Genomic DNA, 144179 nt, shown 5'->3' with positions numbered 1-144179 from the left:
CTTCTGTGACTTGTCATCAGTCCTGGGATAGGAAAATGATAACACAGGGCGAGCGTAGCATGCAGGCGTGAGGACACTGGGAAGAGGACCCGTGGAAACAGGAAGAAAGTGAGTGTAACCAGACCAAACAGAGATCTCTGTTTTCAACAGGCTACTTAAGTGTCTGTGTCAGCCTTTTGTGAAAGGAAATTGGCAATTAGCTTCAGAACCTCTGCACATCCTTTGGAAACTACAGCTTTAAGTTAATTATATAGTGTCTGGATAGTAGGATAACCATATAATATAGTACGCTACTATACCATATATGTAGTAGAATGTATTTATCATTTTATAGCACAAGTCATTTATGTAAAACATTTCCATAATGGTATTCACATATGAATACAAGCTCGCTTAACATACACTCAGACAACACAAATAAAGGAAAAGTCCACTCCGGGCTGTCCCCCTTCCTCCTATATCCCCTGTGTTAATTTCACTCATCTCCTGAAGAGGGGGAACTCATGTCATCAGTTTGTGTTATGTTCTTTCACACATTTTAATACATAGGTTTACATTTACTGCAGTTCAATGTAGACATTATTTTGTTGAACTTTTAGTATCAACTTAAAAGAAATAAGTATAGAGTATCCTACAATATAGGCACTACAACTTTCATTTTAAATGCAACAATATATACTAAAGGTCTTTCCATATCAGTACATGTACATATCTTTTATAATTAACTGCTGCAAAATATCCTATAGTGTGACCATACAAATACTTATTTACATATCCCCTAAAAGATCTTTTGCTCTTACAGTTTATACTGCAATGAATATTTGTGTGTATTTTTCTGTGTATTCATGTGTGAATTTCTATAGGGAAGAGTATAAAACAGTACAATTACTGGGTCAGTGAGTCCTTATATCTTACTAGAAGCTATCAGATTGTTCTCCAAAACTGTTGTTCTAGGTTCACACACCCACCATATGTGAGGGTGCTCAGTCCCCCCAGCTCCTTAATAATATATGATGTTATCAATCCTGTTAATATTTTGCTAATTTGATGAATATAAAGGGTTTTCTTAATATTGGATTATTTAATTTCCAAGTTAATATTTTGGCATCTTTTTTTTTTTTTTTTTTTTTTGCGGTACATGGTCCTCTCACTGTTGTGGCCTCTCTAGCTGCGGAGCACAGGCTCCGGACGCGCAGGCTCAGCGGCCATGGCTCACGGGCCCAGCCGCTCCGCGGCACGTGGGATCTTCCCGGACCGGGGCACGAACCCGTGTCCCCTGCATCGGCAGGCGGACTCCCAACCACTGCGCCACCAGGGAAGCCCTGGCATCTGTTTAAGTTCTTCCTTAAAGAACTATCCTAAGTATTTTTCTATATTTAGATCTTGTAGTTACAGCCTATCTATTATGGATGAGATTCTGGAGCCCAAAAGTTGCCAAAACAAGGTAAGCAGCCCTTTCAAAACAGAGACATAGCAATGTATATTTTTGGCTAGCTGGGCTGTGCATTATTACACGTTCATCAGAGATGGTCTCTCCCTCAATATTCCAAGGGAAGACGAGAGAGATGCTTAAGTAACTAACTTTAAACACATCTAATAGACATAATTAAGGTAAGTTTAATTTTACAAACATTTATTCAGCAATTATTATGTTCACAGCCCTCTGCTAGGACTAAAAAGATAACGACGTATGATACTTAACTCCAAGTATTTCACAGTTTACTAATGAACATTGATAGACTGAAACATCAGTGTAATGCAAAGAATATTTAAGTAAGGATCAAATGACATGTAAACTGGTTCTCCAGAAACTTCAAGGAAAGAATTGGGATATCTTTCCTTGAAGTGGGATATCAGGGCAGGCTTTAGAACTGGTGTCTGGGCAAGGCCTTGAAAACATACAGATTTCATGTGGCAGGGGGAACACAGAAGGACATTCAAGGACAGTCAAGGCTGAGAGAACAGGGGAGGAGAATACACGTTGGACTATCCATCATCCTCTGTGGCCCAATGTGTGTGTGCGTGTGTGTTTGAGCGTATGTGTGTGCATGCATACGTCGTGTACACAGTAAGAATGGGAGTTGAGAATTAATGTAGGAGCTAAGCCTGGAAGGTGAGTTGGGCCTGGGATAGACATTGTTATGCAGTACAGTGTTTCTCAAAAGGCAGATTACCAACATCTGTGAACAGGTTAATCTGCTTATTTAAAATGCACACTCCTGTGCTTCCCTGGTGGCGCAGTGGTTGAGAGTCCGCCTGCCGATGCAGGGGACGCGGGTTCGTGCCCCGGTCCGGGAGGATCCCACGTGCCGCGGAGCGGCTGGGTCCGTGATCCATGGCCGCTGATCCTTCGTGTCTGGAGCCTGTGCTCCGCAACGGGAGAGGCCACAACAGTGAGAGGCCCGCGTACCGCAAAAAAAAAAAAAAAAAAAAGCACATCCCTAGCCTCACCCAACCAGATTAAAATATCTGAGATATGGGGCTAGGGATCTTCATTTTGAACAATATCCCCCAAAGATTTGGGATTTTTGTTTTTGTTTTAATGTGCACTAAATTTGAAAATCACTCTTTCAGACAAGGGTGATCCTTTGAAAATTTTGATCTTCTTTTGGGAGGGGTCTAAGGAAATCATCAGTTAGGGAACATCCCGCAGTTAGCTGAGGGAAAAGAAAGGGAAGTGACCCTGAAAAAAACCCTACTGTCTAGGTGCCCTTGAGACATACTGTCCTTAGGATTGCTCTAATATCAGGATGCATGATGGTCAAAAGCGGAGATGCGGAGATGCGTTTAGGACCATTTAAAACCAATCTTAGCCTTAATGCTCTTTGCAAAAGGCATAATTAGGAATGTAAAAGTCAGATTACCTCTGATTAGTGAGGAACAGAGTGAAGGGTGAATCCATTAGAAGCTACTTGTAAGACATTCACACTTTAAGAACATTGCTTTGATGACTTTGAAGGGGCTGGAATGAGGGGGAAAGGCAGTAGAACCAGTTCCTACTTCAAAGACCTGTTATAGCGGTTACCTTTTTAGGGCAATACTCTTAAATGTTTTGGAGAGTAAAAGGGCGAAAGTCTCTTTTAATTTGAATATGATTGATTTGGCCATTTACAGGTAAATTTTGGTTGACCATAAGAGTGACTCCATACTTTGAATCAACTAACATTTTTGAAATTGTTTGAATTTACCTGTATGTATTTATATTTTGTTTGCATAATTCCATAGGCTTTATGCATTTTCAAATATATTAAAGAGTCTAATCCTTGCTACCAAGAGATATCTGGGATAGGGATCTTTATTTCCCATTTGGAAATGAGACAAAAGTTAAGTGGTTTCCATCATTCAATACTAGAAATCAGGTTTTCCAATTCCAAGTTCAGGATTCTTCTCTCTAAACTCCTTGAAGACAATTAAAATATGACAGGGATGCACCGTAGCGCCTGAGGAAATTGGTCTCTGTCCCCTGCAGATACAAGCACTTGGAGAAATACTGCAATCTGAGAAATGGAGGAGAATCATGTCCAAAGGATTTTGAGAGGTGTGGCCGTGAAGATGTGGATGTGGTGAAACAGGAAGAGGCAAACTGCTGGGCAACCGTAAGATTCTCCCTGCGGAGAGATGTTTGAGTTGGATTTTTGGTTGCTGTAGCTGAAGCAGAAGATGCTTCACCTAAATATCCTTCAACATGGGAATCATCTTGTGTAGAAGATACTAGATTAATAATAGGAAGGAAGGACTGAATGAGCTTAGGGAGGTTTTAGGGGGAGAGGAGATTCTTAGACTAGGCCACAGGGCAATAAAAAGAACCAAGAGTTTAACAACATACATGGTGTACCTACCAAGTACTGAGCACTGTGTTATTTACATACTTGGGAACAGGAAGAACAGATAGGATCCAGTAGATGTAAACTTACAAAAGTTGTCTCACTGAAGGTGCTGCCAGAGTTTCCATTAGCAAATAGCTTTAAACAGCTTTCTAAAATAAGAAAGGGATCCCTTTTCTCCACGCCCTCTCCAGCATTTATTGTTTGTAGATTTTTTTATGATGGCCATTCTGATAGTAGCACAGGGAGATCAGCTCGGTGCTTTGCGATCACCTAGAGGCGTGGGATAGGGAGGGTGGGAGGGAGACGTAAGAGGGAGGGGATATAGGAATATATGTATGCATATAGCTGATTCACTTTGTTATACAGCAGAAACTAACACAGCATTGTAAAGCAATTATACTCCAGTAAGGTGTTAAAAAAATAAAAATTAAAAGATAAAATAACATAAGAAAGGGATATGGGATGTAAGAAGCATGGCCACAGTCACCAGAAATGGCAAACATGGCTAGAGCAATATATGAGTTCACGCCGGTGTTGATTTCAGCGCATGGTCTCAGAAGCCTAGGATTTTTTAAATTGCCTTCAGCACCTTGATATTTTAAAAATATTCTTGACACTTCCTTTAATCCCTTCTCTGAATATTCATAGAGACATCGCCGAGGACGATGAGCTCATAAATGAAATCGGATCCATTCCTTGATACAACTGCATGGGACACATCCAAGAAAAATCTGCTCCAGAAAATGATTTGGTGACTCAACATGCTGGCACTCTTTCTTCTGAACCAGGCCTGTGCCAACCTCGGTGTCAGGGGCCACTGCTGGAAGGACTGGCTTTCAACTCACTTACAACATGGAGTCTTTTTTTTTTTTCATAGTTACAATTTTTTTACTTGTGATGAGAACTTTTAAGATCTACTCTCTTAGCAGCTTTCAAATATGCAACAGTATTATTAACTATAGTCACCGTGCTGTACATTCCATCCCATGACTTATAACTGGACGTTTGTACCTTTTGACCCCCTTGACCCATGTTGCTCACCTTCACACTCCCCCGCCACCTCTACTCTGGCTACCACCAATCTGACCCCTATAACTGCAAGTTTGGTTTCTGGTGGTGGTTGTTACAACATGGAGTCTGAGTCTTCCCTGGTCAGTAAGGTTCCAGCAGGGTTTTCTACCCATTAGGAGACCTTCAGTTCAATCATTTGGCCAAAATACAATTTGGGTAATCTACCAACCCAGAATTCTCCAGTAATTTCACTTGGATAACACATTGCGTTTTTTTATTCTCTTGGCCATCTCCCCCGCCAAACTTGCATCACGTTACATACTATTAAACATGTTTCCCCACCAAGCTGGCTGAGGCAGCAGGTAGTACGATAATTGTGCTTTGCACTTACCACCTCCTTTCAGAAGCTAAGTTTATAAACCATTTGCCTATCTGGCAAGAATGCAAAAGGAGGATCTTTGATTCTATCCTTCTTTATTTCTCACCTTTGAATTGCATTTGTCCTAAAGAATTCCACAGATAATGAATGGGTTTATACGAAAGGCCGTTCATAACATCTTGATTTTTTCAGTGAAAATTTTTTTTGTTAATTTGTCTTTTTGTTGCGGAATCAGGGAAGTTAAGGCTGGAGCATATTTAGACCAGCTATTGTTTGCTTTTTAGAGATATCTGTCTAGGAAACAAGTCTTGAAAACCGGTAGTAATAATTTCTAAAGTATTCTTCTTGGAGTAAACACATGCGACTTGGCTTTTTGATACAATTAAAGGCTTTTTGATACAATTAAATCCAATTAAATCAGCATCCTTAGTCTCTAACAACATCCTGGGCTTTATTGAGGACAAGATGAAGAAGTCCAAGGTCCTATGCTTGCCCCTAAAGGATCTACACTCTCACTGGGGAGACTAAACACACATGGAATGGTGACACAGCAGACAGAACACACGAAAATGCTGTAGAGAGATGTGGTGTAGAAGTGGATTGAAATCCACTGACTGGATTTCAATCCTCATTCTATCACTTATTAGTTGTGTGATTCTGGGCAAGTCACTTAACTGCTCTATGCCTCATTTTCCCATCTTTATAATGGGAATAATGATGGTTAATGAACACATCTAATGTTTTTAGGATAATAGATCAATGATAGCTCTTAAATAAAAAGATGCATGTAAAGAAAGTGTGAATTTTTGAAGGGGAGATTTCTTTGAGTTAGAATACTTAGGGATATTTCCATGGACGCTTGGATGAGGTTGATTTTGAGCTTTGAAGTTCAAAACAAGTAGAAATATTATTGCTTTTGCACTCACTGACTCCCTTCTGAAGCCAAGCTGATATCCCACTGACCTATCTGACAAGAATTTATCAGTAGTGGGTCTTTTATTCCATAATCAGAACTTTTAAAAATTATAAAATAATGTTTACTATAAAACATTTAGAAAATATACAAGTACAAGGAAGAAAATATAGTTTCCTTTATCCCCTATTGACATATTCTTGTATTTCCTTCTTGTCTTTTTTTTTCCTATGCATGTATTTTAACCAAAATATGGTGATGGTGAATATATAGTTTTGTGTTCTACTTTTTCACTGGATTCCACGGGATGGCATTTTGCATTGCTATCAGTTATTCTTTAAAAACGTTGCTTTTCATGTTGACATCATATTCCATCATATTAAATCCCTTGGCCATTTATTGTTATAACTTAGATTATTTATAATTTTCCTCTATTATATAAAAATGACGATGAGTATTTTTCCCCATGGGTCTTTGTGAGATTCTTTAATTATTTCCTTAGGATAATGAACCTTAGAAATGAATGTATTGGGTTAAAGATTAAGGGTGTTGGGCTTCCCTGGTGGTGCAGTGGTTGAGAGTCCGCCTGCCGATGCAGGGGACACGGGTTCATACCCCAGTCCGGGAAGATCCCGCGTGCCGCGGAGCGGCTGGGCCCGTGAGCCATGGCCGCTGAGCCTGCGCAGTCCGGAACCTGTGCTCCGCAAAGGGAGAGGCCACAACATTGAGAGGCCCGCGTACCGCAAAAAAAAAAAAAAAAAGAGATTAAGGGTGTTTTTAAAACTTTGAATGTTTATGGTTAAAATGGTTTCAGAAAAGTTAAAATAAGTTATGTTTAAGAGTTTTATACATCTCACTTTGTTTAAGAGTTTAAGAGTTTTATACATCTCACTTTGTATTCATTAAAATTAGTATTATTTTAAAATCGTTGTCGGTTTAACAGATGAAGCATAGCATTTTCCTTTCATTTGTAACTATTTGCTTACTAGTGAGGTTGAGCTTTTTTCATATGTTTCTTTGCTTTGGATTTCTCCATTTGTGATAGTCTGTACCCCTTGTTCAATTTTTTTCAGGGAGGGTGTTTTGTCGTTTCTATCTACTCGAATGAGCTCTTTACACAGTAATGATAGTAACTCTTGGTCACATTTGTGCCAAATTATTCCTGTTTGGTTTTGATGCCCATGAATTTTCCATTCTTGTAAAGTCGGTCTAAAATTTTTATCCGCTTGTGATTTCTTTCATTGTTTTTCAATCTAGAAAGTCTGAAATTTTGTTTATTTTAAAAATCTGTATAAGAAACTAAATTTTTTACCAAGGAGAGGTAGAAGAGATGCTTCTTCATTATTATGCTCTCTTTTCTCCTGCTCTTTCTCCTCCTACTTCAAATGAACCTATGTGAATCCAAGGCAATTCAAGACCAATGTTTGGAAAATATGTTTTTGTCAATTCCAAATTTCTACTCTTGGTTCACACCAGTTTCTTGTTGAGTCTGTGGTATATCCAGTAGCCAGGTTAAGTAGAGAATATTTTCCCATAAGCTGGTAAAAAATCATGGGCTATTGCTTGACAAACATTCAGACTTTGGAAAAGCAGTTAAAAAATTATATTTTTCTCTTGACTCAGTTTGCCTGTGACTCGACAGAATCCAATCCTCTGTTGGATTTGCTGTTTTTGCTGTTGATTAAACCCGGCTCTGTGGAGAAATCTAAAATGAACATTGTCTCATTATTCACTTTCCTGGGAAGACTGATTCCTACCCTGTACATTGCTTCTCAGCAGGTCTGCCATAAGTGGGGGAGAACTGGGGAGAGCCTACACAGTCGTATCTCACAGGAGGTTTGATGTAAAAAGATTAAATCTTAGCATTGTTTCCCAAATTATTTTGAGTGTCAGCTTAAAAGGCTTTTAAGGTTTTTTTTTTTAAAAATTTTGAACGGAAGTATTAACTGGAACCACCAGGGGTGGTTAGTTTGAGAAAAGCAATACTGTGCATCTTAAATTGGGTAGAAATTTTTATGACTCAAATTCTTCCTTTATTATACCCAGATGGTGAGAGCAGGCTGCTGTCTCTGATGCCCTGGTGGAAATAAACCATCAAGGAATCCTTTTCTAAGATGGAAGCCTCACTGAGAAGTTTAAACATGGTGCCAGCATTGCCTTTTATTTAGCATCTTGCCTGGTGCCTTATATCAGAGCATCTTTAACTTAAATAAAATTCATTGAATTCCTTGAGGTGTAGAGTTCTTCCTGAAAATTGCGGTTGCCTATATATGCATTGGGTAAGAAATTAACTAAAGGTGTTGCTTTATCAAATAACTACCCACCTGAAAAGATGAAGTAATCATTTGTTCATTCAACAAATTATATGTTCATTACTCATTAAGTACAAGATATCCTAATGGAGTTAGGAAAAGAAGTTGCTGTATAAAAAAGTTAAGTATGAACTCTGGAGAAAATGTTTCAAAGTACAATTTATGTCATATCTTAATGGAAAATTCATTTTGAGAAAACCTTTATTTAAAAATATAGGTTAAATATACTTGTTTAACATAGCATCAGTATTAGCTTCACATGTGTAGTCCTTAATAATTATAAAGTATGTTTACATAGGATTTCTCTTAATTTATATAGCTCTTTGGGGGACAGGTAGGAAAGGCATTAACCATCGTCATTTTACATGTTGATGAGTTGATAGCTAAAGTTACAAGGCTAGAAAGAGATGGAACCAAGAATCAAAAGTAGGTCTTTTGAGTCTTAGGCTGACCTAATTCCTTCTCTACTATAGTGCTGAAAGAGAGGAAAATAATAAATAGCTCCATTTGCATGTGTGACACTTTAAAGGTCAGGGCAGCATTTTAGTGGTAATTGCTGTCATAATTTTTCTTTTTAAAAATTAATGTAAATTAGGGTATTGCTAAGCTTTCATCTCCTAGTAAAAATGAAAGAGTAGCTATGGTTTAAATATAGTAAGATGTAGAGAAATTTCATAATATAATATTTCAAGTTTAAACATGGAACACATATTTTTAAAAAAATTTTTTAGGAGGGAGATGCCCCAGATTGTCTTATCCGAGAAGTGCCTCAGGATTTCCTTTGTTTTTGTTTTTTTCTATTACATTTGATAATAAAGTTTATCAAGGATGCAAAACTGGACTGGCAAATAATTGTAGTCACAATCACCTTAATTGTGCTCTTCCTCAAAAGAGAGGGTTTCCTCTCTGAGGGTGGTGGGGGTAGACAATGACAGGCTGGGTTGTATGCTGCTGAAACCACTGTTCTGTGCTGGAAGAATGAGCAACAGATCCAGAATGTTGGTTGTTTGACTGAGTATGGATTTTGGCTAAACCCAAAGCTTGAGAAAAATTTTAGTCATGGTCCTGTTGTTCAGTAGAAAACAGATGGGAAGAAGACTGTCACCATTTATACTTGGGATACAGTGCAGCATAGATGCAGACCTGGAGAACAATTGTTCAAAGGTCATAAAACCAAGGAACTAGAACATAGTCAATTCAATTCAACCAGTGTTTATCAGGTGCCTCCTCTGGGTCAGGCACAGGGCTGGAACCTAGGACAGTAGCAGAAACTAAGTGAAATATAGCCTCTGCAGCCATGGAACTATAGGACAGGAGAATTACTGATATTAAACGTGTGATTGATTACAAGTACGATAAATGTCATAAATAAGAAAGGACAGGGGGGACTTCCCTGGCTGTCCAGTGGTAAAGAACCCACCTTCCAATGCAGGGGACTCAGGTTCAATCCCTGGTCGGGGAACAAAGATCCCACATGCTGCAGGACAACTAAGACCACGTGCCACAACTACTGAGCTCGTGTGCCTCAAAGAGAGAGCCCACGTGCCATAAATCTACAGAGCCCATGTGCCCTGGAGCCCATGCGCCACAACTAGAGAGAGAAAACCCACACACCACAACTAGAGAGAAGCCCACACACTGCAACAAAAGATTCTGCATGCCTTAAAGAAGATCCTGTGTGCCAAAACTAAGACCTGATGCAGCCAAAAAAAAAACCAAAACGAAAGGACAGGGGACTATAGGAATGAATACGACTAAGGGGATTTAATCTAGTCTAAAGTTTGAGGGAAGACTTTCATCTTTTAATCTTTAAAAAATTCTTAAAGACAAGAGCAGAAAGATTTAGGAAAACCAAGGTGTGATGGCTAATTTTATGTGTCAACTTGACAGGGCCGTGAGGTGCCCAGATATTTGGTCAAACGTTATTCTGGGTGTGTCTGCGGGGTGAGATTAACATTCTAGATGAGATTAACATGAGACTGAGTAAAGCAGATTGCCCTCCCTAATGTGGGTGGCCCTCAACCAATCTTAATGAATTTAAATGATGTGTTTTAAATGTCTTTGTATCCTAGAGCTATTTTTTCTCATGTAATTAGGTCATGCCTTAGAATTAATATGATTTATCAGAAATATGAAGTTACTGAATATTAAGCTAATAATTTATTAAAAATTTAAAATGGTTACTGAAGTTTGACAACATTGATTTCATATTGCCACCTAGCTGGCAGAAGAATCTATCAACATATACATATCTGTATATAACCATATATATGTAGAAAAATCTATCAACTATATATACCAGAGTTATATCAATAACTGGATGCTGTAGAAAGGATGAATCTTGCAGATAAGTAAACAGTTATCCAGGAAGAGTGTGAGTTACCAGCCATTCAGTAAACAGTAGTGAATATGATGTCATAGTATTGGGAATAATGAATACTGGTGAAAACAAAAGAAATAGAAAATGTGGCATTTTTCCACATAGAGCTTACAATCTAATCCTGAACCAGATCAAGTACCTTGACTACAACCACTAAAGGACCTTTAGAATAGTACAAATTTCAGCTGTGCAAACTGAAACTCACATGGGAAGGGATGTGAGGCAAGAGTGCACAGAGTTGGGGGGGGTTAATTCACTCAAGACATTTTTATTAAGAATAAATCAGGCTGAGGCATTCCTGTCAGCCCTGGGGATTCAGCAGTGAACAAGAGACACAGTCCCTCCTGGAGTTTAGGCTTACGACACAACTATGAGCTAGTAAACAAAAGTCATCCCCCAAATTAGTCAGTGATGCTTGTGATAAGTCTCTGGGTGCTAAGAAGTCTGGGTGCTGTGAACGTGTATGAAGAAGGTTAGGAAAGGCTCCTTAGAAGAAGTGACGTTTCAGCTCTGACAGAAAGAAAGAGTAGGAATTGACCTGATTGAGAGAGAAATGGGAGAGACTTGTTACCCACAGAGGGAAGACCCCCATGTGGAAAAGAGATCAACACCGTTGGAGAATTGAAAGGTTAGTATGTGTGGTGCACAGTGAGCTAGAGGGAGAGCGAAACAACATATGCTAGATGATGTGGGCCTTGAAGGATCCTAGAAATATGGGAAGGCCACAACAGGCTTCAAGCAAAAGGATCACATGATCAGAAGTTCATTTTTAAAAGATGGGTCTACCATGTGGAGAATGGATTGTAGGAGAGGAAGAAAGGAAACAAGATCAGCAGTTCAAGTTGTTACAGTTGTGCGGGCATCAGGTAATAGCGGATAAGCCCGGGGTGTTAGCGGTGAACGTGGAGAGAAGAGGAAGGATAAATACATTTGCTGCCAAGGTGAAATCAATGGAGTGATTACATGCAGGGAGATATGGAAAGGGAGGAACGAAAGTGGCTTCAGAGTTTTGGCCTGAGTATCTGGGAAGGCGGTAGCGTCATTTACTGATCTGTGGAAAAGGATAGAGGGGTTCGTTTTGAGAACAAGGTATGAATTAAACCGAGGTATGAGAACAAGGCATGAATTAAACCGAGTTAAATTCAAGGTATGAATTTAACTGAGAATTAAATCTTGAAGGAGTTGAGAAGTGAGAAAGCACTCCATAAACAATGGAAGGAAATGGTATTGAAGGGCATGAAGGCAGAGAGAAGGCCATCAATACATGTGTCTGCCTGCAGAGGAGTGACAACAGAGGAGGAATCAATTGAAATGGAGAAAAGTGGAAGACCATCTCAAAAGAAAGTCAAATATACTTGAATTCAAACTGTTGTACCTAAGAAGAGATGGTACTGAAGACCACTGCTTAAAGGTTAGGTTAAAGATTTTCCTAATGCCTTGCTCAGGATGACCCTTTCCTAATTTGACACCCTGAGGACATCCAACAGTGACAAAAAATAAATAGAGCAAAATGCCACTCTGGGATATTCAGTCCTATCCAAATATTGGAATGGGGAAAGGGGTTGTAAATAGTGAGGAGAAGGACTCCAGATATGAGAAATCCTCTAGGAGTTGGTTTGAAAATAAGAACAACAACAACAGTAATAGCAATGTATACAAGTACCATTCATTGTGGTTTTAATACGTGCTCACCAAGCACTCACCATGTTCTATCTCATTTAAAGCACTCACCATGTTCTATCTCATTTAAAGCACTCACCATGTTCTATCTCACTTAATTTGTGCAATCACTTTATGAGGTAGGCATATTTTAAATCTCCACTTGCAGTTAGAAAATAGAGTTCAGAAACATAGTTAACTTCCCAAGCACCAAGCAACTAAGAAGTGGTGGAGGCAATATACAGGTTTAGATTTGATAAACTCTAAAATTCTTGTGCTTTACAGCTAATTACTCCAAATCATTTCTGGCCTCCAGAAACATCAGGGGGCCCATGCATTGTATCCATTCTAGGAAGAATCTGGAGATGGCTCTGAGCGACCCATCTATACCAACCTAGTAGATCCGTCTGGGGTCCCACTGTAGTGGAAATAGCTGCTTAGGGATAAAGGATACATGAGAGGACTGGCCATAAGAATAGGGAAGGAATCAAAGCCTCGCCATTCCTTCCCCGCCCCCCGCCACCCCAAGTACTGCCACAATATCTGTAATAAACCTCGATGCTTTGATCACTGCCTTGGGTTTCACTCTCTGAATCTCTAGGGTAAGAAAGACTCTGTTCCGACAGCCCTCCTCCACCATCCCATATGCCTTCCGAGGAGTGGTAGCACTGGTAGAATGCCAGTGTACATGGGCTTCCCCACACACTACCCAGCCCTTTGTGAGGCCGGGGGAGGTCGAAGAGGTTAAGGGTGAGGACTGCGGAGGGACTTTTAGCTTAAACAGCCAGGAGACGACGGCGTCCATGGAGGGTTGTGACTAGAAGCTAGAAAGTACAGAACTTAAACTATACTCCACTGGCCACAGGTAATAAATGACCTCCACTTGTTTCTCTTGTATGGAAATCCAGCTGATGGCGTATATCACAGGAATGTCAATAATGACTGTTTTGTAGCCTCAGCAATTTCATTGTTAAAAGCCATGCACCAAAGTAGAGGATGGTAATTATGGGAGAGAAGGTGGGTTTTACTAAGACTAACTCAATCTAACATTGGGTCTTAACAAATCTTGAGTTTCAAACCCATTCCACTCATTGGGAGTCCAAGTTTTCATGTCTTTGGAACACTCAGCTTCCTGCCACTATGGAAAAAGGACTTTAAAAGACTTACAAGGCTTCATAGACTTCAAATAAATCTTATGAAACAACATGTTCACATGTTAAGTGTAAATGAGTCAGAAACATAAGGATTAAATTTCCCTTAAAATACACAGGGGTTTGAAAATGAAGGGAAAAATGCTAAGGGCAAAACGTGTTTTGGATTTTGGCAAACCCAAAACATTTGAAAAAAATTGGTTTGATGTTTGATGAACCCTAAATACAGCAGAGTTTGCTCATCTCTCGTAATGAAGACCAATAGACAATTTTTTGTGTGAGAACACAGAATCCCATTGGAGTGGCCTCTGGACTCCTCACTACTGTAGAACTTGACTGACTTGCATTTCACTAATTCACAAACTTCTTTACTCAAACGATGGTTGGTGGTCTCTCTCACACGAGTTCTCAGCAAAGACATAATAAGAGAATGCTGGAGAAGACGTCTGGGATTACTAAGACTTCATTAGTCTTATAAAATGCACTTCAGGGCATAACCACTGTACAATAAAACATTAACATAAATCATTAAAATGGAACCATGCCTTGTCAAGATAAACAAGAGGAGTGTGTTTTATGTGGCATTGTCCTTATTTCTTTAAATTGGTTCGTTGACTTGCTAATTTGCAAAACTGAACAATCAGACATTCTGTGGTATGAATTAAAGCAGTGGGATTACTCCATTCATAGATTTCCCATCAATACCCCTGATTTCTATCAAAGTTTCTAAAGTTGTAAAGCTGGGAACAGTCTGGTGGATGCTTTAAGGCCGTGGCAGTACTATTTTTCCTCCTGAAGTGTTTCTGGGGGCTGTGAGACATCAGAATTGGAAATGTCATTTTTGCCCCTTCGAAATCTGAGATCTTTGATGGGCAAACAGTGGCTCCCCCATTAAAACTGTTCTCTCTGTTGTTATTTGTGTTGGCTTTTGATTGAAATTGAAATTTCTTTATCCTTATACTGCTCTGCTAGTCAGATTTGTGTGACTTTTAAAAGACTCTTTCATAATGTGTATCAGGAAATGTTTCAAAGACAGGTTGCTATAAAAATAGCAACAAGAGGCACCATGGATTGAGCAAGTGCTACGCGCCAGCCCTGTGCTAAGCTCATTGCATACCCTACACTGTAGCAAGTTCTATGACGGAAGTGCGATCATCTCCATTCTGCAGATGAAGAATTGGAGGTTCAGTGAATTAAGTCATGGTGGTAGAGTGGCTATTTCAACCATTCATTTATTTAATAAACACTTATTAAACAATTGATTTGTGTCAGGCGTTATTCTAGGTGTTGGGGATATAATGAAGAATAAGACATCTCCTGCCCTCACAGAGTTTATATTCTAGATGGAAGACCTTTCTTTCCTGGGAGCCTGTTCTTGACTGCTCTACACTTTCTAGGTGGTTTTTAGGTGTAGAGGGACAGGAATAAAAACTTTATATTGATTTTTTTGGGATTTGGCTCATATGAGAGTGTTTAGTTACAGGAACAAGGCTGTTCATGGGATATTGTTCTCTGGATAGAAAAAAGTTGCCAAAGAAGGAGAGAAAAATTCTTATGAAGAAGTTACCCTTCTCCATTTTGCAAATTAGGTTACTCTAAATTTAAAACTGTTTCTAAATACATTGACATGGACTTGGACCTTGAGTTTTTAAGAACTGATTTTAAGAACTGTATGTCTGGAGGATGTTCTCTCCTGCCTTACGTGTCCAGTTGAAAAAGAACTTTGCTTTATATCTGGTAGCAAGTACTTGCTGGCATCCTTGTGACTTTCCTAACTGACTGATTTGAAATTTTAGTGATTTGAGGGTAAATTGTCAGTGAAAAAAATTTTAACCCAGAAAGCTTTGGACTGAATACCTCAGCTGCATTTTTAAAACTTTTTAGGGTTTAAGAATTTGGGGATGGAAAAGGACCTAGACCAACCCTCTCACTTTATAGAAACTGGGAAACTGAGGATAGAGATTTGAAATACACATAGCCCTCATGAGGGCAGGCCTGGACTAAATCTCCTATGAGAGAAGCAATACAAATTTCTCTTAGACTAAGTTTTACTGATTACTCACATGTTCTCTGTGGGTAAGGGTAAGGAGTTACCCTTACACTTAAGATTGAGATAATATTATCTAGAAACTCCATTCCCTGTTTGTGGAGAGTAGAGCACCTTTCCCAAGTTTTCTGCAAATTTCCAAGGGCTCACATTCCCATGCGCACCTCTGGTTCCAAGTTCCCATGTTAGCTCTGTTTGTGGTTGGTCACGTCATTCCTCACATTATATTCCTATTCCACGGTGTGTTGACCTACACCTGGGACTCTGAGCTCTTACAATTCCACCTCTTACACACGAAGAAAGACCCAAACAAACAAACAAACAAAACAAACTATTTATATGAAGTCTTTATGTATTTATCAGACTTCACTGAGGTTTTGGTAAGATGGAGAGGATTTAATATTGCAACATCTTAACATGGAATATTGGACATTCTTAATCTTAAAATTATCCTTGTCCCTTTCAACACGTAAGCCTCAGTCTTGAGCCATGTTGCCCCAAAAGCTCTTTCTCTCTCTTCCTTCTCCTATTTCCTTTTCTATCTCCTTCCTCTTGGAACAAAAGCCAAGTTCTTCTATGGTCTCTATTATTTTTTAATTGAGATACAATTCACGTGCCATGAAATTCACCAAAGTGAAAAATTAATTTGTTTTTAGCATATTCACTAAGTTGTGCAAAAATCACCAATACCTAATTCCAGAATATGTTAATAACCCCAAAAGGAAACCCCATATCCATTAACGATTCTCATTTCTCCAACCCCCCAGCCCCTCGCAAACATTAATCTACTTTCTGTCTTTATGGATTATCTATTCTGGACATTTCATATAAACGGAATCATACAATATATAGTGTCTGGCTTCTTTCACTTAGCATAGAGTTTTTAAGTGTCATCCATGTTGTAGTATGTATCAGTATTTCTTTCCTTTCTGTGATTAGCTAAAATTTCATTGTATGGCTATACCTCATTTGTTTATCCATTCACTAGTTGATGAATGGATATTTTTAATACTATAGCCATCCTAGTACATGTGCAGTGATACCTCTTTGTGGTTTTGATTTCCATTTCCCTAGTGGCTAATGATGTAGAGTATCTTTTCATGTGCTTATTGATATTTGTGTATCTTCTTTGAAGAAATGTCTATTCAAATCTTTCATCCATTAAAAAAATTGAGTAATTTGTCTTTTTTAAATTTTCAAGTTGTAGTGTTCTTATATATTCTGAATGTCAGCCCCTTATCAGAAATGTGATTTGCAAACATTTTTTTTCCATTTTATGGGTTGGCATTTCACCTTCTTGATAGTGTCCTTCGAAACCCCCAAGTTTTTGATGTCGTTGAAGTCCAATTTATCTATTTTTAATTTGGTTGCTTTGCTTTTAATGTCATATCTAAGAAACTATTGCCTACGCCAAGCTTACAAGGATATACACCTGAGAGGACCTGAGAGGGGTCCTCAGCCAATAGCTAGCAAGAAAATGGGGACTTCAGTCCTAAAACCAGAAGGAAATAAATTCTTCCAACAACCAGTGAGCTTGGACCCTGAACCAGCCCTGCCACCCACCCCTCTCCAAGAGAACTGAGCCTTCAGCTGACACTTAGATTTCTGCCCAGTGGACCTGACCTAAAGAACTATGAGATAATAAATGTGAGCCGTTTTAAGCTGTTAAATTTGTGGCAATTTGCTACACAGCAATAGAAATTCAACGAACCATGTTACAAGAACTTATTTGTGGCCTTCTCTGTGACTCATGGTGAGCCATTCTTGTGAACAAAGTATTATCAATATCAATAGGTCTGTACGCATAGTATACTTTATGTAAATCTTATGAGTTGTATTTTCAGAAATAACACATTTGGAAACAAAATAAGTCCCTAAATTAGCGATTTTGACGTACGAGTCTGTGTAGTGCTGATAATCTTGCTAGGATACCCAAATGTTAGGTTTTTCTAGCAATTATCCAATAATTTTTTCTGGCACATTTCCAGGTTCTGATTATTCAGTATGGCATATAGGTCTTTATAAATATGTACTACTAAAACACTAAAAAATTAATAATAATAAAATAAAAACCACTACTAAAATACTTTTCCTTGGTAAATACTACTAAAATAAAGAATAACTTATGATTTCAGGAATTCACAAGAATTTCTGGGAATTCTGATTTCTTGTTTCCTAAAGCTTAATTTCTTGTTTCCTAAAGCTTAATACCTTAATTCTGATTTCTTGTTTCCTAAAGCTGTTGGGAATTTGGAAACATTGTTTAGTGTTGCTATAAGGATTGAATAAACTAATGAATGTGAAGGGCTTAGGCCAGGGCCTGGATGCAGAAAGTGCTGATACACGGTACTCATGCTTAAGACACTCCGGCCTTAGACATAACTAACAGGAATATCAAATTGACTATTAGGGCATTTATGGATTTAATTGACTGCATTTTAATCTGAATTTACATAGCACAGATGAGAGGAGAGTAAGGGAATTTAAAGCAACTGGTTAAGAAGAAATCGAAAGGGATTTGTCTTAAAGGTGGTTCAGCACCCTGAAGATTTTTTGCCTCATGGGGTAGTTTGATGCATTAAAGAATTTATTGAAAGGAATCATCATGATGTATAGTAAAGCCACTTGATGGAGCTTAAAGAAAGATGAGACAATAAGAAAGCAAATGATAACCTTCCCCCCGAAACCCATGTCTATCTTCTTATAAGAGAGTGAACTGAGTTTGAACAGTTTGATCTGATTTGATTTGCTTGTTAGTAACAGAAAAATACTTTGCAGTACCTAACAAGCAACACGATCTTTATAACTTAACCACAGAAGCCATATCTACTCTTCCTCTACTTGCGAGGAGGAGGGGATTGGGCTGCAGTTCAGATGGAGGGAATAGAACAAAGAGATAAAATGGATTGAGCTTCAGGGTCTTAACGTCCTCCATTTCCACTAGAATATCCTCTCTTCTATCCATCCAGCCATGTTATCCTCTCAAATCTACCTAAATATTCAACTTTCCCTAGAAAAAGTATCCTGACTGACCTCATCATTCTTTTCCATTTTCACTTAGCCTTCAGGGACTTTGCCCCTCGTTTGTGTCTTTCCATCTTCAAGACCTTCTGTGTTCTTTGGTCTGTGGGAGCTATTTCCCCCCATTAGATTATGGGGTCCTGTGACAGAACAAGTCTTTTGTGTGTTTGTTTTTAATTTTCAATGTATAGTGTCCCACACAGGTGTTATTTAATTGGAGGGCATCTATTCACTACAAATGTGTCCCAAATAAGTGTTAATGGTACATGGTGAGAATGTCAATTTAACAAGTAAGGAATGCTTTTTTTTCCAGTTAAGTCAAGATTCTCACTCGGTATGAGGCTCCCACTTTTCTGTGCAATTTCAAGTAGGATATTTTCCCTCTACAGTCATTAAAGCTTTGCTGTTCTCAGACTCCCAAGCCCTCCCATCACCCATTATATTCCTAATGCAAATGAGAGCTTGACGAGAACATAAATTGACAGATTGGAGATATTTCAACACGTGGCAACCCTTGTTTTTAGAAATAACATAGTTGTCATATTTCACTGGACAAGTGATGGGATTCAAGAATCCCCCAAAAGATTTCTTTTACAACTAAGTCTATTTTGGTAATTTTGGAGTTTTCCAGCTTGTGCTGAATGAATTTGATGGAGTTTCACCATCTTAGGAGTTTGGGGTTCTAGGAGCTGATTATGCCGTCTTTGCCACTCTTGGGTCCCAAGTGTGGGACACATAGGGTACATTTTAGCAGGTGTCGGCAAACCCCACACATGTGGTTTCTTTCCCCTACCCTTTACACAAACAAAAAGTATTTCCATTCGTATTAATTCAGTCTTGAACTTATTTTAGAAGCAGCTGGGAAAAGCCACATTTATCTTTGTCATTATGCAACCGGCTGAAAATTAAGGAAATCATGTGGTTAGATGATTGCTGAAAAGACCCAGCTCATTAGAGATGGGCAAACCTTGAAAGGACTGACTAGGTTCTGAGAGGGCTCCTGAAGTTTGGCTACTTCTCTGAACGGTAATCAAATTAATAACCTGTACACAGTGGAACAGGATGTCTCAGATGGTTATTGCCCCATGAGGTTATCATCCTTTCCCATATAATTTTCTTTCCCAGTGAGGGTTCCGTCATGGGAGAGTTCAGACTAATAGCATTATGCTGTGACTTCTGCCAGTCTCTTTCCCCACCCGAACCTGCCTTTCCTTTCTCATAAATGGTTGGCCCATTGTCTGAGCAACAGCAGAAAATTCAGAACAAGAAAAAGCCCACAGGATGCAAACCTTTATTCAATTTTGTGGGGATGACGCCGAGGCTGACGATGACTGCTACTCTAGAGAAAACCTTCTAGGTGACTTTTAGAACAAAGCATTAGACATGGTCTCCAGTGAGAGGATTTTCTAGGCCTACGGCTGGTGATAACTTCAAAGTGAGGTCTGTGCACAGAGGGAGGCATTGAGAACATTAGAGACCAAAGTGTTATATGACCTCAAATGTTTCTCTTGCTTGCTTTCTCTCTCTCTTTTTCTTCTGCGCCTGACAAATAGCCTCTGGAAGGCTCATTCCATTAAGGAAGTTCGAGAACCAATGAATTTTCCTATTACTCAAACACTATCTTTCAACATGACTTACAAGCCATGTCTTTCATTAGAGTAAAATGAGTCCAGAGTGGGAAGTAGCCAGCATGTGACAGAGCCCACCAAGCAAGACTGCTAGACTTGCCCTTCATCGTCCGGATCTCTCTGAGCTGTCACTCTCATGTAAAACTGCAGATACTTTCACACTTTCATAAGTGCCAGTATCACAAATCAGTAGACTTTCTTTGAGATGTAAGTGTCTTTTGGTTTGCTAGTAGGCATTATTTCTAATGTATTTGCTCGAATCTTCAGATGTGTAGCTATTTGGGGCCATGAAACTTCACATCTAATTACTTTGAAATTCGGTACCCTTTTATACTCGAAAAACAACAATGAAAACATTGTCCAATTCTATTCACAATGAAAATATCCCTCAGTCATTTGATTTGCAGGAAATGAAAAGTATTATCAACAGAATATGCTTTTCAAAAATTTATAATCCTTTAAATAGGCAAATCCTTTCTCCGGGATTAGTAGCGTGGTTTGTGTCCTAGGGGCCAAATCCTATTCTCTGATTCAATCTTCAGACCCTTTCTAACAGTGCCTATATTGATTTCAGACCCAGTTTTGCTTAAGAATCTGAGGACAGAATTTGGTCCTGTGTTTAGAGGTCCTTAATAAGGATTTCTTTAAAAATGGAGTTTATCTAAAACATAGCGTTTAGTTCCAAAAGCTAAATTCTGACGTCTCAATGAATATAACAGATGTGCTTAATTTCTAGGTCATCTTTGGCTTTCTCCCTGTCTAGCTAAACTTACACTTCTCTGATCTGGAGGAACAATCTAGAAGGTTGATGCTGAGCTCCAAAAATTACTGGTGACTCTGAGTGTTTCCTTAATCCCAAATATTGACCCCCGAATACGTGTGTAATTGATCTCCCTACTGTATTTTTAGTGTTCTAGGGACTTGTCCTTTTTGAACACAATGTATATGTAAAGGTATATTGTACACATTTATCTTCATAGAGGTCAGATGCTCTCTGTAACGAGGAGTGTAACTGGTGTTCCGCACCTCTAGGAAAGATGAAAATAAGTTCTCTTAATGATGATACAGAGATATGAAGACAGTAAAAATCCTAAGTTGACTTTTTGAATCACTAAACAGTGTTCACATTACAAGGAGCACAGTTTTAGTAAATGTGTTCTGTGTTAATTATTTGACAAACGATTATCTGTGTCTGGTATAAAGCAGAAGATTTGTTTAATCAGGATACATCATTCCCAACCTAGAGGAGCTAACAGAATTTGCTGTACCCGTCTCACAAAATTTGTCTGAGAAAAAAACCACATATATTAAAAAGTTCTCAGAAATGTAATATGTGCTACATTAATTCAAGAAACCAGAGAGCAGAGAGGTAGTAAGAGAATCATCAAAACATGGCTATATTATGAATACCTAATAGAAGAGAATCTTAAAAAGAAAATCAAGAGATTACAGTACAGTTAACCATAGTGTATATGCAATATGCATAATAAAAACATTTTTGAATGGGTATTGTGAGCCCAGAACAGCAAAAATATGTCTAGGAATTGTGTTGATTGATTCTCAGAACTACCCTATGAAGTATGATCATTGTACACCTAAAGCAAAGGAAGCTTAGTTAACATGGAAAGACTTGTCCAAGATCACGCAACTGAGTGACTCAGGCTGTGTTTGAACTCATTTGTGTCAAACTCCAATCCCATGATCCTAACTACGCTATGTGCTTCTTTCACCCCTCTCACCTCACCCCCGCTCAGTCCTGGTCTCCCAGTAACGTGCTCTGTACATCCCCCCTCTCTGCTCTGTCATCAGTTCTAACCATCTCCTAGTGCACAAATCCCACAATCATTTCTTGGTCTCAGTCCTTGAATTCTCCGTTACTTGCCTGAAAGGTAATGAAGATAATGCATGGGCTTGATACAGCATTGGCAAAATGATGGTAATAATATAGAAACTGCTTCAGACATAATGTTGTTATTAAGGTAAAAGAGGTTCAGGGTCGAGGTTAGGAGCTCATGCTGTGTGACCTTGGATAAGTTATTCACACAGCTATGGCTCATCCTCTTCAGCTGTAAAGCATCAATGATAAGAGCACTTGCCTCATTGGAGTGTTGGAACACTTTGCTAGGGCAATGCCTCTAAAACCGTTAGCACTGTGCTTGGCTTGTAACTACCATTCAATAATCATTATTCTACGACAGTGCATATTGTTAGGATTATTATGTAAAAATATGCTGTGTAAACTCTTCTCTCTCCTTGCAATTCTCTCTCTCTTTGATCTCTGTAAAATGACCTTCTTTTGTTTTGCTGCCTCTCTGATGATTCTCTCTTATCTTCTAGCTTCTCTTCTTTCTGCCCCGTGCACATTTTTTTCAAGACTTGATTCTTGGCCCTTTTTCTTTGCCACCTCCAGGATCTCACACTCCCCAGATACCCATCTGATAATAATGCCCTGTCTTTCCCCGTTGTGCCCACCAAGCCAACACGTCACTACGTCCTCACTACACCCTGGAATTCCGCCATCTGCACCTGTTCCCCACCTCTGTCCTTACTTCCTCGTTTCCAGCCTGGGTTGGCTGGACAAATCCTTTCATGTGAAAATCTCTCCTCTACAGACTTGGCTCTTCCAAGCCTGTGATCTCCATATGCCTTATCTTTAACCATTCCAGAAGGTGGGTCATTACTGGAGGTTGTGCTTGGATTCCCCACAAATCCCTGCTGTTGCATCTCAGTCGGGTGTCCAGGGTTAATTGGATATCCTCTTATTCATGTCTAGTTAATGCCACATCATATTCCCCATAGTAGCATTTCTAAATTTTTCCATTTTCCTGAAGTCTCCAAAGAAACTTCTACACCCTCATTCCTATTTCTTTACCGCGAAAATCAAGGACATCTGACCTGAGCTCCCTCACATTCACTTTTTTCCACCTCACAATTGCTCTGCCAGTGTTGTTAATCTCATCCCCCTTTATCTTCCTCTGAATTCTCCTTCACCAATTAGACTCTCTACTTACTATACATTTTCAATCTCGCCTTCTCTAGTGCCTCCTTGTAATCACGTGTGTTTCCCATAGAGTAAAAACTTTTTTTTTAACCCCGCTAACCTCTCCAGGTATCATCCTCCATGTTTCCTTCCCCTTGCTTTCATATTTCCCCAGAGAAATGTGTCCTTCATAACTTTCCTGAAGTGCATGACCTTGTCACGTGCCCCCTTCTCTATGTTTTTTCTTCCATTAGCATCCATGGCACCTCATGGTTCTGTCTTCTTAATTGATTCCTCTTCTATTTAGTCTAATTTTATTCAATCAACATGTATTCACCATTCATTTATTTCAACTGAGGTTGAAGAAGCCAGACACTTTCTGGCTAATTCTGCCAATATGGGATATGGCTGATAGCAGCATTGCCACCAAATTATCAAGCTTTCCTTTCTCTAAAACGAATCGACTTGGAATAATGAATTATGTCCTCTCCAACTCCAGGACTTGATGATTTGGTTGATGGTGATGACAATCACCATTGAAATAACCTCACAAAAGTTGCTTTGTGCATGGGTAACAGGCATGGTTATGCCGGGTACATCTTATTTTAACAAACACTACATCCTGTGTGTAACCTGCTAGGTATCATTCCCAGTGCGTTACAAAAATTAACTCACTGAATCTAAAGTGGGTTACACTGTCCTGCAGATAATGAAGTACCTATCGAAATAAAGCACAAATTGCTATTGTTGTTTTACTGATCTAATATTGTTTATAGTTGGATGGCATTTATTACAAAGTATCTGATTTCTGTTTAATGGAGAACTTCACTTTGGTGGATGTGTATATTCTCTTTTATTTTGTTCTTTAAATAATAAAATTTAAAAAGCAAAAAACCCAGTGGGTATTATGATTAATCCCATTTATGAAGTAGATATAATGATTAATTCCATTTTATAGATGAGAAAACTTAGAGACATTTAAATAACTAATCCAAGGCTATATAGCCAGCAAGCGACCCAGCTGGACTTTGAACCCAAGCAGTACGGTTCCAGATTCAGTGCTGCATAGGTACTCAATAAATGATTATTGGATGAAAAAAACACTTGAAGAAGTGTTTTCAAATAACTTGAAGAAGTTATTTTCTATTTCCAAAAGCTAATTTAAGATTTTCACTTAAATTATTTCTAATATTTTGCATGTTCTTGCTGCTTCCCTTAACCACTTGAGAAAAAAACTGTCCTTAAAATCTCGATGTGGAAGTGTGTCAGTGGGACAAAGTAAGTAGATCTCCAGATAACAAAACCATTTCAGAATTTCCTTTTGCATTCTTGTTCTCATTTTAGGCACACCTGGCATGGCAATATTGGGGGATCTTTCGAGAAGGTACCGTGCAGGAATGGTTGTCCTCTCTAGGGAACTCCGTGGTTGCTACTTCTTCAGCAGGTCTCAGCACACAGACTCCATCCCGTAGGTACTGTGGTGGCAGTAAATCCTGTTGTGTTGGCACTGCTGTCAGGAAAAGGTTAAGACATCCTTTGCCAAGTGGACTTTTTTTTTTTTTGTACGTGTATTAGCTGCTATTCCATCTTGTTTGTATACCATGCATAAGTACCTGGCAATTCTCAAATCTTTTAAGCATCAAGGAGTTCCTGTCTGGGTAGAAAAGACTGATCAGAGTGATACACCATCTTTTTGCTGATCACTGCTTATTCTGTTATATTATTCTGTCCTAGAATTATTTTCTGACCACACATATGAATGGTGTGAACCAGACATGTTTGTATTTTCTAAATCATTCATGGCATCTTCATGTTTGTTCCACTGCCAATGACAATTATATGACAGTTTTCTTTCCTGATTTTTCCATATTATAAATATTTCTTCAGTAAGATTCCCTGTGATGATCATTGTTTGAGATCCAGAAATCCTTCAGGAACCAGGTAAAGCAGAAACCTAGTTCAATTCATCATTAATGCTAAATGCTGCCAACCTTAAAAAATAAGATTTCTGGTAGTTTCTGCTCATCTAAATATCTGCTATATGAGATACAAAGGAAGCACACTTAATAACATTAACTTTTTGTGAAGAGCAGAATATAATTTAAGGAAAAGTTTTTTCAGTAGTATAGCAAACAATTATATAAAGGTTATAATTACAGTAAACCTAATCATCATTATTCTGTCTTGTATTATTATTTAAATTTTTATAAACCTGTGTACATTTGAAAAAAAATAACATTCTTCCTAAGTTATCTAGGAAATGCACTTTCTCTTAATATTTGTTAGTAGTCAAACTCTATTATAGTTATCTATTAGAAAGTTATTAATTTTTTATACAAATTACTAGCTATTATAATCATGAATAATTAGTAAGGCATTTTACTTTTACAATGATAAATATATTTCATATTTTAATGGAGAGATATTATATTAGCAGATAAAGCAAATAAAGTAATTTTTTTTACTCTAATGATATTTAGCACATTGACCCACACTTCAAAGTTAATATTAAGATATTAAAATTGTCTAATTATGTCTAATCCGCTTTTGGTGTCAAAATATGAAATGAATTTTATGAAATGATAGTGTTGTCCTTTCCAACATACTTACTTAGCAAATTAAAAAGTTGGCACCTCTATTAAAAAAAGTAATCCAGGGCTTCCCTGGTGGCGCGGTGGTTGAGAGTCCGCCTGCCGATGCAGGGGACACGGGTTTGTGTCCCGGTCCGGGAGGATCCCACATGCCGCGGAGCGGCTGGGCCCGTGAGCCATGGCCGCTGAGCCTGCGCGTCCGGACCCTGTGCTCCGCAACGGGAGATGAGAGGCCCGTGTACCGCAAAAAAGAAAAAAAAAAAAAAAAAAAGTAATCCAAATGTCACGTTTTGGTCATCTTTCTAGTGCCGTTATGCTCATTGGATAAGATTGTAAAACACAATCACAGGGTCACTGATCATTTACAAGTTCCAGGATAGTAAAAAATAATATTGAAGTAGACATTCAGCTACTTGGTCTTCTAGAACCTGAGGCTGAACCTGATGCCCAATGCAAGATTGAGCCTGAATCCTGAAGTTTAGTGCATATTTAACATTTATCTTTTTCTGTCCCAAATCCATTACTTCCCTCGTATTCTAGGTCTTGATTCCCTTGGTGTCTTTATTCCTAGGTGATCTGTCTTTTTTCTCAACTCCTGTAGATCTTATGAAAGGCCCCACTCATTTAACATTTAATCGTTATACTATTTCTTTGTAACATTTCTAGGTCCAGTGTCTTGCCTGTCATTTAATTTTTGTATGCATACTTCTACTATCCCAGATCAATAATAAACTCCTTGAGGTTAGGCATGGACATTACTTTCTTTAGATCCCCTACAGCCCTTTTTGTGAATGAGTAAATGAATGACATAATTCAACCTTTACAGAGCATCTAGAGCGGAAGAGTTGTTGGGTCTGTCTTGTGGAGGGAAAGTTCTAGCGCCAGAGAGATTTTGCCAAGCTTACCATCCCATGAATTAGAGTGGAATGAGCAAGCTGGCTTAAAGCTGAGTCCCCCGTGACATAGCCATACACTTAGATCTTGTGGCATGGGAAATCCACAACTGTTGGATAACAGACGCAACTTAGTAAGTGCTGGGTCTGTGCATATAGACTCTGTTTCAGAGCACCTCTTGATAAAGAACATGTGTATGGGTTCATATACTCCAATTAAATATAGGTGAAAGTGACAGAGCCAGGGTTTGAACTTAAGCAGTTCAGCTCCAAAGTTCCAGCTTTCAATTGGTACACTACATTGCATCTTCCTGATGTATACATAGAGCAATCAGCATCTAACCCTCATGGCTCTAATAGCTAGAGAGATCAGCCTAAAATCCTAGGCAGTGCCACAGTGCCCTGACAGGGCCCAAATACTTATTTTCTAAGACCACCAAAACTAGTCCTGGAGGGAGGATGATGTGTAGCCTCGAAGTGAAGTTCTGGAAGAAGCTAAGGTACCCTCAGGTATGTGGTGTGGCTCAGAGCTGGTCTGAAAGGACAGCTGAGAGTCAGTCTGCCCTGTCTGTAGAGTGACCGTATAATTTACCATCCAAACTAAGATATTTTTGAGTGTGAAAGGAAATTCTGTAATCTTCATGATGCAACTGCAACTACAAACAGATACGCTCCCAGGCAGTCTTTACTGGCTGAGTCTGCCAAAATCTCTGAGGAAAGGGGAAGAAAAATGTAAGTAAACTGTGTTAATGTGGGAAGTCAATTATCTGAGGGAGAATAACGTTGGGGTGAGAGCATTATACCTAGGACAGAAATCGAATGCAGTTAATAATGTTGAGAAAAGAATCGGGCAAGTACGTATGACAGAAAGAGGCAACAAAGTATCTAGACACGCAGAACAATATGGTAGTTGGTGTGAGGGTGAGAATAAGTAAGGGGAACAAAGGAAGCTGAGAATGGATTTCAAAAAACCATTTGGGAAGTGAGGCCCAGATTGATCTAATATCGGTGTGGACATCATTGCCGTACCTTCTTGGGTTCAGGATTTCCCCTATTTTTCTTGGATGATGTGCAGATATATCTTCTGAGCTGGCTGAGTTTTCTGAAACCTCCAATGAAGGAACAATAGATGTAAGTAAACTTGGAAAACTTAGGAAGCCAACTATCTGAAAGAGGATAAGATTGGGACAAGACCAGTACACCCAGGAGCAAAAAATGGATGCAGTCAATGCAGTTAAGGTAAGAAGTGGGTGAGTACATATGAGAAGAAGAGAGCTGAGATCCAAATGCACGTTGAATGTGAGTCAGCAGTTCATTTCCAGATCTAAAGTGACAGGAATTTGACTTCACAAATTGGAAAGAAAAGTCTGATTGCCCCAAGACTTGCCAAAGGACCTTATGAGAGCAGTATGCAGTTCTGACTTCTACAATTTTAAAAGATGCAACGAATTAAAGTCCAGAAAAGTATTACCAGATAGATTAGAGTGGTGGGAGCATGGCCTCTTATGGAATTTAGTGGAGAGAGAGAGAATGGTAAGGGTTGATTTCACGGTTTTCAAGTATCATAAATAATATAGATACTCATTTGGCTTCTCCACAGTAGATTATAAAGAAGAAACGAGCTGACACTGCAGCGAAAGATATGTTAGTAATGCTTAAGGAAGAACTTTTTTGACCAAATACTGGGGCAAGGAAGTGCTGAAATGTTTGACCCTGTAATCTTTTTATGATAGGACAGAAGATCACCAGTCTTGAGTTGTCATTATATGTCGTATTTGATCTAGGAGGTCCTGAGGGGTGAGTGGAGGAATCTGAGAGAGTGTGAAGTTGTCTCTTGACAGATCTGGAAGTTCTGAAACTGGTTGGAGGGGAGAAGGAAAAGTCAAAGTCAATTAACCATTAAAAACAATAACACGATCTCTATCCCTGGGTCGTGGATGTGTTGAGATGATTCCTGACATGGGGCAGGATCAGGGAGCTTCCACTGCTGAAATCCAGATGGTGACACTCTGACATTGCCCTGCGACTTCACCAATTATTCCTCTTAATTCTACTCTAATCCCAGGTGATTAACCTGGGTGGAGGCCCTGCCTTCAGCTGTGAGTTGAGCATCACTTCTCCCTTTTGAGCTAGGAAGAGCAGCTTCTGTAGCTGTCCCTCCCAGAAACTCCACAAAGCTTCCTTAAGCTCCAGAGGCTTTCTCTGTCCGGTCAGAGACCCAAGAAAGATGTTTACTGTGGTCTTGTTAGGTACCCTGTTCTTCCATTAGGAGAGAAGGAATGCCCTTGCATCAGGACAGCAACCAGCATGGAATCATCTTCAGTTAATGTTCAATTAACTGATGTAGCAGGACCCCTGAAACCTTTCTTGCCATCACAGAACACCGGGTAGAGCTCCACATCCAGACTCTCTAGGTCCTCTGACCACTAGACTTGAACCTCCCTCACTCAGACCCTGAAGCCCAGAATCTGCAGAACCAGAACTATACAGCTGTCCACAGCACCAAGGGGCTGGTCTCCTTAGGTGGATATGCTATTTTCTGCTTGTTAGACAGGCAATGTAAATGGAGAGGATGTCACTGAAGATTCATGGTTTGTCATTGAGAAGTAGGTCAGCAGGAGAGAAAGGATGTACAAACCTACCTCTTGTGATGGGGTCTGTGCATAGTCACCCTGATGTTTACTCTGAAGCCACTAAATTGGGTAAAAAAGGGGAAATGTAGCGTTAATCGAGCTCTTTACTCCATGATGTGGCTCTCAGAAAGGAATCCTACTGTGTCTAGATCCAAGGCACTGTTTTTGTCCCTATGGTCAGCACTAGATGTGCTGAGCTCAGTGGCTGCTATGCTTTTATGTAGGCACTGGAGATAAGACAATAAGACAATGTCTCACTCTCATGGGGTTTTATACCGAGTGAGAGGAGACAGACTATGAACAAATAAGCAAATAAACAGACAAGAAAATATCAGATGGTGATAGGTGATAGTAAATCAGGGTGATTGATGGACAGTTAGTGCTGGGCTGTGGGAATAACTTAGCTTGAGATGTTGGGGACAGACTAACGAAAGACGTTAATCAGTGACTTGAATGACAAAAAAGAGCTAACCGGGTGATGATGCAGGGAAAGGGCTTCCCTGCAGAGGGAACTGCTAGTGGAAAGGCCCTAAGCTGGGAAGGAGCTTAGTGTTTTGGAACAAACAGAAGAGAGACCCGTGTGGCTGGAGCTGAGTGAGGTTGGGATACATGATGAGGTTGGAAAGTTTGCCAGGAGCCAGATCATGAGGGATCTTGTGGGGCAGGGGAAGAGCGAATCCAGAATGGTCCTAGAATTGGATTAGACCCTAGCATGCATCTAGTTTGCCCTTCTTACTTCAAAAATGAGCAAACAGGGCTTCCCTGGTGGCGCAGTGGTTGAGAGTCCGCCTGCCGATGCAGGGGACACGAGTTCGTGCCCCGGTCCGGGAAGATCCCACATGCCACGGAGCAACTAAGCCCATGCGCCACAACTACTGAGCCTGCACTCTAGAGCCCGTGAGCCACAACTACTGAGCCCACGTGCTGCAACTACTGAAGCCTGCGTGCCCTAGAGCCCATGCTCCGCAACAAGAGAAGCCACCGCAATGAGAAGCCTGAGAACCGCAACGAAGAGTAGCTCCCGCTCGCCACAACTAGAGAAAGCCTGCACACAACAACGAAGACTCAATGCAGCCAAAAACAAAAAAACAAAACAACAACAACAAAAATCAGGCAGTATGGCATAGTTACCGAGCACATAGACTGTGGCTCTAGACTAGATGGGTCTGAATCCCAGCTCTGTCACTAACTGGCTGTGTGAATTTGGGCAAATAATCTAATCTCCGTTCCTCATTTTCTTACCTATAAAAGGGAGTCATAATAGTATCCTCATAGGCAATTAAACAAATTAATGTCTGTAAAAAACATGTAGAACAATATTTGTTGCATCATGCTTGTTACATAACAAACACTATATAAATGTTTCAAAGATTTAAAAAGAGACATGAAAAGTATGGAATTATCCTTCACTCACCTTGTAAAAAAAGGGAGGGGGGCTTATCAACATCTTTGTAGACCAGTTATGCATTGTTTCAATAGTGAGTTTGACTTAGTTTGACTTTAGTGTCATAGTTTGACTTTAGCGTCACACACCAAATGCAACCCCATCATTCTAGAATTGGGATGTATTCCTACTACAGGGACATACGGTGCTGCTTCTATGTCTAAGAGGCGTTATCATTCTACTGTACATACATTCAGAATCAGAAAATCTCATTGTAAGTTACCTTTACACAGGACATATGTGCATATACATGTCTTGGTTTTTCAAATAGCAGTGACTTTGCCTAAAGGAGCAGTGGCTTTCACATCCTCCTCTGGGTTGGGAAGAAGGCTTTATTGAAGAGGGAATATAAATGGAGATTTATTTGGGGACTAGCTGAGATCTTCAGTTCTAAAAGGATTTGAGGCTGGCTTGATGAAGCACAGACCTACAGCAAGAGATGCGCTAGTGGAATAGAAGCTTGTTGTCACTGCTCTAGCCCCTCATTCATTCAGGATTTATAACCCCAAGATCTGCTGCCAGCGAGGTGCAATGGCAAATGATGCCCTCATTCTCTGGCCTGGAGTCCCCCAGATTTCATGCCACCACATCTTATGCTTCCTTTCCATTAACTAACTGGTAGGCCCTGACAGACTTTTTGTTTTCTCTCTCTTCTATAGTCTCCCCTTTTCTCTCTATCTTTGAAGGAGAAGGTAATGGAGAAGAGTCCCACTCCTTCCTCTAGGAGATCTTGAATGGACAGAAGAGTGTCCTTCTTGTCTTTGTCTAGGGATGAAAGTATAAATGAGGGGACAGCTTCAGATCCAAAATGATAGGCCTGGAAGGAACTGCAGAGGCCATTGGAATACTTCCTTACTTTGGGATTTTTAGGCACACGGTAGGAAGAGTTAAGGCTTGCATAGTGAACTAAGGTAAACGGAGGAGATTGCTTATAGCTGAGGTGCCAAGCTGGGCACACCTGCTGCCCTGCTTGGCCACCCTGAGGGCTGAGGGGATCTTCAAGAGATCTGCGATCTTCAAAGCCAACCCTACATATCAATAGCTGAAGGTGAGGAAAAAGAGAAGGTGGAGGGTCATCTAGAAGGATTATGATCCAGGCCTGATTGCCAATTGCCTGAGCCTGGTTCACATTTCCTTGGCCAGTACTTGTCATATAGACACATCTGACTGTAAGGAAGACTGGGAACTGGGTTTAGCTTGTGTGTCCAGGAGGAAAGGATACTGATTTGGTGAATAGCCTGTCAGTCTCTGCCATAGAGAGTATGTGGCCAATGGTGCTCCAAGGACAGTGGCAGAGTTGAAACACATTTCTTAAACCAAAGCACAGTGCTCTCCTCACCAAACCACACTCTGCCATCTCTCTCATAGGTTTCTTACCTTAGGGGGATAGAAAACCCCACAGCCCACAAAAGTGGCTAAAAGGGAGCCAAGAAGAAAGTTGTTAGTCCCTTTTCTAAGAAAGATCGGTAAGAAAGCTTTGTTACTGAACCAACTTTGTTTTGCCTGGCGCTCAGCAAGCCAAAATGCTGAGACACCCAGGCCTGCAGCAAAGAGAGGGCTTATTCGCAAGGTGGACCAAATGAGGAGATGGGAGACAAGACTCAATGCTGCCTCCCCGTAGGCAAGGGGCTGGGCGTGCTTATGGGATAACGAATATGGAAGCAGGGCGTCTGAGGCATGGGGCATGTGAGGGGCATGTGAGGGGCATGGGGGGCATGGGGAAAACGTGCGGTCATCGTGGTTCTGCACAGTCGTAACTAAGCACAGGCCTCTGTAGTTCAAAAGTGGAGGCACTTAGCACGATCTGGGGGTGGAGTTTTCAGTCCTCTGCCATCAAAAGGTCACCAAGAGGACATTCGCACATGCCCAGTTGGAGGGTCGGAGGTCCTATCCAGTCTTTAACTAGCTCAGCTTCAACTAGTTGCAGCTGAGACTCCAAGTTCCTGGAAAAAACGCCCCCAAACATCTTATTGTTTAGGCTGCATGTTGCTTGGAGGACATTCAAGTCTTAAAATGACCTTGATTAGTGAAGGCAGGTGAAATGGATTTGACTAATCATTACGCAAGGTTTCAGCATCAGCTATGTTCAATATCAGAAGTACAAGAAACAATCCTCTCAAGGACTCAAGGAACCAAAATTGTATCTGATGGCCTCAAGTGTCATATTTTTAAAGTGAGCCTTGTTGATCTACAGAAGGATGAAGTTGCATTTAGAAAATCCAAGCTAACTACCAAGGATATTCAGGGCAAAAACTGTCTGACCAACTTCCATGGCATGGATCTTACCCATGAAAAAATGTGCTCCATGGTCAAAAGAATGGCAGACCATGACTGAAGCTCAGGTTGATGTCAAGACTACTGATGGCCATTTGCTTTGTCTGTTGTGTCGGTTTTATTAAAAAAACAGAAAAAGAAACCAACAGATTTGGAAGAACTCTTACACTCAGCACCTACCTATAGGTCCCCCAAATCTAGAAAAAGATGATGGAAATCATGACCCAAGAGGTACAGACAAATGATTTGAAAGAAGGGCTCTATAAATTGATTCCAGATTGCACTGGGAGAGACATAGAAAAGGCTTGCCAATCTAGAAACACCGCTTTATGATGTGCTCATTAGAAAACTAAAAGCGCTGAAAAAGCCCAAGTTTACATTGGGAAACTCATGGCACGTCATAGTGAAGGCGATGGTTCTGGAAAAGCTCCCGGGGATGAGACTGGCGATAAGGTTGAGCGAGCTGATGGAGATGGGCCACCAGTCCACAGATCTGCTCCAAATTCAGACCTTTTTTTAACATCTTTATTGGAGTATAATTGCTTACAATGGTGTGTTGGTTTCTGCTGTATAACAAAGTGAATCAGCTGTACATATACGTACATCCCCATATCTTCTCCCTCTTGCGTCTCCCTCTCACCCTCCCTAGCCCACCCCTCTAGGTGGTCACAAAGCACCAACCTGATCTCCCTGTGCTATGTGGTTGCTTCCCACTAGCTATCTATTTAACATTTGGTAGTGTATATATGTCCATGCCTCTCTCTCACTTCGTCCCAGCTTGCCCTTCCCCCTCCCCGTGTCCTCAAGTCCATTCTCTACCTAAAATTCAGACTTTTAATGGTGACAAATACAAAGTCTTATTTGTGGGGGAAAAAAGAAAATCACAGCCCCTTATAAACAATTCTGGTATAGAATCCAGTCAAATTCTGCTCACAGGAAAGGCCTGGTGCGACACATGGGAATCCCACAAAGAAGGGTCAGCTTTGCCTCTTGATACGACAGAGCATCGCCACTGTACCATGAACCCTTTGTGAGACAATCGGCCCCCGAATACTTGCTTTTTCTCACTTCTTTCGGACCTTCCCCACTTGGTTCCTTCCTGAGGAGCGAAAGCCAAGGTGAGGGTTATTGCACGGTTCACCGCAAACACCTGTCTCTCGGTTTTACCTCAACCTTTGATTCAGATGTTTTCCTTCCCTTCGCTTCTATATTTGGCCCTTTGGTCTGTCCCGTGAGCTGACTTTCATCATCCAATTAGAAACAACACCCTCTTCTCGCCACCAGTTTCTCTGGGAACCCTAGGGAGTCACCCCCAAGCCTCCCGCACTCCCCGTGGGGCTAGCAGGGCTTCAAAGGAGCACGGCGGCTGCTCCACCTCACGGCTGGGCTGCCCTTCTGTTTGAACAGCTTCCATTGCTCACTGCTGATCGGTAACTCAATGATTCATTAAACACATAAACAATGAGTGAATCTGTTCCATTAGCGAGGCCACCTGTTGATCTCAGCCGCTCCGCCGCTCCCAGCTGAACTCGGTGCACATGAACAACAGAATGCCTCTGTCAGTCGAGCGCCCCGTCCGTGTTTGATGGCATGTTAGAGCTGGAAAAGCAGAGTCCTGGCTCTGCTGGCGCTTTCATGCTCTTCCTTTCATCTGGGGGCAGGGCTGCAAGAATATACTGTGAATACAATGCACCTCTCTATAATCAACGGGAAAACTCCAAGAGTTTGGTCATTATTGCCCCCGTAGGCTCGCGGAATGAGACAAAGAGGAGAGAGGGAAGATCCTGTACCCTTTGGCCTGCAGGTGCCGGGGCAACAGAATTAACCAAGGGCTACACAAAAACAAAAACAAAAAACCCAAACCAAGCGAAGCGAACTATCTGTAAAAAGCAATCCTATTGATTGTGATGACATCTTCTCTCCCCTGGAAATAATACAATCTTTGCTACTTGGCTGCTGGTTCCTGCAGCTGCGCCAGGCCTCGAGGAGCTGGTCTACTAGTGTGTACCAGCTGATTTTAAATCAAGACTACTAAAAATCCTACAGAGCTGAGTTAAGGTTCTCACACAGGCATCACAGTCAAGAAAACTTGATATTATTATTTTAAAATACTTCATTTTCTCTTATGCATAACTTAACTCCTCCTATTATTATAATAAAGACGGGGCCTTTCATAAGGTCAGCAATGTTTGTTTGCAGCCTGAAAGCTGTATCATACCAGGAATAGGGAAACATAATCTTTTCTCAACTGAGTATTAAATTGCCTCTTTAGGGTGAATTTAGTTTTTGAATGCCATAGTTGTTAAGTTTTGTATTGCATACTTCAGAATTGTTAGGTATAAATTTCCCTGTAGTGACACTTCGATGGAAATATTTGATTACATAGCTCAGTTTTTATGTTTATGATAGGTTTATTCTAGTATATCAGTAAAAACTTTGTTGTTCACTGGTTTTTTAAGAAAATGGATGATGAAGAAATAAAGGGAAATGACTCTTCAAAGCAAACTACTCCAGTTCCTATCAGCTTACCATGTAAACATTTTTAAAAAAATCAGTTTTCATTACCATACAGATTTCAGAGATTACTGTTGCTAGTGGCTGTTTTACTTTCATTTTTGTAGCCCTGGAAATGACAGAACTCCAGGTGAGTAATTCAGTTTGTGCCTCTTTCATGAATATTATTTTGCTTTTAGAGGATGTACTTTGAGCTACAAACATTCAGAGTGAACAAGGTAAACAGACTGAGGCAGGCAGATCCCACTACTTGGGTTCTCTAGGCAGGTGTGAGCATATCTCCCTCATCCAATACATAAAAGGACCACGTGCATTTTCAAAGGGATTTCTGCAATCCTGGTCTTTTAACAACCACCACTACGATTTGATTGCCAAATGCAGGTGGTCGCACAATCAAAAGAATCCTCAGATTCCTCCGTGCAAAAAAGAAAAGCACAAGAAGTGACTTTTAAAAAAGACTAAATAGGGGACGTCCCTGGTGGTCCAGTGGCTAAGACTCTGCGCTCCCAATGCAGGGTGCCTGGGTTCGATCCCTGGTCAGGGAACTCGATCCCACATGCCGCAACTAAAGATCCCACATGCCGCAACTAAAGATCCCACGTGCCGCAACTAAAGATCCCACGTGCCGCAACTAAAGATCCCACATGCCGCAACTAAAGATCCCACGTGCCGCAACTAAAGATCCCATGTGCCGCAACTAAAGAACCCACGTGCCGCAACTAAGACTGGCGCAGCCAAATAAATAAATAAATATTTTAAAAAAGACTAAACAGGAGATAGCCACATACAAACTAACAATTAGATGGAAAACTCAGAGCTATCCTCTCATGTGATTAGACTAGTACCATCCAATAGAACTGTCTGCGATGATGAAAGGGTCCTATACCTGTGCTGTTCAGTGAGATAGCCACATGTGGCTACTGAGCCCTTGAAAGGCAGCTAATATGACTGAGGAACTAAATGTCAATCCTAGTTAACGTAAATGTAAATAGACACGTGTATTTAGTGGTTACTGTATCGGACCAACAAGGATTATTCTGTAACTCAATGAGGACATAGACCAGGTTGGTCTTGATGGTGATATGCCCAGTACTTGGGTTGGTTTCCTACCTTCATTGGAAACACTCAATAGATATTTGTTGCATGAGAACATAAATCTTATCATGCTGCATCGTCCCTTAATAGTCTTTGGTGCTTCTCCCAGCAAGAGAGCTCTTAATTCCCAGCAGGCCCTCAACTCCATCTACCTTCTGCTCCAGCATATACAATTTTTTAATCCATCCTTTGACTTGCCCTCATTTTCCTGTCACTCTGTTTTTGTATGTGTAATTTCCTTGGCCTGGAATACTCTTCTTCCCACTCGTCCACCTCGGCAGATCTCTGCTTATCTTTCAAGACCGGAAATATGACTTTCTTTGTAAAATTTTTGCCAACTGCCTCAAACTGAGTTAATCACCCTCTTTTTTGGGTTCCCATAGTGGCGTAGTATAAATATCAGAGCAGGGGTGTCTTAGGGCAGATTCTCAGATCTGTGAGCAAATATTTGTAAGGAAATTCCCAAGGGAAACTAGGAAAGTAGTGGGTGGGGGCAGAGGGCAGGGAGGGGAGGAAGCCAAGTAAGTGTGCAATCACAAAGTCACACAGAGGGTGGTTTTTGCCCGATCTGCAGGCAAACTTATTAACTCTATAAATCAAGCCTTAGAGTTGTCCTGAATGAAGGCAAAGAAACTAGAGCTTTCAGACTCTCACATCCATCAGTAACTAGTTAAGGACCACCCAGGGGCCGTGTGTGCGCTCCCAGGCACTTTGGTCTCTCCATCTGCGTGTGCCAAGGAGACTCAAAGGATAGCTCTCCAAGATAGAGGGCAGGTTCTGGCTGTGGGAAGTGAAGCCATTAGATATTCGACATTATCCACTACGAGGGGTATTAGAATTGAGTCTATCTGGTTGCAAATCCAGATATATCTTTTCCTAGAGAATTGTGACAATTGTTTTCAGTCTCAGTTTCCTCCTCTGTAAGATTTAGAAAATAATTGTATCTAACTCTTGGGTTTAAGGTGAAGTTTAAATAGGATAATGTGTGGAAAGTATTTAGCATAGTGTGGGGTAACTCATAAAAAAGTAAAAAAATGTTACATTATTATAACACAGCATTCTATTATGATTGCATATCACTCCTCCACAAGCGTTGAGATTTTCTAGGGCAGTAACTGGCCTCATTGGTCTTTAAATCACTTGAACCTAAGCCAATGCCTGATCTTGAGTAGATGTCAGATCAATCAATATTTCTTGAGTAAATGAGTGATACTCACTTTTGAACTAATCTCTCTTATCATCTGTGATGATACATTGAAATTCTCTCTTCATGTGTCTATTTTGCCCATTAGACCACATTGGTAAGGTTTCTTATTCTCTTTTGATTCCCTGAAATATGGTACAAACTGATACATGACAGTTGCTAAATAATTGTTGAACTGACGTTTGTTGGTTAAGTGTCCAGAATCCTCTAAGGGTAAGACCATTATAATCTGAAGGGTTGTTTTCTCTACTTCAGAAGAGTTTGTTTGCAGACAGTGATCTCAGGTCACTTACGGTTCAGTACAGGAAAACAGAAACTCCTCTAGGTTTTCAAGCAGAATATGATTTAATAGAGGGAATTAGGTGCTATAGCAGGCTGAGTTTCTAAAATGATCCCCTAAAGAAGTTCCCTCACTAATCCCAGAAGCTCTGAATGTGCTCATATATCATTCCTGTGATTATATTGTGTTATACGGCATAGTTTATCTTAAGAAAGAGATGACTTGGGTGGCCTGATCTAATCACAAGAGCCCTTAAAAGCAGGGCATGTTCTCAGCTGAGAACAGAAAAGAGAGTCAGAGCAGAAGTGTGAGGGCATTTGACCTGAGGGTCCTATTGCCGGCCACGATGTTCTAAGAAAGACTTGATGTGCAGCTGCTAGTTTGAAGGTAGAGGAGGCCGTGGGAGGGGGGGAATGTGGGTGGCTTTTAGGAGCTGGAGAGGCCTCTGGCTGACAGCAAGCAAGGAATTGTGGACCTCAGTCCTAAAACCATAAAGAGGTGAATTCTGCCAACAGAATGAACCTGGGAGGAGATTCTTTCCAGAGCCTCCAGTTAAGATCCCAATCTGTCTGACACCTTGGTTTCAGCCTTGTGAGACCCTGGGCATAGAAGCCAGCTGAGCCTGAACTTCTGACCTATAGAGCTGTGAGGTAATAAATGGGGGTTACCTCAGGCTGCTAAGTTTGCAATAGCTTGCTACTCCGTGATAGGAGACAAAGGCAGTGCTTACCAGATTGTGGAAAAACCTGGAGTCAGGAAAGCAAGGTGGGCTACTCCCAGCTTTCAGGTTATGTCCCCACAGGCTGCCACTCGAGATCAGGAGCTGCAGGAAATTACAACTGACTCACAGCCCTGAAGCGGGGGCCTGGCAGTGAAGGAGACCAGCCAGCTGCCTCACTGGCCACATTTACTGACAGTCACGCTCAGTTACCCACACTGCTGCTGACAGAGGAAGAGGGGCCCTTGCTCTCTCCCACCTTACAAATAAACTCACAAATGAATTTTATGTTAAACGTGTCATATCCAGAACCTTGGTGGAGAGGAAGTCTGGGATATGTGGTTCCCCTGAGATAAAGGGGAACCTATAGGTAGGGGTTGGGGACAACGCTACTGACAATGAATGGTACCCAATATGGCTCTTCAAACTTTTAAAATCCTTTCAAGTCAGCCTTCTTATAGGAATTATTATTTTTATTTTACAGATCAGAAAACTGGGGTTCAGTTGGGTTAAATATCTTGCCTAAAATCTCATAAATAGGAAGTAGCAAAACCAAGATTAGAACCCAGATCTGTTTCTTCCCAAGCCTACATTTTTCAGCCTCCGCAGCTGCTGCCGGCCTTGGGATGGAATTTATATGATTGCCTGACAGTTGGACCCTCTGGGCCCAACTGAGGGGGCAATAGAAGTGGTGGCAATTCCATTTTCTTAAAGAGTTCCTTTGGTTCCTGGTCTGAGGCTGCTGTTAGTCTCATGTTGGGGGCCTCTCTCCTCCCCTCCCCTCCCCTCATTGCAGCTTCCTCCTTGGCCCGCAGTCTCTGACTTTGGACACAGCCCTGGCAATGTGTGCTCTGACTTCTGGGTTTATTTGGGGGCATTCCCTGCTGTCCTTCTGTCTAATGAACACATAGGATTGGCCCTTCTCTGGGCTCAAGGTCTCTCTGCCTTTCCCCCATGGGGGCTGGTGCTGGGCTAGCAGCAGCGTCAGAAGGAACGTTCCCTGAAGAGCGGGGTCATGGAGCATTTCCCCCAGACAGCTCTATCTTCGCTGCATACCAATCCAATTACAAACAAATTGGCCCACGGGCTCAAGCACGAGAGTGATTTGGCCTTCTCTCTTCTCTTGCTGACAGTTTTAAACCTGCTTTCTTTAAAAACCCAACTCAGTGAGATTTTAGCACCCAAGCCTAAGAGAGGTGGGATGCAATTATCCCCAATACTGGGGTGCAGTGAAGCTCAGGGGAGAAGCTCTGCATACTATTTTTCAGGGAAAATGAAAGAGAAAGACACAGGTTCTCTGGGATTTCCCATGACTGCAGATTAGAGGCTGGGGAGCTGGTCTTTCCAGATCTGCCTCGACCAGCTCTCTGGGTTCTCTTTTCCCCCTGGCTGGCTCCTTTTCTCTTTTGGACTTTTCCTCAATGGTGAGGAATTCATCCCTGGGTTTCTACAAGAAAGAAGGAATGCTTCAACAGTCTTTAGTATGCCTTAAAGGACAGTTTTTTAAAACATATGCTCACAGTTTGATACACCTGAACTCAAATAAATGCAGGGCATCTACGTCAGAGATAAGTGCCGAGCCCACCTATTTAGAAAGTCGAGGATCAGCCAGGAGTTCTTCACTTGGACGCCATGGGAAACCTTTTTGGAGGGAGACACATGAAAGAATGAGCTCCTTCTGCTTTGTTAAAAGTCTATTTAAAAACACTTTAAGTGGAAGACCCAACTTCACTAGAAAGAAAAGCAGATATAAAGTAAGGTTGTACATGTAGTTGGTTTTTTTGATTAAAAATTCCTCAGTCCAGGTTTTCCTCAGTGGTATTATTCTGGGTTGCATACTGACATTGCTGGAATAAAGTCTGCTCCATTTGCTTCCTTCCATCCCCTTGTCTCTTTGGGAAAGATCACTTGTCACTTTCGATCATCACACCACTCACACTTCTCACGTGAGGACCTGCATGGAGTTTCTGGTGCAAATCTAGTTCACTTGGGCTGAGGTGCCTGGCTGGCAGGGAGCTGAGACAACTCCCTCATCGCAGGACCAATCAGGAGAGCCTCTTCCACACCACTCTTCTTTTCACAGAGATGTCTCAGATGATTTCCAGGGTGATCCAGAAGATCTTACTGAGATGCTTAAAAAGACAAAATCAAACGATGGATCTAGAGATGGGCATGTTCTCGGCTACGCGCTGGGGGATATGCCAGTGACTTGGGTAGGTGCATTCACTGTTCCCATGGAGTCCAGTGGGGGAAACAAACAAGTGCAGGCACTTACCAGTGAGAGCCATGCTATGATGGGGAGAAGGATATCATGGGAGCACAAAAAAATGGATGTGTAACCCTGATGTAGCAAGAAGATGTCCTAGAAGAGGTGGAGATTGGGGATAAGGATGCTAATGATATTGCAGAGTCTCTGTGATGAGGCCTCAGAAACTGACTTGAGTAGAGAAGAGACCTGTGTGTCACTGACGGACATTTGCCGGGGAGTACCACTTGGATTGATTGCAACGCTACCTTGGCCGAGCCGATGGATTTCGCAGCTGCACTTTGATGGCATTCGACTTCTCCATCACTAAGTCAGTCAACGAGCCAGAGCTCCTCCTTATTTATTTCCTGCCTCTCTTAAACAACAGCTGTGTAACGCAGTGCTCTTAAAGCGGACATGTTGAAAAGTATATAGGAATCCCAAAAGGAATGTGTGGTGAGGGGAGTGGGAGACCAGTTTGACAGTTGTCAAACTGTCAAATTTGGGGGTGAATGAAATATCCACGAAGGATCTCCAAGAAGACAGAATATTCATATTTACTTTCGACCAGGGAGCATTGGAACCTATGTCTCCAGATTTGGAAGTCTAGGATATTAATTCATTGTGACATCTGGTCCTTCTCTTTGATATTTTAAAAATAGGCTAGAAACAGAATTGTGAATCCATGCTCTAAAGCACTACTCTCAGATTCTGGGAAAGAATGCAACTTTGAGTTTATCTTGTTTATCCAACTCGTCTCTGGTCATTTGTGTAACATGATATTCATCCATTGGATGCTCTAAGCCAATTTCTAGCACAAGGTTTCCATTTTGTTATAATCATCCATGAAAGAAAAGAATGTGGAAATATCTGTCTTGCCATTTTCAAGGACTGTGGTGGTACCAGTAGCTGGCTGCTTCTAGTCTTTGCTGCAGCTACTCGAGAATGTGAGATTCTCTAAGAATCCTAGAATTTTGGAACTAGAAAGAAAAATCAGCAACGTGTAACAAGGACCATAAAGATGCTCATACCCTTTGTTCCAGTCAATACACTCCAAGGAACTGCGAAGAAATGTCACTCAACAGACCCACAAATATACATTATCAAAGATGTTCACTCTAGTAATTTTTCTTTTTTTTGGTAAGAGTAAAAAAATGAGAGACCACCAAGATGTTCAACATTATGGAACTTGTTTTGAAAGTTAAGACACATTCACTTGAAGGACTATTATGCAGTCCTAAAATAATTATGGCATCTATAATTATGAAAGCAATTATTCACAAATGTTGAATGAATGCCTACCATGTATCTCTACTCCGGTACAATAAAGGAATATGCAGTTTTCAAATCTATGTATGCTATGATGTTAGCTATGTGCAAGATGCATGCCTATGGAATAAAATGTGTAGAAATGTTATTCGTTGGCAGGGTAATGAATAATATATAAGTGTCTTGGAAAATTTTTGTTACATTGTCTTAGATGCCAATTAATATACGTGAAAATTATGATAGGAGTACAGAAGAAGGTGCTGCTAGCTTTGGGGAAGACTTCTGAGAATGTAAGAGTGACCATCCATTCATTCTTGGTTCATATATTTATTGAGCAACTACTATGTGCTAAAAATACAGCAGTGGTTAAGACAGAGTCACAATCTTCACAATTTTTAGCCAGATCTGTGTTTTACTTTACTTAATTTTAATTTAATGAATACTTGAATTTTAAAAGTCACCTTTAAAATAATCTATGCTAATTTCCATCTTTCCTATCTCCTCCTTCCAAAAACACTTGTTGTTAGAGGTACAATTTCAGTTACAGAGACGGTAATTTCCCCGAGCTCACACCGCTTACTTACAGCAAACCTGGTACTTGAATCTGACTCTCAGTTTACCTGCTACCTCACTCCCCTCATTTCTCTCATGGTCCTCTCATCTCTTTTAGAAATAAGTTGTTAGAACAACAATGGGGGATCAGACAAGCCCCATTTAGAACCATGTTTTAACAAATTGGACAGGAAGTGAGAATGGTCTAGACCAGTGCTTCCCAAGATACAGTACATTGGGATTGCCCTAGGGTCTTGTCTAAGTGCAGATTTTGATTCTGGAGTGTCGAGTGGGCCTTGAGAGTCTCCATTTCTCACAAGTTCCCAGGTGAGGCTGATAGTACCTGTTCTTGAGTAGCAAGGTTCTAAAGGATGGAAACTGTCTAAGGACAGAGGAGATTCAAGTTTAATGTGTAGCCAGTGCTCTTCTAGTTTTATCCCAGGGAAGTAAAGATGTCAATTATTTACAAAGTCTATTCTTTCTGTTACTAACTGCTGACATGCTTTCTTTCCCTCTCAGCTCACAATATGACCATGAAAGGCAGCAAAATAGTCTAGACCTATACCCCTAAGAGATAATGGAACAGGAGTTCACATCTGGCTCATCTGACACCCAAGCCCCTTCTCTTAACTACTGTGATGTGTAGCACTCACCCTGTGTCCCCCACCCTGGCCCAAGTGGTCAAGGGCCAGATTTTTGGATTCAAGACCAAAACTTGGCTGAAACCCAACTAAGCACTTAATACTGGGGACAAGTTACCGCCTTTATTTGTGTTTCTATTTCTTCAGCTATGTGTGCGGACAATAATAACATCCATCTTATTGGACGGTTGTATAATTAAGTGAGATAATGTATACTAGTCACTTACCTCAGTGTCTGGCATGGAGCAAGTGCTCAGTAAAAATGGATATGATTATCATGGTTAGTTGAGTCTGAATCTCATTCTGCATTGTTATTCTAGGGGAATTCACACGAGCCTTGTGCTTGAGGCAGACAGGCTATTAAATCATTATATTTATTTCAAATTTAATATTAATTGAACATACTCTAAATATAAATAATAAATAAAATGCTAAATAAAATATATACATTATGAATACATGCATATTTAGATGACCATATATATTTAAATAAAATTTAATATATCTAATTAATGAAAATATTGATACAATAACTATATATGGACAAAATATAAATCAGAGAAATAAGTAAAGTTTAAATAAAAATAAAGCTATAATATAATGTAAATAAATTTAAATAATATATTAAAATCATTTAAATACATTGTATATCATTTTTATATGTGCTATGTATGTATGTGTATATATATATATGTACATGAATGCAACAATTGTTAATGCACAAATTTTTGAATACTATGAGAATACAGAAGATGGTGTAACTGACTTTAGGGCATGGTGGGAGAGAGAACTTTTGAGCTGAGTCTTGAAGGATTAATTTGAGGTTGGGAAAAAGCGTTTTGGGCTGAGGGTTTGGGGTGAGGAGGGTGGTAGGCAATAGGCTGTGATGAAAATTGGTGCTAGTTTGTGAAGAGCCCCTAAATCATGACCTTTATCTCTGGGAAGGTGGTTTTGAGCAAGCCAGGCATGTGATGAGATGTGTGTTGTAGTAAGTAAGTCAGTAGGGTGGATAACTTGGTAGAAGAGCTTTGGTCTGCTTCCTTCAGAAGTCTATCATCCAACCCTGCGATCGTCTTTCAAAACTGCCCTCCCCAGTGAAGAGGAAAGGGGGAAGCAACCACTGTAATTGGGTATTTTCTAGTCAGTGTGTCTCTGGGTACTAAAATTTCCCATTCAGTGGTAAGGTTTGAGGCGTTTTCCCTGAAGAGGAAAAAAGAATTGTTGATGCAAAAAATGTATGAAAGGAGGAAAAAGTGAACACAGAGAAATGCCTTATTCATGTTCCTTTTCTCAATACTAATTTCTTATGCTTAGAGACCCTTCCCTTTAACCTGACCTTGAAAAGAATGAACTTTGAATGTCTCAGGATTGTTTATGATTGAGGTGAAGACTGAAGGTAGGGTGCTCTGATCATGGAGGGAAATTTTAATTCTCTTCCTTCATCGCTGGCTACATCATGCAGTTGGAGAAGGAAAGGAAACATTTCCTTAAAAAGAAAACATTCTAAAATTGGAATCTGATAAAACCCCTCATATCATCTCCAAAGGGAATCACTCTATAGGGTGTTTCTTGGGAATCAGATGCAGAGATCTGCATATCTTTATTGGTCGTGCTCTCAGGAATAGCATCTTAAAGTCTTGTTCCATAACATATCATGCAAAAATAAATGATAATTATACTTGACTGTTCCTTTCATTTAAGGATCGTAATCTTCCAAATGTTAATCAATAAAGACTCATAACACCCTATGAGGAAGGTAAATGTTATTGTGCTATTTTATGGATGAGGAAGATGATTAATAAGATTATTAAGCAATTTGCCCATAACAAGGTGAGTTAGTAGATATGGGAGTCAAATTTCCACCCTCTGAGACAAACACGGTAATTGCTAAACCAAGATAAAAGCCTTTACTCTTCCTTTTAAAATGATTGTGCAAAATTGAATCATGGCTTTTTGCTTCCAAGTTACCCAAGAATCTAGAGATCATCCAAAATAAAAATATGATGATACAGTTTTCAAAAAGGGAGAGTCTCATATTTACCATGTGTGAATTTGTTTCCTCATTGGTTAATAGAACCTCAGGACTGCAGTGATCTTTTTTTTAGGATTATCTATTTTATTTTTATTGAAATTCAGTTGATGTACACTATTATATATTACAGGTGTACAGTATAGTGATTCACAATTTTTAAAGGTTATACTCTCCAAAAACTAAAAACAGAATTACCATATGACCCAGCAATACCACACCTGGGTTATATATCCCCCCAAAAAACCAAAACACTAATTTGAAAAGACATGCAGTGTGTTCATAACAGCATTATTTACATCAACAGATGAATGGATAAAGAATATGTGGTATATATACACAATTACACAATGGACTACTGCTCAGCCATAACAAAGAATGAAATTTTGCCATTTACAGCAACATGGATGGACTTGGAGGACTGTAGTGTTTTGTTGCTTAACCAATTTGTAGCTGCATCACAATCTTTACAAAGAAGGAATGAAGTTTGTTATTACTTGGAATACCCACTAGTTTCTAAATCTGTCCTATATTTAGATCTACGTCTTGTAGGATGCACCTGACACAGAACTTGGGGCTTTAAATGAGAATAATTTCATACCACTTATTGGGATGTAGAGTTCTAGTGTGTTTTCTCTAATAATACCAGCTATACTTTATTAAGCACTTATTATGTGACACACACTTTGCTAAAGGCTCAACATAATTCACAATATTCTGTAAACACTGTGAAGAAGGTTCTATCTGCATTTGACAGATGAGAAGTCTGAAGCTTCAATAGGTTAGAAAACGTGCTCAGTCAGGATAGCATAGCTAACAAGTGCTAAAGCCTGGAATCTCCAAAGATTGTCTGATCCTAAAACTCAACTATTCTGAATATCAGATTGCAAGCCAAAACATCAGATCATTAGAACTTCTTCCTAAAGAATAATAGAAGTTTAATACATGTCTTTTTCTGTGCTTTAGCTTTCATTAAAATGAGATTAAACATCTGACATACTTCTTTACCTGACCAAAATGGCAGTGGAAATTTGTAGGTGGATCCTGCTATAGGCTCAGATACAGAATTCGTAGGAAACAACTATAGCAAAACATTAGTCTTTAGATAAAGTTTCTCCAATCCCTGGAGTTCTCATTTTTCTTCACAGACTGAAGTAAGTAAGTATACACTGCTACTTTCTGTCTCCCTGATCATACCAAGCATCTCCCCCAGGACACATACTTAGTAGTTGTCAAAAATTCATTTTGTTGTTTCAAAGGCTTTTTCCTGTTTAATATTCAATTTTAGTTCCCTTTGCTTTTTTGACTTCTCTATAAAATGTTGGCAACATCTGAAGTTCCATTCTCTTCTGATCATGATGACATTCCAACTCTGTTACTGTTTACCTCGTTGGTTCCATGGGGGACTTTTCTAAAGGTTGTTTGTTTTGCTGAAGGACTGGTAAATGATGTGTTTCAGAAGTGACATTTTGACTTGTAGGGGCCAGGCAATCTGGACATGGAGAGACTTTCTATAAATCCCACATGTTTTTCCGTATTTCAATGCTGTCATCTTAAATGCAGCATCTGTGGCGTAAAACTGCCAAAGAGGGTCATATTTTTATTTTTTACCAATAATTCTAGGCGACCTGCTTTTGCCCAGATCCAACAACTTAGATTATTTACTGACTTTTCTATTAAATTGGGCCCTTTTTTTCTGAACACTAAAGATTTGATGTAGTATAAAATATCTCTTTGGCACTGCCACTTAAAAATGTATACACATGCTACTTCCAGCAAACAGTTTTCTTGAAAAACAAGATGAACATTTAATGGAAGCTTTAATTCTAACTTAAGACACTTACAATATTACACTAGCAAAAAAGAATTCACCAACAGCTGCATGTCTGAGAGACCAAGGGACTGATTAAATCTGTCACATGGACAACATCTAACTCTTTGAATGGTAGGTGTGCACCACAGCTTGGAGTAAGTCTGTTACCAGATGAGCCAACTTCAAAGATAGTGGTGGGCCGCGCAGCCGATAGTAGGAGGTGGGGAAGCATCAAAGCTTCAAAGAAAGTTGAGGTTAGTTTAAAAAAAATAAAACTTTAAATTCACTGAACACAAAGATATTCTGAGGTATGTTGATAATGACCTGACATTTATTTCCAGTTTTTGTGCCATTAGTATGCAAAGACAGATTAAATAAATAATGAAAATTAATTGCATTTATATTTTAAACAGAAGAGTACTTCAAATGCAAATAGGAGACATCCTGTCTACAAGGATATTTAGCCAATTCCTTGATGCATGTGGTTGCGAAGCGCACTGAATGTTGTCCAAGAGGCACAGATGGGATGATTTAGGCACAAACAACTTTTATTTTGTTACTTCTGTGCAAACTCTTGGACATACCTGCCTTTATAAAAATTATATTCTTGATGTGCATATGAAAAGCCTTAAATATACATCAAGAAATTATATAGAGAGCAGTTTCTTGGCTAATATCTAGGGTTATTAAACTTTAATATATTACAGATCCATGTTCCTTACAGATTTGTTATAATTTAGGAGCTAAATGTTGACAGTTCCTCGTTACGGAACTTTTATTTAAGATTTCTATCAAAATAACATCTCCCACCTGATTTGAAGCAGCAATTTCTGGGATTGTTTCCTTTTTAATGCACACATATTGTGAATGCCCTAGATGATACAGTCAGACTTAAGTACTTTTGATACTAGGAAACTCTTATGCCTGAGATGTTGTGAAAACCTTTTCCTGAGCCCCCCAACTCCCCACCAAAGTATTTGTTTGCTTCTTCTAGTTGGATACTAGGAGGCTTAGAACCATGTTTGTGGCCCACCCCCAATAATGTATAGGATTTCATGTCAGGCATGTTTCTATACTAGTTTCACTCCTGGTTTGAAATTATTTTCCTACTCCTGTTTTCTTTTTAAATTTTCTTTAAAATTTTGTTAATATTAAATCTTATAATTTCAAATAGTTTTCTTTTAAATTTTACTTAACCTTATCACAGTATATAAGCCACTTAAAAAAGCTTTCTCAAACTGAATAGCGCAGCAATGAATGAAATAAAAAATACAGATGTTTTGATACCTAGAGCTAACTCATGATACAAATGCCAAAGCTTTAACTGCCTTTTTGCATGGATGGTACATGGTTGCCTAGATTCCCAAGGGCAAAGTGGAATTAGAAAGAATATTATTATAAATGATTAACTCATCCAGGTCATAATGAGGATAATTATTTTTGTGTATCTTTATCCCTCTGGGACATGGAATAATTGCATCAGCGCTTTGCCAAGTAATATTTAAACATTGTTATTGGTTGAAACAAAATGCAAGTCTTTGTCTGGCCTGATCCAATATGTCCAAGTGCAAAGAACGATACAGAAAAGGTAACGCCCAGATTCACATTTACTAAGGGATTCCGAATAATGCCCTAAATGACTATTTGGAGCTCAGTTACATGCAGGTGCTAGGAGGATTTATGCTGTGAATGCCTGAAATACTTTCTCCATGGAGGGGAGATTATTAAGTACTAGTGAGCCTGAGTGTTTGGTGCCAATACTAACCATTAACTTTTGGCTCTGAGCCATGACTGTCTACTCTGCAGTGGATTCTGCCACCAAGGGGAAGGTCATTAAGGGCTGTTCTTTATTCTCGTTAGTATGTTCCAACATAATTAACAGAAGTTGTTCACCAGATGGTTTCCTTCCTGTCAGCAAGTACCTCCAGCTTAATGGGCTATGCAGGATTCTTTACTTTAAGTGGGTGAGGCGGGAAGCAAATTTAAAATATACCATCTTTGATCCTCCCACTTCTAATTAGATCTAAAGGCTTTAGATAATAATGTAAAGGGGGAAGGGAAATGAAATCATTCTAGAAATCAAAGAGTCACAGAAGGCCAACAGGAGTTTTATACATATCATGGAGTGTTTCTTCCTCTGTGCTAGGACTCTGCCCGGCACCAAGAAAAGTGCAGAGACCATTGTCAGCTTCCTGCTGAAGCATGTTCATAGAGCCTTAGAGCTGAAATGGATTTAAAATATGATAATAAAATTCAATAAATGCTTACTTGGTTCCCACTGGGTCTCAGAAATTGTACTGGGTGCTGGGGATATAAAGCAAGACCTTGCCCTTGTTGCTCCAGAGGTTGGAAAGTAATGGGAGGTCAGACACATAAACTGACGATTTACAAAAGTTTGGTAAATATGGAATTGGAAACTAATGGTTTCTAATCCCAGTGCCATTCCCCCTCTTTGTGTGATAAACCTTGATCTTGTTCAGGTATGCCCTCTCTTGCACATAGCACTGGGTGAAAGTGGGGCTGCTCTAAGCCAGTCTTCAACTGTTCCATTCCCCTTGCCAGTGTATGGTTTAAGAATTGCACACGGAAGCCACCTCTGGCCAAGAATCATGAAAGGAGGCTTGATTGGGAGCTTCTGGGACAGGCTTTCTTGCTCCTAAGAAAGCACTGGAAGACATGGCCTCCTTTTCTTCCATTGTTGAGGTTGTAATACTAGAAATCATCTAGCCATATGGTATAAAGCATAGTAAACTACATTCTATTAGCTCAAACTAAGTAATTTTTCTCTAAACTTGTTACATTTAGGAAATGGTTTTATTATAAGGAAAATAATTTAAAATATCCCATTCTTATTCATTCCTCAAATGACTATTATAACAACCTTGTAAATCACGTGAGACAGAAACCATCCTCTTTGTAGCAGATGGGGAAACTGAGACTCAGAGAGACTATAATGTGATGTGCCTAGACAAAGCTGTGGGCTTCTGAAGTGAAGTACCCCTACTACCCAACCATACCACAGAGCAGAAAACTCAATCCCACAGGCCAAGGAAACAATGAAATTACAAAACTTTTCTTTTCGTTTTTTGGCCTGAAAAGTACTAACTCTGTTTTCTCTTGAACTGGAATTCTAAACTCTAAATTCACTTGCATTTCCCCTATATTTTCAAACGGAGAAATATTTGAATTGAAGTAAGGTGAAAAGGGCTTTCTAATGGGGGTAAAATACCATTAAAAGTCAGTCTAGACTACTAATGATCAGACATGGTTTCAAAAGATTTTGAGACACAATAAAGGCCTTCCAGTTTCACGCACTGCATGCCATCACTCCACCTAGGAGGGATTGCAACAGTGATGCATGCGCTGGAAGGCTGAGCTATAAAAACTCTGTCCAGGGTAGTTACAGGCTTAATAATCATGTGTTGTCACTCAGTTGTGAAGATAATTTCATTCACTTGCTGTAGCTGTTAGAACTTCTTTGTTTACAAGTGACAGTAAGCCCAACTCAATTGGTTGAAGCAAAACAGGGACTATATTGGCTCATGTAATTGAAAAATATTCAATAGTTGTCTCTGACTTCAGGTGCAGCTCGATTTAGGGCTCAACTTCCGTCATTAGCCTCCATCTATAGGTTCTCCTTTCTCTGGGGGAGCTCCATTTTCGCTCTGAGTGGTAGTCCCAAACTGTAGGCTCATTTCACCATAGCACCACCGGAAATGGGGTTTGCTTCTTGTAGAGCTCAAATGAAAGTCCAGGAATTGAACTTCATCGGCCTTGACTATATCATTGTGGTATATTGAGTTATTTCTTGGTCATAATTCTTCACTCTCTTGTAGCTGTTTTATACATCTACCTCCCTCCCATGGTCTCATGGTAGGCAAAATATACTCCTCTTCTCTTGGCCATGGGCTTGGCCATGACTTGTTTGCTGTATGTTATGCTGTGTGTCTTTGGCAGGTAACATTCCCTCTCAGTGTCTGCTGCTTCATCTGTAAAATGGGGATGCTTCAATGTAAGAACAGCTGTTGGAGAGCGTCAGAAATAATACATGTAGGGGACTTCCCTGGTGGTGCAGTGGTTGAGAATCTGCCTGCCAATGCAGGGGACATGGGTTCGAGCCCTGGTCCAGGGAGATCCCACATGCCGCAGAGCAACTAAGCCTGTGAGCCACAACTACTGAGCCCATGTGCCACAACTACTGAAGCCCCCTAGAGCCCATGCTCTGTGATAAGAGAAGCCACCGCAATGAGAAGACCGTGCACAGCAACGAAGACCCAACGCAGTCAAAAATAAATAAATTTTTTAAAAAGAAATAATACATGTAAAACCTGGCCCTTTGTAGGTGCTCAATAAATGTTGGCTATCCTAATATTGGTGATGTCATTATTATCAGAATTACAGCTGATCCTTAAACAACACAGGTTTGAATTGCATGAGTCTACTTATGCACAGATTTTTTTCAATAAATATATAAGTACTATAAATGTATTTTCTCCACCTTATGATTTTCCTAATAACATTTCCTTTTCTCTAGCCTATTTTATTGTAAGAATACATATATAATACATAAATATACATAAAATATATAACATAAATATACATATATAAAACATAAATATACATAAAATATATGTTAATCGACTCTTTATGGTATTGTAAGACTCCTGGTCAACAGTAGGCTGTTAGTAGTTAAGTTTTTAGGGAGTCAAAAAAATTTTTTTTTCTTTTTAAAAGTTTTTTTCTATGCACACCACCCGCCCCCAACTTCCCCCAGTGGAACATCTTAGCAAAGTTTTAAATATTTCGTTTGACATCTTTATCTAATATAACCTAGGCTAAATGCTCACTTTTTAAATTAGCTAGTAAGGTGATAATATAGAAATCATAGGCCTCACAATATTGTTCGGAAGTTAATTTTTAAAAAGTTATTTTTATTGGGGTATAGTTGTTTCACAATGTTGTGTTAGTTTCTACTGTACAGCGAAGTGAGGTAGAGTTCCCTGTGCTATACAGCAGGTTCTCATTAGTTATCTATTTTATACATATTAGTGTATATATGTCAATCCCAATCTCCCAGTTCATCTGGGAAGTCAAAAATTATATGTGAATTTTCAACTGTGCAGAGGGTCAGCACCCCTAACCCCCATGTTGTTTAAGGGTCAACTGTATATTAGAAAAAATGTGTGGAGTTTACAGGAAAGCCACTCTTAGCTTTCGAAGAACACTTAGCACTGTCCAAAAATAGAATGGGCTTCTTAATGTCATAGTGAGTCCCCTGTCCCTGGGAACTGTTCCAATAGAGACTGGACTTGGGGAATGGAATATATAGGGCTTTCTAGGAGTGCCAGGAGGCTACTTTATATGATTTCTAGGGTACCCTCTAACCCTGAGACCCTAAATTCGATGAACTGTGAGCCAGCTTTATTAACAGAAGTTTATTAACTGAGCAAACACTAAAAGGCATTACAAGTGGGGAGAACAAACATCTGGATGTACTTGGAATAATCTGGGTTTAGACGTATTGTCCTGGTGCAGTTATGAGAGCATCCCCTTTCCTTCTCAACAGTGTCCCAGTTTGGATGATGAAATGCTATAGTCACCCTAATTATACCTAATTCAGTGAACAGAAGCCAAGCATATTCTTGTTATTTTCTAAATAAGTTATTCCCCGCTAGTGCCAGAATTACTGTTCTTCCTGGGTTCCCCTTCCTGGTGTAATGGTATTATCATCGTCCTATTAACTCAGCCTCACGCCTATGGAAACCACTTGAGCATTTCTGCCATCCTCTCCCTGCACCTTCAATCAGTTGCCATACCCTTTTTTTTTTTTTTTTGCGGTACGCGGGCCTCTCACTGTTGTGGCCTCTCCCGTTGCGGAGCACAGGCTCCGGACGCGCAGGCTCAGCGGTCATGGCTCACGGGCCCAGCCGCTCCGAGGCATGTGGGATCTTCCCAGACCGGGGCACGAACCCGTGTCCCCTGCATCGGCAGGCGGACTCCCAACCACTGCGCCACCAGGGAAGCCCTGCCATACCCTTTTGATCCTATCTCCAAAACGTCTCCCGTATCTGCCCCTTCTTGTAAGTCTCGCTGCTCTAATTCAGGTCTTGTTACCTCTTGCCTGGAGCATTGTAAAACCCTCCTAACAGCCCGACCCATTCTATTATCCGTAAACCCCGCTGCCACTAGCGTGTGCCTTTTAAAGTGTACCACCAAGCTCGCTGATACTTTTTATTAACCTAGATAAATAAAATTAAGTGTCTGTTGTCTGAGTCTTCCTGCATCACAAAAAAAAAAACAGTTGGAAGGATTTTCATTAAATGTGGAGAATGTGTTTAGGATGGTATGATTTAAAATGTAGAGTTACGTGGACTACACAGATTTCCCCCAGAGGCACTCAGGAGGGCATCTCAATGGTATAGGTCATTAACCGTCAGAACAGCTGGACCCTGCAGCTGAACCAACCCACATGGCTCCTGCATGGAAGAGGCAAAGCTAACAAAATCAGCCATGGACAAAGAAAACAAAGAATGGCTTCCAGTCTGAGCCCAGATTGAATGTTTAAGGACAGGTCTTCTGGTTTGCAGATGCTGATTTGGAATAGGTATTGATTTTCCCTGGAGTTCCTTCTCTCCTGAGCAATTTGCGCTAGTATTTTTCTGGGGTTATTTATACAATGTTAGTGAATGATTCCCTTGAGCAACACCAGAGAGATCATCTAGGACAGAAAAAACTGCCCCCTTCTCAGATGGGCATTCGAAGTTCTCTCACATGTCCTCGGAGTCTCCACTAGCACCGTGTTTCCCGGTACACTGTGCAGACCATGCTCCGTCTCTCACCTGTGTCCACATTCCCCCTTCTCCCTTAACCAGGGCTCAGGGGTGCTCTTCAGGTGAAACACTCTCCCATCACGTCTAATGGTGGGAGTGATCCCCATTAGTCAGGGCTCAGCTCAGACTTCACTTCTATAAGGCTTTGCCAGATTCTCCTGGGCTCATTCATTTCCTCCTTGATGACTTTTCACTCTATGCTTTTTTTATGTAGCTGTTTGCCTATATATATGTCTTTTAACCTGTAAGCCCAGAGGGGAGAAATAATGTCGTATTCATCTTGGTATTGTCTTTAGTGCTTGGCACATAAGGGTTTTCAATAAATATTTACGGAATTAAATGATATTTGAGAAGAGTATCTTAATTGGGTTGGACAACTTTCTCCCCATGTGGAATTGAAGTATCTCCTAGAAAGGGGATCATAAATGCAGTAGTATACCATTATTTGATCAGGACAGGAGCGTACCCCTTCTGCTGGAGCAATCTATTTGCTTTGCCGTTAACAAATGATAAGAGGTCTATAATCAACTTTTTGAATTGAGGGTTCAGAAATTTTTGAAAAGCTATGGAATGCTAGAAAATACAAAGTATAAAACTAATCCTAATACTTAATTCCTTGTTATCCTAATACTTAAATTCTTCGTTTATCCTAATACTTAAATTCTTAAATTTGGCCTGTAACGTGTGAAATATGCTAAAATGCATGACTGGTGGAGCAACTTGTTACTTTACTCACCTATTTTGGGCAATAATCTCTGGAGAGTATCAAATCTTCTGCAAAGTTGTTGGCCTCAATCTAAGCAATTTTGAATTACCTTATGGATTCCAGTCTGTGGGATATCAGATTGCTTCCTGTGAATGCCGGTTTAAACTAACAACCACAAGGGCCTATCTTTGAAGCATAAAACACTTGGACATTAAAACTTCTTTTTGGCACCATGCCTGAGGTCAGAAATCTGCATTTTCAGCACACATCACCTGGGATTTCTCAGCACACATGCCCTGAGTTCCACATTCTCTCTCAACTTCCAAGCATGCAGCTCTGTTGGAGAGAGCCCTGTTTTGGAGTCTATAAGGAAAGGAGAGACCAAAAAAAATGGGACCTCAACCTGGGTGACCAGTGAGAAAAATATCTTCTTGAAATGAAAGACTGTGGAGACCATGACAGGGTTATTAAGAAGCCATTGGAACTGCTCAAGTTGAAACTAAGAAAGGTACTTGCATTTAGATGGACACAGAGGAGGAGTCTCCATGAAGATAGTGAAGGTCAGACATTGGGAGAATGTTACAGGGAGAGAGTAGAAAGGGTTCTTACTAGATTTTTAAATTCCAACCTAGAATCCCAAGGCACAAAGTCCTAAAGCAAGAAGAGACCCCTAATTTGGAACTAATAGAATGAAAGAGAAGAAATAATTAGGTAAACACTCAGCCCTTAAAGAACTGTGGAAGTATATGATCGAACACGATACTTGGTCAATTTAAAGGGGATGGTCAAGGCACTACCATGTGCCTCTTGAAGGAGTGTGAAATAGGGTGGCAGAGAGTGCAGGACATTGTGGGGCTGGTGGCTGAGGACCCAGAACCTGTAGGAAGTACTCAAAGGGGCCAACAGAGGAGCTGAGTGTGGATGAAATCACATCCACCTGTGATCCTTGCCAGCCGTGCCCACAGTTCTCAATTTTTTCTCCTAAAAACCTGAGACGCAGAAGGGACCTTAGAGGTTATTTCATTCGACACTGTCAGTTACAGAGAAGGAGGCTGCCCACAGAGACGATGAGTGGGGTGCTGTTTCATCCAGCTTACAGAGCTGGGTCTTGAATTTAATCGTGAGATTCCTCACCTGGGTTTCTTCCCTTGGGGAACGTCCCCTCAAATCAGATGGTACCCTAGCGCCAAGCCTCACTTCCTCCCTGTGTGAGCACTCCCCTGAGTGCTTTCAGATTTCACACAAAGAAAAAGAGGGCCAAGGGTTCACACAGGAGCCACAAAAGAAGGTGTGTGCCAGGTGCTTTGTCACTGTTTCCCTCAAAACAACCCCAAGAGGCAGCAATCATTGCTCCATTCTACACGAAGCTCAGAGAAGCTAAGGATGTTGTCAAAAGCAACAAAGCTAGAAAATCTGGGAGGTGACAAGTGAATTCGGTCAGTTCGACTTCAGAATCAATGCTCCACACCCTCATGGTGAAGCCACCCACGATTCCAGCCCCAGAGCCAGTTCCTGCTTCTTGAAATCACCAAAAGTCTGCTCTTTCCTGTCCTTCTGCTGACTCCCAGTTCCAGACCCTCAGCTCTGTAGGGCTCAGTATAATACTCACGCCGCTGCTTAGCACATAATTTCAGTCACACTGGATCCCTTGTATTGTGAGGAGTCTCCCTTTGGGAGCTCAGCTCTGGACACCTGTTGTCTCTTTTGGGTTGGTCTTGGGAAACCATCAAATCAGGGACACCTGGACACAGGGAAGCTTAGGGAGTAGGTGTGTGTACTCTGGAGACTGGAAAGCTCAAAGTCAGTGAAAATCACTAGGTAGGATTGGAAAGTGACCACAGGGAAGACAGTGCCTTCCTCTCCCTTCCCCCTAAAGACAAAATACCTGGAGGAAGCCTCAACATGCAACAAGAGGGATATAGTCAGGGCTAAAATTTAGAAAGCGCGTAACAGGTCGACTACCCCCAACATAACCCTGACCCTGGAAGTGCCTGGGCCAACCTCACACAGAAGATTGTATAAATGAGCATGGATCCCTTCATAAATTTGGATATTAGTGGCTCGAACCATGACTGTTGGATGGTACCAGGAGAAAGCTGCTGAGGAGAGCATGGGGTTGGCCATGAAGAGTCTGCATCCTGGGCTGCTGGGTAGTGAAGAGCAGGTCCTGCCTGGGTGGAATGAAGACTGGAAAGGAGGTTCTGGAATGCAGAATAGGTTCCTTTTGCATGTGAGCTTAGGTCTTTCTGAGTCCTTTTGCATTAGAATGTTTTCAGCTGTAAGCAATAGGAATGCCAACTGAAACTAGCTTATACAATAAGGTTATTCTTCAGCTCACATATGTGAGGAAAATCGGAAGGAGGGGTGGGCTTCAGCTTCAGTAGATCAAGAAGTTCAATGATGTCATCAAAGACTCAGCATCTTTTCATCTTCCACATTGCCGTCCACAGTGTCAGTTTAATCCTAAGGCAGTTCCTCTTGGGGCTGTGGGATGGCTGCCAGTAGCAATCATCAGGGGAGCGTCTGCTTCCCCGTTGCTCTCTCTTAAGAGTGAGAAAGCACTTCCTCAGTGGCCTCCAGAAAAATCTCTCTTTGGTCACATGCCCATTCCTAAACCAGTCACTGTCATGGGGGATAGGATAACTCTCTAGACCAGTCAGATCTACACTTTGAGCTGCTGGAAATTCCACAAACTGCTTTGATACCATCCATGAGAGGAGGGATGGGATGGATGTTTCCTCTCAAGCAGTGTCCACCATACCCTCCTGACACCTAGACAGTAAATTGCACATAGCAATATCAACAAGTCTTTGTGGATGGAATAGGATTCATCGTGAAGTGAATTTCCTGTGGACAGAAGTGGGTCCAGAAAGTCACCAAAGAAGAGCTAAGGCTGAGAAAGACCATTGGGCTGGGAGCTAGAGACACCGCATTCTCTTCTTGACCATTTTTGACACTAACTTTTTGTGCAAGCTTTGGGTATTCCATATGCGAAATAGATTTAATCCCCTCTTTCTCATAGTTCCAAAGGGTTGTTTTAAGATTAAAAAAGATGTATGTCGAAGTACTTTAGCTTCCTAGGAAGAAAGAAAATGTGCTATCTATTGTTATTTCATAATATTTTGTCACGAGACGGGAATTTTCCAAGTACATGAAAATCATCTCTTGTTAAGATAAAAATCTCCTGCTTATGACAGGTGACCAGAGTACTACTTTTAAAACTGAGCCAAAATATAATGGAACTCTAAGCAGTATGGGAGAACCACCCATGTCTCTGAGTCGATACTTGGCCTGTCTTTCCTGGGCTTGGACTTCTCATTTGATTTAATGAGGTCTCGCCTAGAATCTCATTCTTTAGCTTCTCTGTCTACTCTTGGGGGATTTGAGCTCGCTGGAGCAGTGGTATTAGAAAACATAACCCTTTTATTAAGTTCATCAAACAGCCGACTCTCAGTCCTGGGCGCCAGATTGTGCTGGTCTGTTATCATGACTCTGTTCCAGTACTTCCCATAGCAGCTGCTTTCAAACACATTCTTGGGCTCATACTTAAAGTATGATGTTAATCCGTTTGTTCATTCAACTATCTGTTGCTGTGTAATCTTGATCACTATCAAACCCCAACATATTTAGTAGGCCTAGATCCAAGAATAGCACTGAGCTATGTTGTTCAGAAGGAATTACTCAGATATGTTGCCTCTGGGTGTGATCCTCAGTGGCCTCAGGGAGCTCTCTCTGTTCTTCATTCTTTCATGACTACATAGACCACCTGCAACTCTTATTTTTTGAAAGCCCTTCTTTACACTCATGATGATCATGTTAGTATAGATCACCATGCTGGGCTTCCAAGCCTCCAGCTGCCCCATGAGTCTATAGGAGAGGTTAATTTATAAGCCCTCTAGGTCCTTCACAGGAGAGGTTAATTTATAAGCCCTATAGGTCCTTCACCTAAGCCTGACAGTAAGAAAGCCAGTGCTTGGGCCAGTATCCACTTGCTACCCACCTATCCTTCACCATGGGTCCTCAGCTCCTATATTCAGCAACAAGTCTAAAATTTCTAGATCATGTCTTTCCTCCTGTTCTATTATGATCCTGGCTATATATCCCATAACCTGTAAACTACCAGGTTAACTGCCACCAGTACACTCTATACAAACTAAAAGGGGGGAAAGAGAGGAAGAGAAAAATTATTTTTAAAATAGAAATTATATATATATGGAAAAAATACAGGTCCACATATCTGTAGTTGGTTAAAAACTATAGTTAGTGTTTATGATTTGCCTATTTCATATTCTCTTTGCTTTCAGGCAGTTTTCTCTTAAGTGGATGAAATTATATCTTCATACCTGAAAGTTCTGAGACCTTGATGGTCTTGCTTATTCAGAGTTACTATAATCTTCCATTAAGTTTTCTAATCTTTGGAAACTGATGCTATTTCTTCTCTAAATGTTAGAAGAATTCACTAGGGATGACATCTGGGCCTGGAGTTTTCTTTCTGGAAAGTTTTACATTACACATTCGTTTATTGAATACATATAGAGCCATTCAGATTTTGTTGTTGTTGTTATTATTCTTGAGTTTATTTTGGTAACTTTTTTCTTGGAAATTGTGTGCTTATTCAGAATACTAACAATTGTTGTATTTTTTAATGTTGTAGGATGTAGAGGATGGGCCAATATGAGGATCACAAATTGCATTTAGTTGTTATGATACCACAAGTTTTGATATGCTGTATTTTCATTATCATTTAGTTCAAAATATTTTCTAATTTCCACTTAGAATTCTCTCATCCATAGATTATTTATAAGTGTATTGCTTAATTCCCAAACATTTACTTACTTCTAGTTATTCAGTTGTTACTGATTTCTAACTTAATTCCAATATGGCCAGAGAATATATTCTGTTGATTTCAATCTTTCAAAATGTATTAAGCCTTGTTTCATGGTCCAGAATGGACCAAAATGAACATTTTAGTAAATGTCCTGTGTGCTTTTGAAAAGAATTTGTATTCTGCATCTGTTGGAATGTAGTGTTCTATATATATCAACAAGGTCAAATTTTTTTCAGACCGTCTATATCTTTACTAATTTTTCCTCTCTATTCTTTCAGTTACTGAGAGAGGTATCACACTATGATTCTGGATTCTGTGTCTATCTTTTTTTTTTTTTTTTTGCAGTACACGGGCCTCTCACTGTTGTGGCCTCTCCCGTTGCGGAGCACAGGCTCCAGACGCGCAGGCTCAGCGGCCATGGCTCACGGGCCCAGCCGCTCCGAGGCATGTGGGATCTTCCCGGACCGGGGCACGAACCCATGTCCCCTGCATCAGCAGGCGGACTCTCAACCACCGCGCCACCAGGGAAGCCCCTGTGTCTATCTTTTTAATCTTATGAAATTTTGCTTTATATGTCTTGAGGCTATGCTCTTAGGTACAAAGAAATTTAGAATTGTTGTAACTTCCTTGTGGATGAATCCTTTTCTATATATGAGTTTTCCCTCTTTGTCCCTTTTATCTTTAGTCACGTTTCTTGGCCAATTCTACTTTGTAAATATTATAGCAACAGCAGCTTTCTTTTGGATAATGTCAACATTGTATCTGTATTTTCTCATTCTTTCACTTTTGATGTTTAACTTTCCTTATGCTTAAGATGGCTTTTTTTAAAGTAATGTGTACTTGGGTTTTGTTGTTTTAATTCAGTTTTAAAATCTTTGGGTTTTTTTTTTTTTTTTTTTTTTCGCGGGCCTCTCACTGTTGTGGCCTCTCCCGTTGCGGAGCACAGGCTCCGGACGCGCAGGCTCAGCGGCCATGGCTCACTGGCCTAGCCGCTCCGCGGCATGTGGGATCTTTCCGGACCGGGGCACGAACCTGTGTCCCCTGCATCGGCAGGCGGACTCTCAACCACTGCGCCACCAGGGAAGCCCCAGTTTTAAAATCTTGTATTTTAATTGGATTATTGAGTTATTTTAAATTTAATATAATTACTCACATATTTGGGTTTATAACTATTTTACTATTTTTTTTCTATTTGTCCTATCTACTCTACAATCTTTTTTCTGCCTGCTTGCAGTTTTTTTTTGATTAATGAAGCATTTTTTACTATTTTATTTTTCTGTCTTTTAGTTTATTGTTTATGGTTTGAAAGAGTCAATATTCAATTAGATTTGACAACATAATTACTCCATTCCTTGATCTTTGTTTTTTCTTACATTTCCATGCTTTTTTTCTGATATTAACTTTCTTTTGCTTAAAAATTCATTTAATTATTTTTTTGACTGCAAGTCTGCTGGTGATGAATTCTCACAGCTTCTGTTTTCTGGAACTGCCTTTATTTCACCTTCAATTTTTTTTAAATTTTAATTTTAATTAATTAATTTTATTTTTTAAGACTTTATTTTTTTTTAGAGTAGTTTTAGGTTCTCAGCATAATTGAGGAAAGGATACAGAGATTTCCCATATACCCCTGTCCCCACACATGCATAGCCTCCCTCGTTATCAACATTCCCGCCATTTGTTACAATTGATAAACCTACACTGACACATCATAATCACCCAAAGTCCACAGCTTACATTATGATTCATTCTCGGTGTACATTCTATAGGTTTGGACAATGTATAATGACATGTATCCATCCTATGTTATCATCCAGAGTATTTTCACTGTCCTAAAGATCCTCTGTGCTCTGCTTATTCATTCCTTCCCCTCCCTCCCAACCTCTGGCAACCATTGATCTTTCAGTAAAAAGATCTCCATAAATTTGCCTTTTCCAGAATGTCATCTAGTTGGATTCCACCACATATTGCCTTTTCAGATTGGCTTCTTTCACTTAGCAATCTGCATTTAAGGTTCCTCCATATCTTTTCATGGCTTGATAGCTCCTTTCTTTTTAGTGCTAAATAATCCACATGTGAGTTCACCACAATTTATTTGTCCATTCGCCCAATGAAGGTCATCTTGGTTGCTTCCAAGTTTTGGCAATTATGAATAAAGTTTCTATAAGCAGCCGTGTGCAGTGTTTGTGTGTATGGACGTAAGTTTTCTACTTCTTTGGGCAAATACCAAGGAGCAGGATTGCTGGATTGTATGGTAAGACTATGTTTGGTTTTATAAGAAACTGCCAAACTGTCTTCCAAAATGGCTGCACCATTTCATATTCCCACCAGCAATGAATGAGAGCTGCTGTCACTCCACAACACTGCCAGCATTTGGTGTTGTCAATGTTCTGGATTTTGGCCCTTCTAATAGGTTTGTAGTAGTATCTCATTGTTATTTTAATTTACATTTACCCAATGACAGGTAATGTGGAGCATCTTTTCATATGTCTATTTGCCACCTGTATTTCTCCTTTGGAGAGGTGTCTCTTAAGGTCTTTGGCTCATTTACTTTCAATTTCGAGGGACGTTTTCATTATGTGTAGGATTCTTGGATGGTGGTTCTTACTTCAACACTTTAAAAGATGTCATTCTTTGGTCTTCTGGTTTCTCTCCTTTTTGTTACTTTAGGTTCTGTGAAAGTACTACAGCCCCCCTTGACTGCTTTGAAGATTTTCTTGTATTTGTATTTAGCTGTTTTTTAGCAATTTTGCTATGATTTACCTGGGTGTGGTTTTCTTTGTATTTATCCTACTTGAATTTTCAGGCATTCTTGAATCTGTAGCTGTTGTCCGTTTTAGAAAATTCTCTACTTCTATCTAATTAAATATTTATTCTGCTACATTTTCTCTTTCTTCTCCCATGACTCCAATTGCACAAGTGTTAGATCATTTTACCCTATCCCATATTGCCCATTCTTTCTCCTACTCTGTTTTAATATGGATAATTTTTACTGATCTATCTACCAAATAACTGCTTTTCCTTTATTTAATCTGCTTTTATACCCATCTATTGTATTCTTAATTTCACTTGTTATATCTGTTAATTCCATTTGATTCTTCTTTTTAAATAGATACAGTTTTCCAGTAAAAGTTTGTATTTTGCCTTTAATCTTATAGACTATGGTTTATTTAGTGTCTATGTCTCCCAACTTTAATACCTGGATCTGCTGTGCATCTATTTCTATTTTTTTTCCTGCTTGATTCTGTTTCTTGATAATTTTTATCGAATGTTGGATAGTGTGTCAAGTATGTTATAGAAGATCTGTATGATGTTATCGTTCTTTAAAGAGGCTTTTTCTTTAGCTTTTTGGCAGGCAGTTACAATAGGAGCAAATCACTTAATCCAATCAGGGACTGATCTTATTCAAGGCTGCCTTTCAGTCACTGTAAGGTTTGATTTGTTTCTAGTGTTTCCTTATTTCTAGGGTGTAGTTCTTTGGGAGATCCCAAAGCTTTTGGTGTTTATCACAGAGCTCTATCTTGTGGGTCCTGAACTCCAACTTCAATCTCCTCAGTTTTATGAAACTACTGATAGTTCTGGTTAATGTCTCAGCCTCTTAGCCTCCACTTACTGCTTATAATCTCCATCTCTAGGCTTGTGCTACTTATGAATGCCTCCAGGAAAAAAGCAGAAGAATGCCTGGCTCACTTTAATGTGTTTTCCTTTCCTCTAATGTGCTGTAGTAGTCTTGATCTCCAATATCTGACTTCCCATCCCTGTGAGACAACTGAAGGTCTGCTCAGTTCTCTGACTCTTCACAGCTACTTTTTACTCAGTTTCTTAACCTCTCCAGCCCATTGCTTATCCTTCAGCAAATGCATTCAGAGAAAAAGAGCACAGAATTTCTTGACTCACCTCAATAGGTTTCCCTTCCCCCACATCTTAGCTGCTTTGGTAGCTCTCTGATGCCTTAAAACCACTTTAAAAATGTTCAAGCTTTTCTAATGGCCAGTGGAGGGGATTAATCTTCTATAAGATAGGCTCCCTAACTAGACATGGAAATCTCTCATTAACTTTCCTGGGTATGACAATACTAAGAGATGATCCAGATGCTTTCTTTCTACACTCCCTTGCCACTGTTATGTGGTGACAGTCTTCACTAGGCAGGCTCAACTACCTCCGCTAAGACTCAGACTCTACCTTTTCTTTAGAATGTTTTTCCCTCTAAAAAATGGAGCACGAATAACCAGGTGGTGACCTTGGTTTCTAACCCAATGAAACAACTGTTTTGTGTCCTTGTGGAATAATTCCTTCCTTTGGTACCAAATCTCTAACACAGCAGAGTCCATTGTTGTGGGGATGGTAGAGAAAAAATTTGTAAATGAATTATTACATATAATAATGATAGATGATACCCATCTTTCATACTTTGGTTCCCAGACCAATGTATTCTGGCTATGGGAGAATCATCATCCTTACTGGCTATAGATTCAGAGAATAAACCACATCATAAAAAACACCACTCCAGCCCAACAAGTTTGTGTATTGTGTCCCAGGTGATGCTGTAACTGACTCTAAAACAGACCATTCAACTGTTCTGTAAAGTCAGCTCTTCTTTGTGTGAGGCTTATAGAACATCGTCTTAAATCATTTGCTCTCAAGTGGGGTGATTTGCCCTGTAGGGAACATTTGGTAATGTCTGGAGACATTTTTTATTGTCAGGACTTGTGGGGTGGGGGAGCATTACTGACTGGCATCTAGTGAGTAGAGGACAGAGATGATGCCAAGCATTCTACTATGCACGGGACAGCCTTCTGCAACAAAGAATTATCTTGCCCAAAATGTCAACGATGCTGCTGTTAAGACACTCTGCTTTAAAACGTTCACTGTAAAATGAGGTCCTTGGTCAGAAGCAGTGTTGTGCAGGTTAAAGTGACTGAGGATAGAGCATTCAGTGAATCTTGGAATGGTGGTCCTCTCAGAGGGGACCAGAAAAAGCAAATAAAAATTGAATAATTACTCAAGTGAGGACAGATTTGTATTTCCCCCAAATGGAAAAGATTCGATGTAATTAACTTGCCCTGAGAAGATATTTGGACCATCCCAGATGATGGAATTCTGTAAAAGTCTCAGAATTGATTTTTTTTTTTTTTTTTTTTGCTGCTGCTGCAAGTAAGTTGGGCATCCAGCTGGAGTGCAGTTACCCATGGCGAGAAGTCTGTACTGTTGAACCTAAGTGTTCCTTGTATTCCTATCACCATGGGCATTTTATATATGATCCCACTAAGCAAATATTAGGGTGACTAAAAGGAAGGGCTAAAATAAATCCACTGGATGGGTCACTTTGTCCAACTGGTTATTAAAAATATTCTTTTACAGTGGGAACTTTTACTGATTATTCATATGGAACGCAAATATTGACAAACTCTGGGACCATTCTAAAAGATTCATCCCTCAACTTTCTTGTCATTAATCCCCAAATTAATTCCTTCTAATGCCTGCCATCTGACTAGGCTCCATAAATGAGCTTAGAGCCCAACATTAGGCGATGTCTCTTACCAAGCAAAGAGAACAAGGTACATAGCTAAAAAACTTGCTTCTTTGGGATGATTTTTTTTCTCCATTGTCTTTTGGGGCCATTTTCATGTGGAAATAAAACACTTAACAGTTCATTTCAAACACAAAGTGAATATGAATCCTTGCTTACTGGTACAAAGCCACTTTTAATCTTCATGTCCCCTGATTCCTCCAGCATCCTCTACCCTAACGTCAGCTGCTTTAAGGAAATAGATGGTTAGGGATAGGGCTGAAGTTCCCCTGTCCCCAAGGGACATCAAAGGCTATACAAATCTATCTGAGTATGCTGGAAAACTTAGGGAAGGGGAGATCCTCAAACTTGGATGCAGACACTCCAAATCTCTATTCTACTCTGTTCTATAGCGTCAGGGGCACCCAAATTCAGCTAATGGGAGGCTGGATCTATTGGAGCCTAGATTCACAGAGTTATCCCTAAATGCCTTGGCCTGATCAACTGACAGTTTGGTTAAGTCGTAACCTGATGCTGTCCTCTGGGTTGCTGTAGCTGTTCAACCTGTTTCAGCTTTACAGAACTGAAAATAGATGTGGTTAGTCTGCTCAGAGGGGAAAATTCAAGGCCATATTCATACCTTTGGCCAATATCCTCCTTGATGAACTTTTTAATGTTTTTACTGACTCCTGGGTTGTTGCCAATGATCTAGCTGTTTGGTCTACCATTTGGAAAACTACAGAATGGCATATTAAAGACTCCCTTCTTTGGTACTGCAAACTGTGGGGGAAAAAAATCACAACTTCTGATCAGACTGTATCACTTATGTAGATGCCCGTGGTAAGGACCTGTTCTCTGAGGAGGCAGCTGATTGAGCCTGTACTACCCATATTCCCACCATTGGAAATCCACCATCACACTGGATGTAGCAACTCATCTATTGCCCTAGGCTAAGAAAAACTAAAGTACTCTAGATTGTCAGAATTATGACACACATCTATCTAGCTGTCCCATGCCTACTCCTGGCAAATTGACTACATTGAACCTTTGACCTATTCTTCAGTGTTATTGGTGGTGCCTTACCCCTCTTGACAAGTTTTCAGGGTACAGTATTGCTGTCTGATGTGATCAGCCAATTCCCAACATACCATTGTGGCTCTCAAAACCAATCTGTGTCACATTCGCAGCCTGACAATGGTGTACCTTTTGTTGAAGAAGCCACTCATCAATGTGTTTCTGGTCAAGATATTTAATGGGCCTTCCCATCCATCCTACTCTCTGCAGGTATCTGATACTGACAACGTTGAAACAGCCTCTTAAAAAATCTACTTTGAAAAGATTTCTGATTCTGTCTCCCTCACCTTCTCCTTGCCCACATACTTTAGTAAGACAATTTAATCATTGAATGCAGCCTTTAGCAGAAAGAAATCATTTTCTCCCAGTTGCTTCCTAAGAAGTAATTGGGACAAAGGGTGGGGGAGATTATATCAACCTCTCTGGAAGGAATTTTGGAGTTTTCACACTGACCTGTGCTGGAATGATACCTCTTTCTGTCTCTCGGGGACAACTCTAAGCCTGGCTAGTTGGTATATTCTCCTGGTGGTGGCCAATCAAAAGGTAGTCTGGAGAATTTAAGCTTAATTCTGATTCGGCCACCTGGATTCCCTTATTGGACTAATTTGATCTCATATCATAATGACCACTTGGTTGGGTACAGTGTTTGCTGAATAACCCTAAGGTGGTCTATGTAGGGGTCTATAAGCTTAATAAAAATGTTCTTGTTTATCTGAATCTCACGCTTCTAGTTGGAGAGTCTGGGTGCAAGTAGGTGATGATGGAAAAACGTTGTAATCATAGCTACTGAAAAGAGACACAATTTTGTGGTAGTGAAGGGAGAGCAACAATCATGGCACCTAGAAAAGAAACACCTGCTAGGTATAGGAGAAGGATGGACCTTAATGATTCTGTCAGAATCACTGGGAGTCCTCATCACAAAGGAAGTCAACCTGTACCCTAAAATGATATAGGTCCCATTTGCAAGGGACACCACACTGAACACAAAACTTTCTTTCTGGAAGCACCATATGTGTCCTGGTAGTATACTTGTGTAAAAGTTAGGCGTTGCTTTGCCTCCTTCTCCAAAACAAAATGACTCTGTCTTTGAGGTATTTGGAGAGACCTTCAAGCATTTAAGGAAATACCATCAGGCAGACCTAAGATAAGTGTAAAAATCTGCAAGATGAGGCTACCCTTGTTCATCCAGGGGAGCTTCCCAGAGGGATAACTTATTTATGCACATGTTGTGGGCAGGTATCACTATGAAAAGAATCATCCAATTATAAAAGGGACACAAAATTTGTTCCTGGCTTTAGCTGAAATGATCAGTGACACAGTTGGCTATGGAAGGCATTCAGAGCAGCACCCACTCCCCGGCCAGGGCTGTTTTGGATGATAGAATTGTCCTAGATTTCCTGTTTGTGGGCTACCGAGACAAAGTCTATACAGTGGCTAATACATCCTGCTGTACCTGGATCAATTCCTCAAGCCTAGCAGAAAGATCAATACAGAAACATAAGGAGAAAGCCACCTGGCTTTCTTCGGTGAACTCTGATGGTTGATGGGATGTCTTCAGCAGGTTGGGTCTGGCATCCTGAAGAGCAGGGTTGAGATCAATACTGTGGGTTGGCCTCATCCTGCTGCTTGGAGTCCTGTTGATAGTAGCCTCAAATTGAATGCTGTATGAGGCAACTTGAATGGATTTGGTTCCAGCCCCTGCCATTCAGATTAATCAGAGTGGCCAATAGAGTGGCATATTAATGGGGAAATTTACCAGAAGCTAAGACAGTGTAGAAACTGCAGGTGGGTATCGTTGGGTGATAATACTCCATGGGTCGCTTGCACTTCTGCGTGTCTTGTGAGCAAGGCACTGACTGCCTTTGCTCCATATCGTCTCATCTGTTTGTGCAGCAAACAGCCTTGGAAGCTAGCGATAGTGTCTCCCGATCAAAGGGCAGGCATGCTTCCTGCTCATTATTAAAGATTTGGGTTCTCTCATGTCAGCATTCCTCTCTTATAATGCAACCCACTGCATGTGCACATATCCACCTGGGCCCATCTGCATCACCCCTGAGGAACCTGGGGGCAGGGGGAACTGCTGCAAATATGCTCATGCTGCTTGATGTACCGTGAATAAAAAAAGTCCCTTGTCTTTAACTCGGACGTCTCATGTCTTCTGCCATCATCCATGAAATTTTAGCAAGCTAACTTGGAAGTAGGCTAAAATCTCAGACCATACAGAGTTCTTGACACCTACTGAAATCAGGAACCCATTTTTATTGCAATATCTCCCACCAGCCTTTTCGGCCTATAAGCCACAATGACACTTTTCAAAGATGCTGGCGCTCTCTCTACCAATATATTTCTCAATGTCTTGGTGAAAGAGTTATCTCCTAAGCTATCTCAGAGGACATATTTAAAAGAGGGTGAGTAAATAGCCCATAGTAAGTCCCATCCCTAAGTCTTTCTTTTTACATTTATTTATTTTATTTATTTACTTTTGGCTGCATTGGGTCTTCGTTACTGCTCACGGCCTCTCTCTAGTTGCGGAGAGTGGGGGCTACTCTATGTTGTGGTGCATGGGCTTCTCGTTGCGGTGGCTTCTTTTGTTGCAGAGCACAGGGTCTAGGCGTATGGGCTTCAGTAGTTGTGGCATGCGGGCTCAGAAGTTGTGGCTCATGGGCTCTAGAGCACAGGCTCAGTAGTTGTGGCACACAGGCTTAGTTAATCCACGGCATGTGGGATCTTCCTGGACCAGGGCTCGAACCCGTGTCCCCTACATTGGCAGGCGGATTCTTAACCACTGTGCCACCAGGGAAGCCCTGTCCCTAAGTCTTTAGACTCCTTTCTCTACATTATTGTGAGGTATTAGTGGCATCGTAGCCTCTTGTATCATGGGTCATAGCTGAGTCCAGGTTTCAGTCCTCCAACCATGCAGACAATTACACCACACCAAGTTGTTCTAACCAGCCCATTGCATCTCTGATCAGAATCTCCATATTTATACATTCAGCCCATTTGAAACTTACATTTTACCATCCTTGGTCCAACACCTCAAAAGTGATTCCCTCACACATTTCTACATTTTTGTCTATATGCATGAGCAATATCTTTCAGATCTCTCTCTGGATTTGAGTTGTAATTGCCCTTCTGCCTCCAATCTCAGAACCCTACCAGGTCCCAGAGGAAAAGCAGCTCCCTTCTCCCTTCTGTGTATGTGTTGGGTTTTAGCTTACTTGCCTCTGATTAGTCACAAAGTAAAAAGCCTGTTTACTTTCTGTTTCCTGGAAGTTTGTCAAAATTTTTGATGACTTCTCCTCCCTATTTTCAGTACTGTTATGGAGTTAGACTCTTGTAATTCTTCTAGTTATCTCAGTAGACTGACAAGGGAGGTAGACTGTGTCCTCAGTCTGCCATTTTGAATTGGGAGTCCCTCATTCAGTTCCCAACCCAATACTCCACTAGAAATATTCTGGTCAAATGTACCTTCGCCCTACGGATTGCCAAATCTAACTGGCCGATTCTTGGCTTATTTTACTCGATCTTTCTGGAATTTAACATTGTTGATCATTTTCCTTCTTGGAAAACTCTCAACCTTTCCCTTCAAATACTTAACACTTTCTTGATCCTTTGACTTCTTTTCCTCAGACTGTTTTATAAGATTCTTTTTCTAAACTCCTAAAATGCTGGTGTTACCAAGTTTCAAGTGGGAATTGGGTGCCTCATCAACAAGCCTGTATACTAGAATGTGAATCAATACTTAAAACTCATAAAAGAAAATAATTTCTATTTAGAATCCTATGCCCAACCAAATTACTGGTGCAAAATAAGGTTGTATTCAAGCATGCAAAGACAGCCACAGGCATTCATGTAATCTGTATGCTTATGGCTTCCAAATCTATGTAATTAGCCCAGACCTTGATACTTAGTTCCTGACTTGTTCAATTACCTATTAAATTGTTCCATCTGGATATCTCAAAAACTCCCTAAACTTAGTATGTTCAAAAGTGAACTAAATAACCTGCCTGATAAAAGCGATTCCCTGTATTATGCTCTTCATCTCAGCAAATTATACCATTGTGCACCCATCCGACTTTCAGTCATCACCAAATTCTTCCTCTCTCCCATCACCAACACTAGTAAGTAATCAAGTCTTCTCAGTGCTACATACTAAGTGTTTCTCACAGCTATTCTCTCCTTTTGTTCACTGTTGCTCCCTTAATTCACATTCACATCATTTCCTGTCTATACTTCCAGTCTTGACCTACTTAAGTCCATCCCCTACACTATGGCAAGAACGGTCCCTCTACAGGGTAAATATGGTCATATCTCTCACTTTATTCAAAGACTCAATAGTTTTCCAGTTCTTGATTCCATGATCTCTCTCCTGACCCTCTTCGTCTTCCTATTCCCCACGTCACTTTCTTCGCTCCGACTATACTAAATCATACTGTATGTGTCGCTCTCTAATGCTGTTTCATGCCCCCATCTTTTCCTCCCATTGTTCCCATTGCCAAAAAAGCTCTGTTCTGCTGTTGATGACAGCCTAATCATCCTCCGAAGCTTAATGGAAGCATCAGCTTTTCTAAGAAAACTTTTCTGAATCCCCATGCAATCATGCCATTCTGTAGAGATATCCATTTACATTTTGCATGTCCCTAGTGTGCCCTGGAAATACTTACTAATGTGCTTCCTCTCTACTGGACTGGGAATTCCTTAAAATCATGGACCATGTCTTGCTTATACTTATATAATGAGCACAGTATTTAGTATAGTCAATATTTATAAATGAATGGATAAATAGATAAGTGAATGAATAAAACCTTTTTCATTATCCTCTACTCTGGATAATCTTTCTCCAAACCCAACTATTATCCTTAATCTATTACCTAATTTTCTCCATCCTTTCATAGATCAACACCCTGGGCTAGGGGCAGAAAGATAATTCCCAGATAAGTTTGGAAGGAATCTGAAAACATCAGGATACATGCTAGGTTTTTTTTTGTAAGCCCACAAATCACTCAGAGAAATCCAATCCATGGGATTGGAAAAGTAAAATAGAAAGCTCTCAGGGAGATGCCCTGGAGGTAGGTCTGGGTAGCCTCCCAGACCCCACACACTATATAGTGGTACAGAGAGAGCTGCTGAGAATTCTCAGGCCCATAAGGAAGGCAGGGATATAGAAGGACAAGCAAACTAGTGGATTAGAAAGGGTCTGGATCATGATAGGAGGCAAGAGCACCATGACAGCCCAGAGGCAATAGAGAAATCTATGGATTCCAGCCAGACACTCCAAAGGCCAGGCAGAAGCCATACCACAATGGGCAAGGCAAGGAGAGAGGCCGATGCTTGGATGCCAGGTGCGATGAGAAACCCAGACCAGGGACCACTCAGGGCTAGACATTCCTTCTCAGTGCCAGGACAATGTGAAAGTCAATCAGAAAATCAGATTACCTGCATGGTAAAAGACAGAAGAAAAGAAAGGGGTAGAAGCCCTGGGTGATTGACCTATAAACCAGATTTGGCAATTAGTCAGTGGCTGCGATAATTATCCTCAGATTTGGCTGCAAATCATTACATCAGACTACATACACCTGAAAAGAATAGGATACGCTGTCTGTCCCAGGAAGACAGAGGAGACGAAAAGTTGTCGGTCATAGAAAAGAAAAGTTCTCTTGCTCCACATATGAGCCCTAATGTGTATATTTGGGTGTCCCTGCTTCTACCGTCAGCTATCCATGGAAATCACATACCCCAAACATTCTAGGGAAGCCCTAACATCAAATAGTCTTGTTTTTTATGATTGCATCAGTTCCGCAGTGCCATGAGCTCCATGTTTTGGTTTAGAAAGTACTACATCCTGAGTTCCATTATTGACTTGTCCCCCACTGCCCCATCCAGACACCAGGGAAGAGAGTAGGTGGTAAGTTACATTTTGCTTTAAAGACTCTAGTTTCATTGTCAGAAATTTTGTATGGAACATGTTGTACCGATTTATATACTTCAATGTTGGAGAGCTGAGACACATTTAAATTTGCACATGGGCCCTTTGGGAGTGACAGCTTGTACTGTTACTCCATTTGTTTCATCATTTCATTAGTAATTATGCATAACAAATGTGATCCTCAAGTGAAAAAATGATGATACGGGTAGAAACATATTATTAACCCTTGAGGGAAGCTTTTAGAAAAGTCAAGGTTAGTTACAGTCTTCAGACAAATTAGCTTCTGGAAGTTTACATATAAATAAAAACAAAGACGGAATCTCAAGGACCTCTTGGGTGGTTGGAAGGGGGAGGGGAGGAAAGCTGTAATTAACTTTCCTTTGTCATCAACCATTTCTCAGATAAACGATCATAAATTACTAGAATGTGTCTTAACTCTCAGCACTGCAAAGCCACAAAAAGCTCTATCTCTTGACTTGTTTTAGAAATTTGGTGTAAGTAATTGGAAAAGTAGGAGATGCTTAGGTTCAAATCTCTGGCTTTCTTAAACTTATTAATAAAATCTCTAAATTAATCAGAGTAGAAGATGCCTAAACTGAACCACATTCTGGCTTAACTGTCTTCTGTGACATTTTTGCTGCAAGGAGAAAATAGATTTTCCAACATCATATTTAATTTCATTAGCTACTGTTGCTTTTTGGAAATCTACTTATAACACATGAAGATAAACATTCTCCCTGTGATAAGGCTGTGTTTATAAACTGGGTTTAGGATGAAAGAAAACCCTAAACTGATGTGTTTTCATTGTGGGGTTAATGGTGCTTTACTAATCCCCTTTCTGTGGGCCAGCGAGGCGCCGGCATTTTGGGAGGATTTTGGGTGACTCTCATATATTTGCCTTTTTAAGCACTGTCATAGGAGGAAGCCCTTTCCCCTGCTGAGGAATGCCAAGACATGACGTTCCTCCTCTTCTTGGAAGGGAACTTCTGTGCAGCAAAAATAAAAATATACAGACTTTTTAAAGCTTACTAGCGAAGGTTGAATGAAAGATTATTTGTCCCTTTAATAACCCTTTGTGCAGGGGTCCCCTCTCATCTTTTTTTGTCTCCCTACCTGGAAATGGGACTCCTCTACACCGAGGGCAGGAGGAAAGTAAATCTACCTCTATGCTGTGAAGTGTGAGCTTCCACCCTTCTTCCCAGGAAAGAGCTGAAGACTTAATGAAAATGTATTGTTAAATATTTCATAGCTACAGAAAGGTGTAAGGAATTATGTAATGAACACACACGTACACACTACCCAGCAAAAGAAATGACTCATTATAAACATAGTTGAAGCCCCTTTGTACACCCCATTGTATTTTCCTATACCTCATCCTTCCTCTCCTTTCCAGGTCCAAGTCTTTAGATTTTCTCATACATTGATGTGTCCCTAAACTAAACACAGTGTTCTTTTCACATTTTAGACTACATAAATAAAATCTTGATATATATATATATATATATATATATATATATGTGTGTGTGTGTGTGTGTGTGTGTATATATTCTTTTGCAACTTGCCTATTTTATTTTTGAGTTTTATGCATGTGGATAAAGTTTTCATATATATATATATATATATATATATATATATTTTTTTTTTGTGGTACGCAGGCCTCTCACTGTTGTGGCCTCTCCCGTTGTGGAGCACAGGCTCCGGACGCGCAGGCTCAGCAACCATGGCTCACGGGCCCAGCCGCTCCACAGTATGTGGGATCTTCCCGGACCGGGGCACGAACCCGCGTCCCCTGCATCGGCAGGCGGACTCTCAACCACTGCGCCACCAGGGAAGCCCTTCATATATTTTTAAAATTTATTTTTATTGAGATATAGTTGAGATATAACATTGTATACATTTAAGGTGTACAACATGTTGGTTGGTTTGATACATTTATATGTATCAAAATATATAATTACCACTGTAGTATTAGCTGACACCTCTATCACATCACAAAATTATTTATTTTTTTGTAATGGATAAAGTTTTATCATGCGCATTGTTCTACTTCATCATTTCCACCCTACGTCATGGCTATACCACAATTTATCCCTTCATGGAAGTCCTTCTTTCCACCTGAACAGATATAGGAATACTGGGAGCATTAATGAGACCCTCAGATGGCAGAATCCACAGCAAATGAAACATCCCCACCTAAAAGAAATTCTCACAAAGAGAAAATGTGAAGAAAACGCGTAACGGATGATGCTTTAATAGTTCCACTTTCTGCTTTAACTCTATTGCACTTTCTTTTGTATGTGTGCTGGGGTAAATTTCTACAACAGGGTGAGTTAACTCTTTCTATACATCACACTGACTATTTTAAATGCTGAAATAAGAAACTGAGATCTGTTGTCACCTGCTAATGTTGTTCATGGACCCAAATCTTCCAGCAAGTGAAGGCATTCCTGAGTGTTGTCTCAGGGTGTTCTTAGCCTCAGAGGAGACATACTCAGGTAAGGAGAGCTTGGCAAGGTCAGAAGAATCCTGCCTTGTGAAGTGGCAGTTCCAGAAAGTTCCAAAAAGGCTGCTGATGACAAGAAGTGGGGTATCTTTTCTCTTTGCATCTTAAACATTAAGGCAGCATGCAAGAGGCTCACACGTGCCTGTAATGGTGAGGCTGCCTCCTGATTTTCAGGAATGAATTAACAAGTACATTGGGCAAGGTCATGGGTTCTGACTCCCAGGCCTGGTTTCTATTTCTTAGGCCTTCTATCTTTTGCTCCTTCTACACTGTTAGTCTGTAGTCTGTTCTTATCTCTTCTGTTGCAGACTCAGTAAGCCCCGTGATTTTGATCTACTGAAAAGTGTTTATTAAATCCTGCTGAGTCTTCCTTTGAAATGCCACTTATCCGTACCCCTTCCCTTCCATCACCTCCCCCGCCCCCAGCCATCACTTCACACCTGGATAGCTGGCATGGGCTCAGAGTTGGACTAGGTGAGGCCTCCTCTTCTTCCTAACTCGTCCTATAAGCCAAGGCTATTCATCTTCCTCAGACACTCTTGCTCCACAGTTCACTGGTCCCAAACTTTCAAAGACTTCCCATTTTCTAGGACATCAAACCTAAGCTTCTTTTCTGGGTTTTCCAGAAAAGACCCATAATTTTGTATCCTGGTGATCCTTACTTCCTGCTACCTAACTTCAGCTCTAGTGTGGCTAATCTCTCTCATTTCCATTAATATGTCATTCTCATGTCTCTCTTCTTCTCCTGGAATACTTTATTTATCTCTTCAAGCTACTCATTCATTCATAACATATATATTGAGGGCCTCCTATGTGCTAAATCCTAGAGTTCTAAGATCAAGATTTTTCAATGGAACTTTCTACTACCTCATCTCTATTAACATCTTTCTTTTATTAGTCTTAACCACTTTACTATATATCTATATCTATACCTAGTCCAGTGCATAAAGGTAAAAGCAAGTGAAGGACGTGGACCTATCTCTTCAAGTAGCAACCATTTAATCAGTAAGAGGAATGAAGAGAATTTTGAACCCTAGAGAAGTATTTAAGTAAGGGAAGATGTGAGAATTAAATGAAATGAAATGTGATTAATGGAGCAGTGATTTAGCAGTAAATTATGTGTAACTTTATTTTGTTCACTCTTGTTTCAAATGGGTTTCCTTATCTTCTTGTTGGAAGATAAGCTATTTGAGGGCAAAGGCTAAGCCTTCTTTGAATTGCCCCAGTTCTTAAACAGTGTGAGATACACACTGGAGCTTCTGCCAGCTTTCTATTGCTTCTGACTTCCACAAAAAGAAATTATCTCTTGCCTGTATTCCCAGGGACAATACTGATGAAAGGAGCAGGTCAGGGTGCAGCCACCTTCCCAGCCTTACCCTCAGTTTATTTCCTTGAGAAACAGAAGCTTTTGGATAAGCAAGAGCAAGCAGTGATGCAATGAAAGTAGGTAAAGTCTGAGCATCAACCTTCCTTCTTAGTGGTTCTGCCTCCACGGGTCAGCAAAGAGTATTGTATTATTTCCCTGGAAATGTTTGTCCTCACGTTCACATCTCTTGATGTGCTCCCTTTCCTAGATGTGCTTCCACTGTTTTAGTCATTCCTCCTGACGTATCATGACATTTTTACCATTCTCTTAAACCACAAATCCTAGTGAGACTGGAAGATTGTAAGTCAGGGAATTGAGGAGGCATTCCTCAAACCACTGTAGAGGAACCTAAAATGGTTTTGATTGGGTTTTAGGTTGAAGCTGAATTTTAGTCCAAGGCACCCTGCAACCAATTCAAACCACTGTCGATGGCAGTGGCACGCAGCTTGTATTTTTGCTTTCTCAATAACTTCACTCTCTATGGTGAAAGTTCATTTTGAACAAGATCACAATTTGGATTGGTCGTAGATTTAATCAGAGTTGTGCTTTATTATGAGTCAGCATTTTAGTGTATTCGTCTTTCCCTCTCCTACAGAACTGTATCCTCTGACTTCTAAAATTTATAACACAGGGTCTGAACAATGAATCATGACCTTTCAGAAAAGATGATGAAGCTATCTTTTACTTGAAGGGAAGCAAGCTATAAATGCTAAAGAAGCTAATGATTTATAATACAAATTTTTAATTGAGAACTAATAATAAATAAGAAGTTCAGTGATGCTGCAATAGTGTGGCACAAGCAACCCAAGTAATTCTATCATAATGTAATGTAAGAATTAACTTGGGCTTCCAAATAAAATTTTTTCTAAAAGTAAAAGACTCTTCATGGATGTTTCTAATAACTTAAAGAGAGGTAGTTCTATACTTTTTTACTTTGGAAAAAAATGAAATCTCAATATCCATTTACAAACTGGAATGTGGTGGGGAAGGGGAGACCATGCTAATTGATGAAGACATAGATTTTCTATAAAATATCTTGGCTTAAAAGAGATGCAGATTATATCTTCCTTTTCTCTCCACATGCTCCCTTTCCCCCCAGTATGTTATTTGAATTTATGTTTGGCCTAGGAGGGCATATTGTTGTAATTTCCATTTTATGGGTAAGGAAATTAGGACCCAGTGGTATAAAATGAGCTCAAATTCAAGACATCAGCTGGGGAAACAGAAGTAGCAATTATTGTTCCAGTGCCAGACCTGTGCTTATTCTAGAAGACTAGGATGTATGCTGAGAAATAGGAGGATGACATCATTAATCTTTTGTGTCCCCCCCAAATTTATATGTTGAAACCCTAATTCCCAGCAGTGACTGTACTAGGAGGTGGGGCCTTCGGGAGGTCATTATGTCATAAGGGTAGAGCCCTCATGAATGGGATTAGTGCCTTTATAAAAGAGATAGGGTCCCCACTCAACCATGTTGGCACCCTGATCTTGGACTTCCAGCCTCCAGAACTGTGAGCAATAGATTTCTGCTGTTTATAAACTTCCCAGTCTGTGGTATTTTATTATAGCAGCCCAAACAGACTAAGACAGATGCATTTCTATGATGTGGGCCTGTTCCTTCTCAGGACCACCGTGCTTGCAGCTTTAGTGCATTAGAATAGGGTGACAGCCATGGAAAAGCTCTGCTTTGATCTTTCTTCAAGAACAAACCTGTCTCTGTGAGTGCAGTTAGGTGATATCCACCAGCAGCAGTGCCTTCAAGATCTGCTGCAGCATTTGAACTGAGGCCACACTCCACTTGGGAAACCCTGGCCAATAACAGAGTATGGCAGAATTAATAGGACCTGGCCATTTCTGCCCAGCGCAGGGTTCTTCTCTGAACAGTCTTTGCATTGGAGCTCCCCACTGAGACTCTCTCAGAGCTCCAGCACAACCTGAGCCTCTTCCTACACCATACTCCTTCCCTACCACCTTCATTCCCAGGGGTCAGAAGAGTCTGAAGGCCCTCCTTGCTTAATCCTGCTGTCACTCCGCTTATAATTCATGGGTTTACCACCCCCCTCACAATCTCTTGGACTCTTAGCTCTATCTTGGTGTCTCCTCCCTGAAGAACCTGAACTGACACAAACAGCCTGTCTATAACATCATTAGTTGGCAGAGGCCTGTTTATATTAACTACTATAATGTCACTTTAATATCGCTAGAGGGGTAGAACTAAGACCCTGTGATGCCCATCTGACCAAACTTGTAGATATCACCAATCTCCTTTGTTTTATCCTTTTCATCAGTCCCTGTATAGGTATAATTGCGATCTAAGATAGCGAAGCAAAACATTTTTCAATTTCATGGCCCAGCAAAATATATAGGTAAAATATTGAGGAACTGATATAGTATTTCCAGTTTTTAACATTTTACCAGGTAAAGGAATTAAAAAGTATCTGTATACAACTGTCAAAGATAATGTATTTTGGGGCTTCCCTGGTGGCGCAGTGGTTGAGAGTCCGTCTGCCGATGCAGGGGACTTGGGTTCGTGCCCTGGTCCGGGAAGATCCTACATGCCGCGGAGTGGCTGGGCCCGTGAGCCATGGCTGCTGAGCCTGCGAGTCCGGAGCCTGTGCTCCGCAACGGGAGAGGCCACAGCAGTGAGAGGTCCACGTACCGCAAAAAAAAAAAAAAAAAAAAAAGATGATATATTTTAACAACAAAAAAGAGGAAGAACACAATATGAGAATCAAAGATAGTTGAAAAAACTACACTAACCTATGATAAATAAATTGTCATGCAAAAATAACAACAAAAACAAGCTAGGACATCAGCTTCTTCCCTTACAGGATTAACTGCCATAGGAATTGCCCTCACAGTATAAATGATTAGAAATCAGACACAGTACATGAAATAAAAGATTTCAGACACTGGACAGCAGGTAGCACAGGATGATGATTCCTGAGAGAAGAGGAATAAATGAGGTAAGTTGTATGATAACCTTGCTTATTTCTTGGGGCAGTGCCCAGGCTAAAGAGCAAGGAGAATAAACTGACATAGAGCCTAGGAGTGTCATCAAATTGAGGGGAGCTGCAGAGTAGTCCTGTTGAGTCTATATGGCTGAGTACTTACCTCCACATCCATGGGTGAAACTACCTAAGGCTTGGGAGTCAGTATAAAGTAATAGGCCAAAGAATTCTCAGAGCTCATCAAGGAGTGAACACAGTATATGATTCTACCAGGTAGAGTGGAGGGACCTCCTCAAAAAATGCAGACATGGATACAGTTGTCACAAGTGTCATGCATTAATTGTGGGGCAAAATTATTTCTAGAATGAAGGCTAGCCTAGACCTGTCATAGAAAAGCATGAAAACAAGCCTTAAAGGAATCAAACTGACTCATGAGTAATTTAACTGTACACCAGAACAAATCCAACACTCTTTAAAGAAATAAAATAAAATTCAGCACTCAATAACATGAAATTCAAAATGATCAGCATCCAATCAAAGGTGTGGAAAAACTAGGGAAATATGATTCATAATCAAGAGAAAAGTCCATCAGTATAAACAAACCCCCAAATAATAGAGACTATGGAATTATTAATGAAAGACCATAAACCAACTATAAAAAGTTTTATAAATGTTTTTGAGGATATAAAGGAAAACATGAAATGATAAGGAGAGATATAAAGAATAATTTTTAAAGATGTAAATACAGCCTCTAGAGAAAATAATTTACATTATCCACAATAAAAAAATATAGTCAGTGGGAGTTGTATCACAATATACACCAAAGAATTAAAGATCAGTAAACCTAAAGACAAAGGAATAGAAATTATTCAAAATGAAGAGAGAAAAATTAATGTCCTATCCTGTGACCTGTAGTGCAGTATAAAATGGTCTAACATATGTAACTGGACCTCTAGAAGGAGAATAAAGATGAGGGAGTAGGGGACAGAAAAAAATTTTGAAGGAATAATGGCCATTTAAAAATTTGGTTAAAAACTTTAAGCCCACAGAAACAGCTGCACAGCACAGGGAGATCAGCTCGGGGCTTTGTGTCCACCTAGAGGGGTGGGATAGGGAGGGTGGGAGGGAGACGCAAGAGGGAGGACATATGGGGATATATGTATATGTATAGCTGATTCACTTTGTTATAAAGCAGAAACTAACACACCATTGTAAAGCAATTATAGCCCAATAAAGATATTAAAAAAAAAAAAAAGAAAAGAGAGCTGGGATGATTATCAGCTGTTACCAAAGAGAAATCTTAGAGTTTAAGATTTCAGAAGTGTGGCATTTCTTGTTGGGTGGCTACATGGTCTAGGGTGTGGTCATGGGAGAGGATGGATAGAGAGGAGTAGAGGAGAAGGCCATGGAGTTGAGAAGGTAAAGGATTTGAAAGGCAAAGGTAGTGGATGTGTTGTTCAAATAGATACTGAAGTCACTTGGGATAGTGACAGGATTTGGAATGGAGAGGAAAATGGTACACCAGGATATGGAGTATTTAGTGAGAGAAGGGGTGGCTAGGAATGAGTGGGTAACTATGATGTGAAAGTAGGGACAGTCAAATCTGGGCATCGTTTTTGATTCATCTCTCTTCTTCACTATCCAACTCAACAAATTACCAGGTCTTGTAAATTCCATTTCATAAAAATTTAACCTAATTCAAAAACAAAACAAAACAAAACTTTAAGCCCACAGATAGGAATCTCAGTGAACCCCAAGCAGAAATACATAAAGAAAATCACATAAAGACATATTATAATCAAATTTCTAAAAAAATCATGATAAAGAAAAAACCTTAAAAGTAGCTAGAGAGGTGGGGACCTTCAAGATGGAGGAGGAGTAAGACGTGGAGATCACCTTCCTCCCCACAAATACATCAAAGATATATCTATATATGGCTACGGATACATCTATATATGGATACCTAACACCTACTGAACGCTGGCAGAAAACCGAAGACTTCCCAAAGGGCAAGAAAATCCCCACGTACCTGGGTAGGGCAAAACAAAAAAAGAAAAAAAAAAGAAAAAAGAATAGGGATGGAACCTGCACCTCTGGGAGGGAGCTGTGAAGGACGAAAGGTTTCCATACACTAGAAGCCCCTTCACTGGCAGGGACGGGGGTGGCCGGGGGATGGGGGTAAGCTTCGGAGCCACGGAGGAGAGCACAGCAACAGCGGTGCGGAGGGCAAAGCTGAGAGATTCCCGTGCAGAGAATCGGTGCCGACCGGCACTCACCAGCCCGAGAGGCTTGTCTGCTCACCCGCTGGGGCGGGTGGGGGCTGGGAGCTGAGGCTCGGGATGTGGAGGTCAGATCCCAGGGAGAGGACTGGGGTTGGCTGCGTGAACACAGCCTGAAGGGGGCTAGTGAGCCAGAGCTAGCTGGGAGGGAGTCCGGCAAAAAGTCTGGACCAGCCGAAGAGGCAAGAGACCATTGTTTTGGGGTGTGCGAGGAGAGGGGATACCTCCCCTGTCTGTCCACAGAAGGCAGAGCATCGCCTAAACGAGCTCCAGAGATGGGCGCGAGTCGCGGCTATCAGCTCGGACCCCAGAGATGGGCATGAAACACTAAAGCTGCTGCTGCCGCCACCAAGAACCTGTGTGCGAGCACAGGTCACTATCCACACCCCGCTGGGAGCCTGTGCAGCCCGCCACTGCCAGAGACCCGTGATCCAGAGACAACCTTCCCAGGAGAACACACAGCATGCCTGAGGCTGTTGCAATGTCATACTGGCCTCTGCAGCCGCAGGTTCACCCCGCATTCCAATTATAACTACTATTCCCCTCCCTCCCCCCGCCACCTACCTGAGTGAGCCAGAGCCCCCTACTCAGCCACTGCTTTAACCGCGTCCTGTCTGAGCGAAGAACAGACGCCTGAGGGTGGTCTACACGCAGAGGTGGAGCCGTATCCAAAGCTGAACCCCAGGAGCTGTGCGAACAAAGAAGAGAAAGAGAAATTTCTCTGTGCAGCCTCAGGAGCAGCAGATTAAATCCCCACAGTCAACCTGGGGTAACCTGCATCTGCGGAATACCTGAATAGACAACGAATCAACGCAAAATTGAAGCCGTGGAATTTGGGGGCAAATGTAGACTTGGGGTTTGCTGTCTGTGACAGACTTTTTTCTGATTTTTATGTTTATCTTAGTATAGTTTTTAACACTTGTTATAACTGGTGGATTTGTTTATTGGTTTGGTTGCTCTCATCTTTTTTTAATTACTTTTTCATTTTAATAATTTTTTTAAATTTTAATTTATAATTTTTTTTCTTTCTTTTTTTCTCCCTTTTCTTCGAAGCCATGTGGCTGACAGGGTCTTGGTGCTCCAGCCTGGTGTCAGGGCTGAGCCTCTGAGGTGGGAGAGCCGAGTTCAGGACATTGGACCACCAGAGACCTCTTGGCTCCACGTAATATCAATCGGCAAGAGTTCTCCCAGAGATCTCTGTCTCAACGCTAAGACCAGCTCCACCCAAAGGCCAGCAAGCTCTAGTGCTGAACACCCCATGCCAAACAACTAGAAAGACAGGAACACAACCCCACCCATTAGCAGAGAGTCTGCCTAAAGTCATACTAAGTTCACAGACACTCCAAAACACACCACCAGACACAGCTCTGCCCACCAGAAAGACAAGATCCAACCCCACCCACCAGAACATAGGCACCAGTCCCCTCCACCAGGAAGCTTACACAAGCCACTGAACCAACCTTACCCAATGGGAGCAGACACCAAAAACAATGGTAACTACAAACCTGCTGCCTGCAGAACGGGGACACCAAACACGGTAAGTTAAGCAAAATGAGAAGACACAGAAATATGCAGCAGATGAAGGAGCAATGTAAAAACTTACCAGACCAACCAGATGAAGAGGAAATGGCAGTCTACCTGAAAAAGTATTTAGAGTAATGATAGTAAAGATGATCCAAAATCTTGGAAATAGAATGGAGAAACTGTAAGAAACGTTTAACAAAGACCTAGAAGAACTAAAGAGCAAACAAGCAATGATGAACAACACAATAAATGAAGTTAAAAATTCTCTAGAAGGAATCAATAGCAGAATAACTGAGGCAGAAGAACGGATAAGTGACCTGGAAGATAAAATAGTGGAAATAACTACTGCCAGAATAAAGAAAAAAGAATGAAAAGAATTGCGGGCAGTCTCAGAGGCCTCTGGGACAACATTAAATGCACCAACATTGGAATTACAGGGGTCCCAGAAGAAGAAGAGCAAAAGAAAGGGTCTGAGAAAATATTTGAAGAGATTATAGTTGAAAACTTCCCTAATATGGGAAAGGAAATAGTCAATCAAATCCAGGAAGTGGAGAGAGTCCCATACAGGATAAATCCAAGGAGAAAAATGCCAAGATAGTTTTAATCAAACTATCAAAAATTAAATACAAAGAAAAAATATTAAAAGCAGCAAGGAAAAACAACAAATAATATAAAAGGGAATCCCCATAAGGTTAACAGCTGATCTTTCAGCAGAAACCCTGCAAGCCAGAAGGGAGTGGCAGGACATATGTAAAATGATGAAAGGGAAAAACTAACAACCAAGATTACTCTACCCAGCAAGGATCTCATTCAGATTCGATGGAGAAATTAAAACGTTAAGGTTTTAATTTCTAAGAGAATTCAGCACCACCAAACCAGCTTTACAACAAACGCTAAAAGAACTTCTCTAGGCAGGAAACACAAGAGAAGGAAAAGACCTGATACGAACCCAAAACAATTAAGAAAATGGTAATAGGAACATACATATTGATAACTACCTTAAATGTAAATGGATTAAATGCTCCAACCAAAAGACATAGACTGGCTGAATGGATACAAAAACAAGACCCATATATATATGCTGTCTACAAGAGAGCCACTTCAGACCTAGGGACACATACAGACTGAAAGTGAAGGTATAGAAAAAGATATTCTATGCAAATGGAAGTCAAAAGAAAGCTGGTGTAGGAATTCTCATCTCAAACAAAATAGACTTTAAAATAAAGACTATTATAAGAGAGAAAGAAGGACACTACATAATGATCAAGGGATTGATCCAAGAAGAAGATATAACAATTGCAAATACTTATGCATCCAAACTAGGAGCACCTCAATACATAAGGCAAATGCTAACAGCCATAAAAGGGGAAATTGACAGCAACACAATCATAGTAGGGGACTTTAACACCCCACTTTCACAAATGGACAGATCATCCAAAATGAAAATAAATAAGGAAACACAAGCGTTAAATGATACATTACACAAGATGGACTTCTTTGATATTTATAGGACATTCCATCTTAAAACAACAGAATACACTTTCTTCTCAAGTGCTCATGGAACATTCTCCAGGATAGATCATATCTTGGGTCAAAAATCAAGTCTTCATAAATTTAAGAAAACTGAAATCATATCAAGTATGTTTTCTGACCACAACACTACGAGACTAGATATCAATTACAGGAAAAATCTTTAAAAAATACAAACACATGGAGGCTAAACAATACACTACTAAATAACCAAGAGATCACTGAAGAAATCAAAGAGGAAATCAAAAAATTTCTAGAAATAAATGACAATTGAAAACACGACGACCTATGGGATACAGCAAAAGCAGTTCTAAGAGGGAAGTTTATAGCAATACAAGCCTACCTCAAGAAACAAGAAACATCTCAAATAAACAACTTAACCTTACACCTAAAGCAATCAGAGAAAGAAAAAAAAATCAAAGTTAGCAGAAGGAAAGAAATCACAAACATCAGATCAGAAGTAAATGAAAACAAAATGAAGGAAACAATAACAAAAATCAATAAAACTAAAAGCTGGTTCTTTGAGAAGATAAACAAAATTGATAAACCATTAGCCAGACTCATCAAGAAAAAAAGGGAGAAGACTCAAATCAATAGAATTAGAAATGAAAAAAGAGAAGTAATAACTGACCTGCAGAAATACAAAGGATCATGAGAGATTACTACAAGCACCTCTATGCCAATAAAATGGACAACCTGGAAGAAATGGAAAAATTGTTAGAAAAGTACAACCTTCCCAGACTGAACCAGGAAGAAACAGAAAATATAAACAGACCAATCGCAAGCATTGAAATTGAAACTGTGATTAAAAATCTTCCAACAAACAAAAGCCCAGGACCAGATGGCTTCACAGGAAAATTCTATCAAACATTTAGAGAAGAGCTAACACCTATCCTTCTCAAACTCTTCCAAAATATAGCAGAGAGAGAAATACTCCCAATCTCATTTTACGAGGCCACCATCACCCTGATACCAAAACCAGACAAAGATGTCACAAAGAAAGAAAACTACAGGCCAATGTCACTGATGAACATAGATGCAAAAATCCTCAATAAAATACTAGCAAACAGAATCCAACAGCACGTGAAAAGGGCCATACACCATGATCAAGTGGGGATTATCCAGGAATGCAAGGATTCTTCAATATACGCAAATCAATCGATGTGATAAACCACATTAACAAATTGAAGGAGAAAAACCATATGATCATCTCAATAGATGCAGAAAAAGCTTTTGACAAAATTCAACACCGATTTATGATAAAAACCCTCCAGAAAGTAGGCATGGAGGGAACTTTCCTCAACATAATAAAGGCCATATATGACAAACCCGCGGCCAACATCGTTCTCAATGGTGAAAAACAAACCATTTCCTCTAAGATCAGGAACAAGAAAAGGGTGTTCACTCTCACCACTATTATTCAACATAGTTTTGGAAGTTTTAGCCACAGCAATCAGAGAAGGAAAAGAAATAAAAGGAATCCCAACTGGGAAAGAAGTAAAGCTGTCACTGTTTGCAGATGACATGATACTATACATAGAGAATCCCAAAGATGCTACCAGAAAACTACTAGAGCTAATCAATGAATTTGGTAAAGTAGCAGGATACAAAGTTAATGCACAGAAATCTCTTGCATTCCTATACAGTAATGATGAAAAATCTGAAATAGAAATTAAGGAAACACTCCCATTTACCATTGCAACAAAAAGAAAAAAATACCTAGGAATAAACCTACCCAAGGAGACAAAGGACCTGTATGCAGAAAACTATAACATACTGATGAAAGAAATTAAAGATGATACAAAGAGATGGAGAGATATACCATGTTCTTGGATTGGAAGAGTCAACATTGTGAAAATGACTCTACTACCCAAAGCAATCTACAGATTCAATGCAATCCCTATCAAACTACCAATGGCATTTTTCACAGAACTAGAACAAAAAATTTCACAATTTGTATGGAAACACAAAAGACCCCAAATAGCGAAAGCAATCCTGAGAGAGAAAAACAGAGCTGGAGGAATCGAACTCCCTGACTTCGGACTATACTACAAAGCTACAGTAATCAAGACAGTATGATACTGGCACAAAAACAGAACTATAGATCAACAGAACAGGATAGAAAGCCCAGAGATAAACCCACGCACATATGGTCACCTTATCTTTGATAAAGGAGGCAAGAATATACAATTGAGAAAAGACAGTCTCTTCAATAAGTGGTGCTAGGAAAATTGGACAGCTACATGTAAAAGAAAGAAATTAGAACACTTTCTAATGCCATACACAAAAATAAACTCAAAATGGTTAAAGTCCTAAAGCTAAGGCCAGACACTATAAAACTCTTAGAGGAAAACATAGGAAGAACACTCTATGACATAAATCACAGCAGGATCCTTTCTGACCCACCTCCTAGAGAAATGGAAATAAAAACAAAAATAAAACAGATGGGACCTAATGAAACTTAAAAGCTTTTGCACAGCAAAGGAAACCATAAAGAAGATGAAAAGACAACCCTCATAATGGGAGAAAATATCTGCAAATGAAGCAACTGACAAAGGATTAATCTCCAAAATATACAAGCAGCCCGTGCAGCTCAATATCAAAAAAACAAACCACCCAATCCAAAAATGGGCAGAAGACCTAAAGAGACGTTTTTCCAAAGAAGATATACAGACTGCCAACAAACACACGAAAGGATGCTCAACATCACTAATCATTAGAGAAATGCATATCAAAACTACAATGAGGTATCACCTCACACCTGTCAGAATGGCCATCATCAAAAAGCCTACAAAAAATAAATGCTGGAGAGAGTGTAGAAAAAAGGGAACCCTCTTGTACTGTTGGAGGGAATGTAAATTGATACAGCCAATATGGAGAACAGTATGGAGTTTCCTTAAGAAAGTAAAATAGAACTACCATACGACCCAGAAATCCCACTACTGGGCATATACCCTGAAAAAACCATAATTCAAAAAGAGTCATGTTCCACAGTGTTCATTGCAGCACTATTTACAATAGCCAGGTCATGGAAGCAACCTAAGTGTCCATTGACAGATGAATGGATAAAGAAGATGTGGCACATATACACAATGGAATATTACTCAGCCATAAAATGAAATGAAATTGAGTTATTTGTAGTGAGGTGGATGGACCTAGAATCTGTCATACAGAGTGAAGTAAGTCAGAAAGAGAAAAAAAAATACTGTATGCTGACACATATATGGAATCTAAAAAAAAAAAAGGTTCCGATGAACATAGGGGCAGGACAGGAATTAAGACACAGACGTAGCAAATGGACTTGAGGACGTGTGGAGGGGGAAGGGTAAGCTGGGACAAAGTGAGAGAGTAGCACTGACATATATACACTACCAAATGTAAAATAGCTAGCTAGTGGAAAGCAGCTGCATCACACGCGGAGATCAGCTCTGTGCTTTGTGACCACCTAGAGGAAGGAATAGGGAGGGTGGTAGGGAGACACAAGAGGGAGGGGGTTTGGGGATATATGTATGTGTATCGCTGATTCACTTTGTTATACAGAAGAAACTAACACAACATTTTAAAGCACCTATACTCCAATAAATATGTTAAAAAAAATAAAAGTAGCTAGAGAAAAAAAGACATATGTATCAATGGGGAAAAAGAATGTTAATGGACTTCTCATCCTAAACAATGAAGGCTCAAAGACAATGGAATAATATCTGTAAAGTGTTAAAAAAAATTGTCTACCAAGACTTCTGTACACAGCAAAAGAGTCTTTCAAAAATTTAGGAGAAATACTTTTTCAGCCTAACAAAAGTGGAATTAACCATTTGCAGAACTGCATTTTTAAAAATATTAAAAGAAATTCTCCAAACAGAAGTAAAATGATAACAAATAGAAATTTGGATTTAGACAATAAAGAAGGAAAGAAATGGAAATATGTGGATAAATTTTAAAAAGGTGTTTCACCTTATTTTTATTTCTTTCCTCATTTTTAAATTCTTTGAAAGCTAACAAAGTTTGAAGCAAAATAATAACAAGGTATCTTGGGGACCATAACATTAAATTTAAAATATATGATAAGACTAGGACCATGGTTGGGAGGTATGAAGTGAAAGGATAATTTTGTAAAATTGTACTAAAAGTAGTATGCTATTAATTTTTTAGACTGTGATAGTTAAAGATATATATTGTGAAACTTACAGTAGGGGTTGGCAAATGACAGCCTGTGAATGAAATCTGGCCTGCCACCTGTGTTTGTAGTTAAAATTTTATTGGAACATAGCCATATCCATTCTTTTACATGATGTCCATGAATGCTTTTCAACTACAGTGGCAAATTTGAGTGATTGCAACAGAAACTTAAAATATTTAATATCTAATGCTTTACAGAAAAAGTTTGCCATCCCCTGGTCTTGAGCAACCAATAGTAGTAACAATAATATATATAATATTAATAATATAATAAATAACAATAATATATTATATATATCATATTATATTAGTTATTATCACTATATTATTATTACCATATGATAATGATAATAATAAAGCAAAATAAAGATGCTTTTTTTCTCCCTATTTGTTAAGCAAAGTTAACAAATAGTGGAGAGAAAATGATTTTATAATAAATAGTTAATACAGAAGAGGGGAGGAGAAGAGTACAAAAAAGAAAAATACCAGATAGAATAAGAGGAAAATCTATAGCGAGATAGTAATATTAAACCCAAGCTTGTTGATAAGTACACTAAACTTAAATTTTAAAAAATATTCCAATCAAAAGGCAGAGAGTGTCAGATTAGATATACAAGCAAGGTATAACTGTATGATCTCCATAAGAATCCCACTTTAACTATAAAGACATAGATAGGTTCAAAGTAAAAAGTTGCAAAATATGTAACATAAAACACTAATTGAAAGGAAGCTGGGATAACTATATTAGTAGCAGACAAAGCAAACTTCAGAACAAAGAGTATTATCAAGGACAAAGAAGTATTACTGAGGATAAAGTAGCTTTCTCTCGCTACCAGCTCTCCACAATGTGAGGATACAGTGGAAGGTGGCCGACCATCTGCAAACCAGGAAGAGAGTCCTCACCAGACACTGGATTTGCTGATGTTGGACTCCCCAGCCTCCAGAACTGTGAGAAATAAATGTTTATTGCTTAAGCTATCCGGCCTATGGTATTTTTGTTATAGCAGCCCCAACTGGCTAATACACCAACTTAACCTAATTTTCATTTATACAACACCATACTCCCAACAACAGCATACTATAATTTCATCAAGTGTACATGAAACATTCACAGATAGACAATATTCTGGGCTACAAAACAGGTTTTTAAAAACTTAAAAGGATTTAAATGTTTGCAGAGTATTTTCTCTGACAACAGTGACATCAAACTAGAAATCAATTTTGAAAAATATTTCTGGAAAATCCATAAATAGAAATCAAATGGCACTTATCTAAATAACTCATGGCTCAAGGAGTACATCACAAGGGAAATTAATAATTTGATATGAATTAAAAAGAATACACAACACATCAAGTTGTGAGACTGATCTAAAGTAGTATACTTAAAGAAAAACATATAGCATTAAATGATTATATTGTTACAGAGAAAAAGTTATCAATGACCAAAATTTCTACTTGAAGAAATTATAAAAAGGAGAGCATCAGTAATTAAGTAGAAGGAAGTAAAAATAAAGACAACTACCAAAAACAATGAAACATCATAAGGAAAATGAAACTACCAAAGTAACAGAGAAAAATCAATAAACCCAAGTGCTGGTTATTTGACAAAATCCATAATATTGATGGAAAACTCTGAACAGGCTGATTAGGAAAAAAAGGAGACACAAATTATCACTATCAGGAATAAAAAAGGGAATATAACTACAGAGCCTACAGATGTTAGAAGAAATGTAAGGCAATATAACGAAGAACTGTATGCCAACATATTCATCAATTTGAGGCAATGGATGACATATTTTGAAAGATGCAAAGTACCAAAGCTTAACTGAAATAGAACAGATGAGCTAAATAGTCCTTCATCTATATTTAAAAATTGAAATTAGAGTTAAAATATCCCCCCCCCAAAAGAAAACCCTAGGCCCAGATAACTTCACTGATAAATTATATCAGGCTTTTAAGGAAGAAATAATACCAATCCTACATAAACTCTTCCAGGAAACAAAAGAGGAGGGAATGTTTTCCAACTCATTTTAGGAGGCTATCGTTAACTTGTTACCACAACAATGGAAAGATATTGCTAGAAAAGAAAATTACAGATCTGTATCCTTTATGAATATAGATGCAAAAATCTTTAGCAAACCATTAATAATTTGAATCCACAAATATAAAAAGGATAATATATCTTGACCAATGAAAGGTACACAGACTGAAAAAGAAGAGGTAAAACCTTCTCATTTTTTGGCGGGGGTGGGGGTTAATTTTTTATTTTAAACTAATGTTAGACTTAGAGAAAAATAGTAAAAACAGTACAGAGAGTTCATGTACACTCTTCACCCAACTTCCCCTGATGTTAACAACTTACAAGGCCATAAAACAATTAATTAGCAACACCATGAAATTAACATGGGTACGATACTGTTAACTGAGCCACAGACCTTATATGATTTTCCCAGTTTTTCCACAAATGTCCTTTCTCTGTTCTACAGTCCTATCTAGGATCACACATTGTATTTATTTATTTTTTAAAATTTTTATTGGAGTATAGTTGCTTTACAATGTTGTGTTAGTTTCTACTGTACAGCAAAGTGAATCAGCTATACGCATACACATATTCCCTCTTTTTTGGATTTCCTTCCCATTTAAGTCACTGCAGAGCACTGAGTAGAGCTCCCTGTGCTATACAGTAGATTCTCATTAGTTATCTATTTTATATATAGTATCAATAGTGTTTATATGTCAATCCCCAACTCCCAATTCATCCCAGCCCCGCCTTCCCCCTTGGTATCCATACATTTGTTCTCTACGTCTGTGTCTCTGTTTCTGCTTTGCAAATAAGATCATCTATACCATTTTTTTAGATTCCACATATATGCATTAATATACGATATTTGTTTTTCTCAAGAAGAGGTAAAACTTTCTTGATTAGTATATGACAATGAACTTTTATGTATAAAATCCCAAGATGTCTTCAAAATAAACTACTAGTACTAGTAAGTGAAATTGGCAAGGTTACAGAATAAAAGGTCAATATACAAAAATGAATTGTACTTATATGCTAACAATTTGCATAACACTTGAACTTGAAATTTAAAAAGCAATACCATTTACAATAGCATGAAAAACATTAGATGTGGATAAATGTAATAAAAGGTGTGTAAAACATGTATCTTGAAAATTACAAAACATAACTGTAAGAAATGAAAGGAGACAAATCAATGGAGAGACAGGTAAGCAAACTCTGTACAGTGAAGATGTGAATTGTTCCCAAAATTTTCCATAGGGTGAATGAATTCCCAAACAAAAATCCCAGCAAGTTTTTTGTAGACATTGAGAAGCAAAGGAGCCAAAGTGGGGGGCACTTTTGGTGTGATGGAAATATTCTATATCTTGACTGCAGTGGTAGTTACATGACTGCTTACATTTGCCAAAATTCTGAACTAAGTTAAAATTGGTGAATTTTAGTATATGCATATTATCCCTTGAGAGAGCTGATTTTTTTAAAGGACAATATTTAAAAATTCAAATTCAGAAAATTATAGCCTAAAATTTTGTTTTATGTGACATTCGTGTAGCGGAGTTTTCTAAGCTCTGTTTGTCAGTGTGCCTTGAGCTGCAGCTTGATGTCTATCTTGGTGCAGCACTTTGGGTTTTATTACAATCTTGTTCTAGCTCCTTTTTTTTCTTATCAAAAGTCAAATTACGTATAAAAATTGGAAGCCAACTCAGTACAATTCTGCTCAATTTAGAATAGTCATGTTTTGTTCTAAGAAGTAGAACTGCAGGGCCTACAAACTTTTTTCCTTGTGAGCCTGGAAACTCTATGACAGGGGTGTAGGCCAGGATGCAGCCAGTGAGTGCTTCAGGGAGAGGGCAGAAGCTAGCTTCTCCCTGGGCAACTCTCACACCTGGAATTCTGGGATATTATTGCCCAACAAGGAGCCATCTGGATGGCTCACACCAGCGTAAACTTCATCATTAAGGGCAGGATTAACATTTGGGAGTCACTGATCTATGGCACTTGGGTTACCATTCTGAGCATACAGGAGTGTTAAGTATAAAGGGTTTGGGAACAGGCCATCCTGGATTTGAATCCTGGTTCTGCTAATTCTTACCTGTGTGCCATTGGGAAAGTCATTTAACCTCTCTCAGCCTCAGTCTGCACAGTTCTAAAATGGAGATATATAAACACATCTCACAGCACTGATATGAAGATTAAGTGAAATAATCTATGCAGAGTGCCTAGTACAGTGCCTGGCACATAGTATTGCTAAATAAATAGGAGCGATTTCTATGTTCTCCCTTGGGTTTTCTGCATTCATGGATTGCAACCTGTTCAGTCCTCAGAATCTCAGAGAACCCTGGAAAAAAAAGGTGTTTGAGCTCCTGAAAGAGAAAGGCAGAAGCCCAGGGACAGCAGCCAAGGAGGGAACAAGAGAAGGGCAACTTGAAATTGTCTGCCAGGAGGTGGAACTCAGCAGTTTGGGGAAATGGGAAGCAAGTATGGCTGGACCACCCCAGTACAGAGTTCCTGACTCATGATACTCATTATTTTTCTTTGGTGTGTTTCTTCTGCTTGTCAATTTTCAATGTGTTTTCTTACATTTAAAAGATATTCTAATAAGACAGTTTAAAAAAAAATTTTAAGGCAGATGTAATTAAAGTCCCTAATCAGCTGACTTTTTGTTAATGAAGAGGGAGATTATTCCAGGTGGGTTTGACTTAATCAGTTGGAAGGTCTTTAAAGAGGGTTTAGGATGTTACTAAGTGAAAGAAGACAATCTAAAAAGCCTACATACCATATTATGTAGAAAGATCAGTGGTTGCCATGGACTTGGGAGAAGAGAAGGAAGATAGGTGGAGCACAGGAGATTTTTAAGACAGCAAAACTATTCTGTATTACACTATAAGGGTGGATACATGTCATTATACATTTGTCAAAACATACACAATGTATAAAACAAAGGGTGAAGCCTAATGTTAACTATGGACTTTGGTTGACAATGATGTGTCATTGTTGGTTCATTGATTGTAACAACTGTACCACAATGTGTAGGATGTTGATGGTAAGGGAGGCTGCATGTGTGTGGGGAAGGGGGTACGTGGGGAAGGGAGTATGTGGGGACTCTCTGTACTTTCTTCTCAGCTTCCCTATGAACCTAAAACTGTCCTAAAAAATAAAGTCATTAATTTTTTTAAAAATATGAAACAAACCACCCATGATCCCACCACTTATTAAAAATATTCTCATTTTTGTAAGTGGCTCTTATGCACATACACACACATTTCCATATAGCTGTGATTATTGAGGGAAAATCACTTGAGCTTCTGCATTTTAATTTAACACAGGATGGTATATCCATTGCTTACCAGAACCCAATGGTTTTAATTGCCAGATGTATTAGATACCAAAACTTAATGGAGACGCAAAGGGTAGGAAGCTAACATTTATGGAGAACTTACAAGGTACAGGCCCTGTGCCAGGTGCTTTACACATTTCATTTTATTTAATTCTCATAACAACCTTATGAGGTAGGTGTTATTATCTTCATTTTATAGAGAAGCAAACTGTAATTTTAAAATAACTAAATTATCAGATTAACCAAAGATCATCCTTGGACAAGCTTAGATGTTATTGGTGATACACCCAACCCAGATTTTCTTATGATATGAAGAATAAGTCAGAATAATATTTACCAAAGTGTGTTTTATACAATCCCATTTTTGTAGGAAATTTAAAAGTAGATATAGATAGATAGATAGATAAATAGATAGGTAGATAGATAGATAGAGACAGTCATATATATAGTTGTGGATGCATATGTCTCTTTCTTTCTCCTAAAATATTTGAGAAGTTCTAGGTGAATATTTTTGAAGCTTTTTTCCTATAGGAAATCTCAGGGCTTTTATATAGTAATGTACACTGAATTTTTGTCCTTTCTCATTTTTTGGAGCAAGAATATTACAGCACTACTTCCATCAAACACACTTTGGGAAATCCTGACCTATAAAATTATTCATAATTTTTTCAGTGGACCCACAGGTTAATTTTAAGAATTCCCAGAATATGTTCTATGACAGTGTCCATAAAAAATTTCAAATTTCACCTTATTATTTATTTTATCAAATGGATAATATACCTTGGGGTTAAGCCATAAAGTGATGTATAGAAGCATAGAATTGCAGACCTGGAAAAGATCACAAGAACTCAAATCAGCCATCTCCCAGGCTTCAGAGAGGACCACACCTAAGCCTTCATGGACAGATGGGTATCTAGCTTGCTGTAAAAGACCTCCAGGGAAGAAAATTCCATAACCTCCCTGTAATGTACACCAGATGCCCAGCTTTTGTGAGAAAATGATGAGCTCCTAGAAGCTCTTCTAGTTTATCCTGCAAATAGTTAGTGCTTCATCATCATGCTGGCATGTTATATGCAGGTGTTTAGATTAAGCAAAGGGTACAGGTAAAGAAAGTAAGATGAAGATACCTATATCCATCTATACCTACATCTATATTTATGTGAGGTATCTTATATATAAGATATAGATCTATCTATAGAGAGAATGCAGGAATTTAAAGTGTCATCTCAGAATCCTCTTTGACTTCTTCTTCTACCTATTTTCACAGTTTCAATTAGTCATCACATCCTGTCACTTTCTCCTTTGAAGTGTCTCCTGATCCAATCCCCTCCTCTTCTTCCCTTGCCACCCATAGGTGAAGCTCTCATTCTTGCTAGCTTGGATTTCTCCAGTAGCTCTTGACTAACTGCCCTATCTCTAGACTCTCTTCTTTCTAACTTGCCCCAGTGCTAAAACATTCATCCTCTAAGTGCAGCTCTATCGTGTTACTGCCACGTCCAACATTTTTGATGACTTCCTATTGCCTGTGTATAAATGTGAACTCCATAGACTGGCCTATTTAGCTCCTTGTGGTTTGACCCTAAGTTCCCTTCCCAGTCTCATCTCCGGTTATTCTTCTCCATACATTCAACACATTGCTCATAGTGAACATTCTTTCCTGACCCTATGGATTTTTATGCCTTCCTTTTTTTTTTTTATTCCTTCTGCCCCCAATTCCATTTCCTCCTCTCTTTGTTATGTTCTTATTCATCTTCAAGTCCTAGCTCCTTTGTAGAATCTGCCTAGGTCTCCCTAGGCCAAACTAATTATTTTCTCACCTGTTTTTGCTTTCCAAAACTTTTGCGCATAACTCACTCACATCACTTAGAAAGTTATGACATGAAATATGGCAGATATTCAACCAGTGGGTAACGTGACTTTGGTAAGTGCCATGGAGAGGGGCGACAGGCAGAGGCCAAGGGGAGTGAGCACATGGGAGACCAGGATTGACTGCCTGCAGCAAAGGAACATGGTGATCATGAGGTTGGTGATGGAAAGACACTTCCCCCGGGGAATGAGCAGGCTCTATCTATAATCCAGGAAGGATGGACAGGCACCGGGCTGAGGGCAGGCAGAAGCTCCTCGATGTCCTCCGGAACAAAGGACACATGACACAGGGGAGACAGCAGCCACAGAAGCAAAGAACCTCCAGAGGAAGAACTTCCTACTTCTCTGCCATCCCCAGAACTAGTGACGAACTATGTCAAGGCCAGGAACTTTGGCGGAAGGGAAAGGGTAGTTGCTGCCATCACATCACAAGCACAGCTTTAACACTGTTTTATGTTGTGGTGGTTTGTATCTCTCTATGGGAAGAATACCTGTCTAGCATTTCAGTTGTTCTCAGGAGTTCTGGTGGGAGAGGAGGTGGTAGACTAACATGGCAACACTCTCTGAAATTCACTACCTGCAGGCATTTCAAATAAACTGCAGTGATGAGTGTGTTTAAGGGTGTTGTTGAATCAGTGAATGAATACATGAACTAGAAATGGAGGGCTTTCTTAGGAAAGCCATCCATCTAAGAAGGTCTCAACAGTTCACAATCAATTTAACCACAGTGACATAAAACTGATTCTTTAAAACACTTACCATAACTTATACATGTAAGCAACTATTTTTTTTCTCCGAGTAGTTACCTTAGGTAACTGCACATTTAGGAAAATCATATTGCCATTTCTGTTTCGTTATGATTTATTGAATGCCTACCATGTGCTGGACCCTGCTATGAATGCTTTATAATCTCTAATCTTAGAGCATTCATAGGAGGTAAGCATTGCTATCTTAATTTTATAGATGAGAAAACTGAGTAACTTCTTCCCAAAGGGCAACAGCTTGGTCAGCTGGTAGCAGAGCTAGCTGTTGGTCAAAATTCAGTTTGAGACTAATTAAGACTATTAAGAACTAATAAGGTTCTTCTTATTCTGCCATGTTGACTCAAAACATTTATTTGGAAATGCTTTTAGAACCTAAGGTATATTCACTTAATATACTCAATAGTAATGAATCTTTTTACATTCAGGATGAATTTGAGTTTAAAAAATAGTCAATAGTCAAAAGACTTTTGGAACCAAGTGTGGTGAACATGGTAGAAGATTGGGGTACATTAATATGATTTGGGACCAAAAATGAAGTTTGACTCTGCAGGAAACACATTGAATGATGTGTGATTTTTTAACTGAGTTAAAAGATAATTTAAAATATCATCGGTTTTGGAATTTCTAAACCACCACAGATCCTGAAAGAGTAGGATTAGGTATAGAAAGTGTGAACATTTTACTTTTATTTCAAACCTATAATCCCACCCTTGACAAACCTTAGAAGTTTGTAAGGGCTGTTAGAGGCCACTGAATTTTTTTTTCAAATTCCGTATCAGTGAGTGGCAGAGCAAACCTTTGAACCCCAGACACTCAGATTGCAAGTCCTTTCCAGTGTGTCCTGGGCCCCAAACACTTTGGGAAATGCTTTTAGAGTCCAAAGTCCTGGCTAGTGAGCCTTCATCCTGTGCTTAAAACCTCCAGGGATGACGAGGAGACCTCATCTCTGACCCTTGATCAGATTGTAACCAACAGGACATCATTTTTGGCATATTGAGCAGAAATTCTCCTCCGTGTATTACGTACTTCAAGATTTTGAGAAATGATTGCAATTTCATGAGCTAAAAAGGAAGAAGTTAATTTAGACATATTCTAAAGAGATGTCCCTCAAATGAAATTAAAGTTCCAAAGAAGATATACCTGATTGCCCCTTACCAGACTTTTTTTTTTTTCCATCACTCAACCCAACTTTCAGAGAAGACTCAAAGGAAAAGCACTGAAATACTTTTCTGACTTTTCCATATTTAGCACAACACCACACAAAATTGCTAAATACCATATAACCACACTTACCATCCTGGGGCCCATAAATTCAGAATTCAGACACTTGATTACAAACCACAGAATCACTCTGTTTAAGAAATAGTATGTGGTATTGTAAGGGAACTGCCCCTATTTAGATGTTCTTCTGGTTATTAACTTAGTAACATGGGCTTTTTCCTTGCCTCTGCTTTCTCAATCCTTCTACCATGGCTGTCATCTCCAATTTCTGGTACAATTTTGTGAGTATTTGGGATGTATGCCTGCAAGAGTTGGGGGAGCATTTTCTGCCTTAATTATAGTCTTAAAGGAAAATAAGCACATACGTTTTCGGTTTCAGTAAAATTCCATAGCAAAACAGGAGTCAATCACCAATTTTAGGAGAGTGAAGGTATGACAGAAAATTCGCTCTTCCCGTCTAGGGGGGCCCAGGCACCTCTGTACACTATTTTCATGCTAATTTAGCTGTGAGGCTCCCATTCCCTCTCAGGATTCACAAGCCATCCCCTTCTGTTCCACACCTTCACACCAACGTCTGATCAGACCCACTAGTCATGCTGAAGTATACATGATGGGCGTCACAACAAATGTTTTTACATTTTTATAGTGATCAAAACTGTAAGCTAACCCAGTGGAGAGCACTCACCCTGCACAGGGAGATAGATGCCTCAGAAAAATCTATGAGTCATTTCGCCAAACTTGGCTTTCCCCCACCCTTTATTGAGGCCACTACTGTTAAATAGATTAAAAATTATAAAAGTTTTAAATGCTTAAGTGTCCTTCGTGACAGAATTTTAGCTTTGAAATATAAATCCCTCATTTCATCCCTCTATGCGAGTAAATGCTTCTTGTAACTCAGGAGCCATGTCACCACACTAAGAATTCTTTCATAATTTTAAAAGCTCATATTGAGACTTTACTACGTTCTGGAGACATGCTGAGTGCTTTGCTTTGCAGCAAATCTTAGCAAGTAGATACCATTCTCCCCATTTCACAAAGATGATTATGAATGAGAATAGGTATGTATCTTAAGCACAATCAAAGAATTATTATGTGAAAGACAAGATTGCAGCCTATCCCCTTAACCACTATGCTGGAAAATCCTTCTAGACTGCATAAGACGAGAACTTTTATATCAACCTTGGTTTTTGGATGCAAGCAGCAGATACTGATTCTGGCTTATTTTAGAAAAAAAAAAAGATAATGGGGAGCTCGTAGAAGCTCTGGGGGTACTGGAAATCCAGGCTCAGAGGCACTGCAGTCAGGAACAATACCAAATTTACACCGCAAAATGGGTCCAGGAAGGATGGCCCTGGAAGTGCTGTTGCTGAGTCCTAAACACACACTTAAGCTGTGGACATGAATGACCTCAGACACCGAACACAGCTGCTGGACCTGCTGCTCTGTTTCACCAAGAACTTGATCTCGTAGCAATGTCCTCCACTGCCAGAGGAGCTTTGTCTCAGTGCTTCCTCACTTGCATCTTTAGTCCCCTAGTCAAAGACCAAAGTAGATGTATTTGATGGGTAGAGGCTAGGTCACATGCCCACACACTAGCTGCAAGGGGGATTGGGAAAGTGAGCTGGGGGCATTTTTGACTTCAGTGATGACAGATGTCTGTGTCTCCCATCAAAAACCCATAAGATGGATAACTGCCCCTTGGGAATGAGGTTTAGATGCTTGGCAGCCAGAAGGAATAACAGATGCCTGCTACACCTGAGAAATAGCGTGGCAAGCCGCTCTAGCACCACACAATTTACTCCTTCATCCTTATGAGCATAAGATGCTCCTGTCTCCCTACGCTGCGATTATAAGATCATTAGCACATATAGCAGTGCTTTGTGGTTCATCAGTGTTCTGTGGACGATGAATGGTGTCTGCAGAGATCCTGAGTCATGCATGGCTACTATTTAAAAAAGAAGACAAAAGAAAATTTTAAGTACTTTTGAAAGATTGGTTCTAGTGAATCAATGCTCTGTGGATTGAGGCTAAAGAACATTGTGTCCAGGGTAACTGCATTTTGGATGAAAAATAAAAGGAGAGCTTCTGTAAACTTGTACTTACCCTTCTGGTGTGTTCGTGGTAAATGCCAACAGTACGGATGTCAGCTTCCATCTTGGCCCAGTTTGTTGACTGGATCCATTTTATTTTCACCAGAACTCAACTCCCAGAGGTCCCCCACTACAAAAGAGGAAGAAGAGAAATATCTCTGTTAGAGGAAGAGTAATAAATCTCGGCTGTCGTGGACATCTGTTGTGCTTCTCTGCTCAGCATTCATTCTTTCTTCTTTCATTAACAGGATCACAGTATTCCTTTGGGAAAGACCCTACCCTCCTGGTTCTAGGGATGCTCATGTGATCCATGGACACCTGTATGCAGTAATTGATTCAGAGAAATGCATATGATACAGAACATCCCAATCAGAACATTCCAGGTCTTTCCTGGAACTACTGGGAAAGAGAAATTCTCTACTGGAATGACTGAGTCAGTAGGCGGTACATGAATCTTTTGACAGACATCTTGCCACTTACAAAGGGAGAGCCTCTCTGAGAACGAAGTCAACAGAGAAACTCAAGCAGATACTTAAAAGAAGACTGAATACTTAGAACATCATTTTAACACCTAGATCGAACCAGGCTCAAAGCCAATAACCTTGGGCTTTTCAAGTACCTGAACCTGTAAATGTCTTCTTTCCCTGAAGCCAGGGTGAGTTGATCACCTGTCACATGCAACCAAAGAATCTCAACTAATTCACTGACTTTATTTTTAATTTCTGGAGTTCTGGGCTGCTTTGATTCAAGAAGCCCAATAATAAATCGTCTTGAATGCTGTAGAAGAGGCTCATAGTTTGGGTAGAGAACTTGGTCTAAATGTTTTCTTCCAACATTGAGAGTCTAGGATTCCGTGAATAAAGACAAATGAGAAGCATTTGTTGAAATATATTAGATGCTATCTCAAGAAAGATAATAATGGGATTGCCATTTAGCACAACAGAAAACATTACCCAAATTAGGTTAGTAACTATTTTAAGTTCCATTTAACTTCTTGTGGTGATGCATTTCATAAGTACTTTGTAATTTCTAAGCTTGTGAGGCTTAAATAATTATGTAATTACTTTGCAACAACCACAGAACGCCACTTGAATTTTGAAGCTACTTTAAGCCATGTTAAGTTTTTCATTATAAATTATATTACGTTTAATACATAATTTATAGTTTGTATGAAAAGAATAACCATATTGTGCAACTATTCTGTAGTAGCATAGCAATTATCCCCATATTGTGGTAACTTCCAGTGGAATGGATCTTTCTTTTGTAATTACAAAAATGATAACATCACATCTGACCATTTCCTGGTGATAACATTTCTTACTATATATTCAACTATAATTTAGTTGCTTCTTCTTGGCCATTCTAGCTAAGCAAGAAAATAAATGGGGTAAAGTGCTTTCCTGCCCCTTTAATATTCAATGATATTTAGCAAGTATATACTACAGGAACTGAAGCTTGAAAATAGATTATGTGTAAAGAGATCAAAGTATATTATTTGCCTCCGTTTATACTCTGGTAACAAATAGGCCTTGATTAGCTACAACAGTTCAAGATCAAGGAATCATGCAGGAAAGTTATATTTTATTGTAACGTAAACCCAGTTGACAAACTACCCTGAAAGATGTGGTGTGAGAGATAGGCTTCCGTATGGCCTGGAAGGAAAGTGAAGGGCACAGGATGTGGAATTAGAAACCTGAGCTGAAGTCTAACTTTGCTACTTCCTAGCTAGGTGAGCTTACCAACTGTATAATCTCTCTGAGGTCATTTCTTTTTTCTGTAGATTTGGCCAACTCTAATAAGGTCTGTTGCAAAACCAAATGATATAGTGCATTTGGAAGGATGTGTCAAATACTAACCAAATGTGAGGTAGTCTCAAAGAAGAAAGCCTTCTGTTCTCATCCAACTAATTTAGTTTGAAATAAAATATTCTTCTTTTATATAAACTTTTAAAATAGACCATGCCTACTCTGTGCAAGATACCGTACAAATGCAAAGAATTCATTCTGGCATCTCTTTCTTTTTTTGTACAATCTGGACTTTTTCCAATAATTTCTATATATCCATTTTCCCCTAAAAAATGAGTGCTTTGAAATTTTACTTTATTAGTGAGAAGCACACATTTTTGTAGACAATCAGAAGAAAACAATGTAAACCAGAAGATATTTCTTCACTAAAGGGTTCGGCTATGGGATAGAATGTAACTCCAGTCAGTTTCTAGAAAACAAGTATTTGAATATTATCTGGAGGATATTAATGTAATTTTTTAGGGGTTGTTAAAGTACTAGGAAATTCTTTTAAAATTGTAGCCAGATAGTATATAATCTTAAATAGGTAGTTTCAGTTTGGTGATCGTCTTCAAATTACTAGATAGTAACTCTACTATTTGTTAAGTTTAATTGGTTTAATATAAAGTATAATGTTCACATAATTTTTTCTTGGATCTAAAAGAGTCTAGTTTGTTATTCTAAAATAGAAAGGGGGATTTTTAAAGGATATAAAAGACTTCTACAGAGCTTTGAACTTTGTGTTATGTAAATATCTGTATTGATACCATGAATACATAAAATTGTAGCAGTGGGTTTTTGTTGATTCTTTAGAAGTAAATAAGGAATAAAAAATCGGATCATCTTACCTTGAGGATTAAAGAAAAGAGCAACATCTTTCCAAGTTGAGTCTTTTTTAAAAAAATTTTTATCAGCCTTGGGTATTGGAGTCCTTACTACATAAGAGGCCAGAGGTTCTAGTAACTTTGAATATGGCTGGCTAGGATGGTCTTTTTGTTTGTACTAAGCATTAAAGAGGTAAGCACTGTGGCATTGAAAAGGTTATGCACTGTGTGATAGCCCTAGCTTCCTGACAGTTCAATCAACTTTTTAAAAAAATTTTTCTTGTTGATTACATTTCTGTATAATTTTTCCAAGGCTGCTGTAACAAGGACTAGGTAGCTTAAACAAATGGAAAGTTATTGTCTCTTGGTTCTGGAAGCTAAAAGTCCAGTATCAAGGTGTTGGCAAGGTACAACTCCCATCTCCTTATAAATAGCCCCTTCTAATTCAAAAGCTAAGGTCACTCAAGTCTAAGTACCCATGACTAGAAACAGAAGCATCATCTTATTGTTTGAGCTCATATGGAGGTTTTCCAACTACTTTTAATTCTTACGGATGCAACTGTTATTATTTAATGGTTAATGTTACTGTTAGTAATTAATAGATTTCTGAAAATTCTCTCTATGCATATATGACAGAGATTTTCCCTTCACCAAAACGATAGAAGTACATGAATGCAAAAAAAAAAAAACAAAACCACACCACATCTCAAAGCTGATTGCTGCTTCTCAAAAGTTGGAATTATTGCTACATTACTAGGTACAAAAATAATTTCACAAACTCAAGTATGCATAAAATAAAATTACGTTATTTTCTATTTTGAACCCAAATTCTGCCAGGGTGACAGAATCCCAATTTCAACCAGTACAGGGTTTTACCTGATTTTTCCCAAGTTACAGCCAAGTAAGAATGCTTAAGTGTTACAAAGGGTCCACACAATTCTCAGTTTCATCTGTCCAAGCAGATTTACTCCATCTGGTCTTCTGCCATTTGTCCATGGCAGATGTGTTCTCTTAGGACATATCTCTCTGTGCATTTGATGCTGCTCCTGGGAAGATGGTAAACATTCTGATGCTTCTGTGTCACGGTGGAACATGGAAACTCTACCTGGACATTAGGGTGCTGGCCATTTCTTCTCTGGGTTCTGGGTTCTGGCTGTCCATCTCTGGTCTCCCCCAGGAAATGAGCTCAAGCTCCTCTCCTTTTGGATTCCATGAACCTCTTTGCAGAGTTTTACCACCTTTTCAGGTCTTGGTAGCAAGATACACTCTCTGCACTACAATATCTGTACTTTCATTGCTTCTTTTCCATTTTTCTCCCTTGCAAGCTCAGACACCTGTGTAGGTATACAAGGGTGTGTGTGTGTGTGTGTGTGTGTGTGTGTGTGTGTGTGTGTGTGTGTGTGTGTGTGTGTGTGTGTGTGTGTGTGTGTGTGTGTGTGTGTGTGTAAGCTTCACTCTTTATTTTTTTTCTCCCAAATCATCTATGTAGTGACTCATTTCAGTTCCTCTAAAGGTCTTAGTGATTGAAAGATAAAAGCCAGAAAAAGACTCCTTTGTCTGTCATGTCCATTTCTGAGGCAATAAGCATACATTCCCCCTGTTTTATGTAGGGGAAAGGCAAAGGGCAAAGTAAAATGCTGACAAAAGACTAATATTTAAATATATTATGTCATCATCATATCTTGCTTTTCTTATTTTCCCTCTCTATCTGATTTCTTCCCAGCTCTACAATGCACTAATTACGTAGCCTTAGGAAAGTTAATCAACTTCTTTTTACCTCAGTTTCTGCATCTGAAAAATGGATATAGTAACAGTGAGCTATTGTAAGAATTAAGTGCAAGAAATTGTGAAAAATGCTTAGGATACTGTCTGGCACTTAGTACTCACTATTAACTATTAGTATAATTACTATCATTCACACAACAATTAAGTGACTAAAACGGAAGGAAGCTGGATATTTCTGCCTGTGGTAAAACATAATCTGAGGTCTCTCAGCTTCATCTTGATCAATGCACGAAGTGAAAGTGAGAAGGGTGACTTGCCTAAGAAAATCTTATTGAGAAGCGGGCTCTAGAATCCAACATTCCTGATTCCCTGGGAATGCTGTGTATATATATATATATATATATATATATATATATATATATATATATATATATATATATATATATATATATATATGAGTGGGTCCCTATGACAGAAAGGGCAGTAAAATGCTACCCATACATTTTTCCCACATGACTAATGGCAGAAGCTAATTTGCTTTGCTCACAAAAGCTATTGCCGTTTTGGTATCAAGCAGACTATTCAGTCAGGGACAGTAGTGAGTGGCTGGTTTCCTACCATATTAGGAGGTCAGATAGTCTTCAAGTGTTCTGTCCAGAAGAGGGAAGTATGTCTGATAATACTTTCCTGTGTGTCCTTGAGCATGGCACGTACCCTCTCTGGTTCCCAACTTCCTGTATTGTGCACCACAGTAGTTGGACTAAGTAGTGTTTTGAGTGTTATACTGCTTTAGGACCAAAGCAGACTCCCAGAACTGGCATGTCTGCATTGTCAGCAAGTTCCCTAAATGACTCTTAAGCACCTGGAGGTTTGGAAATGACTGGCCCCGAGTGCTCCTAAGGTTTCTCCCAGCTCTAACCTGCTTTGATTCTAAATTACATTTCCATACCTCACACCCTGCCTGCAGCTTAGTCCAAACAGTGCTGCCCTCATATCCCCAAAATGGTTGATACAACAGAAAATGCATATTGATTTCTGTAATGTTGTATTCAGAATAAATACAACAAAAAAATACTCTGAATGACTTTAACTGCCCCCCGTGGTCATCTAATTCAAATTTTCCATGAGAATATGGAAATATCTCTGGTTAGGATAAATCACTGCATTGCTTCTCTAATCTTTGAGGTTCACCAGAACATTTCTATGACATAATCCTTGGGGGACCCAGGCATATAGACTGTGTTACAGGTGACACACTCTTCTAATGAGGTCCTTATGATATTTCTGGTGATGTATCCTTTAGGATGTGTCCTCTTAGACATGTGTGGCTTCCCCACATCCCCTGTGAAGCTACAGGGGCAGTGAGACGCTGGAGCTTCAGACATTCCAGAAGGTAGGACACCCTCGGTCAATTAAAGCTTTAGGTTTAGTCAGTTTCGGCTTGGAAATATGGCTGATATTTTCTGACACAAGGTTTCCTCTCATGAGGACAAAGGACAAGTTAATTTTTCTCTTTGTTCACACGTTGAGCTGGGTTCCAGAGACAGGGCCCCATGCGCTGGAGCACACACGCACCTCAGGAAAATCGCCCTGGGACCCTTCATTTCAATGCCAAGTGGCAGACACCTTGGGTCCAGTCTGCTCTGGAAACACAGAAGCATAATGATTATGTGACCTTCTTGGAAAGCAGATAGTTGACTTGAGATAACTGATTTCGACCTTAACTTTGTTCCTTTGAAAAAAATAAAAATAAAGCATTTGCTGCAAATGAAGTCCTGCCGCTTGTGGGACAGGAAGTGGCTGGTGCTCTATAGTGCAGATACATGTCTTATGGATGCTTTCCCAGATTAGGCATAAACCGGTTTGGCTTTTGAGTCTGTCTGTATTGAAACTATTTTTTAGGATTCATCCTTAATCATATTTCCCATTAAAATAGTGCACGAACACTTGTTAACTTGCTATTGTGTCACTGATGTCTTGACACATATTTTTCCTGTGATCTGAAAGTGGAAATAATTTCTTTGTTGACAGTCTCTTTATTCAAGAATCATTTCTGTAAAGATTCATTCAGCTGGCGACAGAGTTGTTATCCAGGTGCTGACTTTATAAAACATTGTTCTTGTATTAAGAATAAGCTTTGATCAAATTGCTACAGAATCAATTAAATGCCTAAAGTAAGTGATACTACACTCACCTCCATTCAGTTAAATGTATATATTCCTCCAGAGCTATGACATCTTGAGCTATTGAAAAATTATCTGTGATCTGTAAACTTAAAGAATCATTCTCTCTAATTAGAAAAGAATTTTCCCTCTGGCCTTTCCTTCTCTGTGTGTATTTACAGTGGTATTATCTGGTCAGGATGAGGGGACATATTGAATGCAGAGCAGAAAGATTTCTCAAAGCAAGTCCCACTCAGAGCTGTTCCTGACAAATATCAGGTGTTTTCCTCCTATATGCTGATATAAATTAAGAATTGTAATTATTTCTTTTTGGTTTTTAAAGACTTTTTAAAAAGCCTAGCCAAAAATATGGATGAAAAGTGGCAAACACAAGTGCCATCCTTGTCAAGGGCTCTGTGAGTTTTTTGCCAAGGAGCCTAGGTGAGCTTTTCATTTGATTAATTACCTTAAATTGGCTGTTCATCTCCCAAAGCCAGTAATTACTCCAAAATACCCAATTTGCCTTTTTCACTCTGAAATTTATGACCATATAATTAATAAGCCTCTTAATTCTATGTTGTGCATTGACTTATTCAGCAATGAAACATGACACTGTGTTAGGATTAGATCATTGGGTTCTTTCCAATAACTGAAATATTAGATTTCTAAAAAATTTGCTGTAGCATGTCCAAGCCAACTCACCATTAGACGGCTCAATAGGCAAGTTACCCATCTGTGCAATATGTCACTATCAAATCTTCTTATCTTTTTCAACATCAGCAATTCCCCATTTCTTTTCTATTCATCAACCAGTTCTAGGCGGGGTATCATGGACCTGGGCTTTTAAAAAATAATAATTATGGAAAAAATTCACCATGGAAACTGAGTTTTAGCAGCTTGGTATTCATTTTCCCTTTTAAAAGTGGGCTCAGAAATGTCCACCTTATTTTATGTGCCTATGTGTGGACTGAGCTGATTACTATTTCAGGCTCTAGACTTCAACATAATTAGCATGGAAGCTTCCACATCACAGGAACACCTTAAAAGTACCATTTGAGGAAGACAATAGTAAACTATTATGGGGCCAATTAAATGCTTTGAAATACTTAGACATGAGAGTTAGAGGTAGATAAGCAAATAGTATCTTCTAAATCTTTTTTTATTATTTGCTTGCACTATAATTCTGCAATTTAAGTTGTTAACTTCTTTGTAATCGCCAGTGCTCTTTTAGAGTTTGTTTTTTTTTGCGGTACGCGGGCCTCTTACTATTGTGGCCTCTCCCATTGCAGAGCACAGGCTCTGGACGCACAGGCTCAGCGGGCATGGCTCACGGGCCCAGCCGCTCCACGGCATGTGGGATCTTCCCCGACCGGGGCACGAACCCGTGTCCCCTGCATCGGCAGGCGGACTCTCAACCACTGTGCCACCAGGGAAGCCCCTGCCAGTGCTCTTTAAAACATCTTAGGAATGTTTATATAGAGAAAGATTCTCTTACCACTCAGCTTATATTATACTGGAAAAGAAAACTACACACCAAAGTATATAAGAATTCATAAAAGGGAAATTGAACCTACTTTATATGTACATTTTATATGCTTATATGTACATCTAATTTTAGGATGCATTTCTGAAAGGTTCATGGACACTTTGAAGCTCTTCAAGAGAATCCAGAATAAGAATGTAGGCAAAAAGAAAACGATTTATATCTTTTCTGCATAAAAATGGAACTCCTCTATGCCAAAAAGCATGTGAACCAAAATAAACAGCAAATGAGAAACTTGGAAAAAATGCTTGAATGCTGTGTCAAACAAGTATAATATCCTACATATATAAAGAGCTCTTAGAAATGAAATAGAGACAGACTAATACTCCCAATGAAAAAAATAAATGAATGAGAAGACAATTCACAAATGCCAATAGACATACAAAGTATTTGTTATATAAACATAGAAGAAAACTCTGGAAGCCTGAACTCTCATAGGAAGGTGAGTTCTTCTGTCTTATTGAATCATATTGAGGGGCTAAGAAAAGGTGACTTGGAGTATGAGAGAACTGGAAATCTATAGAGAAAAGAAGTGAGTCTTTTCCTTTTGGGTTACTGTAAGTCTCTTATCCACAACTGCCCCATGGTTTTAATTTTGTTTTTGTTGTTTTAAAAATATAGATATTGTTTCAGCACCATTAGTTGAAAATATCATTCTTTTTTGAATTTCCCTTGAGTCTGCCAAAACTTAACGGATGATCCCTATGAATCTATTTCTATATTCTCTATTATGTTCCATTGATCTCTGTGTATATCCATTTGCCAATATCATACTGTTATGCTTAATGCAATTTTCAGTAAGCCTTGAAAGCAGGTAGTATGAGCCCTCCAACTTCGTTCGTTTTCAAAATTGTTTTGACTATTCTAGATCCTTGGAATTTTCATATAAATTTTAGAATCAACTTATCAATTTCAAAAATATTCTACTGAGATTTTGATTGGGACTGTAGTGAATCTATAGAGCAGTTGGAAAGAACTGACATCTTAACAATATTCAATATTTCATTCCATCAATACAGCTTTCATTTAAGTCTTCTTTGTTTTCTTTCAATCAGTGTTTTATAGTTTTTTAGCATATGGATCTTGCACGTTTTGTAGATTTATACCTAAGTATTCCATGGTTTTGGTGCTATTTTAAATTATACTGCTTTTAAATTTTTGAGGTACAAGATTAATTCAATGGAGAGTGGATAGTCTTTTCAACAAATGGCACTGTAACATTTGTACCTTCAAGTACAAAAAAATAATGAACCTCAACCCATACACTGCAATTCATACCTTGAACTTCAACCCCGACCTGAGACAATTATCTCTAAATGGGTCATAGAGCCGATGTAAAACCTAAAACTTTAAATCTTTTGGAAGAAGATACTGGTGAAAAATTTTATGCCCTTTGGATTATGCAAAGATTTCTTAGGGATGACACCAGAAACATAATCACTAAAAGAAAAAATTGATAAATTGGACTTTACCAAAATTATAAACTTCTGCTCTTTAGAACATGCTCTTAAGAGAATGAAAAGAAAACCAACAAAATTATATAAAATATTTTCAAAACACATAACTGATAAAATACTTGTATCCAGAATATATAAATAACTCTCAGAACTCAAGTAATCAAACAGCTCAATAAAAAAATGAGCAAAAGACTTGAACTGACACATTGCCAAAGGCATATGAATGATAATCAAGAACATGAAAAGATGATCAACATCATTAGTCACTAGTGAAATGAAAATTAAAACTACATGAGATATTGTTACATACCCATGAAAAAGGCTAAAATAAAAATTCCTGACAATACCAAGGTTTGATATGGATGTGGAGAAATTGGAACTCTCATACATTGTTGGTGAGAATGCAGAAAGGTACAGCAACTTTGCAAAACAATTTGATGGTTAAATGTGTACTTACAGGATAATCCAGCAATTCCATTCCTAAGTATTTACCCAAGTGAAATGAAAACCTATATCCACACAAATGTTTATAGACTCTATTCATAATCATCCAAAACTGTAAACAACACAAACATCCTTCACCTGGGTAATGGATAAATAACTGTGGTACATCCATACAATGGATTACTACTCAGTGACAAAAATGGATGAACTATTGATATATACAACATCGATGAATCTCAAGTGCATTATGCTAAGTGAATGAAGCCCAATCCAAAGGCTAAATATTCTATAATTTCATTTATATGTCATTCAAAGATATATGGTTCCAAAAGAGGTGAGAATGGGTAAAGACTGGAGCTGAAGATGCATCTGACTAAATAGTACATGAAGGAATTTTGGAGGTGATGTGATTTTTCAATATATTTATTGTGGTATGAACTGTACACTAGAAAGTGTGAGTTTTAACTGTATATGAGTTATACCTTAATTTCTAAAAATATTAGTCTAGAGAAATCTCCCCAACTGGTTTGGGACCTTATTTTTGATTCTACTGTTGATTCTCATACTTTACATTGGAAAGAGCCAATCAGTTGTAAATTGCAAAATATGGGAGAATTTTGTGGGAAAGGGAAGATGAAGTCCTGCCTGTACTAACTATACAGAGATACAGAATGATGTGTTTATAATTAGAAATCAAACAAGAAAACAAAGAATATAAAAGCCTGTGGTATATTTCATATGCGTGGAAGAATTAATATTTTTAAGTGTCCACATCCAAGGTGATCTACAGATTCAATGCAATCCCTATCAAAATTCTAATGGCATTTTTCACAGAAATAGAAAAAAACAATCCTAAAATTCATATGGAATCACAAAGGACCCCAAATAGCAAAGGCAATCCTAAGAAAGAAGGGCAAAGCTCGAGATATTACAGTTCCTGATTTCAAATTATATTTCAAGGTTATAGTAATCAAAACAGTATGGCATTGGTATAAAAACAGACATAAAAATTGATGGAACAGAATAGAAAACCCAGGAATAAATCCATGCATATATGGTGAATTGATTTTCCACAAAGGAGCCAAGAATATACAATGGGGAAAGGATATTTTCTTCAATAAATGGTACTGGAAAAACTGGATAGCCACATGCAACAAAATGAAACTAGATCCCTATCTTACACTATACACAAACATCAACTCAAAATGGATTAAAGACTTGAATGTAAGACCCGAAAATGTAAAACTCCTAGAAGAAAACATAGTGGGTAAGCTCCTTTACATTGGTCTTGGCAATTATTTTTTTGGATTTGACACCAAAAGCAAAGGAAACAAAAGCAAAAGTAAACAAGTGGGACTACAGCAAACTAAAAATCTTCTGCACAACAAAAGAAAACATCAACAAAATGAAAAGGCAACCTATGGAATGGGAGAAAATATTTGCAAACCACATACTCTATAAGGGTTTAATACCCAAAGTATACAAGGAACTCATACAACTCAATATCAAAAAAAAAAAAAAAAAACCCAATTTAAAAATGGGCAGAGAATTCCCTGGTGTTCCAGTGGTTAGAATTTGGTGCTTCCACTGCTGTGGCCTGGGTTCCAACCCTGGTCAGGGAGCTAAGATCTCAAAAGCCATGCAGTGCAGCCAGAGAAAAAAAAAATATGGGCAAAGGGTCTGAATAGACATTTTTCCAAGGAAAACATATAAATGGCCAATATATACATGAAAAACTGTTCAACATCACTAACATCAGGAAAATACAAATGGAAACCACAATAAGATATTACCACATACAGCTAAGATGTCTATTATTAAAAAGACAAGAAATAATAAATGCTGGTGAGGATGTGAAGAAAAGGTAACTCTGTACATTGTTGGTGGGAATGTAAACTAGTACAGCCACTGTGGAAAACAGTATGGAGATTCCTCAGGAAATTAAAAATAGAACTACCATATGATCCAGCAACCCCACTTCTGATTATATATCCAGAGGAAATGAAATCACTATCTTGAAGCAACATCTGTACTCCCATGTTCATTCCAGTATTATTCACAATAGTCAAGGTATGGAAACATTGTCCACTGACAGAGAAACAGATAAAGAAGATGCTGTGTGTGTGTGTGCTTGTGTGTGTGCGCATGTGTGTGTGTGTTTGTGTGTACACAATGGAATATTATTCAGCCTTTAAAAAGTAGGAAATTCTGCCATTTGCGACAACGTGGATGAAACTGGAAGGCATTTTGCTAACTGAAATATGCTGGGGAAAGACAAGTACTGCATGGTATCATTTATATGTGGAATCTATAAAAAGTCAAATTCAATAGAAACAGAATAGAATGGTTGTTGACAAGGGCTGAGAGGTGAGGAATATAGGGAGAGGCTGGTTAAAGGGTATAAACTTTCAGTTGTAAGATGAATAAAGTGTGATCTAATGTTAACAGTGACTATAGTTGATAACACTGTATTATATAACTGAATTTGCTAAGAGAGTAGAAATTAAGTGTTCTCACCAAAAAAAGGTAAATGTGGTGAGATGAAGGATGTGGTAACTGAATGGTAGGGATCCTTTCACAATGTGTACATATATCAAACCTTCATGTTGTACACTTTAGATATACTATAATTTTATATGTCAATTATACCTCAATAAAGCTGGAAAAAAAACTAAAGATGGAAAAAATTTTAATAAATAAAAATAAAACTACTGTATATTTTAAATCTCACGTGCTGTGTGACTAGAATTTTGGCTCTTTTATTTTTCTCATAGAGGGGTGTTGGTTATTCAGCAAGCAAGCCCATCCCTACTCTTTCCTCTGAATGAATGATTTCAAACTATTCTGAACTTGAGGCAATTTTTATAGTAGAGAATTGCTGCATTAAAGGCCACATAAAATGTATGATGTCAATAAGTTATATTAAACACACTCTGTGAAATACGCTGCAACAAATTGCATTTTATAGAACTCTAGTCTCTTGAGATTTAAATCCAACCCAAATGGATTTTTTTTCCTTTAAATCAGGGAACTCTTTACTTTCTGTACTCAGTTTGCAACACAGTTTATTATATGGTTTATTAACTACAAAAATAATAAATTAAATGAAAGTATTAACCGACTTTTTGTCTAATGTTGGCATCTCTAGAGCTTCTGTGATGTGAAAGAGATGCTGAGGATAGCTTTTTATTTTTCACTCAACTGATCTATATGATCAGCTTATGTGGAATGCAAACTTAACGGGCAGTAAGGGCTGAGGACTTGCCAACATTAACCAAGTCAATTCAATGCCTGCAAGTGTTTTGAGTAACTCTAATCTACTCTCCTCACTGAATCCTGGGAAATCCTAAAACCCAATCTGTTACTTAGGCTCCCCATTGCCCTTAGATAAAGTTCAAAATCCTTAACAGGATTTCCAAGGCTCATCTTATGTTCCTGGCTCTGTCACACTGCAGTCCCTCCAGGCTTACTTATTTTTCCAGTTCTCCAAACTCAACCCTCTCACTCCCAATTCCACATACTTGGATAGAAAACCATCCTTGTAAACTGGCATTACCAATACATACCATTTCAAGTACTCTGCTGCATCAGATCTAAGTTGCACCTTAAAAAAATCAGTGTATGGCATCCTATGTATGAGGGTGTAGCAGTAGTTTGGGAATATTGAAACTACGATTGCTGCTTCCTTCCCACATGTAGAATGGCGTGCCTGTTGGGACAGCTGCTACTCTAAGATAAACATAGAGGAGGGGGCTTTGGCATAGAGGTATTGAGCTTTGCCTCCTTGAGAGCTTCAGTGATGGCTTTGCCCTGAGCAATTTTCCATGGGATTAGCGGGGTTTGAAATCTGTTGATGTTTTCTGAGGACACACTGGAGTAAAAACACACAAAAATATGATTCTTAGGGATAAATTCATTGAGAGCTTGGCATTTGCCCCATAAAACTAGAAAGTATATTTGAAATCTGAGACTATATTGCGCTAATAGAGGCATATTGAACACATTTGTGTATTTCTTTAAAAGGAGGATAATGGCACTGTTTATTATTCTTTGTTTGAATCACATTTTAGGGTAACTTTTCATTTGCCCTCTATTTTTCTTTATTTGAGTCAGTAATTGGATGCAGCAATTCTTCTGTAGCTAAGGCTTCCTCTGTCAATAGGCCACTGTGTCTGAATGTCGTTCACTTTCAAACCAAAAAAGGGCATCACACACTTTGCCCAGCACTAAGAGCAAAATTTGGTTAAGAAGTTGGCACATCACTACTACCAAAGACATTTCCTATAAGAATTACAGGGGGAAGAGCCAATGAAATTGCAGAGAGCACCTAGTCACGAGGAGAATTTTTTATTGAGCTGGGATGAGAGTCATCGTTGTATACCCTGTTATTTCTTAGTGAACTGGATTTTTTAAAATTTAAAGTCACAATACGTCACTTAATTCATTAGCTGGATCCTAAAATATTTTTAGGAAGGAAAAATGGCTTTAAAAAGCTTTCATCGCCTTTAGGATGTCTCTGTTCCTTGTTGATTTTGCATATCTGAGCTATGGTATACAATCAAAGAAACAAAAAGTCATATTTGAAACCATGCTTCTTTGGCAGGTTCATCACTTTGTCCTAAGAAACCAGAGAATTGATTGAAAATCAATCAGGTGGCCAAATTATCTTACCATTTTCATTATTACAGCTGTAGATGCATTTTATGGTTCAACCCTTCCAATGACCAAATCAGGGTATTTGCATGAGTTATGATTAATGATTACTCTGCATTGGCCATAGATTGGTAAAGATGTAATTTATATATTAACATGACAAATGTAAGTTGAATCTTTCCCTCAAATTATCACTCAGAAAGGAGGGAATCATATTATGTTCACATCCCTTCAAAACCTCTAGAATAAGGATTATATTATTTTATTTTGAACAAAAAAAAGTACGATTAAGAAAGATACATTAGCTTAAAATGATGTCAATCAAGTTTAATATTGAATGCATATAGAGGGTATTTGATGGAATTTCCCAAAAGACAAATTTAGCAGAATTTCACAGTGCCTTACATAAGCATGTTTTTAAAAATTCATTATTTTTTAACAGGATAGAATTACATGGTACAGATTCAAACTATTGTCCTCCAATCAGCCAGTTCCCTTCCCTGGTGACAACTGATATTACCATAAACTTACCATTTTAGAGGTCTCTTTAAAAGGCAATGTAGTGCAGGGTCATGTCATATTCATGGGAAGAACGGAAACATCAGATGTTTTAATGTCCTGAAAACGGGTTGTTTGGGGCTTAGAACTGAATTTCTGGGGTATCCTACAAAGATTCTAAAAGAGCTTCATCACAAATATCTCAGATGGAAGTGAAGAAAGCTTGTCAAGGACAGCTGTGCAGAGGACATGAACTCCTACCGCTGCACACGAAGGTAGTCCCAGGGTTTGAAATTTGTAAATTGTGCATACTGAAATAATTCATTCACTTCCTCACTAATATACGTTGAAAACCTCCTTTGTAGATACTGTAATAAATATTAAAGATAAAATCATGAACAAAAAAGATGTAGTGCCTGTCTTCATGAAGCTTACTTTTAAGAGGAGTTGGCTAAAATAAATAAGAAATTTAAAGGGCATAGTAAGAAGCCATGAAAATGGACAAAATTATTAAAATTCATCAAGGATTGCAAAACGACTCCTTAATACAACAGTGCCACTATTTTTAAACCTAGTAGATATGCTTTTAAGTTGTCACTTTAATGAAAGAGTTAGGCCATCTAGCATGCTTCCAACCAAGCTGGGTTTTTTCACCATGTCATTTAGAGCTATTAAAATATAAAGCATTATTATTATCCCAGTTTAAATTCTCTCTCTCCTCTGTACTTCCATAGCTATCTATAAATTCTCCATTATCACCTCCATGACGTTATGTGATAATTTAGGTTCACCTGTCTTTCTTCCCCTATATGATGGGCTGTTTGAGGACAAATGATGCTTTATTACTCTTAGCATTTCTAGCTCTTATCATAGAAACATACCTGTCATATAACAGACATTCAATAAATATGGACTGAAAGAAGGAATAAATGAATAATGATCCTAAAAGCTGCAATGTGGGTTTTGTAATCCCACCTATTCACAAAGGATGCCTTTTTGCTATTCAATCAAATTGCTTCTGGCCTCATCCTTCTTGGAATAGGCGATCCAAAGGGAATGGCTCTTTATCTCACGACTAATGAGCCATCCAGTCTCCGTTCATTGCTATGACTTTTTAAGTATACATTTGCAGGGGTTTCAAAAACCATTTGGAAATGTAATTATCATGTTTTCCACCTACATAAATACATAAGGGTTGGATTTATTTATGTGCTAAGGTATATAATACGTGTCCTGTTTTTTTTCTTCCCCAAGAATTTTCCCTTTTTCAGCAGACATTTCTAGGGCAAAGAAGGTTATGCTATATTTTTAGTCACCGTCCATCAAAGGGAACCTGGAGAAAATGTGCATATACCCAAGAGCACCTTTCGCACAGGCCGTGGGTAATGACTCACTGCTGTTTACAAGAGGATTTTGTCTCATGTAAAGCAGGTGTTGAGATATTTGGACAGCTCTGTAAAAATTTCAGTAAAATGTGGTAAGTGTTAATCATCAGCCTGCATATTTTTTAAAAGTGCCGTTGGTCCTCCAAGCCACCTGCGACTTGCAGAGCAACCTTTTCCCGTTTCCTTTGACCTGTTGTCCCCCCTGTCTTGTAGCTTTCACTCACACCTCCGTCCACCAAGGGCTCTCAGCACCCCCCAACCCCAGTTCACCCGCATCCCTCCTTTTTAGTATTCATCCAGCTTTTAGAAGTTCCCCACCAATTCCACCACGAAGTGAAAGTGAAGCGGCAGCTTCCCTTGGCCCCTGTGTTGTCTGAACATACTGCCTCTGGTGTTTTTCTCTTACCCTCACCACACTTAGTGGATCATGGCAGTTGGTAAGCGGGGAGCAGACCCTCCTCAAGATGAAAGTTTATTGCTGCGAAGCTCCTCTGGGCCAAACCCAGCCTAAATCGCTGCAGTATGTAACTACAGGAATTCCATTACGGGAACAAAAATACCCATATTGGTTCACAGTGTTTCCTGGAAGCATAACATTTTCCCCACTTGATTACCTGACTCTTTTTAAAAATGTATATGATACCCTCCTAGCTCATCACAAGTCCCTTTTTGGGGGTTAAAGGATGATGTTAATTAAGAAGGGAGATGGGGAAATGACCAAATCATTCTACTTTAGAAGGTGATCAAAAATCACTAAGTCCTTTAAGTGTGCTCTGGCAAGTCTTCCAAAAGTAGTTGCAACATCAAGAACTGATGGCCCTACAGGAGATACTTCCGGTGATTCTGATGCTATTAAATCACCTGGAGAAAAGAATACAGTGACAATCTCCCTGGTCCATCCGCACTCCAGACCCAGCATGATATAAACCTCATGACCTCAATAAATGTGTCGTAAACTCATTCTTATCTAGCTTCATCTTTCCCAGCAAAGACTAAAGCTTCACAGTAAATAAAAGGGAAGCAAAGGACCAAAAAGTGCATCAACTAGAATTCACTGTTTTTCTGATTATTCAACTTAACTGTAAAGATACACTGAAGGCAAATCATGAAACATAACTCCAGGCCCCAGTACCCCATGGACTTTGTTGCTTCATGTTGGGATAGGAAACTTTCATAGGCCAAGCTCCTCCTCAAATCTTTTTTTTTTTTTTTTTTTTCTTCTGTACGCGGGTCTCTCCCATTGCGGAGCACAGGCTCCGGACGCGCAGGCTCAGCGGCCATGGCTCACGGGCCCAGCTGCTCCGCGGCATGTGGGATCTTCCCGGACTGGGGCACGAACCCGTGTCTGCTGCATCGGCAGGCAGACTCCCAACCACTGCGCCACCAGGGAAGCCCAAAATACACATTTTTAAGTTTAAAAAAAAATCAAGGCGCTACAAAGAAAGTAATGAATTATAAGGCCAAAATCTGCAGAAAATGAGAACCCAAAGAGATCAACCCAGTATTCAAAGCTGATTCAGCCAGTGGGGAATTTATCAATTTGAAGGAAAGGGCTGTGGAAGTGAGCTGCAGTTTTGATAGCCTCATGGGACAAGGCTTACTGAAAAGTGAATTTTAAAAATGACATGACTGTGTATGGAGAAAATCTCCCCCAAGTCTGTAGATACTATTTGGAATTAATAAAAACCCAATTTATTTATATATATAAGCAAGAAACAATGAATGAATGAGACACGAGATACTTTTACAATAACGTCAAAAATATGCAGGAGCTGTGAACAAATCCAACAAAAGGTAATAAGACATCCATGGAGAAAGTTATAAAATTGTTTTGAAAGTCATGAAAGAAAACTTAATTAAATGGGGAAATATGCCATGTTTAAGAATTAGAACTCAATATTGTATAGATGTCAATTTCCCCAAAATTGATTTATAGATAAAAATGAAAATAATAGTTTTTTTTAACTTGTAAGATGATTTTAAAGTTTGTATGCACTAAGACTAACCAAAACCCTTTAAAAGAAAAAAGTGTGAAAAGGTGTTCTCCCAGATATGAAGAATTCTCACAAATCTATTGTAATTAACATAGTACAATTTTTGTCTCAGGGGTACATAAACTGACATATGGATGCAGAATGGAGAACCTCCAAATAGACGAATGCATGTGTGGGCACTTGATATCGGACATGAGTGTCTTGGCAAATCAGTGAAAAAAAGGATGATGTCTTGGGTCAAGTTTCCCAGAAGCAGACACTGAGACAATGATTTGTGTATAAAGGAATGTGCATGACCCCAAAGGGGAACACTGGAGTGTAAGTCATGCCTCAGCATTGTCCCCCAAAAGGCAAGGGAGCTGGGCTTGTATACTCTGACATCCTCAGTCACGGGTCAAGAGCCACCTTGGGGCCAAGTAGATTCCTAGGCATTTCCAAGGCTTTCCAAGTGTATAGGCAAGATGGTCTCCAATAGTCCAAGGATAGTTCTCTATAAAAGAGCTGCAGGTATCACCAATTGGTAGTAAAAGCATACCTGTTCAAGAAAATTTTTTAATACAAAGTGATCTGGATGGAGTAGTAACATTGTTTGACACAGAGAAACTTCAATACATGATGCTAAGGTAGTTGAATATTGATGATAAAAAACTGAAGTAAGACTCATAAAATACACAAAAAATGAACTTCCATAGGATAAGACAAACTAGAAAGTCAAAACTATAAAGCTTTTATAGTCTACTACAGTATAAGAGAGTATCTTCATTATTTTAGAGCTGGGAAAGAATTCCTTAAATGAGATATTAAAAACACTAACCACAAAGGTAAAAATTAATAAATTTGACTATGACAAAATGAAAAGTTTCTGTACACCAAACGGCATCATTAAAAGTGTAAAAAAGTAAGTAATCAGTGGAAGAAACTACATGCGACACATACGCCTGGCAAAGGATTAGTGTCCAGAATACATAAGGAACAGCTACAAACCAATATGAAAAAGAGAGACAAGTAGAAAAAAAGAGAGACAAGTAGAAAAAAAAATAGAAAGGGTTTAAATGGGCACATTATAAATAAATTCAAGTAATAAATATATGAAAATAAAATATGAAAAGGTTATCAACCTCATTCCTAACCAGAAAAATACATGTTAAAGCCCTAATGAAATGCCACTACACACCCACCAGACTTGCAACAGTGAAAAAGTCTGAGAATACCAAGTGTTGGTGAGGCTACTGAGCAACCAGAATTCTCATTCACCGCTTGTCAGTTGGTGCAATCACTTTGGAGTACAGTTCAGCATTGTCTAGTAGAGTTGAACATAACATATACACTCTGTGACTCAGCAGTCCCACACCCAGGTATATCCTTCAGACAAATGTAAGCATGTGTGTACCAGAGCCTCTAGACAACATTCATAGCAGCGTTTGTTGCTAATAGCCAAAAAACTGGAAATAACACAAACGTCCAACTCTGATAGGATAGATAATTTATTTTGGTACTTGAACACGATAGAAAAACTGAACTACATCTACTTACAATAAAATAAAAGCATTTGAAAACATAACGTTGAGTGAAAGAATCCAAAAACATGGGAAGACTTCAAGTGTGATGCCATTTCTATAAAGTTCAAACCATTCCAAACTCAGAAATGTTGTCTAGCGATACATATGTAAACGGTCAAGCTATAAAGGAGAGGGAGGAAGTACTAGCACAGAAGATAAGCGGTTACCTAAAGAGGGGAGGGCAGAGTTATGGTAAGGGAGGGGCACAGCCGGAAATTTTAGGGTGCCGATAACATTCTATTTCTTAATCAGTAGTTACACAGGTTGTATCTTTATAGTTATTAAACTTGTATATCCTTCTACATTTTTCTGTGTGTAGGCTATATTTTACACATAAAATGTTAAAAAGAAATATGAAAGTCAGTGCTGGTTTAAGCAGGGTGAGGGGATAGGATGTGAAGAATAATTTGAAGCACAATACAACGCAGAGCACTCTGTTTGGGCTCTTACCCAACCAATGAATCTCAGCTAATGAGTCCCCAGAAGCACCTTAATTCAAAAAGGCTTCCATATGCCTCAAAACATATTAACCTAAGCTCTACTCAGTTTTTTAAATTAATTTTTTATTGGAGTATAGTTGATTTACAATGTCATGTTAGTTTCAGGTGTACAGCAAAGTGATTTCAGTTATACATATACATATATCCACTCTTTTTTAGACTCTTTTCCCATATAGGTCATTACAGAGTATTGAGTAGAGTTCCCTGTCCTATACAGTAGGTCCTTATTAGTTATATATTTTATATAGAGTAGTGTGTATATGGAATATTACTCAGCCATAAAAAAGAACAAAATAATGCCATCTGCAGCAACATGGATGGACCCAGAGATTGTTATACTGAGTGAAGTAAGTCAGAGAAATATCATATGATATCGTTTGTATGTGGAATCTAAAATAATGGTACTAATGAACGTATTAACAAAACAGAAATAGAGTCACAGATGTAAAAAACAAACTTATGGTTACCAGGGGGAAGAGGGGGAGGGGAGGAATAAATTGGGAGATTGGGAAGTTCCACTCAGTTTTGAGGTAATTGTCAAATTCCTGTTTTCCAGTTTGCTTATCATCATCACCACCACCACCACCACCATCATCTCTCATCAGAAAAGATGCTCTGGTGGATAGCAGTATTAACAAATCAGGAGTAAAGCTCGACTGCCACAAAACACCTCTGGGCTATCCCTTCCCTGTGGCAAAAAACTACAGGGACTTCATAGGGAAACTTCATTAGTAAGAATTATCCACATGTTACTTCTTGATATTAGGGCATTTTTACAACTTTGAATATTAATATAGTTATAGATATTATCTACTTTGTATTTCTGAACTCCTAAGTTTGAGGGAAATTTGTTCAATTTCTTTCTACAATACGTAGCAGAGTATAGCTGAGTGTATTTTAAAAACTCTCTCAATCTAAATTAATTTATACTCCCAAATAATGTATTTGCTCAGAGGACAAGCAATAAAATTTACAGTAGGAGATAGCTAGTGGTCATTGGCAATAACTGATTTGACTGCTTGTTTGGCCTTACAGAAGGCCCTCGCATTGTCAGTATATAAACTGTGTAATGATCTCAAGTAGTCAAAAGTGGCCAGGGGCAAATCATTGAATCTGTTTATGACTGTGTGGCTACAAGTGGCCATTCATCAATCTAACTAATAATTTGATGCCTAATTTTATAGTTAGTCTACAAGAAGAACGAACATGTACTCATACCCACCACTGATGAACAATTTAGGGAACTGTTTCCTTGTCATCCTGTGGGAAATATGTAAAACTCATGGGTGGCTCCTAATTGTGAAAAAAAAAAAATTAAAAACCAAGAAAACAAAAACTACTTCCAAGAAGACATCATGAAAAATTCTTCCTTTTGTTGTTCTCATGCCATAATGACCCAGAACTCTCACACATTTGAAGCACTAGCCAGTAGTCTACCTGTCGTCCAAGTACGTGCCCTAGGCGTCTCAGTCTCTAAGGATTTCTTCGCGCATTTTCTCCCATCTTAACTGTTTCTCACCCTTCCCGGACAGTTCCAAATCCTAGTAATCCTCCAATGCTCAAGTCAAATGATTTCTAATCTATGAAGACCTCTCTTGTTCTGTCCGTTGGAAATAAACTCATTCTCTTCTTCATTTCCACAGCACTTTGCCTAACTCTCGTATAACACCCATCACTTTTATCTTATATCTGCCCTATTAGACAGTAAAGTTCCTTGAAGGCAATGACTATGTCTTTTTCATTTTTTTTAAACATCTTTACTGGAGTATACTTGCTTTACAATGTTGTGTTAGTTTCTGCTGTATAATGAAGTGAATCAGCTATATGTATACATATATCCCCATATTCCCTCCCTCTTGTGTCTCCCTCCCACCCTCCCTACCCCACCCCTCTAGGTGGTCACAAAGCACAGAGCTGATCTCGCCGTGCAATGAAGCTGCTTTCCACTAGCTATCTATTTTACGTTTGGTGGAGTATATATGTCATTCTTCCTCCTCAAAGTGCCTTGTACATAGTAAGTGTTAAACAGTGTTTGTTGAGTGAATTACTAAATCATAGCCAATGGAGTTTTTATGCCCTTATTACAGAAACACTTGAAGCTAAAATATAGCGTATTACAGATATAATCCTTGGAGCTTTATCCTTACCTTAAAAAAAAAAAAAAGACTGTTTCTTTAGAGAAGTTTTAGGTTTACAGCAAATATAAGGGGAAGGTACAGAGATTTCCCGTATACTCCCTGCCCCAACACATGCATAGCCTCCCCATTCTCAACATTCCCCACCAGAGTTGTACATCTGTTACAATTGATGAACCTACAATGACAAATCAAAATCACCCAAACTCCATAGCTTGCATTACTGTTAACTTTTGGTGTTATGTATCCTATGGGTATAGAAAAATATATAATGACATGTATCCACCATTACAGTAACATATCGATTATTTTCACTGCCTTAAAAATCCTCTGTGCTCCACCCATTCATCCCTCCACACCCCAACCCCTAGCAACCACTGATCTTTTTCTATCTCCATAGTTTTGCCTTTGCTAGAATGTCATATGGTTGGAATCATAGAATATGTTGCTCTTTCAGCTTGCTTCTTTCACTTAGTAATATGTATTAAAGGTTCCTTCGTGTCTTTTAATGGCTTGATGGCTCATTTGTTTTTAGCACTGAATAATATTCCATTGTCTGGATGTACCACAAGTTATTTGTCTATTGACTTACCCAAGGACATCTTAGTTTCTTCCAAGTTTTGGCAATTATGAATAAAGCTGCTATAAACATTAGTGTGCAGGTTTCTGTGTGGACATAAATTTTCAGCTCCTTTGGGTAAATACCAAGGAGCACAACTGCTGGATTGTATGGTGAGAATATGTTTAGTTTTGTAAGAAACTCAAGTTGTCTTCTAAAGTGTCTGTACCATTTCGCAGTTCCACTAGCAACGAATGAGCGTTCCTTTCGCTCCACATTCTTGTCAATATTTGACGTTGTTGGCGTTACAGATTTTGGCCATGCTAAAAGGTGTGATGTGGCATCTTACTGCTGTTTTAATTTTCATTTTCTTGATGACAGCTGATGTGGAGCTTGTCCTTACCTTTTTCTCTTCTCACTTAGAGAAGACATGAAGGAAGAAGCGAACATCCGTTGAGGACCTGGCTTATGCCAATTACTGTAATGAGTACTTTACACATATTATATCAATAATTCTCAAAATAACATGACTTTACAGGTGATAAAACTGAGACTCAAAGAGACTACAAATTTGCTCAAACTCACAAGTAAAAACGTAGGAAATCAATATTAAATGTAGCTTTCTTGAGTTCCAAATGCTGACGACCATTTTTTTAGCCAAGTACATTTGGTTGCTCTTAACAGAGACCCCTCATATTTATTGGAATAAGAAGGGTTTATAGTAAAAATGAATTTGAAATGATTAGAAAGATGTACTTTATGAAAGTCTAAGACATGAACCATTATAGAGCTGGGCCGATAGTCATGAAACTGGACTACGGTTCTGGAGCCAAAGTGACTCATGGAAACTATGTTGTTGAGTTCATTATTTTCACACTAATTTCTCTGTGGACACAGCTCAGCCACATTTACCCTTGTCTCTGTCCTGCCACCCAATGGCTTTCTCTACTTAATCAGCTTCTTCTCCCTGTGACTTTGGCTCCCACGTTGCTTTGGCTTACCACCCATGGCCCTGTGAGCCTTGACTATCTCATGACATCTCCACATGAACTTTCTAATGGGCAAACACATTTTGGATTTCTCATTATCTAATTCAAGTTCCATACACAGAGAGAATTTGATAAAAATATTCTTCTGAACTAGGCCATGAAAATTAGGTAAGAGATGTGTTCATAAATTTGTCACCCTGGGGCACATCCTCCTTCAGACTTTCATCAACAGGGTCAGGAGCTGTGGGAGGTGTTGGTGTAGGTGTGAACAGGCTGTGCATAGTAATTATCCCCAGCCCAATCCGCAAATAAAGACATCCAGTCCAAACTTGTTTCTGAGTGCCAAATCTCATTTGCTATGGCTTATTAGAACTCTTCTCCTGCATGGTGCAGAGATATCTCAATAGCAGTATGTTTAAGACTGAATTCAGTATGGTGTTGGCAAAAAACCTACTCTATCCTTTGTTCTCTAGCTCACCACCGGGACTTGTGACAGTATTTCTTTACTTTTCAGACATTATTACTTTCTAATGAAAATGCCATTGTTGGTGTTCATAAGGTTCTAGCACAAATACTCAGTGAGAAATTGTTGCTAGTATTTTAAAATTAGACAATTGATATAGCAGATAAGTTAAAATATGTAGGGGCTTCCCTAGTGGCGCAGTGGTTGAGAGTCCGCCTGCCGATGCAGTGGACACGGGTTTGTGCCCCGGTCCGGGAAGATCCCACATGCCGCGGAGCGGCTGGGCCCGTGAGCCATGGCCGCTGAGCCTGCGCGTCCGGAGCCTGTGCTCCGCAATGGGAGAGGCCACAACAGTGAGAGGCCCGCGTACCGTTAAAAAAAAAAAAAAAAAATGTAGTACTTCAACAATCACATGTTTGGCTAAGTAGATATACCAAGTTTATAGCTTACATAATTTTAAGTGGGAAAGTATATAAACAACCTTGAAATAAATTCTATTCAAGGAACTTGGGCTTTTTATTGTTGTTGGAAGTTGCATGTCAGCTCATTAGCTTTCTTGAAAATTAAATTTAAATGAAGGCACGATTGTAATGAAAGGGGTTAATGCTCTACACCACGCAAACTTTTGCTTAAAATTGTAGCTGTGAAAACTACTTATATTGAGAATGAGTCACTGACACTTGCAGGAGTTTTTCAGCTAAATGCAGCCTTGAAGATTTGCAAGTTAGCCTATAAGAGCAAGAATTGCAAACAAACTATGAATATTTAATTTTTGAAAACAACCATTCTGCAACGGAGGGTAAAAGATGTGTCCATGTCCCTCACAGGGATGTGGATTTCTTACTTTTATCTAGTACACTCTGGAATGGATGTGTACCTTGAACTGTGCCCAATACGTTCAATGGGGAAAATCCGACATGCTTATCCAAGGTCAATATTTGCTATGTAGATTTTAGATTTTCATTATTATTTTTTAAAGTTTTTGATAGCAAGTGTGGCTTACATGGGATTTCAAGAAAGTTAAAAATGTAAGAGATTTGTTGAAGCATTAATCCTTGTTGACCTGGGTCACATAAAAATCACTATCTAAAAACGTTGAAATAAAGATTCTATCACTAAGAACTGAGACTGTTTTGAAACCAGACAAAACGGAAGCATCATTCAGAATGAGCATTCTGTAGAGACAGTGTGAAGCCAGGCAGGCATCAAATCTTGGGTGTGTTTCTTATTGAATGAAAGTGATATGCTTTTTGTAAAATGTATTTTTTATACAGTAGGTTCTTATTAGTTATCTATTTTATACATATTAGTGTATATATATGTCAATCCCAATCTCCCACTGAAGTCCATTAATTTCTCCACAGGCAGGAGTTTAGGGCTGTAGACTCAAGTCAGAGGTACACAAGAAGAATATCAGTGATTCTCAAAAGTGTGGTTCCTTGATCACCTGTATGGCAGGCTGAGGTGCTGGCTAAAAAGAAGAAAGGGAAAGAAGAGAACAGAAGGGAAGAGAAAAAAGAAAATTCCCCAAAGTTTATCCTAGGAACCTATATTTTAATCTCTCAAACACTAGGTTAGCTGAACCCATGGGGAAGGTCTGCTGAGCTATCCTGATCACCATAGCTCAGGAATGCCAGTGGCAGGCAGGTAAGCAAATACGGAAGCTGTGAAGTAAGTATATAAGATAATGGGAAGTGAATGGTGGGACTCAAGATGAATTGGAGAGGCAGTTCCCTCTTAAAGACATTCATATACAATTTTTTAAACCTGTTAGTTAACAGAAAATATCTGTGAAAATTGCAGTGCCCACACATTTAACTTGAAGGAAGCCTGAGTGCATGAGGGATGTTGAACTTGGGACTTACACAGTTAGCCATCTAATTTTTCTTTTAATCTACTTGATTTTTGTCCCATAATCTCCTATCCTATTTAACTTCTGTTTGTGTATGTTTTGATCCTTTAGGCTTGTTATTATTCTTTGTAATCTTTCAGTATGTTTGTTTTAACTGACTTACTGTGTCTTCATTTTTTTCTAGCTTGCTGCATCCACAGCCCAGGTACTTAGTGACCCCTTTGACTGAGAGACACCAAGCGAATCCTGTCTCACAGGTGTCTTGACAGACATAGCACTGTCACCTGGATGACGAAACTTCAATATCTAGCCTAACTGCATGTGATACCTGTATGCCACGCGCTGCCTAGAATGTACTGATGATCAACTACTATCCAAACCGTGAAGGAAAAAAGTGATATTTTTGGAAGACAATTTGACTATTCCAAATCCTGCCCTAAAACACATTAGGCAGGAGACTATTTCTTTAGTTGCTCACAAAATCACCTTCAGAGAATACACGCCTTTATTGAAAGTCACTGGAAGAAACAATGTTAGGGATTCCAAGGCATTCTAAAATTTTGCCCCCAATTAATGTGATGCTTAGTGATCTAGAGTTTAAGCAGCTATTTCTCAAAGTATGGTCTGGGTCCCCAAGACCCTTTCCAAGTTTAGTAAGATCAAAAGTATTTGCATAAAAGCACTAAGATGTTTTTGCACTCTCATTCTCTTGTGAGCCCACAGCAGAGTTTTTCAGAGGCTATGTGGTCTGATGATATGATCACTCTGATAGCAATGGAATGTATGCTTTTATATTCTTGTGTCTTCTCGAATTTTCTAAAGTAATGAGTTTAAAGTATAAATATGTGCATTTTCAGAGATTAACTCAGCTTTTCCTCACTATTTCTACTGTGTTCTTATGATGCTTCTTTGGTTTTACTTGCTATAAACTTTGTAACCCCATTATCATTCCAATAGATCACTGTTTTGAAATCAAGTTTTCCCCATATGTGGAAATACATCAAGAATAAGTAAATTTTGTTATCTTGGTTGGTAATAATACTTTTGAATTGTTTGTGGAACTTTTCTAAATTTAGAAATCTTATGAATGTTATTTTACAATTGTATAGTATTTTATTTTTAAATGAAAGATATCATTTTATAAGTAAATTTATATTTAGTGATAGATTGTTTAATTAAATAAGGAAAATTAAAGGCTCACTTTCTCAACCCATGGTCTATTCTCAAGATATTGAAAAAGATAAAACTGACATTTCATAAAGTTCTCTTGACTCATAGAAGAGAAGAATCTACTCCTAATGCAACTGTAAATAAAAATAAAATATGATGAAAGCTGTCTTTATAGATATTAATAGTTTATTTTGTCTCACACAACAGAACATTTCTGAATAGTATTATGATGCCGGTTAAGTTGCAGCATGTTTTTTTTTTTTTTTTGCGGTATGCGGGCCTCTCACTGTTGTGGCATCTCCCGTTGCTGAGCACAGGCTGCGGACGCGCAGGCTCAGCGGCCATGGCTCACGGGCCCAGCCGCTCCGCGGCATGTGGGATCTTCCCGGACCGGGGCACGAACCCATGTCCCCTGCATCGGCAGGCGGACTCTCAACCACTACGCCACCAGGGAAGCCCCTGCAGCATGATTTTAAATTAAAAAAATGGCGGAGGGAGATTTGATAGTTTAAAAATAGACAAGGATAACCTCAGTAAAATCCAAAAAATAATTGTTATAGCTTTTCCAACTAGGAATGAAAAAGTCACTGAGACATTATAAAGGCTAACTTATCATGTTGCATTGGCCAAAGGAGCACGTCCAATAGCTGAGACACTAACAAAGCTTTGTAGAGTTCGCCTTGCTGGCTGCCTGCTGCATGAAAAGTTAGTGAGAGGAAGAACTGTACTGCTACTTTCCAACAAGATGACAACACACCAAATTAAAGATTTAGTTGCAAACATGAAGACTAGGTTAATACATTGTCTGCAGAATTATACTTTGCCTTAAAGATGGATGAATCTACTGACAGGATTAAACTTGTGGTTTTGCTTATTTTTCATCAATGATGGCATCAACTTGTTAAAGATATGTGACTTGTTGGCAACAAACACAAATGGTGCTGAAATTTTCAGTGTTGAATAATTATTTTGGATTTCATGGTTTGTTAGGAAACAAGAATGTCCTTGATGAAGCTGTAAAATGAGCGTTAATTCTTATTTGATTATTAGTGAAACTATTAATTGTATTCAGTATGACATTGCGTACACATCTCTTACTGAGTTAGTCCCGTGTGTACTCTTTGATCTGCTGCTTCTCAGAAACCCTATGCCAACAAGCTCTGTGATCAGTGTTTACTTACTTCATCCCCCTGATTTATTTCCTTACCTTTAAAATGGGAAAGCTAATTTCTATCTCATGGAATTATGGTGGGGATAAAATAAGAAAGTTAAGTGACTTTTACTGTAAGGCATAAGCCTTTGAAAATATTATGACTTGTTCTTTTAAAATCTGAACTAATTATAGGATCCCACTAGGCAACAAAATCAGAATCAGTACTTTACTCTTCCCTTCAAACTGGATCCACCTATAATTTCACACTGAAAAATTCTGACATTGTTCGAAATTGCACGGTAATTCCACTCATTCTATACTCTACCTTCTAAAAATAAAATTGTTTACAGGATGGGTCAAGAACGTATTTGTTACACCTGTATGTAGCTAAACAGGATGGAGAGCAGATGTGCGGCCCACTGAAGCCCTCATCTCTGCTTTATTCTAACTCTGTGACAGTTTTGAGGTGAGTGTAAAAACATTCAATGCTGTCCATCTGACTGGATAGTTTTGTGTACTTTTACAATGATATCATTTGTGTGACTTTTTCTTTTTATTCAAATCTAAATAAGAGTTCTGCATAGAGATTCTAACACCAAGGCTGCAGATTTCTATGCAAGCATGCATCTTCTTTCTGCACCTCCCCTACAAATCCACTGACCCCTTTCCAAGTAACCCCTTGGTCACCCACATTTTTTTACACTATTGCCTACATTATGCTTCTTGACACTTTCTCTCCCAAGGCTTCCATCACTCCTTTTTCTTCCTTCTCTTGTTCTTCCTCTGATGACGCTATAGTCTTCTTCACAGGCCCCTCTTCCTTTGCCTACCTTTCAATGTGCTATCAGTGCCCTCAGAACTTGCAAAGTGCCTGTGAAATAGTCATTATCTTCATCCTCGAGAATAAACAGAGATTTGTTCCTTTATTCATTCAATCAACAAACATTGATTGAGCGTCTCCTATGTACCTAGGTAGCATGCTAAATGCTGAAGATATGATGATGAGCATTACAACAAACATGGTCTCTGCTCTCTAATAGAACTTAAAATCTCTTGGGGGAAACATTAGTCAAGTAATCACCCCCAAAAGCCAGAGTTTAATTGCGTATAGAAATAAATGCTGTGAAGACAAGGCACTTGGTTCAGCGAAAACCTATCATCCAGGAACCTGACCTAGATTTGGGGAGAGGGAGAAGGGAGCAAGGAAAGATTCTGCTGATATTTGAAAGAAGAGTGAAACTTACCAGATGATATGAAGGGCTCAAGGGGAGCTGCAGGTTGGGGAAAATGGCATGTGTGAAGGACAGTGTAACTAGAGTTGAAAGACCAATGATAGGAGTGGTGCAAATTGAGACTGCAGAGAGAGGCAGAGGCGGAATCACACAAGGATGCATAGGGCTGCCAAGGCTTTGAGTCTTTATTCTAAGTACAGTGGAAAACTCTGGAAGGGTTTCAATCTGGGGCTCCAGGTTGAGGGGAGCCATGCCCTGTGGATTAACATGTTAAGATTCATTTAAAGGAATACATGGGGCTTCCCTGGTAGCGCAGTGGTTGGGAGTCCACCTGCCAATGCAGAGGACACGGGTTTGTGCCCCGGTCCGGGAGGATCCCACATGGCCGCGGAGCGGCTGGGCCCGTGAGCCATGGCCGCTGAGCCTGCGCGTCCGGAGCCTGTGCTCCGCAACGGGAGAGGCCACAACGGTGAGAGGCCCGCGTGCCGCAAAAAAAAAAAAAAAAAAAAAAAAAGAATGCATGCAATTATTTTGGTGCATAAGCTTTCTTCTCTTGGGTTTGTTGAATAACTGACTCTAGATGCAGGTGGTGCACTGAAGGCAGGAGTGAGCCATGAAGAAAATTGGCCTGCCCCCCTTTGCAAAGTAACTACCCAAGATGAGTTTGTTATAGGCTTTGAAGCAAATCAGTTTCTTCAGACATAGTATTTGGGGTTGATGACACAACCAGGACCACTGCTGCTGCTGCCTGTGGCTCACCACAGTCCCCTGGGAAAATTCCAGACGCTTCTGCCAACAAATTTGTCTGGCGTTCAAACCCCTGGTCATGGGGCTTCTGCCTCATGCTCCTCCCTTCTACCTCCAACTCTTGTGCTGCTTTTGATCGATGAAATCTGGGTTCTATGTCTGCTCCCCATCTGAAAAGCAGTCTGTAAAATCAGGAGCTCTGCCTTGGGCAAGCAGGACTCAGAATGTGGGAAATAGCAAACTGTCAAAATATTGTTCCAAGGTGCTGGGCACTAAAAATAACAGAGTCCCACAACAGTTATTATAGTAATTACAGTAGCTCATGTATAAGCCATGGGACCACCGTTGCTTAACAGTAAACAACAGTTGGTGGTTCAACCAGTAGTTTTTCTGGAGAAATATATGTATCATTTATTAAATGGTAGAGATTCCCTTTCAAACCGTCATGGAAAAAATGGATTACTCAAAAAACATACTATTTTGAAATATTAAAGTTGGATTAACATCCTACTCCTTGCTCCAAATAAACTCATACTGTTTTATAACAGCAAAAATACTGGGAAGAACTTAATCTCTATCAATAAGGCACTAATTAAATAAAACACACATTTGGGAAGATGTCCAAGACGAATTGACATATGAAAAAAGCTAATTACATAACAATAAATACAGTAAATATAGTCTGATGATAGATGAGATCTGTCATCTTTCTAATCTATCTGTTTCATATATGGCAATATCCTTTATGTGCAAAAAAATTTCACAAAAGATATTCAATGCACAGCATGATCTGACACTGGGTGATATCAGGGTGCAGATGGGGAAGATCTTATTTTCATTTTTAAGTTCTTTTCCAATAAGCATAAATTACTTTGGTGCTTGAAAAAAGAAATGAACACAGTTGGAAAGAAAGAGAAATGTTTAGGACCTTGAAGTTAGATATCAATTGAATTGAAGCCAAGTGTACAGATAGGGGTGTCTGAAAAGGATTTTCCCCCTTCTGATGATGATATATTTGGAAAGGCCTGGAAACAGCATTGAAGTCCAAAACTGTCATCTCTATCAAAAAAAGGGAGTTGGTCTGTGCGTTATGGGAAGATAAAAAGGGGAAGTGAACTGAATATTACATTAATAACAAAAGTAAATATCTTTGTTTAAAACAACAACAACCCTGAGCTATTGAATCACAGCAGTCAGAACCAGACGAGAACAGGACTAACTGCCCAGATAAGACCTTGCCAAGAGTGAAAGTATCAGCAAGAGGAAATGTATGCTAGTCTAAAACTCAATTAATTTCATCAAGGGTATCACTGAAAACAAATTATCATGTCTGATAACACAGAACCCTAGCAAGCCAAAGGACAAAGATAACGCTCAAGTTCAAAGGCTTGCAGTTTACTTTGTTTTTAGTAAGCTACATTTTCTCTAAACCTAACAGGAATAATTAAAGGATGTTTCCTGTGCTGTTTCTGGTATTAATTAAAGCTGTCCAATGGAACTGATAGGAGAACAATAGTAACAGAGCCAGCCAGCTTCAAGTGCACTGCTTGCTGCAAATCAACAAATAATTTGCCTTATGGTAGCAGCTGAATTTCACTTGTTCATATTTGGAGTTAAAGCAATGCGAAGTGTATCCTCGGTCTCAGTAATTGCCCTTTGTTTTCCCTTTGGTGAAATGAAGACATGAGCGGAATGGAAGCTTGGTATCTGCACACGCACAGACAGACGCTCCTCTGTAGGTGGCTGAAGTCGTCCCGCAGTAGCCATTGGCTCGTGCACAGTCTGCTTATCTTTGTTTGGTCACTCAAATGTGGTTGTTTTTGCTTTTTGATGTATTAAAGAAAAATGCAGAGTTGAGGAAACGGCTCAGGAATGAAGGCTGTGGCTCTGTGTTCTCACTCCCAACTGTGACTCATGTCTCTAATGAGGCTTGAGCAGGAACTTAACTCCTGTGTCTCAGCGTCTTCATCCATAAAATAGAAGTGGCAGCACCACACTCTGCAAGGGATTTTTTGAAATTAGCTAATCAGTGTGAAGAAATCTGGAAAAAAATCTCTCTCTCAATCTCCTACCTATCTCCCTATGTGGCTGTCTACCTACCTGTCTGTCTCCCTAGCTAGCTAGCTAGCATCCTCTGGCAATAAGGATTACTAAATGTAAAACAAATTGTCAAGGAGGAGTACTTGGGAGTACAGGGGAGAGCTTTAAAAATAGAATACATTTTTATTTCTCCGGGGTGGTCCTAAGGGAGCTGAAGGCAAACACTGGGATAGATAACCTCTCCAAGTCTTTTCCAGTTCTTTGATTTCATAGTGTCAAATCCTGAAAGATTGTCTGGGTTATATCTACTAAAATATATGTACCGTTCTAGTCACTGAAAGATAATAATATATTATAGTGTTTGTGTGTTTTACAAATTGAGCAAAACTGCTGATCTATGAAAAAGGTTTTTTTAAAATAAATTTATTTATTTATTTATCTTTGGCTGCGTTGGGTCTTTTTGCTGCACGTGGGCTTTCTTTAGTTGCATCCAGCGGGGGCTGTTCTTCTTTGTGCGGGCTTCTCATGGCAGTGGCTTCTCTTGTTGTGGAGCACGGGCTCTAGGCGTGAGGGCTTCAGTACTTGTGGCACTCAGGCTCAGCAGTTGTGGCTAACGGGCCCTAAAGGGCAGGCTCAGTAGTTGGATCTTCCTGGACCAGGGCTCGAACCCGTGTCCCCTGCACTGGCAGGTGGGTTCTTAACCACTGCGCCACCAAGGAAGCCCTATGAAAAAGTTTTAAATCTCAACTAGTATCACTCTTGCAAACCTCAGGAAATGTTCTAAAATCTTGACTTATGAACATGAATTTCAGCAAAGACATTGGTTTACTTACTTTCAATTAAAATTCTAAAGGAGTCCAAATATCTTGAGAGGAAAAGATACAGAAATTGTTTTCAAATACAGATACGCACACTCACAAATAAAATAATTTAATGAACATATGGATTTTTGCAAATGCTGGAGTTTGCTGCCAATTTTGCAGTTAATATTTCTGAAAGTCAGCATATGCTGATCACCATGTGTTTATAAAACATTCTCAATAGTGAAGACAAAAGATTGGGCTTTGGCACGTTTACTGACCACATGGGCAATTATATCAGACTCTTACTTCACCCAAGAACCAGAAGAGTAAAGTAAGGAAGCCTCTTCTGCAGCTTTATTTGATCTGTGTTAATACCTTAGGACTCCTGATGTAATTGCTTTCTGTGTGAACAGCTCACCAACATAAAAACAAATGAAAATAGTCCTTTAAGTATTTAGTAATTGTAAAAATATTTGGGAAGATAAAAACGTGGGATTTTGTGTGATATTTTCCAATGACAGCTGGAAATATGATTTTTCTTTACTTCAGGAAACTAAAACCTCTGGGATTTTTCAAATATTTATTTTGGACAAAGACTGTGAAAACATTCAGTATTTACCCTGGTGCCATTTGAAACTCATGTTTTGTAGGTTTGGGTCATTTGGGCCTGAGATGGGCTCTAGCAAATTTGCATTTGAGTAGATGTAACTCTGACTTGGAGCAAAACACTGCCTGTCACAGATTTGCTGCTATGGAGAAAAACTCAAACCATGAATTAGTATCTCTAAAAGTGTCTTTTTTCAAGATTGTGATCCTTTGGGGAGGTCTGAAAGTCAGGAATTTCAGGCTTTCCCTAAATAAAGGGGTTCTGGTACATCTGGAAGATGCATTTTTTTCCTCCTCCTTACAGAGGCACTGGATTTCAGGCTAACTTATCCATTGAGATACCAGGAGAGCCCTACCACTCTCATTCTCTGTCTTCTCTAACCAGGACAGGTGGAAAAAGTCCTGGTTAGAGAAGACAGAGAAAGAAACAGTCTCTGACAGTTATGGAATAAGATGGCATTTATATAACAGGTGCTCTTTCAGCTCTGCTCTCAAGAGCTGCACCTGTGCCTTCTCTTCATGGTGGGGAGGAAGGAGGGAGGGTGTTTTTTTCATTCATTTTATCTGCAAAGTCTCACAGAAGCATCTCGTGTCAATGTGTTCTCCTATTTTATTTACCCCCATGTTTTTTCACCTGGTTAAAGTTATGGGCTTACAATCATTTCAGCATCTTAAAATGATTTCCCACTCTTAATGAGGTAGTGAGGATGTGAGTTTGAGAAAGACAAAGATTTAGGCAAGGAAGCCAGTAAAGTAGGCAAAGCAGAACAAGGTTGGGGAGGAGCCTGGGAATATCTGCATGGGAGCAGGTATTTTTTGAGCCTGAGGAGCAAGAACTTTCTATGGAGATAAGACTTTGTCTTTCTAGAAGAGGATCTCATCTAGCCAGTGTCTGCCCAGAAGTCTCCCAGTACAGCTTAGAAAAAATAAAAAAATAAAAATGCTCTATCTCTTGTCCCAGTTGTGGTTCCCTCAACAGGGGGACCTGGACAGCAGACAGTCCAGTAAAGCATTGAATTCCCTTACCTAGAAGTGTACAGAGATCAGCCAGATACCTATATGGTCAGCTGAGGCAGAGATGGACACTGTGATTTTAACCTAAATCATAATCTCTTCTTGATTCAATGTCAAAACTTAGTAACATGATTTTTAACCAAGGAGTTATGTATTCAAAAGAAAACTTGTGTGAAAACTCAGTATACAAAACAAATAAAAGTAGAGCTGTTCTAGGTCCATGGTGGGATGAGAGCCTGAGATCCAGCTCACATGACCTCCCCCAGTCCCTGAGAGTCTGTCCTCAGAGCATCATGTGAAAATCACTGCTGTAGGATGCAAGATTAGCATACAGAAATCGGTGTCATTTCTTTACACTAACAATGAAATATCAGAAAGGGAAAGTAAAAAAAAAAAAATCCCTTTTAAAATCACATAAAAAGAAATAAAACATTTAGGAACAAACCTGACCAAGGAGGTGCAAGACTTACATGTTGAGAACTATAAAAGAAATTGAAGATGATTCAAAAAATGAAAAGATATCCCATGCTCTTGGACTGGAAGGATTAATATTTTTAAAGTGGCCATACTACCCAAAGTAATCTGTAGATTTAGTGCAATCCCTATCAAATTACCCATGAAATTTTTCACAGAACTAGAACAAAGAATCCTAAAAATTATATGGAACCACAAAAGACCCAAAATTTCCAAAGTAATCCTGAGGAAAAAGAACAAAGCTGGAGGCATAACCCTCCCAGACTTCAGAAAACACTACAGAGCTACAGTAATCAAAACGGCGTGGTACTAGCACAAAACAGACATATGGATCAATGGAGCAGAATAGAGAGCCTAGAAATAAACCCACACACCTGCAGTCAATTAATCTTCAACACAGGAGGCAAGAATATACAATGGAGAAAAGACAGTCTCTTCAGCAAGTGGTGTTGGGAAAGCTGGACAGCCACATGTAAATCAATGAAGTTAGAACACACCTTCACACCATACAAAAAAATAAACTCAAAATGGCTTAAAGACTTAAATATAAGACATGACACCATAAAACTCCTAGAAGAGAACATAGGCTAAACATTCTCTGACATAAATTGTACCAATGTTTTCTTAGGTCAGTCTCTCAAGGCAATAGAAATAAAAGCAAAAATAAACAAATGGGACCTAATCAAACTTATAAGCTTTTGCATGGCAAAGGAAACCATAAACAAAATGAAAAGACAACCTATGGACAAGGAGAAAATATTGGTAAATGATGCGACTGACAAAGGCTTAATTTCCAAAACATACAAAGAACTCATACCACTCAATAACCAAAAAAACAACACAATAAAAAATGGGCAGAAGACCTAAATAGACATTTCTCCAAAGAAGACATACAGATGGTCAATAGGCACATGAAAAGATGCTCAACATCACTAAGTACTAGAGAAGTGCAAATCAAAACTACAAAGAGGTATCATTTCACTGGTCAGAATGGCCATCATTAAAAAGTCTACAAACGATAAATGCTGGAGAGGGTGTGGAGAAAAGGAAACCCTCCTACACTGTTGGTGGGAATGTAAATTGGTGCAGCCACTATGGAGAACAGTATGGAGGTTCCTTAACAAACTAAAAATAGAGTTGCCATATGATCCAGCAATCCCACTCCTGGGCATATATCCAGAGAAAACCATAATTTGAAAAGAAACATGCATCCCAATATTCATTTATTTACAATAACCAAGACCTGGAAACAATCTAAATGTCCATCAACAGATGAATGGATAAAGAAGATGTGGTATATGTATACAATGCAATACTACTCAGTCATTAAAAAGAATGAAATAATGCCATTTGCAGCAACATGGATGAACCTAGAGATTATCATATTAAGTGAAGTAAGTCAGACAGAGAAAGCCAAATATATGATATCACTTATATGTGGAATCTAAAAAAATGAACTTATTTACAAAACAGAAAAAGACTCACAGACATAGAAAACAAACTTATGGTTACCAAAGGGGAAAGGGGGGGAGGGAGAATAAGGCATTTGGGATTAGCACATACAAACTACTATATATAAAATAGATAAAAAACAAGGTCTTACTGTATAGCACAGGGAACTATATTCAATACTCTGTAATTAACCACAATAGAGAAGAATATGGAAAAGAATATGTATATATATGTATAACTGAATCACTTTGTTGTACACCAGAAACTAACACAACATTGTAGATCAACTGCACTTCAATAAAAAAAATGAAAAAGAAAGTCATTGCTGTAACCAAACACTTCTGCTTTGAATTCACACACACCTAGCACACCACATATTATAAATAGATTCTCTTTTTCCCTATTGTGAGTTACATACTGCCAGCCTTCAGTATTCCTGTGACCTATACATTAAACAGTCCATGATTTCAACCACTCGCACACAAATGCTTACCATTATGTTCCAGGCACTGTCCTAATAGCAGGTATACAGTGACGAGTCACATGGCAATCATCCCTGCCCACAGAGAAATGTACTACAGAATGAAGCTTTAGTGAATGGATAAAGTGGTCACAAAAATAGCAGCATTTCCATTCCCATCCTCCTTCTCCATATTTGCCTTCTCCTCTGAGCTGTTCCTTTACAACCTCTAACTCAGGAATCCAGGGCTCTAATGGTATCTTCACTTTCCCCACTTGACCATATAAACACTCCAGGTGAATTCTTGAGCAACAGCATTGGCATCGGATGGGGGAGATGGACCATGTCACAAATCATCTGCAAAAGCCTGGAAGTTTTAGTTCACTGCAAGTGTGTGACAGGGTTCACAAAAAGACCAGGGTTGCATGGACAGGAACAAAGTCGTGATCCAGTGAACTTCCAGTCCTGCTCTCTTCTCTCTCTTCAGACTACCTCCAGGGACCAGGAACAGTTCTGAGAGGCATTTTGATAAGGAAACTGACCAACTAGAAAGCCTCCTGCAGAGGTAAAGCAGGCCCATAGGTGATTCATGGGAGATTAACTGAAGAATTCCTTAAGGAAGTGGGGATATTTAGCCAGAAGAGGACAAAGTGCCTTTACTCTGTGTGTGTCCAGAGGAGAAGTGTATATGAAAGTTATGGGCAACATTTAATAGAGCTACTGTGTTAAAGAGGAACCGCTTGATCTATGTTCTACAAGGAAGAGCCAGAATTAATGAGCGAACATCAAAGGGGAGAATATTTGGGCTCAATATAAGGAAGACTTTCCTAATTATTGCAATGTTCCAAGCATGGAACGGGCTGTCTCACAAAGGAGTGAGGGCCCTGTAACTGAAAACATTCAGGTTAGGACTAAATACCCATCAATTAGGGTGATGTAATGAAGATTCCTGTGACTGTTTCAACAAGCATATTTGTACACCGGTCATGTAGATGATGAGAGACATAGAGAGGAAGGGCAAACGCTTCCTCCTTCAAAGAGCACACAGCTTAAAGAGAACACCAAGTAAGCAAACCAATAGTGACAATATGGTATAATACATGCAATCAAAGGACTATGTGCCACATTCTAACTAGCAGAGAGAGAAAACTTGATGCTATGGTAGAGGTCGGAGGAGACTAAAAATGGAAGCAGAGATTTTACGGAGAAAGTGACGCTTGAGCACATTTGAGGGATAAGTAGAGGTTTTGTTTTTGTTTTGTTTGTGGATCCTGTTGTGCAATAAGTGGCGGTCCATAAGGAGGACATTCAGGATAAAGAGGAGGTGTTTGTATATGCAAAAGGCATGGGGGGAGGAACAGCATGGCTTATCAGGGAACCAAATGGCTTTCAATGTCTAGAGCATGAGGTGGTGGGGAAAGTGAGGAGATGGGAAGTGGCAGGAGACCAGGATGAGGTGGGAGGTCAAGAAAGAGAATGGCCTTTGATCTTGAACAGAAGGGATTCTCTCACAGAGATAAGAGGAAATGCACAGGGATATGGAGAGAGTAAGGAGTGGTCAGTAAGATAAATATGGCTAGTGACAACATAACTTTCCGTGACATAAGAGATGAATGGCTCAGAGTGGGGGAATGAAGGTTGTGGGGGTATTTTATTGAGACTGTCACAAAGGGTTAGCAAAATTGTGGGTAATGTGAAATAAAGGTAAAATGATTGATAGATTATCAACTTAAGGACCCAAAATGAGGATGAAACTTGTAGCATCACAAGCCTGTGATTTTCTTCAGCAGCATTCAGATGTATGGTAGGTCAAAGAAGATGACTTCTAAGGTCTTTTCTAAATTCAAGATTCCCGAATTCCATGACTTGCCATCATTCCTTCTTGGGCATGTGGAGTATTTCTTTTTGTTTGTTTGTTTTTTGTTAAATTTTTTTTTTTGCATATACCATACAGTTTACCAAGTAAAAATTATAAAATTCAATGTTTTTTAGTATATTCACAGAGTTGCACAAGCATTACCTCATTTGGTTTTGGAATATTTTCATCACCCCAAAAAGATGTCCCCCTTAGCAGTCACCCCCTACCTTACCCGGCTCCTGGCAACTACTAATCTATTTTCTGTACCTATAGGCATGTCTATTCTGGACATTTCATATAAATGGAATCATACAATATATGGCCTTTTGTGGCTAGCTTCTTTCACTTAGCATAACATTTTCAAAGTTCATCCATGTTGTACAGCATGAATCAGTAGTCCGTTCCTTTTCATGGCTGAATAATACTCCATTATACAGATATACCACATTTGTTTATCCATTCATCAGCTGATGGGCATTAGGTTGTTTTCACTCTTTGAATATCTTGAGTAATGTTGTTATGAACATTCATGCACAAGTTTTTATGTTGTCCCTGTTTTCATTTCTTTTGGCATAATAAATATTTTTTGACCCCCAATGTCTGAGGTGTCATATGATGGGTTCACTGTGTTTTCAGAACTACTGCAACATTTCTAAGTGAAACTGTACAATTTTCATCCTACCAACTCCCCCAAAGTACAAAAGAGCAGCACCCTTTGGGGTCTAGCTATAGCTTTTTATTCTCTTCCTGTGGGAGGCCTGCCTGCAAATTCCAAGGAATGAGGCACATCTAAGAGGCCCTGTATGCTGTTGCCCTCACAAAGCATGTGTGTGTGTGTGTGTGTGTGTGTGTGTGTGTGTGTGTGTGTACACACACATACACATACATTTATATATTAATTTACAGTGTTTGTAAATAGATTACATATATTATGATAGAATGTTGTTGTTTTTTCGTCTGATTAAGGGAAAATCTTTTTCCCCCTAGCTGTGGGCTCATAGCCATTTCATCACCTTGAAATGATTCTCCTCTCCTGTCTGCTCTTCCTTATAAGGACACATGAAAGGGAGAAATTTGGGCAAAGTTCCACTGGGGCAACAGACGCCTTTCTCAAGGTAGAAGAGAGTTACCTGGCCAAAGCTCTTGTAGGTCACTTTAGGTAGGGGGACGAAGTACAGTTAACGCCTTACTTGCATGAGTTCCTACTCAGCAATCCTGAATAGGAAAAAGGGAAAACAGGGCCCACTGGACAGTCCAACTTTTCATACTTTAACAGGGGACTGAAGCAAGGGGATTTATTAATAGGAAACTGGCTCAGAAAGCATTAGTACTCGAGCTTGTATGTGGTGACTGAATTTGGTAGGCCTCCAACTCTGGGAGGACCTTCTCCCAAGACCACTCACAATGTCACCAGGGAAGAAATGAAAACTCTCCTTGTCCTTAGGTCTGCAGGATCCCTGGCAGTGCAACTCTGGCAGTAGGGTCTCTGTTTGCTCCTAGCTTCACCTCCATTTCCGTGCTTCTCTGAAAACCCACACAGATTCAGGGATGTAGAGCTGAGATGGAGACTAATTCAGAAAGCTTTGAATAGGTTCTTCTTCGGTTCCTTGACTCTCACCTGCCCCAAGTCCTTCCACGCTCCTCCATCCGCCCAGATTGTTCTTTCTTCCCTATGTTTCCCATCTGCCCAGGAGCTTGGGCAGGAAACCAGATGTGAGGACATTCACTCTGCTCCCACGGCAGGAGGGGTGCTCTCATCCAGGAATAACTTATACTCTAGTTTAGAGAGCAGCATTTTATAAGAACCTGCAACAGCCACCAAGGAACATTCTTACAAATCACAGAAAGATTCACGCTGACGTTACCCATTTTAATAACTGTCTCCCAACAGATAATGGGGATGTCACCACCACCAGCCTTCCTAAAAGTGGACCAGTGAAAAGATAAAATTTAACTGAGTCAGAACGGAACTGGACATGTGAGGTGTTGCTCATAATCAGAAGAAATAATTCAAAGTATCATAAACTGTTATCTGACTGTGGCCAAACCTAAATCTTGCAGTTAGTTCCTAAGAGCTTTAGCAATAGATGTTTTTAGCAGAAAATAAGACTATTATGAAATTAAAAAAAAAATTTTTAAATGGTGATTGAGGGCTTTTGTTTCTAAGTAGGATGGAATAGAAAGCAACAGAACACCACTCCCAATGTAATAGCTAAAAGAGGCAGGTAATTTGAAAAAATATATAGAAACACATAATTTACTTTAAAACATGTATAACATATAAAAATATACATTTATATATAAATATAATTTAAAGATTATATATTATATTTATATATTAAAATATATACATTATATTTATATAAATATAAGTTGTTCCTTATTATTTGTAGATTTCTTAGAGAAATCGCCTATCCGCTAAAATTTATTTTTAATGCTAAAATCAAAGCTCACAGTGCTTCTGAGGTCATTTGCGACAAGCCCATGCACAGAGTGGCAAAACATTTGAGTCACCCAACATGCATGTTCTCACCTGAGGTTAAATAAGGCAACACTCTGCTTCTTGTTTCAGCTCATACTATAAACAAGCATCCTTTTTTATAGTCTATTTAATGTTTTTTGTATTGATATTTTTGTGGTTTTTGTTGGTGATTTTGCTATTTAAATGGCCCCCAAGTAGAGTGCCAAAGTGCCGGCCAGTGTTCCTCAATGCAAGAAGGCTGTGTGTGCAATATGGAGGAAACACATGTATTAGATAAGTTTCATTCCGGCATAAGTTGGCCATAAGTTCAACGTTAATGAAGCAACAAACTGTATTAAGTAACCTAATCCTCTATTTCCCCTAGGGACAACAATTCAGTATTTGCTAATTCAATGTTTGTGGTGACTTTATAGAACATAACTACTTCAAAAAATCGATTGTGTGTATACATCTTACATATATAATTTTTAATATCTTTTAATATATATTATATATATTATTTTATTATATAATATATTATTTATATATAATATATTCTTATTTTTTTTTACATATATATGTATATATTTTTTAAGACATTGGAAAGATGTGGTATAAAAAGGACTGAATGAACTAAACCAGAGAGTAGCAACCCCTTCCGAGGCACGCAGGCTATTGCTGGTCAATTTCTCATCTAGGGGTATTTGCAAATTATGGGTAAGAACTGAAGACTGGGCTTGAGGGGAGAAGAGAACCCAACAAGGATTTGGTGGTCTTGCAGGGCAATTGTAACAAGGTGGAAATTTCAGGAGCTCCAAAATATGGTGACCATTTTCCCCCAGAATTCATTTGCTAAATCCAAGTCTGTGTGGGTGGCTAGAAAGCTTCCAAAAGGCACACTATAATCTCTGTTTTTCTAGCAATATTTGGGAGACAAAGTAGTACATGAAGAAGGGAGACTTCATCAAACACAGGGCTGGTCTTCTCCTCAAGACATTTAAAATATTTGCCAGATCAAGGACCAGAAGCCTGCAGAACACAGCTCAAAACTGCCAGAGAGCACATTGAGTCTCTTAGTCTTTGGGGATGGGAAGATTATATGGAGACTTGCTAAGTTTTCAGTCAAAAGTTGGGAAGGTTTCGGGCTTCCCTGGTGGCGCAGTGGTTGAGAGTCCGCCTGCCGATGCAGGGGACACGGGTTCGTGCCCCGGTCCAGGAAGATCCCACATGCCGCGGAGTGGCTGGGCCCGTGAGCCATGGCCGCTGAGTCTGCGCATCCGGAGGCCACAACAGTGAGAGGACTGCGTACCGCAAAAAAAAAAAAAAAATTGGGAAGGTTTCTCCCTTGAGACATTTGGAACCAGAGGTAGATTGAGTTTAATTAAAGGTAAAATCTCACTTTCTGGTTGGATCTAGAAAGGGAAAACCCTTTCTGAAGAGAAAAAATATAAACTTCAATCTTTACGATTAGTTTATATACAAAGCCCAGCATAAAATTTTAAAAACAAAAATACAGAACATGTGAAGAACCATAAGAACAGAGATCAAGACCCAACACAGTCAACAGGAACAGAGCTACAGATGATTCAAATGTTGGAATTAGCAGACAAGACCTAAAAGAATTATAATAAATACATTAAATATAGGAGAAGACTGACAAAATGGTTGAAAGGATTAATAATTTTAGCAGGAAATTAGAATCTATAAAATCAGATACATCTTCTACAAGGCATACTTTGTTTTATTGCACTTCACTTTATTGTGCTTCACAGATATTGTTTTCTTACAATTTGAAGGTTTGTGGCAGCCCTGCATTGAGCAAGTCTATTGGCACAATTTTTCCAATAGCATTATCTTTTTTGTTTTGTTTTGTTTTGTTTTGTTGTGGTATGCAGGCCTCTCACTGTTGTGGCCTCTCCCATTGCAGAGCACAGGCTCTGGACACGCAGGCTCAGCGGCCATGGCTCACGGGCCCAGCCATTCCGCAGCATGTGGGATCTTCCCGGACCAGGGCACGAACCCGTGTCCCCTGCATCAGCAGGCAGACTTCCAACCACTGCGCCACCAGGGAAACCCAGCATTATCTTTTAATTAAGGTATGTACATTGTTTTTTTAAGGCATAATGCTATTGCACACTTAATAGACTTCTGTATGGTGTAAACATACCTTTATATGCACTTGG

The 144179-nt window shown here is 39.2% G+C and overlaps 1 pseudogene; it reads left to right on the top strand.

Moving 5' to 3' along the window:
- Nucleotides 1-27251: 27251 nt before the first annotated feature.
- Nucleotides 27252-121154, top strand: LOC132527853 (small ribosomal subunit protein eS1-like; annotated as a pseudogene).
- Nucleotides 121155-144179: the final 23025 nt, after the last annotated feature.

The sequence above is a fragment of the Lagenorhynchus albirostris genome, chromosome 1, assembly GCF_949774975.1.
Source record: "Lagenorhynchus albirostris chromosome 1, mLagAlb1.1, whole genome shotgun sequence".
Lineage (NCBI taxonomy): Eukaryota > Metazoa > Chordata > Mammalia > Artiodactyla > Delphinidae > Lagenorhynchus > Lagenorhynchus albirostris.
The sequence above is the reverse complement of the archived record's forward strand: the minus strand, read 5'-3'. Positions and strand labels throughout refer to the sequence as shown.